Genomic DNA, 121896 nt, shown 5'->3' with positions numbered 1-121896 from the left:
TCTCCTGAAAAAACAGGATTTTGCAGTTTCGCAGGTTTACCAATTGCATCGACGATGTGTGGATCACTGAAACTAGTTGTTATAATTTGCATTTTCAATCTATTATTTTATCAATATCAAAAAACGGGTACTGTAATTCTATTTTATGAATAAAAATAAGTAGCCCTAAATTCATACATTTTAAGAAGACCATAATTTTCTCTTTCATTATCAATTTGATATGCTTATGTACTCCAGAGCGAAGCTCGGTCCCCCGATAATGGATTTAACACACTTTAAATGAAATTAAGTTTAAAGTGGCACTGACCAAACGCACTCAAAATATTTTTATTTTTACTTTCCTTACCCTATTACCATATAGGTATAAGTATTGCTTGGCTAAAATGACGAAAATTATGTCAAAAACAGGGTTTTTGCGAATTTCTCAAAAACGGCTCCAAAGATTTTGATCATTATACGTAAAATAGTCATTGATATAAGGTCTATCAACTGCCACAAGTCCTATATCTGTAAAAATTTCAGGAGCTTCGCCCCATCTATGCAAAGTTTGATTTTCGATTTCCAATTAACAGGTTCCAGATACAATTTTAACGAAAAAATTCAAGTGGAAAAGATTGAGCATGGAAATCTCTACAATTAATGTCCAGTAACATTTTCACCTAATATTGAAAATAAGCTCAAAATTCGAGAAAATGTAATTATTCAAATTGAAACTTAATGAGAGAGGCAACTAACTGTTGATTCTAATGTACCAACCTAGAATGTATTCTAGGTAGGTAGCTTATTGGTTGATCATTCACTGGAAGAGATAGAATTGATATTGTCAGTTGATTGATTTTGAATTATAATGGAAATATTCATAACGGCAAGGAAAGTTGTGTGAGTGCGCTACACAGTTTTTACTTTCCTTGCCCTATTACCATAGGTAAGGAAAGTATTGCTTTCCAAAAAAATTAAGGTACCAGTACAGTGATTTCAAGTTTCTTATACCTTTCAAGGTCCTCTGAGTCCAAAAACATGATTTTTGGGTGTTAGTCTATGTGTATGTATGTCTGTGAACACGATAACTCTATTCCTAATTAACCGATTGACTTGAAATTTTAAACTGAAGGTCCTTATACCATGAGGATCCGACAACAAGAAATTCAAATTACTAAAAAGACCATGTTTTTCACGGTTTTCTTGAAAACGGCTCTAACGATTTTCTTCAAATTCATACCCTGGATAAGCTATTTATAAACCCTATCAACTGACATAAGTCTCATTTCTGGGAAAATTGCAGGAGCTCCGTAATATTCTTGAGAAAAATTGATTTTGTTAAATTTCTATCACGATTTCCACATAAATGACTTGACCGATTTTTTTCAAATACTCACTCTGTATAGTTATTTATCAGATCTATCAACTGGCATGAGTCTCCTTCCTGGGAAACTAACAGGGGGTCAATCCAATCCATGAGAAATGGACTTTGTTACCTACCTCCTTCTCGTGCATGTATATAGGTAGGTAGGTAGAGCAGTTTATTCAGAACACAACATAAATAGTCGAGATATTTTGTAGAACAGTGTTCTATATAGGATTAAAAAAAAACAGCAAATTTTACAATATTTATACAAAGAAATTGTATTTTTAAAACAATATAATATACAATAGTGTTATCGTAGTTTTAAATAATATATGTAGCCGCCAATTATTGTCATTATGTTATTTCCCTAAATTATTCTCGTTAAAGAATGAGGCTTTTGCAGTTCAATGGGCAAGGAAAGTTGTGTGAGTGTACCACACCAGATTTTTTTGAAATAGAATACTGCACAAAATATTTTCATTACAGGCAGAATACAGCTGATTAACCACAGCCAGTAGATATTCCAATCATAATATTATGATACCGTACTCATAATTTTTTTTGATCCGCAAGTACACTATTAGCATGTTAATTTCTCAATCAGAGGGAAATCAGACAACTAATTTCTAAAAAAAAATATGTAAGTGGATTTTAATAATTTGTAGTATCAGATTTTTAAAGACCAGGGAATTTTTTTGTAGCGCTTTACTAAGTTTATATTATTTTATGCTTCTAGTGTCTAAGCTGCGTTTACACCAAAGTTATCCTTATAGATTCTATGGAAGTTATCCTTCTAAATTATCTTTAGATTGAACGAAACTTGACAAACATGTTCATCATGTGCATGATAAGTTATGTCCAATCTAATAGAATCTATAATGATTAAGTTATTAACATTTTGTTAATAACTTTGGTGTAAACGCAGTTCAAAGTTGCCTTTACCACTACGGTATTTATCAAGAGAGTTTTAAACAATTTGTTGCAAATTCATTAAAAGTACAGAAACTTGTGGAAATCCTTGTTTTCAACATAAGTTCTGTTTTCTACTCAGTGTGGTAAACAATGAGAAAGTTACCAACAAAATTTTCCCCCTATACAAGTCCACACCGACTATATAGGCTCTCGGCAAAAAATTGACAATATTTGTTGCTTTACCTTCATTTGGGAACAGTAAGTTGTGTTTTACAAACAAATTGACAACTTTTTGAAAGAAAACTATTTCTAAACATTTTGCTGACAACTTTAGTGTAAACGCAGCTTAATAGCCTAATTTATGCATTGAATTCTCAGAGAAAAATTTTCAATTTTTGCTAATTATAAAGTTACAAAAATCGTAACGCAGTTAATGAACAATTTGATCTTTTTGGAATTTGTATCTTATCTTAATAATTATTCAACTAAAGCTATTTCAAATCATTAATAGGAAGTTGAAATGAAAACTATGTTGTCAGTTTAAAATGTATTTGATTATAATATACGGTACTATTATTAAAATGTGAAAATAGTTCCGCATGTTGTCAAATATTACATGTGGAACTGACACATCTTTTCTCTTTTTTATTTCACCTTATAGGCTAATATGGAAAAATTCCACAACATTTTGGTTCTAGTTTAAATTTTGTAAGATATTGACATCTCAATAATTCTTAAGATATGAGTACCTATTGAAAATGCATTAGAACAAACGAGCCTGTGAAAATCAGAGTGGTGTAAGTCATATCAACCTTCTTCTGAGAAATTGAAGGTTTTAGTAGAAGCTATTCACTCAATTCCCAAGTGAGAAGGTGATGAATTTAATGTTTTCAGGGCCACAGGCATGTATTGTTCTCACTAATGACTATATTGATTTGACCAAAAAAATTATCAATTTAACATTTTTGTAGGTGTGTTAATCACATGCACCACTCTGAACACTATGATGAATATGACTCACTCTCTCTCTCTCTCTCTCTCTCTCTCTCTCTGGATAGTTCCTTGAACCATATGAATTACACCACTCTTCTAGTAATAGATTTATAGTTCTAGAACCCATAACTGGACTTGACTCGAAAATAAAAAAAAAATGACTTCCACCACTCTGACTTTCACAGGCTCATTAATGCAAAGAGAACTTCAGTATCAGTTGATCATCATAAAAATATTAACAAAATTACACTTTACATAATAACATTACAAGCTCAAATGCAATAATCTGCAGAAGGATGTCTTCTGCCTACACCTTTTCATATCAACAGGGAGTCTATTGAAAAATTTCGTGCTAGGAAAGTGAAGATTTTTTTTGTAGGTTGGGCTTACGAACTTGCATATTTTGTTGATTCCTACCAACCCTGCGCATATAAATCAACTGAATTTCGCCACTTCTATCAAAAAATATCTTTAGGGTTTTATAAATATATAAGTTCCTGATTGACAGTATTTTGAGCTCTTTGAAAATTGGTGCAAACTATCATATCAAGTTTTGTAAGACATTATTCTTATAAATGATTTTTTTAGATTAATTAATGGATTAAAAGCAGCCTTATTTGCTCCCCTCCCCCCAATTTCCTAGCCATACTCAAAACTGGAATTTATATGAGCAAAATAGATCTCTCTCATCAATTCTGAATTGCATACTGTTCTGAAAAGATAAAATATTCGAATATATTTTAATAGTTTCTTTTTATCATATATTGGTTGGAGACTAGTTGGGAGACATATCCTAAGCTATGTCTCAAACTGATTCTACTATCCACCCAAACTCAAAACTTGATGCACTTGACCTGCTCCAGGGGTGGCCAATTGCAATCAGCAGGCAAGGAACATTTAATTTTATAGTATTTGAGTGGGGAGGGAAATTGCACATCTTTCCGTAGTTTGAATATGATATATTTGTTTTAAGGTTCATCTCTCATCACCATCATCATCACCGTTCTGCTACTGACGTCCAGTCATGGACGTGATTGCAGTGATCTCCTTGATAAAAGATTAAAAAATAAATTTGATGTCCAATGTTTTTTCAAGCCAAGTGCATCAATTAATGCAGTTGTAGAGTCAGCTAGGATTTTGATGAAAATGACTGTCTAATTGTACTGGGTGGCTCAAATAATATAAATGAACCTAACTTGAATCATCTTCCTCAAGTAACAGAAAAAATCAAGGAAATTGTGCCACTCAGCAAAACAACAAACTTAATAATAAGTACTATTCCTAATAGGTTTGATAGGCCAGAATTAAATGAAGCAATCAACTCGACAAACAAATCAATCCATAATACAATCAACAGCCTAAAAAATAAGAATTCTAAACAACTGGGGATTTGTTTTCTAAATGAAAGGCTGAAAAGACATAACTTCACTAATCATGGGTTGCATCTAAATCGATCTGGCAAAGTAATCTTTTGTAATAGATTGGCAGAGCTGATTGAAAGCCGTTTGCAATCCTCTGGTTCAAAAACAGTCAAAAAAACAAATAACGATTTTTTAGTAATTGGCTCAAAACAGGGAAAGGGAAATAGCTACAAATGCTAGAGATAGAGTAGCACAAGATGGTAAGGTCTTTAGTATTTATCATCAAAATATTCAGTATCTTCGCAACAAAATTGACAGATTAGAAGTATTTCTTAAACAGGAGGATCCTGATATTGTTATTTTCACAGAGCATGGCTTAAAAATAAAGGAAATAAATCAAGTTAGGATTCCAGGCTATTCACTGAGATCAGAATTTTGTAGAATAGCTCATAGAAGTGGTGGTGTATGTATATTCACTAGCAATGCTAAACATACCCAAACTTATGAACTGGATTTTGTTAAGAGATTTTCTGTTGAGATGGATTTAGAGGTGACGGGACTAAGGTAAAAATTGATGATCGATTTGAGGTAGCAGTGTTAGGTATCTATAGGTCACCAAATGGAGACTGGCAAAAATTTTGTGAGCTGCTCCATACACTTTTGGAAATTACAACCGCTCGTTTCACAAATGTTATAGTAGTAGGAGATTTCAATACCGATTTTGCCAGGCAGGATAAAATGACAGAGGACATTAGAGATATTATTAATATCAATAATTTAGAAATTAAGGTCCACGAATATACAAGAGTAACTCGAACTTCACAGACAATTATTGATAATATCCTCACAAATATAGAAGGGTGTAATGTCAGGTTAGGTAGCTCAGATCTGTCAGATCATAACTATCAAATTTTAGATGTTAAGCTGCAGGGCCAGAATCCCAGCAGAAAAAAAACTTTTGTGAAAGAAATTCAGCAATATGAGCTAGGAAATATAAATTGTTTGAAGCAGGAACTGCTTCAAGAAAATTGGAGTAGTGTTTATAACAGTTGTAACCTAAATTACAAATATAAGCAATTCATTGATACTCTAAGATTTCACATTAGTGTATGCTGTCCAATAAAAAAAGTCAAAGTAAATTAAACAAAGTAGATGAATGGATAACTGAAGATATTCTTACTCAAAGAAATATTGTTAGGGAAGCTTATGAGGAATTTAAATTAGTGAGGGATGTTCCGAGTGAAGTCAAATACAAATGTCTAAAGAAAAACTATGCAAAAGAAGTGAGGAAAGCTAAGTGTAAGAAAACAGCTGAAATATTAACAACTAGTACCAATTTTAACTCTGCTGTTTGGGAGGTAATTAATAGAAATAGGAGAGCAGCTCAAAAAGATACAGTTACTAATGTCCCTAGGATAATCGATGAACATGGAATTTATATGGATGATAGTATAGACATTTGTAACTTTTTCAATAAGTATTATCAACAGGTTGCATATAATCTCCAAAAGTCACTGAACACTAATACTTATAATACAACTACATTAAATGCTGAGCCAATTGAAAAGGTATTTAAATTTCATCCATTATCAAGAGATGAGTTGTCAAGAATAATAAAAAATTTGAATAACAAAAAAACAGTAGGATTGGATGGGGTCTCAAGCAAAATTTTAAAAGAATGTGAAAATGAATTACTGGACCCTTTATTGCATCTCCTTAATACTTCACTAGAGCAGGGTATTTTCCCTGATGATCTGAAACAAGGAAAAATTTTGCCAATTCTCAAGAGCGGTGATTCTGAAAGAGTTGAAAATTATAGACCCATTAGTATTCTAAATGTAATAAGTAAAATTTTTGAAAGAGTAGTTTTAAATAGGCTATTGATGCACCTGGAAGAAATTAATTTCATATGTGATGAACAGCATGGGTTCCAGAAAGGGAAATCTACTAAGACTGCAATAGTATCCCTTGTTGAAAGACTAATAGATATAATAGATTCAGGTGAGAAGGCAGCCGCAATATTTCTTGATTTATCCAAAGCTTTTGATTGTGTGAACCATAGAATATTATTGGAAATACTTAAAACTGTAGGTGTGAATGGTATAGAACTAAAATGGTTTGAATCATATCTCATAGGTAGAAACCAGTGTGTTGAGCTTACCAAGGTGGATGGGAATGAAATAGTAAAAATTAAATCTCAAAAACTGGAGGTCCAGGCTGGAGTACCTCAAGGCTCAATTCTGGGTCCCTTACTGTTTCTGTTGTATGTGAACCAATTACCAAAAGAGTTAAAAGATCACAGAGCTCTGTTGTTTGCTGATGACACGTCGCTTATCTTTAACAATTATTTATTAGATAGTCTAGAAATAAATGCTTTTACTGGAGTACAGTCAATTGTCCAATTCTTGAAGCAAAGGCAATTAACAATAAATAGTAAGAAATGTCAATTCCTACAATTCAAAAGTAAATATAATTCAGTAGAGGATAGAGAAATAAATGTGTTTGTAGAGGAAAATGAATTAGACCAAGAAGAGAAAGTAGCATTCTTGGGAATTTTATTGGATAGGAAATTAACATGGCATCCTTACATTGAGAGGATTTGTAATAAGATATCATCTGGAGTATTTGTCCTGCGGCAGCTTGCTAGGCTGAATGATAAAAAACTACTGTTAACTGCTTACCATGGACTTATACTATCTCATATTAGGTATGCTATTTTAGTATGGGGTAATTCATCTCAACAAAATATGGACAGGGTGTTTAAGATTCAAAAGAAGGCACTCAGATGTATAGAGAAAGTGAATAGGTTAGACTCTTGTAGGCCTTTATTTAAAAAGCTTGGTCTATTAACTGTGCCATCTTTGTATGTATATGAAGTTGTAATGCATGTGAAAACGAGTGGTGTGATCCAGAATTCAGATGTTCATGAGTATAATACGCGAAACAGAGCAGATTATCATATAATGGGTCACAATAGTAGGTTATTTGAACAAAAACCAGATTATATTGGTAGGAAATTTTATAACAAGCTACCTCAAATCTTGAAAAGTAATGATGATTTGAAGATTTTCAAAAAACAAATTAAAAAATATTTAGTTGATAGAGCTTTTTATAGTGTACAAGAATTCCTTTCAAACCTAAACTAGGTTGAACTACTTAGTGTTAGAATTATTATGTAATAACATGACTTGTCTTATACTCCATGACTGGAGTCTTTAGGACGTAATCTTAAAAAAAAAAAAAAAACATATTGCGAGTAAACCACCGTCCAAGTGCATTTATGTTGCATTATTGCCAATAAAACGTCATTTGTCAAATTCACTCTATTAAATTGAGTTATACTGCCAATAAACATTTGAACTTTGCCCAACCAAAAGAATATTGAATATAGTACGATAGGTGGTTTAAAAATAATTTATTCATAGTTCTAGGATATTGATCTTAAGTAGTAGGCTTACTGTAATATTCTAGAGTGAGGATTTCCATATTTTTTCTATTTTAGTTGCTGTGGAGACGTTTACTTATCCTGGCGTCTATTAAAACTTGCCAGTTTTATTCAAGTTTCATTCTACTGATCTTTGATGTTGATTTCTCTACTACAAGATGGACTGAGTTACTTTGATTAATTTTGAACTGCAATGCTGATTGAAGAAGATATTTTTTGATATTATGGAGTTCATAACAGGAGCTTTGGCAGCTATTGGAGCTGGAATCATCACTAACCCTCTGGATGTTGTAAAAGTCAGATTTCAATTACAAGGCGAATTGAAAGAAAAAGGTACTCACAGAGTTTATTACAAACATTTCTTGCATGCATTCTACGTGATTGGAAGGACAGAGGGCATTACTGCTTTGCAGAAGGGACTAGGCCCAGCACTAGTGTTTCAAGTATTACTGAATGGTACAAGGCTGGGTGTTTACGAGGTGGCTGAAAAAAGGAAACTGAATCTCAAACCGGATGGAAGTATGTCATTATTGAATCTATTAGGCATCGGATCAGTCGCAGGGGTTCTGGGCGCATGTGCAGGAAGTCCTTTGTATTTGGTAAGAACCATCAATCTTCATATTATTATAACTCACCAAATATAGAATTTGATGAATACACATTGATGTTGTGGAATTTTTCCATAATTGAGAAATACGCTTATAGTAGTCAAATCCACTTTTATTAATCTAATCACAGGACTGCAGTTTCGCGTTGAAATTAACACAATTGCAGCTAAACTGATGTTAGAAGATGCATTCGTTTAGCTGAAGATGTGTTGGTTCCATCACAATACTGCAGTCTTGAAATAATATAAATAGAAGTGGATTTCTCAACGGATACAACAGTTCAATTTACCATAGTATATTCATCAATTTGAAAATCTTTGTAATCACTACCTTGAGATCGGCGTAATTCATCCAATTAAAATATCTATTATTAGTCTATGATACAATTTGAATCACACCCTATCATCTTCAGGTAGCCTACTGTACAAGAAAACGATTCAATCTTTGAGCTTGGATCAGATTGGATGCACATGTGCAATTGCGCGCGTGGTCATGTATTACCAAGCGCTCAGGGGCCTGTTTCACAAAGGTACAAGTAGGTTACAAGTCTTGTTGCCAACCATGGTTTTGGAGAACAGCTGATTACAAGCGTTTCACAAAAGCAGAATTGTAAACTTGTAGTTACAATGAATTTCTACAAGTTTACAAGTGATTTGCTTGCTACGAACAAGTGTTTCACAAAGATTTTCATTGTAGCCAACAATTTTTGTCGAAATTACTTGTTCGTAACTATGAAATTTCTACCGAAGTGGAAAGCTATGTAAAGGATTTACAAGTGATCATTAAAATGATTTTAAATATTCAATAAATATTTCTAATGCCCTATATTCCTCTATAATTCATTATTTTTGGAAATATATGCATCAGGAAATTGAATTTAATAAATTTCCAAAATAGTTATTAATGTGTTACCTCATAGGTTATGTGTACTATAGTATATATACACAGCATATATAGTATACATTATATATAGTACATATACTATATATATATATATATATATATATAGAGTACATATACTGTGTAGGTTACAAATTCAGCAATAAATGAAGTAGACTGTACAAAAAACATTATATTGCTTTCAAATATTTTCAAAGTAATATTATTGAAAAGTACAAGTAACCTTTATAAAGGATGAAAAAAGGAAATTATCATGAAAATAGGTTATGTTTACTATTGAAAAACTGTACTTGTAGACTTGTAAAATTGTAAACCATAGATTTTTGTGAAACGTGAGTACTTGTAAACTTGTAACAAGTAATTGTTCATAACCATGGTTGGTAACAATACTTGTACCTTTGTGAAATAGGCTCAGATGTTAACAAAATCTGGAAAGTGCCATAGAAACACGTTGTGACGTGCGTACGTGCCTGTAGCTGCTCATACTGAAAGCCACCAGCAAGTGCACGCGTTCAGTATGAGTCGGCGTTGGCCTATGACTTTTTCAAGATTTTGTATCTCGTCTGGGCGTTTGGTCGGTCATGCATAATCTTACGTGCACTTGCGCATACGTGCATCCAATTTGATCATACCCTTAGTGCCGCTTGCACAAAAAGCCGGTTAAATTTTAATCGTGATTAATTCCACGAGAACCAATCAGAGAAGCCATCTTATAAAAAAGACCTTCTTGTGAAATTAATCACGGTTAAGATTTAACCGGCTTTTGTGCAACTGGCACTTAACCAAGTATTAGTTGTTTTCAATTGGTGTACTAGTTCATTTTTCTATTTATTGTTTATCATCAGTTACAATATTCTCATTATTAATTATCATCATCATCATGCTAAGATGACTACCGATATTAAATTGCTTTGAACAGAGAATATTTTCAGACCAACTGCAAAATATTATTAATATTAGTTTGAAATTTTCATATCTACATAAATTTATTCAATTAGAGATTTCTATTTAGAATGTAGTTATGCTCGTTTAAAAATCTCCAATTCCTCAGAGAGATCAATAATTTATGGCTGTTCTGAAATGAAAAATCGCGTTCTTGCTTCTATCTAGGCTACTCTGGATTGTACTCGTACTTTACATGAAAGAGAGCAATATCACATCAACCTTTTGAAAATACACCACTAATTTTCTACAACTGAAATCGAGTGATTAGACCTCGTTCATATAAAACTAGACACTGACTCATTCACTATGCTATTTCTTGGATCCACTCAGACGAGCTACTGTATAGAAATAAAAATCTAAGTACTCTTTTTTATAACTGCTTCTCAGTACAAGTAGTACTTGATAATGGTATCATGGCCGAAAGTAAACAATTTAAAAAAAGGACACTTAGTTTTTTATTTCTATTTAAGAGTAGCCCTAACGAAAAAAAAGAGCTACTGTATTTTTGTTATTTTTATTTTGTCGTATCCGGATGAAGCTCTTAGTTTTTTAAAGAGCAGTTTCATTAGACTAGTTTAATTTTTGTTGTTGGTTATCCATCTTGTTTCCACTATTATTATTAAATTTTATAAAATTTCAAAGTGAAAAAGCACTCACATTCTTTGATGTGGCGACGTCCGTTTCGTGCTGGTATCGCACATTTTCAAGCCAAACAGGAACTCTGAGTTCCGGTTTGGCTTGAAAATGTGCGATACCAGCACGAAACGGACGTCGCCACCATCAAAGAATGTGAGTGCTTTTTCACTTAAAGTTTTATAAAATTTAATAATAAGTTTAATTTTCATTAAATTTAAATCGAAATATGGAGTGTGTGTTTATTGTAATGTAATATTGTACCTATTTTGTTCTGATATGTGATGATTTTTGTGAGAAATAGAATAGTTATAATTTGTTTCAGGTGAAAATACATTTACAATCTCATGCAGCAGCTAGCATTGCAGTGGGTTACCAGCACCCGCATCAGGGAACTCTGGAAGCACTAGCCACCATACGTCGGCAGTACGGGGTTGCGGGTCTGTGGCGGGGTGTGAGTGGAGCCTGCGTTCGCCTGGTCGTTGCATCATGCTCACAACTGTCTGGTTTCTATTTGACAAGAGAACTGCTAGAAGATTACAAGGTCAGTCAGTATGTCTAATAGTTTGAACTGCCAAAAGACCCTAGAGCTCACCGTTCAACCAATGCTCACAGTTCAGAGTGAATAGTTTTTTTTAAGAATAGGTCCTAAGGACTCCAGTTATGCTTGAAGTTTTCTTGAATTAAAACCCTTCCAATTCTGCTACCACATTAAAACCACCTGGTAGATACTGTATTCATCTTCTGCTCGTAACTGGTTTTAGATGAGGAAGATATTTTTATCGATCCATATTAGTTTTTAGAATTAGAGAGCAGTTGACTAGAAAACTTTAAGAAATTATGGATTTTTATTTTCAGGTACTGAGTGCCGAGAAAAGCTTGATGAATACGATTGTAGCCAGTGCAGCCGGTGGTACTTTGACAGCATTCACAATGAATCCATTCGATGTGATAGCTACACGATTGTACAATCAAGGTGAGCTTTTCAATCCATCACGTCATAATCGTTCATTTGCCCGATTTATTAAATGTAATAGGGATTTATAGAAGATGCACAAAATACAAATAATAAGGGATTTTCGGCATAGGTAATATTTTATTACCTACCTTCGGTAATCAAAAGGTGCATACAGTATCCTAATGCTAATTAGATTGATCGCTAAACGATTCATGATTTAATCAATTTATCTAAAAACAAGCTGAAGCTGTTGTTCATAACTTTATTAAATATTTTGCAGGGGTGGACAAGAATGGGAAAGGCCTCCTTTACAAGAACTACTTTGACTGCGTTAGGAAAGTTTTCAAGATTGAAGGAATTACTGGGCTCTACAAAGGTGTAATACCTCAGTTGGCTAGATGTGGGCCTCATACTGTTCTGTGCCTTGTTTTCTGGGATATTCTCAAGAATAATCTAAGTTCGATTTACCCTGATTAATAAAAAATTTCCCTTATTCAAATACAGTCTAAAAATAACAATACTTTTTTCTGTGTAGGCATATAATTACTTTGAATTAATGTAAAGGCTTTTAATACAGAGTGAGCATAAATTATTGAACACATTTCATAGTAGGTGAATAAATAAATTCGATTGAGTGTACATACATGAATATTGATTTATTGAAAAGTTAATTTCAAATAGTTTTATCTATAACACTTGACAAGTTCGACAAATTTCTACATGAGCACTTTTTGTTGCACATAAAATAAATTGCTGTTTCAATTATTAATGTAAGTTAATCGATATTACATAACTTTCTTGCATACAACTAATTTTTTACGGCCATACTCTAAACGAAAACTTCTTTGAACAGTAATAACCGATTATTTGCTTTTGTGAAACCACAGAACGCACATAGCTTTCTCCTGACGCTCTGTCACCCAACCCCATTGAACCGATTGTGTCACCCCTACCATTGAGTCGACTGTTTCTATAAAGGTCATCACAAATTATAGAAGCTAAACCAATATTTGCCACAAAAATAAGCGCGCTACTACTATTGGTTGTTTTTTTATTCATCTATGAAATGTGTTTGATAAGTTATGCTCATCCTGTAAATATTTATGGAATAGGGAAGTAGAATTCTCTTATAAGTTTAAAGCTCTAGACTCGGTGCTCAGTCTAAATTTTGCTCATTGGATTGAAAAAGGCAGTGAATAAGATTTCTATAAATGAGGAGGAAGTGGATATAGTCCATTTTAAAGGAATTCGTTCCTGTTCGGGCGTTCAGAGTTTTTGGCCTGAAAAAGGTACTAGGCTAATTGAAATGAACCTAACACACTGACCTTGGACAAATTAAACTTTACAACTAGAAATGTAAAATTATCCCGCTCTCGTCATCCTGCATCGGTCTTCAAAGCTTATAATATAATGGTGATGGTTGGTACGACTTGTCCAGGTTTCTTGAGAAATACTAGAGAAAAGTTGGGGAATATATTTGAGTATTCCCTGTGAGCATAAAGAAACTGTACAACACTGTGTGGCCTAGATGAGTCTGGTTATCTTTCGGCTGATCGTTTGGGAGACCATATTGGTTCAGGAATTGAATCTTCATCCTATGCCACGCGGTGTAAACATAGTGGAGTGACAAAGGTAAGCTTCAGTTTTGAATGTAATGCACGTATTTAAATGAGTCAAAACATACAGCTCCACCTCCATTATGTGTGCCACCATTCAACTACATGCATTACACTCAGCACTCTCAAAGTTGAAGTTGACTTCGCCATTTCATTGTGTTTTCAACCATAGCATTGGAGCAAGATTTCTTCATTCATCGATTCGAATTGGAAAATTTTCCGCTCAATCAAGTATTTTTGTAAGTTGAATGGATGCTATAACTTGTGGTAAGCTGATAGTTCCATATCCAATTATCCATATTCGCGAACGGGTTCATATGTTTTCCTACAGATACCCTGAAAAGTGACCATTTGTGCACTGATTGCAGGCTGCAAAGAATCACTTTTCCGCACTAGTGCGCAAAGTGAGTACTTTGCGTACTCCAGATTTGCAGCATGACAACACAAAATAGTTAGTAGGTTATATGGAGCACCAGTGCAGCAAAATCAAAATTAAGTTGGTAACAGTGAGTGGGCTACTATAGTGAGCAGAGGTGCAACGAAGCACAACGCGCTAATTATTAAGTAGATATTATAACCAAGGACAACGACAGCACAGTGCCACCACAGCACACACCACACAGCTGCCCCCCGCCATTCAAACACTACTACATTATTCAGGCAATTTTACCCATAATTACCCACTTTTCATATTCAATGGTAACTGTAGGAAAAATTTAATGTGAAATACGTGCGCAAAGTTCGTTTGCTGCACTCAAGAAACCATTCCGCCCTCGCCTACGGCTCGGGCGTAAACGTTTCTTTCGATGCAGCAAACTGTCACTTTGCGCACTAGTTGCACAAATAACTATTTCCACTAGTTGTGGGGGAGCCAAATTGATTGAGCGCATTGATCTCTCAGCGAACCAAAAATGACGGTTGGTTGACTAATTCAGCGTTCGGCGAACAGCTCTCAACATAATGCATCGATTCGGGGAGCAATTCGCGAGAACATTGAAGAAGCGGTTTGCGGCGCACTTCGAACTTTGGTCCATTACAAATGTTTCACCTTGCTTGACATAAATATTTCAGTCATCAATGGGCTTTACGAATGTTATTTAAATTACAACCTTTTATTAAATTGTTATTTATAAATGTTAATTGTTCTTTTCAGGTCCATATTTCAGCCATGTAAGATTTAACTCATTTTTATATCTAATAAATACAAAAAAGCGGAGAAAAAATGTTGTTAGTGATTTAATATCAATAGAAAAACAGATAATATCTATAGTATAATAATGAAGTTTCCAAACCCAGGTTTCACTAAAACCTTCAAAATTGCCAAACTTAGAGCTATCATCAAAATAAATGAATTGCTACAAATGTTGCAAAACATTACAAGAAATCGCATTTCTTGATGCATGTTAGAGCACCTTCTAATTGTTGAGGCCCTCTTACCTGAGTGAAGAAGATTGCCAAGGCTTTTTCATCAATAGATTCTACATGAACAATGTTTCCTTTCCGTGCAACTACTGCATTGGTAAAGTTGAAAGTTCCAGACGTTTTTTCTTCAATGATATTTAGATACTCACTGTCAGTGAGGTCGGTTTTCTTCTTGACAAAAAAATACTGACTAATTCCACACGCCTCCAAGCTTGCAACACTGGGAGAGGATGAGCAGCATCTAATGTATTCTTCAACACACTTCTGGATATCGAAGTTATCAATGACATATTCACAACATTCTTTTCTAAGAGCATCCTTTGTCATTGAAAAGCTATCATGATTAACTATTGCTTCCAATTTCTTATTCTCAAACTCTTCAACTATTTTGATGTCAACCTCTTTACGCAAGAATAAACAGAAACCTCTTACTCTTTTTAGGTATTCTGTTACTGTACACGCCACAACGGGGTCTTTTGAAGTAGAACTTGTGCAATTGTCAGTTCCATTACTGGTCTCAACAGGTAGTTTCGATAAGAAAGCGTTCATCAAGGTTATGAGCTTCATCTTATAATAAATCTCCAATTTCCCAAAACAATCTTCAATGCCATTCAACATGAAAAAAAGATTTCTAAAATCTTCAAGATCCAAATCATTTCTTTTGAAAACGTTTTCTTTTTCCCCTCCATACTTTTGCATTTCGTTATGCGCTAGATGCCATGCTTTTTGAATCTCCGACAAAATTTCTTCGCAAGTTTCACTCCAGATTGCATAAAATTCATTCACATCACCCTTCAGAAGCTTTTTAATACCTTTCTTGAGATTGTTCATATGGGATTCAAGTTTGATCAAACTTATGTTGATAATGAACTTGCCACTAATTCCAATAAGATTTTTAACAAAACTCACAGGCTTGCTCAAAAGAGTGTTTGTAAAGCCTAGTTGATTATCTACCAATCTCAAATAACCGCATGTTTTACCAGTAATGATTTTCAGAAAAGAAGTCAACTCTCTGATTTCTTCAAGTGTTGCCACAAAAGCATGATGCGGTGAAATAATGTTGAAGTACAAACAACATTTGTCGATGAAACTTTTCAAACTAATCTCCCCGTGAGTGGAGTCAGCGTAATATAAATCAAGAGCAACAATTAGATTTTCTCTATATAATGACATTCCACAGTTGATGATTATCGCTGATCTAGCAGTCCTGCTAAGTAGAGAAGACCCTCTTTTGAGTACGGATTGACTCTGTTTCAATGCCACTCCTGCAGTTACAGTACCGAACCCATAAATAACTGCATTCACCCACAATTCTCTCGCTTCTGCGTCACTGAAACTGATGCTTTGATTGTGTTCCTGCCTATCCACTAGATCATTTACATTGCGAGATGCAGAATAGCCATTGGAAACAACCGATGCTACAAGTGCTCTTTTGAGAATAGCTCTGCCCAGAGCAGCCACACCAAAGCCTGGTATGAATAGAGAGGCAACAGTAGCAATATTAGCCACTGTTCCCACCACTTTAGCAGTGCTATCCAAAGCATGTAGAACCTCTGCCTTGAGTTCGCCAGCTGGAGTAACTCGTGTAAAGAACGTACACCCAGCTGAATACTCACCATGCACAGGGTAACACATAAAACCTTTGGGGAGTTTGTTATCTTTTAAATATTCTCTCCAGCTATTGTAAGTGCGACAGTAACTATCAATAAAGACTTCCTTGCCTCCAACGTCAACACGACAAACAACATCACAAGTATAATTCAGATTGTCATCATCCTTTTTCACATGAACATAAGTAAATGATATGTAGTAGGATTCACGTAATCCTAAGACCTTTTTCACCAAGTATTGTACACCTCCATTCTTGAATCCTACTTCACTATAAGCAGCATCAATCTTTTGCTCCAGAGACCATCTTGATACTTCGTCCTGTCTTCTTGATTGGAACTTGCTGCGCTTATCCTTTTGGAAAGTGAGAGCCTCTTGTTCCCAGATTTTGAAAGCATGTGTATTCCTTTTCCTTTCTTCATCCATTTCCTGTGAAAATGAACAAAAATATTACAAGAGTTGAAAAATAAAAACAGGACGTGAAAGTGGAAGTGAAAATTTCTAGTGATAGAACGTTAACCGAAACTTGAGTGTGTATTTTTATAGGAAGCAACATTGGGTAATATGGCGAGGCAGAACATCCAAAAACCATAAGAATAAATAAATAGATAAACTAGAAGAGTTATGCCTAGGACAAATGTGAGTAGAACTCACTGTAGAGGAGAGCCAATGCAAATAGAGTACTTGAGAGAACCTTGTTGCATGAATCAATGTAGTCTACATTATTGAAACTTGAAACTCTATTAGCAACAAGCAGTTTTTTACACTGGTGAATACTCAATATTTTTGTCCAAGTGAGAAGAATCACTGTACAGCATCCACTAGAAAGCGTTTAATAGATTATATATATATATATATATATATATATATAATATATATATATATATATATATATATATATATACTATAAACAATTATTACCTTTTAAAACATCTGAAAAAATAATGTGAGGATAATGATTTTCATGTTATAAGCAACCATCAATTTTTTTCTCATTCTAATATCAAAAGCCCAGTCATACCACACAAAACAAAGAAGAAACACATTCAAGTGCATAAAATGTGATGCATTAAGTTACTATGAAAAATATTCTACTTTTTTCTTTATCTTAATTTTTTTATTGCTGAGGGTGATGCCCACATGAGCCATAGACTTGGGCGTGGGTAATAAGGGGGATGATGATGAGAGATGAAAAGACCAACAGTTTTAAGTGGGTTCCGAACCACCGGGAAGCCATTTTTCAACTCATGAATCATATACAGAGAAGTTGGCTCAAGTGGTCACCCTTCCAACGGGAGTAGCAGATGCATGATTCTTAACTTATCAGCGCGAACACTGAGTCAAATTGCTTCCCCGCAACACTTATTCCAGCTATTTTAAAAATTTATATAAGATTTTCCATCAATTTTCAATATAAATATAGTATTTATACAGCTGTAAATGTATAGCCTACAGTAGATAATATGTAGAGTAGATAATATTTGAATACCATTATATTTGCAATATTAATATTTGCAAGGTATACTAAAATACCCTTTTATTTGTCCAAATGAAGTTACCTCAAGCAAACATTGAGGAGGCAGCTTAACAAGAGATGATAATTATATTTCTGATAAGTAATTATCAATCCATTAATTTCCAAATATTAATAAATACATAAATATATATCAGTAGTAAGAAAATGTATGTGAAAGGTAATAGATAGGTAATATGTAGGTAAGTAGGAGGTACAAGGAATGAAGAGTATCTATTCCCCCAGAATATAATATACGAGTATGCCAAACAAGAGTATAGTAGGAATAAATTAGATGAACATACAGTTCAAGGAACAATTTAGGGAATATTCCATCAAAACCGTTCTCCATTTTTCCAAATTCCTGAGCTATTTACATGGTGACATTGCCTCTTACTGTCATACACTATTTTATAAGAAACTAATAGAATGAATCTAGAAAGAGCATAACAAAATCATGTTGTATAAAGAGAACAAATAGGATGCATTCATTCAGTCCCTTGGTCAAGAATATTGATCTTCTAATGATACTTTCTTTACTTTATGTAAGGATGAGTGATATCAAACAAAATCTCATGTTCATAATAAATTGTAACACCTTGAAACAAAATGAATTATCAAACGAAAGTTCAAATTAAATGCGGCTAATCACCCCGAAAATATTGACAACAGGGCGAAACGCTAGAAGGGAATTTGATGAGCTAGTGACCAAAAATTCGTCATCGAGATAGTTGACAGAATTTGATTTGAAATTTCGTTTAGTAATTATTATAATGATAGTGATTAGCATTTGAACAAATGCAACCAATTATTCATTTTCATCTGCAGATTATCATTCGTTGAGTTCAAACAAAAACTTAGCTGTATTTATTATACATTGAGTCATAAATTACAGTAGCGGAATGAAAAAACAGGCTTAGCCCAAAACTTTTACTCTCAAATCTATTCAAGTAGAATGTCTAAGGTATTTGTACAGCTTTGTACAAATGAGGCTAAAAGAATTGTTCTTGATATCCACTTTGAATGTTACAGTCTCATTTTTTATGCTATGCAGTTGCACGTTACGATTTTTGTAAGTAGACGGGTGATTTTTATATACTGCAAACTGCAGAGCGGTTTGCGGGTCAAAAACGACTTATCTACCGGCTAAAACTAAATTGCAGTTTGTAGATACGGGTCTTATTGAAGCATCGAGAACTAAGCATTGGGTATTATTGGAGCATAATGTTAACACGAAATTACTTCATATTTTTTCTTTATAATTGTATTATTTATTAGAAGTGATATTAGTAGGCTACTTTTTATTTTCATTTATCTTGTCTTCTTGTTGTTTTTTCATGTTTCGGTATTTTACAGTATTTACTTTGAACTGTTCTTTTTACGAACTCACAGCTAGCGCACAAGTCTGACTTTGCTGGCTGTGCCAAAACATTGAGATTTATTGTAATTTACTTGAATGTATCTTGTATTTTGGCGAAATAAATTAATATTCTATCCTAACTGCGGTGCGGGCTGTCGGTGCAACCAACATCCACCTCCATGTGGGTCGCAAACTGCAGTTATTGCAATGACAATTTTTGCACTGCAGGCTATTTTTTCTGCAGTGCATGACTAACCTCAGCTACAGTACATAGATGGACCAATAGTGTAGGTCTATTTGTAGCCGATTGAAATTAAAATGAAATGAATCCGATTATGGTTAAAATTAATATGTTTGAAGTGTGTCTATGAAAAATACCGAAAAAAGCGTCATTACATAATTCCCATAATATATACACAACAACTATTGAAATACTCACGATTGGTCGGCAGTAAGACTTTGGTCTTTTTCAGCTTGCACAAGAGATGGTCTTATAAGTGTCTCCAATCCATTCAGCTGTTGACTCCACCTGAAATAATTTGATTGTATGGTAAGAGATGTTGTGGTATTTTTCCATAATTGAAAGAATAAGACGTTGATGTTGTCAATACCACTAATACAGTATATCAATTCTTTTCACCTGAAATACATATAGTTTCAGTGAGTTCAAACTGTTCTAAGAATTAGAATTTAGATAAAATGATGTAAATTCGAAAAAATAGTATATTTTCTTCAAGTTTAATGAATTTAGATGACTCTACATTGATCTTATTCGAAAATAATTTGATTCTTCTTCTCCTTTGCCATTGTTCTCCTAAAAAGGTGTCTGTATTACTTAGGGTTCTCATTGATCGAGAAGCACTAGTGCCAACACCTCACAGTATAGCGGTGCAAGATACACTCCATACACCCACTGCCAACCTTCAATCACTAACGACCCTGATAAGGAGATTATTACCCGATCCTTAGACCGTGGTGAACACACCGCAGATAAATAAGGATAGCAGTCTACCTGTGGCATCATCTCATCTCTAGCCACACTCTCCTAGACCTCTCACATCATAACTCAAGTTCTGCATCTTCCATCTCACCATATTTTGACCTTCCTCTGTTCTGCACAACAACAACGTTCAATTGCAGTACAGTTCAGATGTTAAAAATTTGGGACTTACTATGACCAAGACTTTGGACTGGACAAATCATGTGACCTTGACTTGCAATAGAGTCATTGCAGGCATTATGACTTTGAAGAAGATTGCTGACTGTATCCCTTTCTCCACAAGGATTATGTTAGTCAAGACTTTGATTTTCCCAATTTTTAACTACTGTGACATTGTGACTCTTGATATGACAGTTCAACTTTTACAGAGGATGCAGCGTGCCCACAATTACTGTGTACGCTTCATCTTCAACCTCAGACGTGGCGACCATATATGACTGAATACTTTGGCAGACTTAATCTCATGAGGCTGCATGATTGTAGGGCACTCCATGCTGTTATTTTTCTGCATAAGACATTGAAAACTGGAACACCTAAGTATATTGCAGAGGATTTTCAATATTTGAGTGATATCGGTCGGGGTGGTACACGGCATGGTTCCCATCTGCTGGCTGTCCCAACTCACAGGACAGTCATGTTCAACAAGTCCTTTCTTGTGACAGCTTGTAGATTGTGAAATTCATTGCCGGCTGAATTGAAGCGCATTGAGGGTCATCGTCGGTTCGGCGCGGCTGTCTTCCGGTGGATCAGGGGTGGTGGGGGCGGCTGGGCTTAGCGGGGGGTGCATCATGTGTGTGTGTGAGCTTTCTTTTCATGCTTTCATACTTTTCATAGTTTTGATACATTCATTTATTCAGTCTCAAAATTAATTTCTTTAGAGTAATTTTAAGAGAATCAAGTTCAACTTTAAAAGTGAACTCTAAAGACAGATATAAAAACACTCTTTTTCTCTCTCAAAATTAATTTCATGCTAGAAGTATTTATTAATTTCCTTATTTTTTCTTCTTGCTTATAAGGTCTGTAGCCATATTGCTCTTTTTGCTCCTTCGATCCTATCATTCCGTCGTAAATGTTGTATTTATTTCCCAACATATCTTTGTTATTTTAAGAATGCTCTACTTTTAAGTTTATTCAACTATTCTACTTATAATTATTATTATTATTATTATCATCATTTTTTTTCTTTTTTCATTTAAAATATCGTTTTGTTTTATTTTATTTTACTGAGTATTGCTTGTTAAATTATAATTTAGTATTGTATTGGAGGGTTAAGTGTAAGAGAGGGTCGACTGCACCCTAACTTCGCCCTCCCAGGTATAAAATAAAGGCAGTCATTCTATTCTATTCTCTGCACACCACCTCAACCATCTTTGTATCCTGTGGCCGAACCTGACTGATTCATTTCTGTCATTTTGTATTGTAGCCTCGCACGTCTATATCAATATTCTCATATTAGTCTCTTCCATCTCACTTTCTCTCGTCTTTGAAATGAGCCATATCATATTTCAGAAAAGTAGTGCATCCATTGAAATGGGTCAAAACATAGCGAAGTGGCGAAGGTAGGGTGGAAGGTAGAACGTAGAAGGGAGCGGGATATTGAGATACATGCATAGCTTTCACTTCCAACTACCTTCTCTGTTACCGTCTACCTTCACCGCGTCACTAAGTTTTGACCCTTACAACAGAGCTACTTAATTGACCGAGCGAAGTGAGGTCTAAGATTCAAGTCGACGGTTTGGCATTTCTCTTAATGTTTAAATGTTTATATGTTGCGCATTTACGGCAAAACGCGGTAATAGATTTTCATGAAATTTGACAGGTATGTTCCTTTCTAAATTGCGCGTCGACGTATATACAAGGTTTTTGGAAATTTTGCATTTCAAGGATAATATAAAAGGAAAAAGGAGCCTCCTTCATACGCCAATATTAGAGTAAAAATCTGGTGTAACGCACTCACAAACTTTCCTTGCCGTTATGAGAATTATCACCCGACGCTAGTGTTCACGCAAATCTCAAGTCTACTTATGAAGATCTGAGCCAGCTGGTGACAGGACAATAACGCTGGAAACATACGAGGTCTGCTATCTCTTCATAGTGAATCATTTAATAGAATCAACAGTTGCCCAACAGTTTGCAATTGGGTAATCACATTTTCTCGAATTTCGAGCTCATTTTCAATTTTAGGTGAAAATGTTACTGAACATTAAATGTAGAGATTTCCATGCTCAATCTTTTCCACTCGAACTTTTTTGTTTGAATTGTATCTGAAGCCTGATAATTGGGAATCTAAAATCAAACTTTGCATAGATGGGGCGGAGCTCCTAAAATTTTTACAGATATGGGACTTGTGGCAGTTGATAGAACTTATCAATGACTATTTTAGGTATAAATTTAATCAAAATCGTTGGAGCCGTTTTCGAGAAAATCGCGAAAAACCCTGTTTTTGACAACATTTTCTCCATTTTAGCCGCCATTTTGAATTGCATTTGATCGAAATTGTTCGTGTAGGATCCTTATATTGTAAGGACCTTAAGTTCCGAATTTCAAGTCATTCTGTTAATTGGGAGATGAGATATCGTGTCACAGACAGACACACATACACTCATACACACATACAGACCAATACCCAAAAACCACTTTTTTGGACTCAGGGGACCTTGAAACGTATAGACATTTAGAAATTGGGGTACCTTAATTTTTTTCGGAAAGCAATACTTTCCTTACCTATGGTAATAGGGCAAGGAAAATAAAAATCAGACTATAGAATTATTCATCATAAATCAGCTGACAAGTGATTACACAGATGTGTGGATAAGCCAGTTTATTGCTTTATTTCCATAAGGTCTATACTGCGTGAGGTCTACTGTTCACAGAACTACTAGTAGCTTTACACCCTTACAGCACAGCTAGAGTAATCGCTTAAGGAATTGGAAATTTACAATGTACATGAAATCTTCAAGGGCCAATTTAGGATTCTCGCTCATGAAGCTACCCAAATAAGGAATCCAGAACGGTGCAAAAATAATTTTTTCGCCACACTTGGATGTAATGAGCTGGTTTACGTGCGTCATATGGAGGCCGAAAGTGATTGTTTTCCGACCAGGCCGGTAAAACTTTACGGCCCTAGGGCTGTAAAATGACCTTGAATAACAGCTGATCGTGTCCGATCTCACAAAAATCATAGAGATAATCTCATAACGACTGTAATAATCTATATAATTATGTATCGTGAATCGCGGTATCATGTCTATAATATATTTTATGAATTACTGTTTCATAATTTAATATTTATTATTGTGTTTTTGATATCAAACAATAGAATACGATGATATCTCCATAGCCTCAACAATATAATGTTGGCTGCATTGTCCATTGTCAGAAAGGTAAGTATCGCAAGTCTTTAAAAGTGAAGAATCGAATTTGAAATCAAAGTACAATAATTGTATCAATATTTAAAAGTGAGGTAGAGTAATAATTGTTTCTTTTTTATTATCGAATTCCACTTCTTAATGCAATACAATCAACAATAATAATAGGAAAATACAGCAGAGATCTAAAGTTTAAGGTAAGCCTACTGGTGAAACTCAGCCTTGACTGAAAAATTCCTAGTAATTTTTCCGTAATTCATTATTAAAACTTTTAGATAATTTTTCTTCAATATCAAACCATATAGAGAAAACATTAGGCCCACTCAAGATTGAATCTTCGAATGTTTTCTCTATGATTTAACTATTTTCAGAGCAATATTTTGTTGTGAAAATGCCGGCAAACCGGCTTCAAGTTTGCCGCTATAGGCTACACTATATTATAGTAGCCTACATACGTTACCTGACTTACAGGCCTCTTCGATCAAAATATGCAATGGCCGAGAGTGTAAAGGCGTAATACATGAAAACTCAAAGATCAGTGAATTACAAACATGATCTAGGTTCGAACCTCGGTCAGTGACATTTTTTTTGTCGATGAATTTCGACTTTTATTAGCTATTTTTTATATTAGTTACCGTAATTTAAATTTCAATCAATTTTTTAGATATATTTTGAGACAAAAAAAAATAATTATTTATTTTATTACTCTTAAATTCTCAACACAGAAATTGCATTAAACTGGAAAATCAAAATCTTGATGCTTTTCAACTGAATAAATTTAGGCTTCTTGACTCTCACAAAGTTCAGGTTTTCAACTGATTATACTTATTGGTTGTGAGAAACAAGTTTATTTTTTATCCAATTTTACAAATATTCTATGGCTTTTCTGTTATTTGATCATGAATAAATTTTCTACACAAATATGTTAGATTGAATTCTCCCATGTTCTCCCTTGAAAAAATCTGAGCTTCAAGGGAGGGGCCATGGCTTTCATGTTCTTAAAATATTATAATGTTTGTTCTCTTAAGCCGTGTCCATACTAAACAAATGTTCGACATACATGTTCGGCAAACATGTTTGTTGAGGAGCTCAGGGACAAACATTTTAGTTTGGACAATCATTGTTTGTCAAACAAAAAATTACTGTTTTTCCAAACATTTTCAGAGTTGATAGCTGTAAAACATAAAACCTGTTCTTCTCACTTACAAATATTTGGTTTGATGAAGCGTCCACACTGGCCACGGGCAAACATTGTTTGTCAAACATAATAAAATTTGCCCAAATTTTTTCAACAGACATGTTTGTCGAACATTTGTTCAGTGTGGCCACGGTTTAGACATATACACTTGAATAAGATATTCTTTGAAGTCTACTGAAAAAAGGTGTAACTCATCTGCTCTGTCTGATGATTGAATTTTTTGATTTGACTGAAATTTCTCCTAGTTTGTGGGGTTCTCTGTATGGAACACGAACACGAGCGAGGTGCACTGAAGACCCACTTCTGAAGTTTCTATAGTGAGGTCTATGTTATAATGGCAGTGGATAAAGATAAGAGAACAGCGTTGTCGATTCTCTGCCTTAATTTATTATATTTCTGCATTGTCAAAAACAGATTTGGCATCATTGCGGATCTAGAAAAGGATAGTAATACCTGCTTTGTCGAATGATAGACAAGGATAGCAACATCAAAGTTAATCAAATACTGTCATTATAACGTGGACCTCACTATATACCCTTGAATCATTGCTCGAAAATTCTATTGGTTGTGATTTTTATCCTGAGTTATTAACGTAGTGAAATACGTTAGTTTTGACACGACTTATACCTTTTTCTCCATCCATTACCCACACTTGGGATCGATGGCGTCATTGTCACAATAGTACAATAGTTATTATATTAGTATATTTGTGACAATAGTTACATAGTGCAGGCGCTGGCTTACATCGAGCATACATGAGAGAGTCAGAGACTTTGACTTCGGATTATTGTTAGGAGTCTTTAGTGTATATGAAATTCGATGTCGTCACATCCCAGGGAAGTCGACAGATTAGGGGGAGGGGGGTAAGTTATAAAAACGCGCGCTCATGAAATCGTCTGTCCTGCAGTTACGATTCATAGTACAGCTTTGATTTTTTTTAAATTTCTCTACATATAACTGGCTTTCAATATGGTCCTCTACATTTTCACGATAAACTGCATAGTTTTTTTGCTAGTTTTTGAACAGCTAGTAAGAATACAAAGATCAGATCTTTTTGTTCTGAAATGAACTCACACTAGAATTTTTATTGTATGAATGCAACATGGAGAATGACAGCACTCTTGCTTCTTTTTATAGGTGAAAATACACGTTAACACTTTGCTAGCCCCCTGTGGGTTGGGGAGCTTTGAGTCGATCATCGTACTCAAGAATGTGTTGAAAACCAGAATTCACCCGCAGTATCCATGCTTGTGGGTCATGTGGAACTCACGTAGGTCACGAGTTTGTGGGTGGAGAGACCAAAACTCACCACTGCTCAGAGAAGGGCGGCCATTCAGGCAAAACTTCTTGGGAGAGGTGAGGCTTTTGACCCTGCAGAGTTTTGGAGGGGCAAAAACAAAAACCAAGGAGACCAGAGATGGGTGAAATTCCAGGCACAAATGTGGGTCAAGAGGCTGAATCGAGGGTGGCCGGGCGCCCTAGAGGAAGTTTGGCGTCCCCTCTCTCAGCGGAAGGACCTACAAAAAGACAAGGAGTCAAACTCACGTAGGTCACGAGTTTTGGGTGGAGTGACCAAACCTCACCACTGCTCAAAGAAGGACGGCCATTTATGCAAAACTTCTTGGGAGAGGTGAGGCTTCTGACCCTGCGAAGTTTCGGAGGGGCAAAAAGAAAAAGACCAAGAGACCAGAGATGGATGAAACTCCAGGCACAAATGTGGGTCAAGGTGCTGAGTCAAGGGTGGCCGGGCGCCCTAGAGGCAACTTGGCCACCCCTTCCTCAGCGGTAGGACCTTCAAAAAAGGCCAGGAGTGGAACTCACGTAGGTCACGAGGACTAATCAGTCTGAAGAGACTGCCAAGCATATCACACTGGATTGCAACAAGCAACCGGGTGATGAATGGGATGTTAGTATAGGGAAAAACTCCTTCTTTCTACATTCAAAGGAAACCACACACTTCTTCACTTGCTTCCAGACCATTGATAACTTTTCGCAGATTCTGGTGTCCATCAGAGTCTTGAAGAAAAATATTATGTCCTTGTAAAAAAGTTATAAGCTTCTGGACGTCATTCTTATCTCTCATGATTCTCGTTGTATTTCCTTCGTTGAGAGAATACTCTTTACAATCTCCAGTGGAATCCATTATGATGGTAACAAACTTGAACAGGATATCTGTGATGGAAGATTTATTTGAATACAGAAGCAGCCATTTTTGGAAAGCATTGGAAGAACTAGATATTCCAATAACTCCTGTTATTGTTCGTGTGATTTAATGAAAAAAGTATGGAAACATTTCTTGTACAGTTTCTAAGTGCAAAAAACAGGATCCTTCCCTATCAGCACAAATACAATTTAAATTATGTTAACAATACTACACCTTTTCCAACTGTATTTGACTAAGTATCAATAATTGTAATTGATAATAGTCATTTGTATTTGAGAAAACATCAAATGTAAATGAGAATAGTCAATTGGATTTGAGAAGTCATCACTTGTAATTGAGAATAGTGAATTTTATTTGAGAAAGTATCATTTCAATTTGAGAACATACGATTTGAAATCGAGAAGTTGTCAGTTTCAATTGGAAAATGATTTTGAAAAACCAGTACTTCCAGTACTTATATTTTTCATAACTGCACTCATATAAAATAATATGCTAATATATTTAATATTCCAATAAAACGTTTAATTTTTGAATAAAACATTATTTTCAAGCCCCAAAATCCATTGAAGAATTGCCAAATTGTTTGATCAAGAGATTCAATTGATTGATGATAAAGTTCAATTGCGCCATAAACATAGAGAATTTGATCTTCATCAAGTGCAATGTTTCACAAAATGTTTGGAGACAAAAGTCGCGTTGCCAATACGTACATAGAAATAATTCTTATTAATCATTCGTGAACAGTACAGGGGAAATACTTTCATCATTGAAAATATTAATTTTCCCCCATGCAAAGCCTATGATAGTAATTGAAATACTGTGTATGTAGTAGGCTACAGTATCCTTTCCTGCTCAAATCAAACCTGTACTGTAGGCTACAGAAGAGTCACGACATGTCAATTGGAAAATTTTCTCATTTTCAATTGATATCTTCTCATTTACATTTGACGATTTCTCAAATACAATTCACTATTCTCAATTACATGTGATGACTTCGCAAATACAATTTACTATTCTCATCTACATCTGACATTCTCTTAATAATTACAAGTGACTATTCTTAAATACAATTGATACTTTCTCAAATAAAATTGGAAAAGGTGTAGTAAGCCAAAAATTTCTAATCAGAGTTATAAGTAGGAAACCATCATTTGCTGATTCTATTTAGAGATAGAAAGATCTTTCCATTTTTTCCATTTAGGTATTTATACTCATACTTTCATAAAGTGCTTGAACCATTCTACAAAGAAAGCGGCCAAAATCACAATGAATCCAACTATGAAGTACGTACCAATGGTTGGTTACTAATGGTACACGAGGGTACTTTATTCCACCTCGTCCAAGAAAGGAGAAATTCAGGAGATTTTTCCTATATGTCGCTCCTCGAATTATTAACCTTTTGCCAAATGAAATAAAGGATGCATTACGCTTTGAATAGATTCAGACACTTGACCAAGAGTTAGCTATTGGAGAGGAATGAAGTGGAAACCGTATTTCAAGAAATTTCACTTTAGTAAATTTAGTATGTATGTATGGCATTTCAACTTTCTTAAAATTTCAGATTTCATTATTCAAGCTACAAGTGTTTTATTCAGCATAATTTATTAATTAGCTTTGACTATTTTCAGTTTTATTTTTTAGAAATCAATCTCGTTATTGTTCATATTTCAACTAAATAGTCTCTAGCACTAGATCTGGTAATATTTACTATTCATATTGAAGGCTATTCATATTTACTATTCATAAGTATAGTTTATATTTACTTTTCTATTCATGCAGAGCTCTGCTGTTTTATTTTTGTTCAATAAAAATATTTGTTTAACATTGTATCCATACTGTTCACGAGTGTTGGACTCCAAAAATAGTTCCTGACTTCTGTCAAATATAGTATGTATGACAATCTCATAAAAACACTTCATTCACATGGGCTATTTTTTAAATAATTAAAAACAATATAAAAATCTTGAAGTACACTTTATTTTTTAACCTGACGATGGTGTGATCACCGAAACTAGTTGTTGAACTATTTCAAAGTTTTTAAAAAATAAAGGGTACTTCAAGAAAATTCAAACAATTTTACAAGAGGAGGATCGAGCTGGCTAAGAGGTTGACTACCGAGCGACGAATTGAGGATGCACCCAATCAATGCAAGGCTGCCTGGGACGTGATCAATACAAACAGATCCATGCCACGTAAAAGTATTGACTTTGCAAGCCCAGATGACTTCAATGGGTTCTTTGTGGGTTCGGTTCAGGACATAGTGGGAGACCTGCCTGATGCTGCCATTGATCCCATTGCTTTGTTGGAGGGAAGAGTCCAGCCGAGCCAGAAGCATCTCTCCTTTTTCCGCCCCACCACACCAGCAGCCTTGAGGAAAATTATACGTTCCTTCAAGCCCTCTAAAAGCCCAGATGTGTTTGGCATGTCTGTGAGCATGCTTCGTGATGTTGTAGATGCTGTTGCAGTTCCTCTCTGTGCATCTGTCAACGAGTGCTTGAGGTCTGGAAAATTTCCTGATTTCTTGAAAACTTCAAGGACTGTCCCGGTCTTCAAGAAGGGTGATCGTGAGAGCCTTCGTAGCTTCAGGCCCATCTCCATTACCCCTGTCTTTGGCAAGGTGATCGAGGCGGTGATCAAGCCACAGCTGGAGGCTTTCTTTGAGGAAAATGGCCTGTTCTCTGACATGCAATTTGGCTTTGGAGTTGGGAGATCAACAGTGGGTGCAGTTGACCATGTAGCTGAGCGGATTGACGCGGCCTTTGAGGATGGTGAGTATCTTGCTCTTTGTGATCTGAGCCAAGCCTTTGACTGCGTGGACCATGGCATTCTTCTTAGAAAGCTGAGCTTTTATGGTCTTAGAGACTCTGCCCTTTCCATCTTGGGCTCTTACCTTTCTGGAAGGACTCAGCTTGTCTCCCTCAGTGGTGCGGACTCCCGGACACTTCCGGTAACTTTTGGTGTTCCTCAGGGATCAGTGCTGGGGCCTACACTGTTCCTTGTCATGATAAATGACCTCGACGACCACGGTTCCTCTCTGATGTTCGCGGATGATGCATCTCTACTGTCATCGGGTGCTGAGCTTGAGCGGGTCTTGGAGGCATCTGCGGAGCATCTTCGATCTGCTACTTCGTGGTTCCTGGCTAATCGATTCCAGCTGAATGAGGACAAGACCCAAAGGATCATCTGCAGCTTGTCACGTGAGCCGCGTGACCCTCAGAATCCAGTGAAGCTGCTGGGTTTTGTCTTGGACAGCAGACTCAGCTGGAACAGTCATATACAGCAAGTAACCAGTCGACTCTCCCGCATTTGCTTTTTGCTGCTCAAGATGAGGGGCTTGGTGACTGAGAAGTACCTGATAATGATGTATCACGCGCTCTTCCATTGCCACATTACCTATGGCTTGCTTCTGTGGGGTCATTCAGCGGGGGCTGCTGATGTGCTGAGACTGCAAAAGAGGGCTATAAGAATTATAACAGGCAGCGATCATCTTGCCCACTGCAAGCCCATCTTTGCTCGCCTTGGTGTGCTGACGGTCTTCAGCCATTACATCCTCCTGTGCTTGATGTATGTCAAGAGGATACAGCATACTTTGGCTGCCCGAAGTGACGTTCACAACCACAACACCAGGCGCTGCGAGCTGCTGGATGTCCCTAGGAGACGTCTCCACCGTTCACAGGCCAGCTATAGAGTTTCTGCACTGAAATTCTTCAACAAGCTGCCTCCTGGTGTGAAGCAGTTGGATGAGGCCGCCTTCAAGAGAGCCGTCAGGAAGCTGCTTTGTGATAAATCATATTATAGTGTAAATGAATTTATGAGTGATGATCTGAACTTTTTTTAAAAAGTGATCACTGTTTTACCTGCCATCTGAATGGTTTTTGTGTTATTGTGTATGTTGAAATCGAACTCTATGACGCCATCGATCCCACTAATGTGGGTAATGGATGAAGCAGAAGGTATTAAAGATTTTTATATTGTTTTTAATTATGACAATCTCATATATTTTGAACAATTTATGAGTCCTCCTTGTAGTTGTTTGATTGAATGTAAATTATTTGTTTATTTATGACTATCACACTTTCCATCCAAAAACATACTCAATTGAATTCTCCTCAATGCCTCATAATAATTATATCAGCCTGTAAGCTCTCATACCTCTATTTTATTGAGCTCCCCCCTCAATAAATGTTGAACAGCATTCTCTCAACATATTTCAGATTCAAGAAAGATATATTCTATTCCACTTCTATCCAAGTACTGTCCCGAGACAATCAACCATATATTAGCCAGATAAAAATAACCTATTCGTAAATATAAGTTAAGGTACCGTACAAAACTTGGTTGATAAGAGTGAACTTTCTTTGTAAAAAAAATGTTCAGTCATCAAGTGAGTAATTTATATTTCTACACTAACTGTGTAAATTTTTATTAAGAGAACTTTCTATTGCTGTGTACTCTGTGTCCTATGTGGCGCAAAGGCATATTATTTGTTCAACTTATTTCATTACTTGACTTTCGCAATTCCAAAGTGATTACTTAATTAACATATTATCCACTTTTTATTAAATATTCATTTTCTATTGACTGAGAAACATTACCGTAATAGGATTCTAACCAAGATGGTCAATCATTACAGCATAATAATAATTATGAGAATGAAATGAAGTTTGTAATTTTGAGTTTGACCATAATTTGTATAATATGATGAATATCATACAAGAGGAGGATCGAGCTGGCTAAGAGGTTGGCAACTGAGCGACAGATCGAGGATGCACCTAACCAATGCAAAGCTGCCTGGATGTGATAAATACAAACAGATCCATGCCACGGAAAAAGTTTGACTTTGCAAGCCCGGATGATTTCAATGGCTTCTTTGTGGGTTCGGTTCAGGACATAGTGGATTCCCTGCCTGATGTTGCCATTGATCCAATTGATCTGTTGGAAGGAAGAATCCAGCCGGGACAGGAGCATCTCTCCTTCTTTCGCCCCACCACACCAGCTGCCTTGAGGAGGATCATACGCTCTTTCAAACCCTCAAAAAGTCCAGATGTGTTTGGCATGTCTGTGAGCATGCTTCGAGAGGTTGTTGATGCCATTGCAGTTCCTCTCTCTGCATCTGTCAATGAGTGCTTGAGGTCTGGAAATTTTCCTGATTTCTTGAAAACATCAAGAACTGTCCCAGTCTTCAAGAAGGGTGATCGTGAGAACCTTCGTAGCTTCAGGCCAATCTCCATAACTCCTGTCTTTGGCAAGGTGATTGAGGCAGTGATAAAGCCTCAGCTGGAGGCCTTTTTCGAGGAGAATGGCCTGTTCTCCAACATGCAGTTTGGTTTCCGAGTTGGGAGATCAACAGTGGGTGCAGTCGACCATTTGGCTGAGCGGATTGATGCTGCCTTCGAGGATGGTGAGTCTCTTGCTCTTGCTCTTTGTGATCTGAGCCGAGCCTTTGACTGTGTGGACCATGGCATTCTTCTTAGAAAGCTAAGCTTTTATGGTCTTAGAGACTCTGCCCTTTCCATCTTGGGCTCTTACCTTTCTGGAAGGACTCAGCTTGTCTCCTTCAGTGGTGCTGACTCCCGGACACTTCCGGTAACTTTTGGTGTTCCTCAGGGATCGGTGTTGGGGCCTACACTGTTTCTTGTCATGATAAATGACCTCGACGACCACGGTTCCTCTCTGATGTTCGCGGATGATGCATCTCTACTGTCATCGGGTGCTGAGCTTGAGCGGGTTTTGGAGGCATCTGCGGAGCATCTTCAGTCTGCCACTTCATGGTTCCTGGCTAATCGATTCCAGCTGAATGAGGACAAGACCCAAAGGATCATCTGCAGCTTGTCACGTGAGCCGCGTGACCCTCAGAATCCAGTGAAGCTGCTGGGTTTTGTCTTGGACAGCAAACTCAGCTGGAACAGTCATATACAGCAAGTAACCAGTCGACTCTCCCGCATTTGCTTTCTGCTGCTCAAGATGAGGGGCCTGGTGACTGAGAAGTACCTGATAATGATGTATCATGCGCTCTTCCATTGCCACATTACCTATGGCTTGCTTCTGTGGGGTAATTCAGCGGGGGCTGCTGATGTGCTGAGACTGCAAAAGAGGGATATAAGAATTATAACAGGCAGCGATCATCTTGCCCACTGCAAGCCCATCTTTGCTCGCCTTGGTGTACTGACTGTCTTCAGCCATTACATCCTCCTGTGCTTGGTGTATGTCAAGAAGATACAGCATACTCTAGCTGCCCGTAGTGACATCCACCGCCACAACACCAGGCGCAGTGAGCTGTTGGATATCCCCAGGAGACGCCTCCACCAATCACAGGCCAGTTACAGGATTTCAGCCCTGAAATTCTACAACAAGCTGCCTAATAGTGTGAAGCAATTGGATGAGGCCGCCTTCAGGAGAACCGTCCGGAAGCTACTGTGTGCAAAGGCGTACTACAGTGTGAACGAATTTATGAGTGATAATTTGAATTTTTATTGAGAGCATGAGCACTGGATCACTGCCATCTGAACTGTTACAGTTTTTTTTCATGTGTTTGTACGTGTTTTGATTTTTTGACGCCATCGATCCCACAATTGTGGGTAATGGATGAAGCTGAAGGTATTAAGGTAAAGATATATTCTATTCCACTTCTATCCAAGTACTGTCCCAAGACAATCAACCATATATTAGCCAGATAAAAATAACCTATTCGTAGGTTAAGGTATAAGTTAAGGTACCGTAGGCCTACAAAACTTGGTTGATAAGAGTGAACTTTCTTTGTAAAAAAATTTTTCAGTCATCACGTGAGAGTAATTTATACTTCTACACTTACTGTAAATTTTTATTAAGAGAACTTTCTATTGCTGTGTACACTGTGTCCTATGTGGCGCAAAGGCATATTATTTGTTCAACTTATTTCATTACTTGCCTTTCGCAATTCCAAAGTGATTACTTAATTAACATATTATCCACTTTTTATTGAATATTCATTTTCTATTGACTGAGAAACATTACCGTAATAGGATTCTAACCAAGATGGTCAATCATTACAGCATAATAATAATTATGAGAATGAAATGAAGTTTGTAATTTTGACCATAATTTGTATAATATGATGAATATTATAGACTAGCCAGCAGGCTCACTTTGCTCGCCTTACCCGTCTAGCCAGGGTACTTCGCCCCCTAGACCCCCGGCTGGATCTGCCAGAGATAAGATCAGCAGGTTTGCTGCTTCACTCAATTTACTTCAATATTATAAAAGATCAATAAATTACATTGAGGATTGAGAACGATAATTATATCACTTTTGGAAAGGAACAATATTAGTCCAGTCAAATGGTCGTTTTTCAGGAAACAGCCCCTAAAGAGTTTTTCTCGACGGTTCTATAATATACATTACATAATAAAAATAATACTCATTATGTATTTTGGGGCGCTGAAATCGAATCTGACATTATTTTTTTGCTGACACGCCAGAGGGCGGATTCACCCCCAAAAACCAGAGGGCGGATTCACCCCCAAAAACCTAAAATTTCGGACTGTTTTTGGGGGAGTAACGCACGATGATACGTCAAGGATCAAAACTTAAAACACTTAACTTTAGACAGAATAATCAGTTCTCGTACTAGCCTACAGCTCAATCTTCTCAGCTCAAGGCGGATTAAAATCATGTATCATAACTGAAATTTGATCAAAAATAAGAAAGATCCTCCTTGAGTGTATTTTAGCCCATATTTCCATACAAGAAAAATGGACACTTAAGTCTAAAAAGCCCCTAACAATAATCCAAAGTTAAATTTCTCTGCCTCTCTCATGTAGGCCTATGCTCACTGTAAGCCAGCGCCTATTCTACAAGAAAAGTCAAACAACAAAAACACTAATTTATCAAGATGGATTTTCTAAAAGTAACATACCACTTCTCCAAACAATCAGCCAACTTTTCCAACTTCTAAATAATAACAATAACTGTTCTGTTTCAACTTCAAGAAAAAAGTGAATGGTAATATTGTAAATAATGTGAGGGTGAAGTAAGTGTGAATCCCACAAACTTCTGAATTCTGAAACTCCCACCACCAGTCCACCACACTCCACAGTCAACAGTCAACACTTCCACTTCAAATTAATATTGTTTAGAAGTAGTTAAATTTCTTTGCTTGGAGGCTTGGCAACACTGTTTGGCTATATTCTCCTTGGGCAAGACTGTGAAATACAGAAAGACACTCACATGCAATGTTGCCAGATCACAACATAACTTCGAATGCTTCCACGTAGAGAATTAAAATAGAAATAAATGAACTTCCATTAACTTCTTTTGGGAGATTCTAGTCACCAGAGATCGTGTAAGTTGATTCTTCAGCCCCAGCCCAAGGTTCAGCCAATTCTTTAACGCAACTGTTTACTGGGTGCTTGTTAATGCCTTAGCTAAACAATCACTTTTTGTAAAGTTAATTCTACGTCTTGGTAGATGACCAAGTTTTAATTTTATCGAAATCATAAATTTTTCCTTCACCGAAATTGGCGAAACCGGATTGGTTGATTTATAGTTACTTTAATAATAGTATAATTATTATTATGTATCATCAATTCTTTATTATTTCGAAATGAAAAATGTAAGTTGATACATGAAAACTTGAATTATCTTGAGTTGTCAAGAGAGCATGATCATGGTGACTTCATAAAAGAATAAAACACATAGGAAGATCACCCAATCTCAGGGGTCAAAATCAAAACCTTTAGTAAGGTCCACGTTATAATGGCTGTGAAATAAGATAGGAGAAAAACGTTGTCAAGTCTCTCCATTTTGCCACTGACTATACAGCTGTTACTCAATTTATCCCATTAAATTTAATCCAATAATAATTATCATTTGCTTGATAAAGTAATCAATTTAATGTCAAATTGATCAAGAAAATTTTTTTATAATCTGATTCAAAAATTTGCTTTCATGACAGATCAGATTTTTATTTTTATACAAACCTGAAATCGTGAAATTACGGCTAATTTAAAAAGCTGTGATACAACAATCTGAATTTTAAAACAACAGAAATTGAGTTATTTGGAATGTATTCTATTCCAATTTCCTTTAAAAATAGAAGAAAAATATAAATCCTATTTTAAAATAAGTAGTGGACTGATTGACCAATGGATTAATTCTGAAATAACTTTTCAATATTATTTATACCGGTATGAGTAGGTTTAACCTATACGGGTAGGCTAACTTGAGCATGGATGAAGTCTAGGATGGTTAGTTATCAACTTTTAAAATGTCATTTCAGGTATTTTAATTTGCGTTCTCATAAGTTAATGTTTAAAAATTATTTCATTGTTTCAAAAATACATTTTAAATCAATTATACGACTTGTGTACTCAAGTATTTTGATAGAATGAAGAAAAAAATGGCGGCTGAGAATATGGTTTGTTCAGTTTTGTACAGTGACTGTCAAAAGTAAATATAAAATATTCTGGCAAATAGACAACATTGCAAAGCGAGAAAGAGATAGTGTTATCTGTTTTGTTGTATGATAGAAAAGGACAGCAACAGTATTGTCAATCGTACACTGCCATTATAATGTGGACCTATAGTAGAGTGTTTCGTTCCAAAATAGCTTCAAGCTTGAAAGTGTTGAATGTAATCCACTGTGTTGTGTGTTCTCAATCCTGTGGGAACAAACCTTGGGCTATCATCATACCTTACTTTTTGGGGACCCTCGAACTGCGATTACCTACCTCACCAAGGGCTCTGTGAAAATCATCTTTATAGTGCCTTACCACGCTTAGGAACAAGCCACATGAAGCGTTTTTGAATTGGCGGCGGACGAGTCGGCAGGGCAGGAAGGTGCTCGCCAAACTAATCAGCTGATAATCAGTCAATCTGAGTGCTTTCTGCCCTGCCGACTTGTCAATCACCATTTCAAAAATGTGGCTTGGCCCTTACTGCAGCTCTACCCACCCATATAGTGATATTCACTTTATACTGTCACCATTGAATTAATGTTACGGTTTAATATTGTTTATTCAAAGTATTTACAGTTCAAGTGAATCTCACCAGAAGATTATTTCAGTGTGGTGTTAGTTTTTCGGAAACATTATAAAACCACCAACTTTAAAGATTGTGTGAATGGGTGAACACCTTTATAGGCAGAATTACAGAGAAGAGGAATCCCTTCTTCTTTGTGGCAGAATATAGCATCCCCGAAAATCATACGGTGACGTATCACCAAACACAATCATGTTTTCAGATGCAACATGACGTAAGATAAGCTTTCTGCTTTTCATTATTTATTGATCAATTTTGAATAATACCAGTATATTTCCATTCAAAAGCAAAGACTTGACCCCCTTATCACCCCTCCACCTTTGAAATCTTTCATTATCCTTCAGGTTATGTTTATACTTATACAGTTTGGCTATACGACAGCTGGATGTAATTTTTTTCCTTGATGTTAGCTCTGCTGTGTTTCTGATAAACTAACCTAAAAATGAAACGTGCTTGTGTTCGGAATTGGAAGTAAACTTATCGTTGTAATTTTTTTAACAAATATTTTCAATTTTATCGTGCGATTTAATCATGATTTGAAGTTACTCCTGATTGTCTAATTCAAGTATCAACAGTTTTTAACTATGATAATTTAGAAGAAACATTGGTTTGTATGCAACAGTTATTTCTCTATTGATCAATGGATGATGTTGGATGTTGATATGAGCACCACTTACCTCCCTTATCCATCAAATATGTTGTTTTGACTGCACTCACCACTTAAGTTACATAAGAAATGAAATCTCAGCTGTTATAGACTACGCATTAGATAATTTTAGACCTGTTGAACGCTTACCGGTAGAGTAAAGCGGCATCTAGGCCTATAACCTTTATCTATGTAAAAATGTTATTTATCATCAATCCATTTACCCCTTCAGGTATTAGGCTATAGCTCATTTTCGAGTTAGGATTTGATGTTCCGAAAAATCCTCAAGTGTCAAATACAAATCGGTTATCATGAAGATGCCTTCTATTTGTCCGAGGTCAAAGAACAAAAAATCACAATCAATGCTTAAAATGCAGGAGTTTTACATGTAAAAATGTGCTTTAATGCTCTATAATATAAGAGAGGAATTTCAGATTCCAATTAATCAAGTCTAATATATCATGAAAACACAAATTGAAATTAATTGTCAACCACTTTTATTGTAAAAAAACACACCGGCCGTTAGTCGAAAATAGAAATTCATATGGAATCCAAATCTTGAAATACCGTACAAGGAATATTTCGATCAGAGTACACAAGCCAGGCTTTATATCTAGGTCCTTAATCGATGTATAATAACTTGGTACAATAGATGAAACTATTTGGGCAGGCTCATGGAATGCTCTGCAGTAATCACGGCGATGTTCAGACTGGACGATATTGTTTTGACAAACCATTTTATAATCCAGCGTGTCGTCAAGCAAAAAATCCTAGGTATAAATCATTCAGAACTAGCTGGCCCGGCGAACTTCGTACCGCCAAATAATTAATGCCTTTCATGACAAACTTTAGCTGGATGCACATCTGAGGAGGCGCGATGCGGCATTTTGCATCCAGGTGCTTTTGCATCTGGTGTGGCGCACTCACACAACTTACCTTGCCGTTATGAAAATTGATCACCTGACGGCTGACGCTAGTGTTCATGCGCATCTCAAGTCTACTATTCAAAGATCTGAGCCAGCTGGTGACAGGACAATAACTCTGGAGACACTCCAGGTCTGCTATCTCTTCATAGTGAATGATTTAATAGAATCAACAGTTTGCAATTGGATAATCACATTTTCTCGAATTTCGAGCTTATTTTCAATTTTAGGTGAAAATGCTACCTTACATTTATTGTAGAGATTTTCATGCTCAATCTCTCAATCTTTTCCACTTAAATTTTTTTGTTTACATTTTATCTGAAGCCTGATAATTGAGAATCTAAAATCAAACTTTGCATAGATGGGACGGAGCTCCTGAAATTTTTACAGATATGAGACTTGTGGCAGTTGATAGAGCTTATCAATGACTATTTTAGCTATTAATTTGATCAAAATCGTAGGAGCCGTTTTCGAGAAAATCGCGAAAACCCTGTTTTTGACAACATTTTCGCCATTTTAGCCGCCATCTTGAATTGCATTTGATCGAAATTGCTCGTGTCGGATCCTTATATTGTAAGGACCTTAAGTTCCAAATTTCAAGTCATTCCGTTAATTGGGAGATGAGATATCGTGTACACAGAAAGACACACATACACACACACATACGCGAGCGCGCGCGCGTGTACGCACACGTACACACACACACACACAGACACACATACAGACCAATATCCAAAAACCACTTTTTTGGACTCACGGGACCTTGAAACATATATAGACATTTAGAAATTGGGGTACCTTAATTTTCTTCGGAAAGCAATACTTTCCTTACCTATGGTAATAGGGCAAGGAAAGTAAAAACATTAACTTGGAAATTGAATACTATCAGAGATATTTGGGATTAAAAAGAGGGTACAAGTGAATTGTGAGAGAGTCAAAACGAAATTTCCACAATGAACTGGAAATTAAACTGAGTAGTTTAAAGAATTCCAAAGAGTTTTGGGGAATGATTCGCAGGATAAATGGGCTGAAGCACAAAAATAACAGCATCGACCTGAAATGTTGGCAGGATTACTTGCAGAAATGCCACCCGCCGAGAATTGTTTGCACAACGTGGGATGTTCTCGACTTGTTGCATCCATTCTTTAATGCCCCTTTTTCTCTAAGCGAGTTGCATTATGCAATCAGTAAATGCAAATCAGGAAAAGCTGCTGGGCCTGATATGATAACAAATGAGTTCCTGAAAAATCTTCCCTTCAACGGAAAATTATTGATTTTGAACATGTTCAACAAAATTTTAAGCAATGAATCAGTCCCCGTCCCCGAAGGATGGAGTAAAGTCAATATTTCCATGATTTTTAAAAAGGGAGATAGCAGCCTACCTGAAAACTTCAGAGGAATTTCTTTGGTCAATTGTATCTGCAAGCTTTCCACTCGAATGGTAAGCAATAGGCTTTCCAACTGGTTAGAGTATGGAAATCCATTGAATGAACTTCAAAATTGTCTTCGCATGTCTAGAGGCTGTATGGATAGTATTTTACTTTAAATGCATTGGTTAGTTTTCAGATTGTGAAACAGGGGAAGAAAGTGTATGCAACATTTGTGGATTTCCAGCGAGCTTTCGACTCCATAGACCACTCATTGATGTGGGAAAACTATACAGATATGGTATAAGCAGAAAATGAATTGCAGTTCTTCAGGACTTCTATTGCAAGGTACTGTGAGAATAAGTGCTGCTAGTGGCTGTACAGAGGAGGTTCCAATTTATTGAGTTTCCAGGTTATGTTGTAAGACTGGAAACAGGACGTCATCATCTTGTCTTCAATATTTTCAAATCAGCATTCAACAGCTGGCTTAAAATTCTGAATATGTGCGACAACAGAGCTCCAAAGATGTGCTTCAGAAGACTACTTGCAACTGATGCAAATGAGAAGTACAATTGGACTTCACAGATGAAGGAATTCTTCGAGGGCATAGGCTACGGTCACAACAAAACGCGCAAGTGGCAAAGGTTTATACAGCAGAAATATTGAAGTCTTTTCGTCAGAAATTGTATAATTTGGATACGGCTGCGGCAATCTATTCCCCTCTTCGTGAGGCCTACCATGAGTTCACAACCTACGACATCGCTCCATATCTTAAATTCAACTTACCACATTAATGACATTATAAAGTTAGATTGCTTAGCCAGATAAGGATTTCCATGCTTACTGAAACTGTCGTTCTCCACTTGAAAGGAGTCAAGTATACAATCAACTCTCAAGTGCCTTGTCTACTGTGTGGTAACTTCGAAGCAGACGAAACGCTGAAGCATATTTTTCTACATTGTGATTTATATAGCGGTTTCAGACAAAAATATCTGCGGAAATACTCTCTGAATTGCCTAAACGGCATTTTAAAGACAAGTGAGGGTCCGGAAATGAACGATGTCTTTAGTTTCATATGTCAAATGCCGAGACTAAGATCTTTTGTGCTATCAGAATAATATCATCATGGACTGTTGACATGCCAGCAATGATACCTTGGACATTTTTATTATGAGTGGAAATAATAATATGGAGCTCTTTATTAGTTTTGTTGTGTGAAAAACAGTTTCTGTTCATTTTTGTGGAACATTTTCAAAAACTTTGTAATCATACACTGTTTAAAGCAATAAATAAATTCAATAGTAGCCTGTAGTTCGAATTATTTTTACTTTAAATTTACTCTACGTTAATCTTTGATCATTTAGGCACCATATTTTACATTTTTCTCTAAATCTCATTTTATTTCCAGGTTGTAATTTAATGAAATGGCGAAATTGAAGAAACCGCATTTTTCCAGTAATAGACCTGGAAATAAATCCAGGAAACAGCTACGTAAAGAGAAGCGACTTGGCAAAAAAGAGCGAAAAAACGAACATTATAAGAAAAAATTTCTAATATCAAATTTACCTCAAAAAAATGAAACTACTGATAGTAAAATGCAGACTAATACAAAAACAATAAAGAAAAATTTGAGAAAACAAAAGACGCAACAACCTGAAAAGGATTGTGATGAAAGATCTCCTGTTAAACTTGATACACAAGCTTTGCAGAAGCTCAACCATGACAACGAGATGAATTTGAAAAGAAAGCTTGAGAAAGATATGAAGAAGCAGAGAAAAATTCAGTTATTGGAGGAGAATAAGTATGAAGATAAAGAAATAAAGAAACTAGAAAAGCAACTCAAGATGAACAAAAGGAAATCAAAAACATTGCCAAAATGTTTCATCGAAGAAGGTTTGGATTGTATCCTTTCAAAATGCACAAGAAACTTTACTTTTAATTTATCTTTTTAATATACATAATATTGGATGATCGCCACTATAATCAATGTTAAAGTTATGTTCTTAGTAACTTCTGAGAGAATTTTCAAATAAATTAATTGTTTAATAGGTTTGTAAGATTCAATATTTTTATAGAGTACACAGTTAATTATAATGTTTTTATTGTAGATGTAGATCCCGCCCAAAGTTATTAGAGGTCAATTTATTTGTCTAATTTAAATCATTAACATTTATGTAATTCTAATGACTAACATTTGAGTAATATTGAATTTCACCTCTTCATCCGATCAATCACGTTTTCATCACCATACCACTCAAATTCAGTATTTATTACTTTACCAAAAATTTCAACTCTCTGCTTATATCACTACTTTGGATTATTATCCATGACCTCTGAAAGTATTCTAGGTATAATTCCCGATTTTATAATGTACAAAATGAATGTCCCAATTTCAAACAATTACAGGCCTATTTATTTTTAAAGCTGTGCACACAAACCAATAATTTCATATCAAATTACTGACAGAAGCATCAAGTTTATAATGGTGTATTAAACGTTTTCTATGTGCCCTTCTTTTTGGGGCTCAGACGTCATTTAAAATGAAGTAGGGTCCATACACCATGGTTTGTGGAAATGTACAAGAATCGTTCACTTAATGAGAATCTTGTTCATAGCGATGAGGCGACGTGTTATGTAAGCGGTAAAGTCAATTGACATAATGTTTGAATATGGAGATTCGAAAAGGCTCATCGAACAGTGGAGCATGAACGAGATTCGCCTAAGTCAACTTTTCTTGTGCATTTTCACAAACCATGGTGTAAGAAACCTACCTACTTTTCAGTAGATGTCAACCGAGCCTCTAACGGAGGATATATAGAACACTTATGATACACACATCATCATGAACAAATTCATGGTTCTGTGAGTAATTTGATAAAAATTAGTTTGTGTTCACCGTTTTTTAAAAGGAATATAATTTACCCTAGAAACAAAAATGTTAGTGGAATTTCTCCATCTTAAGATGATATAAAAGAAATGTTGCTCCACTTAATTGCAATTGACTTATGTGGAACTGACAACATCCCTTCGTTTCACCTTGAGAAATATCTTCTTCTTTTTCTTCTTCTCCCTTGCCTTTTTCCCCATTGTTTCGGGTTGTCTCTCCTGGATGTAAGTCGCCAGTGATTGCGATCTTGGGTCGTCTCAGCTGTTAGTTGCAATTGTCTCATATCCCTAAGCACTAGTGCCATCCATGTTAGGCGAAGTCTGCCTCTGCCCCTTGGCTGTGACTAGGGATGTCAATATCGGGATCCCGGTCTATTTTTGATACCTAACAATCTCGGGATTCCTCAGGGTCGATCCCGGGATTTTCGGGATTAGAAAACCTGAAATTATGAATCGTATTTTTCCAAAACAATTCAATAGAATTCATTTACGGTGATGAATATAAGTTCTGCATGATTCATTTATTGTTCTAAGTGTTTGAAACAGATTTATTGTACAGGCCCAGCCTACAGTTGCATATACATATATTGGTATATTGTACTCTGTTCTGGCTAAATAGAATTCGCATTATCGGTTCTCATCATTCGCAGAATGGTTGTTGATCGGTTCTTATGACTGTGTCTACATTTGTTTCTGTTTACACAGCACCACAATTACCAGTCTAGACCAGTGAGGATAGAATGTAATTTTATACTTGAAAATTCTATTCTATTCTATATTTAGAATTCTATTCTCTATTACATTCTATATTCACTAGTCTAGACGACGCAATATTTGCAATAGTGCTGATGTCATTTCCTTGAAATGCACTCAGAACTTTCTTAAGACTTCAGAAATCAGAAATAAACAAGCACCATCTATTCACTCTCTGTCTAATTATTCCGCATATCTTCTCTTTCTGTAGAGTATCTAGTCTAAGTTTAATATAGTTGGCTCTACAAAATTTAATTTAGTAGTGGTTCAGCTTTTGAAAAAAGTTACTCGTAATCTTGAAAACATTTATTGGAATAGAATGTTCAATTTTAATAGTATTGCCAAGTATTTTTACATTTCAATAATATCCTCTCCCTCTAAAATGAGCACTTTTTCATCTCCACACACTGTTACTGAACATGTAATTGAGGAGGAACAATTGGTTAAAAATGCATGAAACTTATTTTTGCCAATCCCGGGATTGATATTGGATGATCCCGAAATACCGGGATTGGAAATCAGTCCCGGGATTGACATCCCTAGCTGTGACTCCATCTCCAGCACTTTCCTATTCATTTTTTCACCTTGAGAAATATAATTGTTTGAAATTGGGACATTAATTTTGAATCATTCTGTATTCATTTAGGTTGAGTGTTCTAACTGCTGCTTCATTTCATTCAGAACATATTTGTTTCAACTCATCGTCATAATATTCAACATTATTATCTGCCCTTACCAGAGTCTGGGAACTAGTCTACAGTTGCAGTCAAGTGAATTAAGGAATTATGGTCAAATACTTGAAAATACTGAAATGATTATATCGAATAACTATATTATATCAAATTATAAAAATTACAGTATTTATTATATTAGTGAAATTGAAGAACTAGACCCATGTTTTCAGTTTGCTCATTTTGTTATCAATGTACAGATCATTATAATAGCTATCAATAATCAATAAACTTTTCTCGAACTTCAACAAATATTCTTCTCAAGTCAAGTATTTTGATCAAGATCTAATGATTGCTTATAATATATGTTTTATCATGCAGGTATCGATCATTTATTCATTTATTTCATGAACATGTACAAGTACGTGAAAGGCTTTCGCCCAAAAGATGATTCACTCATCTATTATCTTAGATGATATGTAGGATTTATTTCTTATTCATCCATAAATTATCTACATGCTCTTGAAGTTCAAGATCCATTAAGGAGTTTATTCTATTTTTTCTCTTGTTTCTCAGACTCTCATTGTCGTTGGCTGTAGTCAGTAATGATGTATCGATGTAATTCCTTAATAGCACAACTCAGATATTCTAAATGTGTGTGACTCGGACGGCGTGAAGAATATCTTGGACAACCAAGAATCGGATTCAGAGTTTGTGGACGATCTTGCCATGGTCAAAGGAGAGAAACCTGCTAAGCGAGCAAAAACGAGTTCTACAACAAAAACTCCCAGTGAAGACACTGATTCTGATGAAGAAATGAGTGATGACTTCGATGATGATGATGATGATGGGCCCCATTCTGATGACGATGGTGGTGTTGATAATTCCGATGAAGGTGATGTTTGCGATGATGATGATGATGTTGACGATGACGACCAAGAGGAAGAAGAAGATGTTGATATTGATGAACCTCAACGATTGAAGAATACAAAATCACCGAAAAATGTTGCAGTCAAATCTCAGGCAGAAGATGAGGACTTATCTTGTGTGGTTGATAAAAGTGAGATGGAGATGAATGAAGACTTTGATGTCGAAGGAGACCTGGACGCAGCTGAGGGGGATTGCGATGCCAGAGCAGAACAAAAACATAAAAGTGATGGAAAAGGAAAGTATTGGCAAGATATTTATGGACGACAGCGTGACGAGAAAGGAAATATAGTGCAGGTGAGTGACAGTTTTATTAAATTACTAGCAGGTAACTCATGCTCCGCAAGGGTCTAATTGAAATATTGACGAACTGAAAACTTGACCTACTGAAAAATCTAAAATAGGCCTATAACCATCCTCGGTCAATTTAAAATCTATATGCAAAATTTCAAGTTAATCAGTTGAGTAGTTGAGACGTGATGATGCGTCATTCATGTATTTCCTATCCCGTGCATGTATAAGCCAATAATTATTTATTTTATTATATTATAGACTAGCAGGTAACCCGTGCTCCGCAAGGATCTATTTTTAAAATTGACAAACTGAAAACTTGACGTAATAAAATTTTGAAGAATTGCAAATAGGCCTATAACCATCCTCGGCTAATTAAGAATCTATATGCAAAATTTCAAGTTAATCAGACGTGATGATGCGTCAAACATAATTTTCCTATCCCGTACGTGTATAATCCAGTTCTTTATTATAGTATAGATTATCATGAAAACTATTAAAATTATTTTTTCATCCTCATAATCTTCGAATATTGATTAAATGATCTATAAGTTAGTCTAGTTACACACATTGATCCTCGGGCGCATTATTTTTGCCTTCCTTATAAATTCTATTAGATTATCTTGGCAAAAACGTGAAGTGTATCTGCACACTTCGTATGTTTTCCAAGCTCCGTTCAATCTGTTAAAATTCATGAGGACGGGAAAAACTATGTATGTGTGCATATAGTAATCAATCAATTGATAAAAATGTCCAATTTCATTTAAAAATTGAAAATAAAACTTAGTTTAATGTAAAAACTTTAATATGCAACGTAGCAGTTCACCTAGTATTGATTACAAAATTTGCAAGTCGGATATGATGTAGGCTGACTGAGGTAATCTTTGACATAAGTCTAGACTTTAGAAAAAAAGATTCAAACAAAGATTTCATCAAAGCGTTTATGGATAGGCCTAGTACAACTTACAATCAAGGAAATCACAAACATAGTACGAATACAAGATAAATAAAATAAATTCATTGGCTGTCTCTAATATTGCAATATACAGAGTGTCCCACCAAGGTTGTAACATCCGTTGACCGTAGATTCTACGCGACATTTCTGACAAAAAATGTTTAGTAATCTTTTTTCCTGTCGACCTTAGTTTTCGAGATATATCGATTTTTCGAGATTTTCAGAATATGCCTACTTCCTGTCATTAAATACCCAATAGCTCAAAAACTACTGGTCAAATTTTTATTTCAAGGGTATTGTTTAAAAAGAGAAAAACATTTCAAACAAGATTAATGTAATTTTATTTGTTGTTAGATATTTTGTAGTTTTTTATTAGGGCTTAGACTTGAAAAACTGTTATTCTTCAAATTCAAAGTCAAATTTCAAACAGTTCTTTCTCGATTTTTCTCCGGGTATTTGTAGTAGTCTCAATATTTCAAAAACTTCTCCATTTCATAAGCTTTCGAATGAGTATAAATTCGAATAGGTAAGTTACATGATGAAGTGTTGAAAACTGCTAATATCTGGGATGAACACCTTCAAAATGAGGAAATTCACAAACAGCAGCATCAAGTGGTGATCCTAAAAGGGAGAAATCACCTGATTATTGCATTATTTTCTGTAGCATATAGCCTAAATCCTATATAAAATATTAATCATACACTTTTACAAAATCCATCAAAATTTATCCATAGAAAAATAGTTCAGAGTAGATGAATGACACAATTAAAAAAACTGATGATAATCAAGTTACATATCATGCTCACTGCTTACAGGAATTCAAAATAGCCTCCATTTCTATATATGCAACTTCTGCTGCCTTTTATCAAGCTTCGAGTTGCCCGTCTCACTTCGTTGGGCCGTGTCTTCATTACTTTGAATGTCAATCGAATTCTGAGAATCAGTTCTTCCCTGGTCTCTACAGGTTCTCTGTAAACTTTACTTTTCACAACCCCCCAAAAGTAGAAGTCTATGGGAGTAAAATCAGGTGAGCGTGGTGGCCAACTTACGGGTCCACCTCGGCCAATCCACCGGCCCTGCATAATTGTTATCAAGCCACCAACGGACGTTTCTATCATAATGAGGGAGGCAGCCATCCAACTGGAGCCACATATTCTGCCTCAAATTGAGAGGCACTTCTTTCATCAATTCGTGAAGCTCATTGACCAGAAAGCCCATAAAAACTTCACCATTTATTCTTGCAGGGAAAATGAAAGGTTCAACAATATTTTTATCAATCATGCCAGCCCAAACATTAATGAAAACTGATGCTGATATCGATATGGTCTATGATTATGAGGATTTTCCAAGGACCATGTATGTGTATTGTGAAAATTTACAGCACCAGTTCTTGTGAACGTACTTTTATCTGTGATCTGTCCATAAAATGTTTGAAACACAATCTTGTGCTAAGATCCAACGGCAAAACTGCATCCTTGAAACAGTATCAGGTTCATTCAACTCTTGAACTGGGGTATCATGAAATGGTCGAAAGTTATACTTCTTCAATATTCTTTGAACTATCACTCTTGAAACATCCAACATTCCAGCTGTCCACCGGATACTGGATCGAGGATTCTGCTCGAAATACTTTAGAATAAGATTTTCAAAAGCTTCAGAAATTGAGACGGGCCTCTCGTACCTTGAAACTAATCCTAGACCCTTACCATTTTGACATCTGTCAATCATAAAAACATATGAGATGGGTGTTTTCGGTCAGGAAATCGTCTCCTGTATACTCTCTCTGCCTATCTTGAATTGCATCCACACTCTCCATGCAAGGTAAATTTCATGAACGCGAAAACTTCTTACTAGCCAAAGTTGATTCATAATTATCATGCCAATCAACTGGAAAGCACACTGAAAATAGGCTGAAACACACACTTCTTGTTATTTTATTCAGGATTTATGGTACAGGAAATATGCAAGTTATTGAAAAAGTCATATCATTGTAGAATGTTAAAATGTTGATAAAAACTTGTGAATATTGTCAGAGAGAAATCAGGTGATTTCACCCTTAGGATCACCACTTGATGCATGCTGTTTGTGAATTTCCTTATTTTGAAGGTGTTCATTCCACATATTAGCAGTTTTCAACACTATCATGTAACTTACCTTTTCGAATTTATACTCATTCGAAAGCTTATGAAATGGAGAAGTTATTGAAATATTGAAACCACTATAATTACCCGGAGAAAAATCGAGAAAAAACTGTTTGAAATTTGACTTTGAATTTGAAGAATAGCAGTTTTTCAAGTCTAAGCCCTAATAAAAAACTACAAAATATCCAACAACAAATAAAATTACATTAATCTTGTTTGAAATGTTTTTCTCTTTTAAACAATACCCTTGAAATTAAAATTCGACCAGTAGTTTTCGAGCTATTGGGTATTTAATGACCGGAAGTAGGCATATTCTGAAAATCTCGAAAAATCGATATATCTCGAAAACTAAGGTCGATAGGAAAAAAGATTACTGAACATTTTTTGTCAGAAATGTCGAGTAGAATCTATGGTCAACGGCTGTTTCAACCTTGGTGGGACACTCTGTAAGAGTGAATAAAATTGTTATAAATTATTGTACTTCTAACTTCTAAGTACATGTTTTGTATCGCAACCAAGAACAAGAAGACTTGTATGTAATATACAGAGTGTTAATAAGCCTACATGTATAAATACAGGGTGTTTATGAACTCCTTACCAATACTCCAGGGCATTGTTCCTGGGTAAAAAACATATCTAAATATCATTTAAATTGTCCGAAAGTCTTCAGTTACTCACACAGCGGCCATTTTATCTGCTTTGATAAGCTACATTCTACAAGTTTACTACTTATAGATTAAATAAAACATCGTATAAGTTTTCTGCTTATATTGCATGTGCATTTTTGGAGAAAGAGTAATCAACTAAAATCCTGCATTCATTCCAGTCCGAAGGAAAATATATTCCTCCTCATTTGAAAGCGAAAATGTTGGGGGAAAGTTCAGAAAGGAAAGAACGACTATCGAGGCTGTCAAGGCAATTGAAAGGTCATATCAATCGACTTGCAGAGAATAACATGCACAGAATTGTTACCGAGGTAAGCACTCTTGTCATTAATCAATTCTTGATTAGACTCTTCTTTTGCAAACAATCATTTGCATTTATTAAATCAAAGTATAATATCATATTGATCATAGTTTAAAAATTTTCTAAATTTTGTAAAATTATTCAAAAATTTTCCAATTAATGGTGATTTGAGTGTGATATTTTTGTTTTTTATTCTGTTTTCAACCGTCAAAATTTAAAAATCTTAGTTTTCGTTGTTTTTGAGTGAAAATGGACTAAATTTTAGTAAAGTGAAATTATAACCCTATTTTGGACTTTGAAAATGTTATCTAAATTTGGGAGAGAAATAGTACAAGGAGTATCCTTAGTTTTTCTCTCCCAATCAGTGTTTCTTTGTAAAAAATATAAAAACATAATAAATTGTTTGTTTACTATTATATTAAATCCTAGTATAAAAAAATCAATGATTATTCAAGATGCCTGACTGTTTTATTTCAAGAATCTTTTTTTTAAATATGATATGTATACTTTATATTGATTCTTGAAGGAGTTGCTGTATTCAAATTGGGTGTCAAAAAATGAACGAATTACAGTATCTTTGGTCTGAATAAAGTAAATTGAGACTAGGCCCTCCACCCGACAAAACTTCAACATTGTCAAATAGTGTAAAATGGCAACTTTCTCGAATTTCTAATTAAACCACACGGGATTATTCGTAAAATATCATCCCCGATATTCAGGTGCTGCTAGTTGAGTTTTAGTGTTGAAAGAAACTTTTTTTAATAAAATTGAAAAAACTCGCAATATGTTTTTCTTAATTTTACTTCTCTAAAAATTATGGGATGTCGTTAAAAGTAAGATTTTTTATATCGAGATATTGGATAGAATGTTTCCTCTCGATTGGTTTGTAGATGATTTTAATCCAATCATTTTTTAAGTTTATAATTCTGTTCGTCAATGTCGAGACATTTCGAGCAGAAAACAAGACATTTTAGACATACTAGAAAATTCTCTTTTTCAAAACTGGAAGCGAGAAAATTGCTTTGAAATTATTTTGCCAATCGTCAAAAGTAGTCGAAAGAAGGTATCTCGGCATTTTTGATTTTCATACAATTCTGTAGTTTGATTATTATATATTTGAGAAAATTTCAATTTTACACAATTAGGCAACGTTGATATTTTTCCGTGTGAAGGGCCAAGTCTCAACTTAATTTGTTCTTACTATAAATTGAATTTAAAACGGAAATTCTTTTTCATACATTAGATTAGGGAAATTAATAAAAACAATATAAACATCTTGTAGTACCCTTTATTATTAAAAACTTAAAAATATTTCAACGACTAGTTTCGACCCTAACTTAGGTCAAGTTGAAAATGTAGAAAAAAATATTAACATGTTGATACTATATTATAATATGAACAATCATATGCTTATTTTTATATGATTTATTTTTTTTTATTAATTTATATTGTTTTTATTATTTTTTACAAAAGTAGCCCATATAAGTGAAGTGTTTTTATTAGATTAGGGATATCATGTTGTACTATTGAGCACCCATTCCCATATCAAACAGTTGCTGCCTCCGGCCTCGTTTTCAAAAATTTTACTGCATATAATCTTGAATAAATTACAAAAACCAAAAACTGGTACTTTTAAACAACCCCGACTTCCTTAGCACAGGGGTTAGGGGTGGGGAATTTTGATAATTATGCTCATCTCCTAACTATCTCAAACAGAGCTGCGGGGTCAACAATTATTGTGTTCCAAACATTTCCCTCTATACCTTGTTTTGAACATTTGTTGCCGGGACCATTGTGAATGGGTAATGATGATGATGATTATAATGATAACCATACAAAGGAACCTGAGATCACGTTGCTTATATTCTTATCGGGGCGATAAGGTGTTTCTGCAATTAAGGCTAAATTTCTAATATATCTTTTTTAACATTGCCTCATAAAAAATATAATATTCATGAAAAAATTATGCTTGAAGGATTAATTTGAAGTAAATCTACATTATGCTGAAGAAAACTGATTAATCACTGATCGAAAGAATAGTTCTGTCTATGCTGTAGATTTCATGTTCTTGAACATTTAGATTTCTTTGATCCTAGTCCTATATTATAGATGTTATAGATTTAATTTCAAAATAATGTGCTATTGTAATTGGATTGTTTAATGTAGACTAAAAATAATTTTTAAATTTTGATTTGATAAGAATTGGCAGGTTTATGATGTAAAAAATATCATGTTTCACCAAACTATCTCAATTATTAAATGATAATATTTTTATTAATCATGAAATGATTGCTTAAGTGAATGAAATTTTTTATTTGAGATAAAATAAAATGCTTGCAGATGGACCAGCTGTACATGCAAAACAGCAGGAATGACATGAATGAGACGCTGACCAAATTGATCTTCGAATCGTTAATTCAGCCTTTCCTCATTCCTGAGAGATTAGTTTCCGAGCATACAATGCTCATTGCAGCGTTGCATGCCAATGTTGGAACAGAAGTTGGTGAGTCTAATAACTTATTATATTCAAATTGAAAAATTCAAGTAGCCTAATGAATAATACATACAAAATTAGTTTTGAAAATTTCGCCTATTATACTCCTAAAATCGGCAGTTTTTCAGTGCTTTCCTGCGTAATCCCTCCGCTTTTACAAGAAAAATGAACAGAAAACGTTCAAATTTGGTACAGAGGCTCAGCTAAAGTTTAGACATTTTGTGTTGGGGACTTCAAAATTTCACCAAATATACTACACTATCTTTTTTTTCTTAGGACTACTTTTGAATATAAATAAAAATATAATTCTGAGTACCCTTTTTAAATTATTTCGTCACAACATGTTTCGGCTACTAATGTCATTTTCAAATGATTGGATAATATTTGTTTTATTTATTATCCAATCATTTGAAAATGACATTATTAGCCATTTAATATTTTAAAAAGGGTACTCAGATTTATATTTTTATTTATACTACAATATATTTATCCAATTTAATTGAAATATATTTTTGGAACCCTAAGGCCGGTTACAGAGCTCGACCGACCGTCAGTGCGTATGTACCATCCTGACCATACGCATCCATAAATCAGTTTTACACATTCAGAGCTCGACCGACCGTCAGTGCTTATGTACCATCCTGACCATACGCATCCATAAATCAGTTTTACACATTCAGAGCTCGACCGACCGTCAGTGCGTACGTCATTCGCGCTTGTCTTTTCCATTGATATTCCATGTATCCGTACGGAGCAGGACTGACGGCACGCATGCGCACGGTCAGGACCATGCGTTTTACACTGCGTACGAAGGCCATCGGTCGAGCTCGTGCGCATCCGTTCCATCGGTCGACTGACGCGCTATTGAAGCAAATAGAATCTTTCAGAGCTGTACTGATCAGTAGCCCGATCGCAATATAACCAATGTGCTGACACCTCTGCCCGACAATCAGCTGATATTGAATTTAATAGCATAATGAATGAATTCAATTAATAGTGTCATATTTGGATTCAGAGTTTTTTCTATATATTTCTTCAATCATTTCTAAATTTTTTATTGGAAAATTCATATATTATTATTATCTACATTTATTTGATCCGTAGCTTAAAGTGACTGCAAGTATTCCCAATGGTGATACAAGCTCGAAATAACTCATCAAAATTTCTGATGGACATTCAGAAGTACAGTAGTTGAAAAATTTATCTCCATCCTCAAGCAATGATGTAAATATGGTACTGAATTCCCCTTGAAATGCTCTTTGGGCGACCATCGGGTGAACTTGATATCTACGTCTTTTAATCTTTCGTCTACGAAGATAATAAGCTGCAATTAAACAATCTGTAAATGCGTCCATTTTGTGAGAAAAACTGATGTATGGATGCGTATGGAAAGGATGGTGCATACGCACTGACGGTCGGTCGAGCTCTGAATGTGTAAAACTGATTTATGGATGCGTATGGTCAGGATGGTACATACGCACTGACGGTCGGTCGAGCTCTGTAACCGGCCTTAGTTACATAGTTTAGATCAATCGGTGATTGAATCGAGTCTGAAAGCCCCTATTGATCATTTGACGGCATCAAGTTGACGTGAAAAATGCAGGCTAGTAGAGCGAGTCTGCTGGTCTCATTTCTGGCTGATTCAGCTGGGGCTGAATCTCTTTATTGAACGGATAAGGCGAGCGAAGCAAGTCTGCCGGCTAGTCATTAATAAACTACTCCATGGTTAAATTTCTTCGAAAATCTCTCTACTAGCTATCAAGCTACACGAATATTAAATTCAATTATTATCTATAATTAATTATGCTACATTATGGCTCTATTAGAATCTTATAAAACATTATTTATGAATTCTATAAAAAATGATAGTTATTTGTATATCTAGTGATAAGTACTGTTTTTTCTCCCTGAGAGAAAAGTTTGAAGCCCGAGGCGAAGCCGAGGGCAACTTTTTTCCTGAGAGAGAAAAAAAATTTTTCACTCTTGATATACACAACATTTTTCCTCTACCTACATTTTTATAAAAACTGCAAATGAAAAAAATAATTTTTAAAAACGTACGTGACCAAACAATGTGTTGCAACATAATCTAAAAAGTAAACAGCTAGGCTGGCTTGTAATCCCAGTTCTCCGCCCATGTCTCCGCCGACAGCGCCATGCGCTATCTGTCTGAGGCAAAAGTTGTAACAACAATGGCCGCCACAACTACAACTATGATGAAGTTCCCGTTTCAAATTTGATTAGTTAATGAGGAATATTCGTTGGCTGGTATTTTGAATAACATGGAATACAAAAAATTGATACATTTTTTAGTAGCCTATAGTGATATGAAGTTTGTAATAATTTTAGCATACAAACATAAATTTCATATATTGATCAAATGTCTGGTTGAGGTATTGAATTTAGTTGGTTTAATGACTACTCTATATGCTTCCTCATCTGAGCTTAGACCTTCTAACCTATTTCAAATGTACGTTTTTAAAATAGAGATGCTTCCCATTTTATTTAAATAGAGCTATTTTTACGCTCTAGGGAGTTTTCCTGTTTTTTCCTCCCGAGAGCGAAAAAGTGACACTCGTATTATGTTCCAGGGAGTAAAGTAAGCACTTTAGACAGGAGGTGGAGGAAAAGTTAATTTTACTATGGTAATCTAAGTTCTTAATTTATTTCACTCAATTTCAAATTCATAACTTGGAGTCTTCTTAGTTAAATCTTTAGGTGTTTGTGCATATTCAATGTTGATATGTCAAGGTTTAACTGAAACGACTTTTTTATATACTCAAATAGGCCTATAATGACGTGTGCTCTCTGTCTGTTGCAATAAACCTTTCATGTTTTAGTTATCATGTAAAATAAGTGTTCAAAATAAGGAGATTATTCAGCATTTTCTAATGAAATCGGTAATTATTTTACAGGAGCATTCTTTCTTCAAGATCTGATTGAGAAGTTTGATGAGACATTAAAGAAAGGCTTGAATGAAGATAAGAAAGATTTGGATAATATACTGCTTGTAATTTCTTATCTTTACATTTACAAGGTAAACTGCAATATTTCACCGTATAGAAGTAATTGTCATATTATTAGTTAATATATTCAATGATTTATACAATCAGTATACACACATATAGTAGCATACTTGTATTTATGTTGCTGCTGATTTAAACGGGCATTAGGCTATATCATGTTATTCCCATTTCCACTTGATTAAGGGTCATGTGCTATCACTACGTGTAACGCTGAACCACGCTTACTTGTAGATATGGTTGCATTTATCATAATGTGTTTCATACGGGGTTTAAACGAACAGCTGACATTTCACCATCTGCATATGGGCCTTAGTCAACTCATTCAATACATAATAGAAAAATACTAATATTTTAGTTTAAATTTCATAATGATTGACTTGAATGGTGATGGAAGGTAATGTAAAAGACAGCCTATCTAAACTACTTGAGAAAATACGTGAAGGTAAGGGATTTGGTATAGTACTCATTATTGTATGTAGTTTAATGAAATTCAATATTAATAGAATCATCTTACTAGCAAGGACTCTGTATGGTTGACGTTCATTTCATGTATAATCAGCTGTTTGGTCAATGTTTTTGTTCTTTGTGTTGATCATCTAAAATAATTATCAAAACATTTCGAATAAAACCAACATTGTCCTTTAAAGTAAAAACCCTAACCTAAACATTTACTTTTGAAGCATACTTAAACAGTAGCTTTTAGGCTATGTTCATCTAACCTTATAGGGTAGATAAACTGAAATCTGGAGGAACTGAGGCCCTCCCCTCTGTATCAGAAGCTTAGTGCTCAGCGAGTAAAAATAGGTGAAGAATTAATTAGAAGAGTCTGGCAGAAAGTAGGTACCGTATGATCATAGTACAATACTGTGTTAGTGTTAATTATTAAAAAACTATACCTGTAGGTGATTCATATTATAAATTTGAAAAATGTTTGCAATTCCCAAATACGGTATAATTATCTTTTAGAATTAAATGTTGATATGTCAAATTTACCGTATGCGGACCAAATTACCGTGATTACCGATTCTATAAGGTAATGGCTATTCCAACGCTCTTATATGGCTCTGAAACCTGGATACCCAAGAAGAAAGAATGGATCCGGTTACAGGCTGCCGAAATGAGGTATAAAGAGTAGTGAAAGGAGCGAGCTCAACATAATCTTCATGTAGCAGAAGATTGAAGAGAATCAGCAAAACTGGAAGAATCATGTTGAAAGGATGAAGAGTGACAGGCAGTCATGTTGTATAACCCGGATGGAAGGAGAAGTGTGGGCAGACCTTGGAGAGATTGATGTCGGAACAGGCAAATAGTCTCCCTTATTCCTTGTAGGAAGACGACGACGACGACCAATTACGGTATGAAGCCTCCTCATGCTTCTAATTACAGATTTATCATGAATGATTTCAAGAAGTGCAGTTATTAGCAGTTATTTTTTATTTCTGCTGACGCTACACAAATAGTAGGTAGTTAATGAGAAAGGGACGAATGAAATTAAGTAAGCTCCGAACCACCGTAAGGTCTTGACTGATATTCGTAATTAGCAGAGCGAGCAGTGGCGGCGCTTCCATAAGGGCCAAGTGGGCCGGGCCCCCCCACCCAAATGAAACAGTAAAATACATTTTAAAATGCTTTAGGTTATGTGGCTAATTATTATTGAATAAAGTACAATATAAATCAATTTTGAACTGTGAACTGGTAAAAATTCTCGTTGAAATACCATGCAAATGCAACCGTGGCCATTGTAAAATACGTACGAGTTCAACGATGGCCACAAATCATTACGTAGCACATTTAAGGGCCCCAGAATTCGGGCCCTTCCAGCTCTCATAAGAACGTATTGGCAAGACAACGCAAGCCGGCGGCGCTAGACTGGCTGGAAGCAATGCATTGATATACGGAGCAAGTGGGCCAGTTTGCGGAGCTGGCCCATTGCACGTTGATTCACACTATTCTCGCTCAGACTGCTGAGCGCTAGTATAACTTTGTTTACATGCCAGCCATCATGTGAAAAGTGAATTGCATCCGAATTGGCAACAGGTTTTTTATTATTCTATGAAGTTAATAAGTTAATACTTTCAACTATTATGCTAATATTTGCATAAATTAATAAGCAATAATCCAACTGTAATGATTGCGGTTGTGAATATAGAGGCGTGATTTTATTGTGAAGTGCTATATTAGTGTGTGGTGATCTTGATTTAAATGAGGTTGGGTCTACTTTGACAATTCTTTTGGTGAGTTGCATATTATGTTGTTTTAATTTAGTTTATAGAATAATAAAGTTTAGTTTAGTTTTTTAGAAGAATGGGTTGTGAGGGTGGTCTCGCTAACTAACAATGGCAACGAGGTAACTAATCGAATTCACTCAATCGAAAAACATCAAACTCATCTTCTTGCCTCCAAATAGAATAATAAAGTTTAGTTTAGTTTACTTTAAACTAAAGTTTAGTTTATAGACTAACTGCGTAACAACTTGTAAAGTTGAATATGCTTTATAAAGCATCCCCCTTCCCATCCACACCTCCAACCATTCCCACCACTGGCCCACCCAACTGTTCAGGACAAGCGCCGTCACTGAGAGCGAGGCCAACGTTAACCAACCGAAATAACAAGCGACCGTTCATTAAAACTGATTAATGTTTGATTGCAGGTATGTCACTCAGTATTGATTTACGACATTCTCAACCGTATTATTTGCAGCAGAAATTCACTGGGGGAGAAAGAAGTCGAACTCCTTCTTGTTGTTCTACGTTCAGCAGGATTTTGCTTGAGAAAGGATGATCCTTTAGCACTGAAGGACCTCATTATGAAAATCGAGACTCAAGCTTCAAGTGTAGCTAATAAGTAAGTTCAGTCATGCTGAATAATATCATTAGTTAATTCATTCATTTCTCTTTATTTTTAAAGCCGCATTGGATTACATAAACTCAACAAATTGAAATAGTATATTTCGCACCTAGGGCCGAAAATGAGACTTTTCCGGCTCGAAATCGGTTTTCAAGTCCGAGGCCGTAGGCCGTGGACTAGAAAAGATTGAGAGCCTGAAACACATTTTTGCCCGTGGTGCGAACGCTATTTTTTCGCCACACAGAAAAATCGAATTTGAATAGTTTATAATATATCTTATCTGTATTTCATTCATCCAAATAAAATGATAGTATCTTATTGCAGAATACTTTATTCAATTCTAGAAGCATAAACTGATTCCTTTTCATAAACTATTTTGTAAACACGTTCACATCAAATCAGCATCAGCTGACTTCAATGTTATTTTACAGCCCCAGGGCTGTAAAAATTTTACCGGCCTGGTCAGAAAATAATCACTTTCGACCTCCATATGACGCACGAAAACCAGCTCATTACATCCAGGTGGGGCGAAAAATGTTTAATAATATTATTGCCTTGGAGCTCCCCTATTATTCGTATTTTTCCCCTTGATTTCTCCAGTAATCAATTTCTCAATTTCTCCGACCTTTTGCGACGCTCCCCATTCGAAATCACCATCGCCCGTCGTCGGGTAGCAACAGCTTCCCGCTGTTGAAGCCTTTGGTTTTCAGCTTCTGATAGTTTCCGGACTTAGCCTTCAGGTCTTCTATTGAAATTTGGAGCTCATTGATATCTTTAATCCACCGGGGCTGACAATTTCTGTTTATAGAGAAATTTACTATTTGTTTGGAAATCCCGGAAGAATCAGTTCTCAAGAGATTTACAAAGAATTTTGAATCAAAGATTCTCTTTTTCCTCATCTGATTAACTAATGGTTGTGAGTTTTTATACACTTTTAACTTTGAAATAGGATCCCAGAATCCATTGCAGAAACATCTCTTATTCAAACATTTTCTGATTATTTTACTTTACAATTTTGAGATTTTATGCTTGAATTGATTTTGAGAGACGAAAATTGTTTCACTGCCATAAGTGATTTCTGGGAAGATTATTGGGTTGTAATGGCGGAGCTTGGAATTTATTGAGAGGCATTTCTTTTCATAAACATTTTGTGTTTGCTTTGCGGAATTTGATAGTTTCTTTAATCTATCTATCCATGATATTTTGTCATTTTTATCTTTTGTGATCTGTTCGCCCTGATACCTGAAGCTGTCGACTTGCTCAATATCGTTTTCCATTGAATGATGTTGATCAGAAATATTCTACTATATTCTTGATTGCAGGTTGAATAATGCTCCTTGCAGCTCTAGCTTATGTGGGCATTATCCGCAATAATAAATTCACTCAATCACTAATTAATTTACAGATTCAAATTAAGTTTTTAACCAACCAGAGCAGCTAAATTCTCAACTTTTAATGTCTAGAAAGTAGTACAGAATGATCACATACACATTCAATAATCAATCAAATAATTTTTGTTTCAGTTCTCGTGTCAAATTCATGCTGAGTGTTCTAAGAGCTATCAAGAACAACAACACTACAAAAGTGCCGCAGTATGATGCAAACCGATATGATCATTTGAGGAAAATTCTAAAAACTGTTGTTCAAAAAGGCAAATATATCTCTGAGCTGAAAATATCTTTGGAGGACCTTTTGAATGGTAATAGTGTCTATTATTTGTCTATTACTAACAATGATCACGTAACTTGTCAAAATAGTCATATCATTTCCAAAACTGAAGAATAAAAATGTAAAACGAAATTTATGATGGAAATAAATAAATTATTCATTCGATTGAAATTAACTCACGATTCGAAATGATGGAATTGAACTTGCAGCCCTAAACTGCTTTGTTTATAAAATTTCATCAATATTTTTCCTCCTTAAATTTCCATAATTTACATTTTTTATTTCATTCTTTCTCTGTTGGGAAGTGATGCTTTTCGTCTGATTATCTTGTATCTTATACAAATTCTACAAGACGGTCTTAGGTTTTATTTGTGTTAAAGGACATGTTAATACAGTAATTGAATTTTGCCTTGTGCTTCTAATAAAAATTCTCCAAAGGACATAATTATGTGAAGTTGACTTCTATGCTATATTTTCAACTTCATTCATTGACACTGTTCTTAGATATCGGATAATTGTCTGATTTTCTTAATATTGCTAGTTGTTCTTTTCTCAAATAATTTCACTTTTCACGATTTTTGTTGAAATTCTACAGCCGAGAGCCGAGGAAGATGGTGGATTGTGGGCTCAGCTTGGGCGCGAGATTCAAAAGACGACAAAGAAGACAGAGAGGCTGCAACATCCAGTGCAGCCACTGCAGCCACCAGCATCACCTTTACTTCCAAACTCCTTGATCTCGCCAAAAAACAACGTATGAACACTGATGCCAGGCGAAACATATTCTGCATCCTCATGTCTGCTGAAGTAAGTAGTATATTGGCTTGAAAATATATAAAAATATATTCACTGAAGTAATGTTTGAAAATTGAGGATGATTTCTATGATTATTACACTATTAATTAATTATTATTAAACGAAAATCCAAATTTTATGGATTGAACATAAACGTCAACGTATTCTCATTTCTATAGACTATGATAGAGAGAGATTGAAAGCTGGAAATAGGGCATACTTCAGCCTACAGAAAATCCTTAGATCAAGGCTGTTAAGCTGGAGCAGTAAAATTGAAATTTATAGGACAGTTCTGCGACCAGTGGTGATGTATGCTTGTGAAACATGGGTGTTGACAAGTTGTGATAAGATGCTGTTGAATCGATGGGAGAGAAAAATCCTAAGAAGAATTTATGGGCCAGTGTTAGAGGCTGATAAGTGGCGACTAAGAGAAAATGATGAGCTCTATAATCTGTATGGGCAACCGAGCATTGTTACTGAAATTAGAAGAGCACGTATTCGTTGGTTGGGCCATGTGGAACGTATGCCGGAAACCCGTACAGCGCGTATGTCTCTGTATCAGCAACCAGGGGGACAAAGAAAGCGTGGCCGACCACGCAAGAGATGGTTGGACGACGTGGAGGCAGACCTTCAATCCTTGGGCGTGAGAAGGTGGAGGCAGCGAGCACAGGACAGAGATGCATGGAAAAGGCTTGTGGAGGAGGCCAAGGCTCTTCAAGGGCCGTAGAGTCAATGAGTAGTAGTAGTATAGACTATGATTATTGTTTTCATCTTGAGGATTCTCGTTTTAGGCTGGAAAATTAGGATATAAGGAGATTCTTACATGTTTATACAACTAATTGATTCACTTTTTAAAAATATTGGTTTCGATTACTACTGATAAAATATCAAGTGATGAAAAATATGGAAAATTATCTTGAAGGATTCTTAATATTATATCTCATCTTGTATCTCAACTAAAGTTTAGGAAAATAAAAACATGACTTTGAGAAAGAAGTATTCAATTTTCTTCATTGCCTGAGAGCGTTTCAATATTCAACAAAATCTAGAATTAGTTGTTCCTCGCAGCTTCTTAAAAGTCTTCTCTTTTGTTATTTTGAAAGACTAATTACATACACGATTCTAACGAATATTCCAGTTAATCCAATATATTATCAGCAATCAGTGAATCTTGTAAACAGAGCTAGCTTTACTTGATTCTCAGTCCAAGTCTAAAGGAAAGCTAGTACTTCTCTAGCAGTTTAGTACACCGTGTTTGGAAAAAAACAGTTCATTATAGTTACTATAAAAAATTAATTTGTCCTTAATTATTTAGGCTTATTAAAGACTTATACTAGAAATGAAATACATTCAATCAACGTCAACGTAAACAAAAAAGCATTCATTGAATTATTAATTGAGACAATTGTTAATGCTGGGCCTCTACAGTTTCTGATTGAGGGCTGTGAGCTGATATCTCCCTCTGCTACCATTTTCTGGGGGTTTTTGTGGGCTCTTTTGGTCCTCCCATGTGGACTCCTTACTGAAGCGCTCAAGTTCAGCAGCCTATGCCATGTCAGGCTCATAAAGGTTTTGGTTCCCCTGACAATAATCACTGCATATTGAGGCTATTATGAGCCTCTTCTTGCATTTAGGATTCTACTTTGGTATGGCTCAGCGCACTCTAGCTGTTTTTCGGGTCCAAAAGAGGATCTTGAGGCTCATGCTTGATAAGCCAGTCGGTTCTCCTGCAGATCATTATTTACCCAACATAGAATATTGACTGTCCCCAGGCTGTATGTGTTCCATTTGTCAGTCTTCGCATATAGAGTGAAAGATGATGATGACTGGTGCGGACATTCATCATCATTTTCCCGGCCACCTACCGGGAAAACCGGGAGAACCTTGTATTCCTCATGATCTTACTAACCGGGAAAAATACCGTGAATTCCTCATGAATTTTTCATAAATTTCAATTAAATTTAGGAAAGAACTGTACAGTAACAATAAACTCAAATAAAAAAATACTCGATGGATAGCAATAATGATTGGCAATGTTTTTGAACTACCTAACCTAAAAAAATATCTAAAAGCATCGATATTCTTGTCATGTCAAAAATTATCAATAAATTTGGAAATTTAAATATGCTATTCGCAATTCGTCATGGAAGATCAAACTGAATATTTCCATAATAAATTCTTTACGAATGTATCTTGTTCCTCAAATACCGCGGATACTCTACCTGGAAAATTTGAAATTTTACTCTGAAAAACCGGGAATTACTCATGATTTTTTATTTTAAAATGGGTGGCCATCCTCTTATGGCACTCGGTCCAGATTAGAGAAGAACAGCACCGTACGAACTTTTATGAATTGAACCCAAATCATATGGGTAAAAAAGTATTCAACGCCCTGCCATTGAATTTGCAGTCGATCCAGCGATTTAAAGTAGGCTTGAAAGAATGACTTGAACAGGAATACCTTCATAAATTATTATCAGAGTCTCTTTGATATTGATGGGTAAAAATTTTTTTATCAAATATGTAAGTTCCATTATGTGTACATAAATGTTCTAAATGGAAGTTTTTATTATTTTAGAGGCTAGGGACTTATTTTTGTATGTTTTTAAGCTTAGTGACTGATCAATTAATATCGTGTTTATGTTCTCACCTTTAATTAATTCTGTATTTGGTCATTTTATTGTATAGTAGTCCATTTTCTATTTTGTAATTGTTTTTGTTTCTGAATTCATTGTATGACAATTGTCTATATAGTTTTTACTGTTCATGACAAGTAAATAAATGAGAATATGAATATGCATTCCTTTTTGATTACTTTTAACAAAATAACTTTCAATTACAGGACTATCTAGATGCTTTTGAGAAGCTATTGAAGCTGGGACTCAAAGGACATCAAGAGCAAGAAATGTTTAATGTTATAATGCATTGCTGTATTCAGGAGAAAACCTACAATCCTTACTATGCATATCTGGTAGCGCGGCTCTGCACCTGCAATAGGAAGTTCGTGGTAAGTGCATGCATTTCCTTCAAAATACCCAACATCAATTCAAACAAGCTCTAGCTCAATTTACATCTACCTGTATACTCGGATGTGAATTTCATAATTACCAATTATTATGTTCTTGGCGTATCAAATACAATATAATTGTATTGTATTAACATTTTAGTAAAACTACTAGACTCCAATGTTTTCAAAAGTAGATTTTTAATTACTACAGTCTCTCCAAAGGTCCAATGATACCAGAGACTTGCTAAGAAGATATTTCTTTTTTTACAAAGACTTTTCCTAATCAAGATGCCCCTTAGCAAATATTTCTTTTTTTACAAAGACTTTTCCTAATCAAGATGCCCCTTAGCAAATGATTATTTCTCCAAAGATAATGTTTTCTGACTTTCTTGATATTCGCTGTAGGCGTCAACTGATATCCCCTCTATCATTGCCAACGAATGGGGAAATTGGCCACCATTTAACACGTAAAGTATAGGTCGAAATAGATAAAAGTCCGTTTATAATATTAGTTAAACATTTCTTGTGGCTATTTTCTTGTGACACCCGATTGTTACAATCTAGATGTGAAATTCGAAATCCCTCTGGGCGTATTTTTGTGCTCTACAAATCTTTGAATTTTTGATCCTTGAGGTGTCCTTAAGCGCGCCTCTCCACTAGGAAATACTGAAATGAAGTGCATCTAACGGGTGATTCTCATAGAACTTAATTTCATGAACTTATATCATTGTGCAAAATATCACTGTGAGGACAATATAGATGGTGATGATGGTTGAAGCTAAAAATTGGGTGTTTTTCACAATACAAGGAGCATTGTTGTCAGGTGTACCTGGAAATGTATATGAGATAGAACGCTCTACCTAGTCACAGATTGTAGAGCACAAAATTACGCCCAGAGGATTTCGAATTTGACATCTAGATTGTAACAATCGGGATATATTGTTGATCAAATACTAAATATAATCAAAATTGATTTTTTTCTTGAAATTTCACTCATTTTTGAAAAATTATAACTCAGTACTCATTGGAGATAGAGAGTTCCGAATGATTCCATATCATTCAGAATTTTATAATCTTGATAAAAGGCGAGAGAAAATTTCTCTGCCCGATCACTGGATTTGGCGGGAATAGCTGAAAACGGGAAAATGAACCGAAAATACGAGGATTTTGGGCCACTCTGTATATAGTACAAGGAAATTTTGCATGAAGAATTTGGTTCTGGACTTCTCTCATGTATCCAAATAATGTATTAAAAACCAGAACTACAATATAAATTGCAAGCACATTCCCTTTTTCAGGACTATAGTGATGATGTATGCCAGCTGAAATAACAAAGAATTATGAAATACTACCTTTGAATTAATCAAAACTCAAACTTAAAATGCTGTTTTAATGTTTTTTTTTTAAATTAAGTTTCTCCTTTTCAATGATTGATTAGTTTTCAAAATTAACCCGATTTTTTTGTATTAGTCTAGTTTTTTAGAAGAATTTCAATAATCCTTTTTGCAGTAAATATGCATTATTTCTCAATTTTGAAAAAATGCACCCTCTCTTTGCGGTTTTAAGAATAATTTTTTATTTTCCTTATTCTGCTAAAAATAATGACATTAAGAAAAGAAACATGGGTAAAACCCATGGTTAGTACCTTAATAAATGTAAATTAGTATGGCTTTTATTCTTGTCCTTGGTCATGGGCCTGGAAGAATATAAAATATGAGTTGTAGTCTCCAGTATGATAACATTTTTAGACGTGATTTTGAACATAATAAAGAGTAAAGACTAAAGGGCATTCCTGCGCTTTAATATAATTATATAATCTATTAGTCTGAAGTAATATATGATAATAAATAATGTAATTTTTAGTACAAATATTATTTATAGTTCTTTGATTTTAATTTTTCTGAATGAATAATTGATACTATGAAAGCTATTATTTTAAGACTTGAAATTATGGAAGTGAAACAGTACACGAGTTTTAACTCTGTCTTTCGGAACAAAAAAAACCAACCAAACTCCAGCTACCAAGCTACTAAACACCTACAATAATTGAATATTCTTTTACCTTTTTAGATGATGTTCCAGTATCACCTATGGGATCGTTTTAAAGAATTGAAAGATTTGAAACGATTTCAAATAACAAATATGGCCAAATTGTTAGCGCATCTATTACTACAGAACTTGTTACCTCTTTCAGCACTCAAGGTGAGTATATTGAACTTTTTCCAGTAGATAAATTGACGAGCTTCAAATAAGCAAGGTGTCTGAATGTATTTTTTTCTGATGATTGCCACATAATCTTGTGCTAATACATGGGTGATGGGATAAGATTATCAAATAACAATGTCCATTACATAGCCAAGTTTAGTCAATCTTTTCAAGTTATTAGGATTATAGATAGCTATGGATTTTGTTATAAGTTATAGTAGGCTAGTCCAGTCAAATGGTCGTTTTTCAGGAAACAGCACCGAAAGAATAATTTTTCTCGACGGTACTATAATTATGTATTATGGGGCGCTGAATTCGAATCTGAAATTTGTTAACACGCCAAAGGGCGGCTTCACCCCCAAAACCCTAAAAAAACAAAAATTTCGTTTTTTATTTTTCCATTTAATCTCGAAAACTTTTGTTTTTGGAGAAAATTCATTCTGTACAAACTTGAAGATAATAAAATTTTCAATAAATTGAGTGGTCGCGCAGGACTCTATGATTGTTTCCGGAGCTACGAATTTTCAAAAAAGGGTATTTTTTAAGGGGTAAAAATTATGCAATACTACCACTTCTACCCTATACAACTTGAATATTTTCCTAGTAATGATTCATAAAAAACACACAACGTGAAAGAACAATTAATTCTGAACAGGATTCCTTAGAATTTTCGAATTTAGTAGAGGGTGGAGGGGGAATCGAGTGTCATAACTTTGATAAAAAAAATAGAAAATTCCTCCTTGAGTGTATTTTAGCCCATATTTACATGCACAAAAAAGACCAAATTCTATATTCAAAACTGTGTATCTTGGTAACCCGAAATGATAAAAAATGATACTTGGTCTTGATTTGAAGAACAGAATCTCTTTTTTCATGTGAGGTAAATGATTTTTGTAAAAATATAATCGTGAAGTAAGATACGTTTGTTTCAAAAAATCAAGAAATTCGCGATATTTCCCTCATTTTCACAGTCTCAACAGTTTTTCGATAATAAACAGTGATGCAAGATGGATTTAAGGCAACGCTTATAGAGCATGTAATTCTCTTTCATTTGAGACTAATCGCAAGTTTCTATAATGTATCATACTCGTTTTAGAGACTCTTGAATAACAGTAAAATCGCAGAAAAAATGAAAAAAAAAATAAAAAGCTTCGTTTTTTCCAATTGGCTGTAACTTTGAAACGGTATTGAAATCAGAAGTATAATTCATGGGAGTGAAAAGAGGAGAAAATTCTCTACAACCTTGACTACTTTTTGGATTTTTTATCTAAAGTGTTTCACAAGATACGCTACTTTGAATATGCGAGACTGTGAAAATATCGAAAATTTCTCGCATTCTCGTATACCCAATAAAGGTATGCACCTATATACAAGGTGGCTTAGCTTGATAGGCTTTGATAATAATTTATCAAAATTATATTTGTTCCTATACAAATTCATTTATAGTCACATAATATTCACAGATATACAGTTATTAATTGTACAAAAGATCATAAGGCTCACTATAAGGTTGTTTATATTCACATCTTGTATTTGATTTGCAGGTTATTGAGTTTGCTTCACTTGAAAGGCCCAGCGTTCGTCTTCTACGACAAATATTCTTGACCGTACTTCTCAGTGATAATGAGGAGGAAATTGCCACTGTGTTCTCTAGAGTCTCCCAACCACCGAAACTTCACATCTTCAGGGAAAGCATCCGTCTGTTCTTGCATCAATTTCTTTTGAAACATCAACCTGATTCAGTGTTACTCAAAAATAGAATTCAGATGGCCGAAAGCTTACTGATGGGCGTCAACATTAACGAGAACTTAAACTCTACAATGTTCTAAAGAATGTAAAAATTTATTTTTCAGTGTATATTTCGTAATATTTACGTTTTATGTTTAGTTATGATACGTGATTTAATTCCAGAAACGTTTGTGGAGGTTTTTTTGAAGTTTACTTATCACTAATACTTCATCTATACAAATGATTTGATTGTATGATGTTGAGGTATTTCTCCAAAATTGAAAGAAGACGTTGATGTTGTCAATATATATAGCCTACCATATAGTAACATATGGTACTATATATATACCATATAGTGGTATTGACAACATCAACATCTTATTCTTCCAACTTCTATACAAATCCAAAGTATTATGGAACAGTGAAGATGTTCATTTTTAAAAATATTACTGTACTTACTTTACTCATTAACATTTCCATGAAAACTACGCTGTTACGTCGTGCCTCTTATCCAACGTTTCTAGGAAGTCTTCTTATTCTATCCCAACAATTCAGTGGAAATAATATTGAAACTCGATGAAGGAATTACATAATTTTGCGATTAATACTCGAATCTTGTGCATGTGTAGTAATCATATTTGCTACTGCACAAGCAACTTATATTTATTTATTTATTAGGTTAGCACAAACAATACAATGATCGGAAAAGAAAAAACAGGCTATTGCCCAAAACTTCTTCAATTTCCAATTGTCCAAATATTATACATAGGCTATGTACATTTCAATTTTCTACACCAAATCACAATCTGAGAATATAGATTGGAATAAAACGAACAATTTTAAATTTGGATAGATTGATAGTAAAACTTTCCTAAAAACATGAAACAAATTGTTTGTTATTGTTTTCCCGGGTTTGATTTACGCAATACATTGTATGTTGATGAGATATGAACTCTTGCTCCTTTTAAAACTGTAAATAGATTTTATATGTGTGAAAGACTAACCTTATCTTGTACTGTGTCATCACCTATAAATTTGGAAGAAATTTATTTATTTATTAGAACCTTATTATTTTATCTACCAATGTTATTACATCAGTGTCATTTGTATGGTAAATAAATAAATTTACGTCAGAAGGATTTCAAAGTTGCTTATTTATAATAGATACACTATTTTCTTTTCAAATTAGGTTTCCAATTTTTACAAAAATCGCTTTCAATTATCATTTGAGTGGCATTTTTTGATGAAACATGAGTAAGAGCATAACTAGTGCTTTATTTCAATTTTTCCTCAAATTGAAAAGGTTCCTTTCTTGATGGCTTGTTCACTCTTTATTTCTTTGGTCAAATGACTAGTGGCTAATGATTCCTTCATTTCTTTGGTCAAATGACTAGTGAATAATGATTCCTTCATTTCTTTGGTCAAATGAGTAGCGACCAATGATTCCTGTTCGTTTCTCTAGTAAAATTTATATTTATAGCTTTTGCTAAAAATTTATTTATCGTGGTATTGAAAATGTATTAGATAATAATTTGTCTTTCGTCACTATAATCTTTGAAATTTTGATTTTGCATTGAAGTACAAGTTATGGTTTTTGGCTCCTGTTATTAAACTATCCTGTTATCGATGCAGTTATCCTCATATTCAAACTGGCTGGATTTTTTGCCAAGATAATTTTTTCATGCGGACTCCACCATTTCCGACTTAGCTTAAAGTTGATCACATAATATGCTTAAAAAAATTTCTATTTGGATCAAGATAAACTCCAGTGCTTGACTTCTTGATAACATTCTATTTGATTACTTGATTTTTCTCGAATTTGTACATAAGGTTATATTTTAGAAGGTCTGGAAGTAGGGTAAGAGATTGAGAGTAGAAATAAGATACTGAGAGTATCTTACATGAAATCATTGGAGGAGAGAATGTAATTCCATCAACTTGATTTTGTAAAGTATACTTCGTCAAATCATAATATGGCTTCTTAAAAACCACATTATATGAAATAATTTATCCCAATTTTTTACTATTATTTAGTGCGAAGACATGATTTAGTAGGATCATCTTGATACAATATCTTTCAGAATATTATTATTTTGGTCCACTGGATTGATTTACTTGATTTCAAGTAAATTAAAAATAATTATCGTTGGCTAGTAGGCAATTTTTAATTCTTTCAATGAATGTCCTCAGATTGTTTTAATTTTTTATTCTTCTTTGTTATTTTGTATTATGCTGGTTGTGTTCAAATAAATAAATTGATTGATTGAAAAATGCAATGAATTGATTAGTGTAGCCTTAATAAAAATATTGTAACATTCTACTGACTTATTGATAGAAAAATCAATTGACTAAATTTCGAAAGTTAGGTATTTCAAAAACCGGGCGTTCTACTGTACATAATTTTTATTTAAATAAATTACGCAGTAGGCTATACTTGAAATTCGGCTTTATTATTATATTTGTATGAGCACAAGTTTATCAGTTATGTTTTTCCTCTTGGTAATGCTCTTAGTTCATTCTTCTGGTACTTCTAAAGTATCCTACTTTCTTCTGTTTCCAAATGTTTGACAGGGTTCACATGAAACAGACTTATTAGTTCCCAAGCAACTTTTGGAATTGTTGATTGAAAATTCCTGTAGCTCTCTTGCTTTGAGCTCTCTAGAAAAGTGTAATTTTTGAGTCTTTAGATGAGCTATAGTGAAAATATGTAGGGCCTACCTCTCGCCACTGCTCAGGTTCATCTAAGTCTTTAGAAGGAAACTCATAGTTCTTATTATTCTTTTGATTTATTGTACAATAATTATTTGATGTAGTATCGTAACGTTATGCCAAGCCAGACAGTGTGATGTTAATTAATTTCATCCTTATTCATGGCATATAAATGGTTCAGTCTCGAGGTATTGGTTCTTATATAATTAAGGAATGAAAATTTTGTGAAGTGAACAACTACAAGACTTACTCTATTTCGGACTATAACATTATCTAAATTTGGGAGAAGAATAGCTCAAGGTTACCTTATTTTTTCTCTATCATTTTGATGATGTACTCATCAATCAAGAATCAATAAAGAATAAAGGATGAAACTGCAGTAGCTTAACTGTGTAGCTGTAGATGGATATAAAAGTGCTTTATTCATATCAAATAAATTCACAATCAATTGAAAGAAATTCACTGTAGGCCTACGGCTTGATCTGACTCCGTTAGCTGGTGTTACTGTATTGTCTGATTAGTTCGCAATCACAAAGCACTGTGAAAGTACTTGAATCTCGCCTTAAGTAACACTATTTTAGAACTGGTGGTTCTTATAATCTTCCATTTCAACATAACGGTATCGGTATATGGAAGAAGGCGGTTGTTTTTTCCACAGAAGAAGGAACACTCTTTTTCGTTTCTACTTTGTGGTGTTACCCCCATGTGAATCAAGGTGTTTTCAACGACTTTTTATACTCAAGCAAATTTTCTCAAAAAATGAGAGGTATGGGTATAAAGAAGCTCTAAAGCTCGTTTCTTATAGTCCATTTGAAACAACGTCCGACTTGGAGGGATATGCGGAGCAGAGAAAAGTAGGGATACACGGCGGCGATGTTACCGTGCTAAAGCGGACAGCGTTCTACAGTCTCTAGAGAGTGTTCAACAGCTAATGATATGTATACGTAGTTCCCTCTGAAAGCACTACATAGATTGGGTCTGATCGGCAACTTGGCAACTGCGCTTCTTTCTATGACTATTCATCTCTGTAAAACAAAAAAAGCCGTGCGAATAATCACGGAATCACCTTATTTAGAACACTGTAGGCCTTTATTCATAAATAATAAAATTCTGACAGTAATAGATCAGTACATATATTCTGTTTTGTTATACACTAAGGAGAATCTGCATCGTTATCAATTAAGAAATACTGTTCACTCTGTTAATACCAGAAACAATAGACAGATCTATATTCAATACCAAAGATTGTCTAAATCTTTAAACAGTTTTGAAGCAGTTGGGCAAAAGGTGTATAATAAGTTACCGCTACACCTCCAACAAACACCCCTAAAACTGTTCAAATTAAAGGTGCACGATTGGCTGGCAAAAAATCCTTTTTATAAATTAATTGAATTTTACGAGAGCAGAATCAGCATACCTTAATTCTTATTGTTAGCAAGTATGAACTAGCTGCTTAATTTTGTAATATTGTATTTGTTATTTGTAATATTTGGAAATGTAATCTAAATAGCAATGTAATAGTAACAATGTGTCTCTTAATGTGTGACTGTCTATTTCATGTTCTATTTGTGTGACTTTGTCTTGTGCTTTTTTGGCTGGCTGACAATGAAATTGAATTTATTTATTGGCTGATTTTCCTCCATTTCTCTGCTCCGTATATCCCTCCAAGTCGAAGATTGATTTAAATGGACTTTAATCATAAAATTATTAAGCTACATGGCTACTGTGCAATAATTACATTATGCCTAGGATACCCAAGCTGGATTTCCTCATATCTCAGTGCCAGTGAAAGTGACCGGTGAGTGAGAATATCATTCTCACTGGCACATTCTCAAATGGCACACTATTCATACCCGCTCGGCCTTACTGAGTGGGAATGGCCCCATTAGTACTCAAGGAAATTATATTTCCACTGTGCCGGTCACTTTCACTGATACTGATATGTGGGAATCCAGCTCAAGGGCCAAGCCAAATGAGGAGTTTTTATGTACCTAATAAATAAATTATACCGTAGTATAATGTGTATAAGTACTACACGGTACTTCATGTTCCGTGTCTCTTCTGCTACTTCTATCGTGTATCTCGGCACTACGTGTGAGGGCCGAACCACATGAATCGATAGGACAGGATTGATAGCTTTCCGATTGGTTTGGCGTTCAGGAATCAGCTGATAATCAGCCAATCGGAGAGCTTTCTGTCTTATTGACTCGTCTGTAAAACGCCTCATGTGGCTTGGCCCACGACACGTGGTGTCGTGATACATGATTGAAGTACCAGAAGTAATGTGGTACTTTTACACATTATACTACGGTATAAACAAGCAATGATTGAAAGTCATTACCCCAAGTACACTTCAAAAGAACTTCATATTTGACGTAGCAGCCTATAGGAAGCGTGTTAGGGAGCTGGTACAAGATCACCTACAAAGTGAAACGGTCACAGTTGGGCAGTGTAAGTAATCGAGCACGCGTCCGCCTTGTTTGTAAGGGAGACCAAAGTACACCACCCGGCCAGCCAAGAATAAGGAATAGGCTAGTGTGTGTGTGTGTGAGTGCGCGCTTTGTAGGGCTTCGTGCGGTGGCACGGGTTGGAGGCCCCCTCAAACCCCCCCCCCTCCCAACTGACTGGTGGTTGATCAGCGTTTGTAAGGTATCCCTTAAAGTTAATTAATAGATATATTCCAGTGACGAGTGACGTCACCAATCCTGCCTCTCTACAACAACAAGACTTTCCTCTTCTTCATGCCTCCCCATCACCGCGAATGTTGCTTGCTCGAGCACCTACCACCACCGTCCTACTACCCACACTTACCTAATAGGCGTGCTCCGTGCTTATTCCATTTCACCTGAACCTCTAGAATGTCGATACCCCTGCCCCCTCACACTAATAGACTTATCACATTTTCAGTGGACCTTCCACTCAACTCATAATTTCCAAGTACTGCCGACTAAGCTTGTTTGTTGTTAAGGTATTGCGTGCTTTGCAACTCTCAGCTAAAGAAGGGTTTTTACCATGTCATTTCTTGTATGATTCATAAGTTTATTGAAATTTTCATCTTCCTTCAAAAAATAACTATGAGTGTACAAGATTTCGATACAATATGTTTTCATAAAATAACATCATAGTACCCTTTTTTAAGTTTTTAATATTATTAAATAAATTAAAAACACAAAACTGTTATTGACCGAACGTAGTGAGGTGAACGAGTGTTTTTAAGTCGGATTTTCTCTTGTCTGTATGAATTTATGTATGTATGTAACGCATTTGCGGCCAAACGCAATGCTATGAGATTTGGCAGGAATATTCCCTTTTTCAACTGCCCGTCGATGTATACACAAGGTTTTTTTTTAAATAAAAATATGTAGCCCTGAATACATATATTTAAAGAATAATTTTTCCAGTCATAGTTTCATTTTTCGTAACCTTCTAAGACCATTTATACAATGGAAGCTTGTACTGAATTGAATCTGCTGTTGGTTTAATATTAAAATAAGGCACATTATAACAAACGATACTTGATATAGATTTAGTCCAGTTGAAACTGAGAATAACCGTTTAATCTGGCACTGTGCAAACTGCAAACGGCACTTATCTTCAAAAATGTACCCTATTAAAACCATGTAGACCCATGGTAAAGAAATGATGGATATGAAATTACAAAAAATAAGATTATCTCTTTAAAATAGAGGACAGAAGATTGTTAAGATGATGGTTTCTTGATCCATTCCGAACTGCGATGTATTAACGGTATGCTAATACTCGTGTAGTTTAATGTTTCAATGTTTAATTATAATTAACTGCATGTCGTTGTATAGAACGTTAAAATCGTGCAATTGATATTGATCTTACATTTTAACACATAATTATTCTATACAATTTATTTTTAAAATAATTCATTTTATAAATCATGACATGATTTATTATAACATGTAAGTTATATGAAAATAATTTGTAGGTAACAAACAGAAGTCAATAATTGAATAAGTAATATATTTTTATGCTTTAAATTACATCATGTACGGAATAACATTTAATAATGACTTAAGCCTATTAATTCGATTAGAAACAATGTGGCAAAATTTTTGATAGAATAATCCAGCTTTATACGTGGTGGCAATCAATCTTCGTGTATGTATCGTGAACAATCAACGTAAATTTGTTCTGATATAAGTTCAATCTGATAGATTTATCTTCAGTGTATTGAAAAAAAATCTTTAGTGTACCGTATTTAAAAAATCTTCAGTGCATTGTAGATAAAGAAAGCTCCACGTACCGTTGAACATTAAAATGAAAATCAATATCCATTGAATAATAAATCAAGAATGATCATGAATATGGAAATTTATTAAAGCTATTATACAGCAATTATAATTTTCAATCTCTGGTTGTAGTTTATCAATCTGAATGATCAATGGGTTGATAGAGAATCAATCCACAAGTACAGTATCTTATACTATCCTGTCATCTATTCACCATATTTCACCAATATATAATATGCAGTTCATCGTAGTGAAGCCGCTACAAATGAAAATTATATAATGGATACCACATTGATGTCTACTTTGAGTAGGTCTGATGAAGGTTCAAAGTGATCTCCCTCAGTAAAAATTAGTTTGGTGACAAAGCACGGGAAAATTGAAACAGGCTTTGTAAGCCTGTTAGCGGATTAGAGAGGGATTTGTGGACGTTTGCTCTGATTTGAGTGCAGGCTGATAGATGAATCTTCCAACTAATTACAATGCTTATCGCCTGTTGGCTAATGCTAGGCACGCGGCGCGATTATCATCACTTTGCGATGAGTAGGCTGCCGAAAAGTGTGTGTGTGTTTGAGTAGAGGTGGGGACATACGCACGCGCAAGTCTGCGACCCGCGGCCGGTGATCGGTCCACGCAACGACAACCGACAGACAACCCTCCGCTCATAGAAACCGGAGCTTATCTTTTGATCTGCTGCGACATCTTCGCTCGCCTTGATCTCCGGTAATTCGAGATTGTCGGCTGGCCGCGGCCACAACAAAATCATTGCATGCCGCCGGCCATCACCCATCACCCATCTGCAACTTGTCACTTAATCAAAATGAAATCTGGTTCATCTGTGGGTTATTGATACAGTGTATGCTATGATATCTTGAGCTAAGGTTGGAGGAAGGCTTGCTTACTCCTGCTCCTCTTACGATGTGTATTTTGTTAATAAATTGGTTGTTTGGAATGCAACGAGGCCTTGATTAGACATTAGATTACTAGTTTATGATAATCGATAATATTTAAATGATGATAAAAAAATGGTGAAAAATATTTATTGATAAAAAATGTAGAATAATAGCTTAGAATAGCTTGAAAGCTAATAATAATTTAAAGAGTGGAGCGTCGCTTATTAATAACAAAAAGGATAAGAATATTCGTAATAATACAGTTGGTATATAGGAACTGTATTAATAATCAGTATCCAAGAATGAGTCGTGATTTTTTGCACGGCCTGGTTGCTGCAACAAAAAATACAAACTGAAGTATTCAACATTGTCTAGTTTAGCCTACATGTAATTCCAAGAATGAAGAATGGACACTAATATGCTCAAACTTCAACATTACAACTAGATTCAACGCAATATGATTTTATTATCTCAAAATTTATTGGATATTAATATTATATTGCGTTGAATCTACTTGTAAGGTTGAAGTTTGAACATAACATTAGTGTCCATACTTCATTCTTGGAGAAGGATCCAATAATGAACGTCTTAATAGTCAGCACTGATGGATGCCGAATCCTAAAAAGGTTTAAAATGTTGTGTACATATCGCTTGCATGCGATTTTTTTAGTTTAATTTGAACAGCCCTTGCAACGCTGTTGAGATGCAACTTAAAATTAGCTCATTATCAGCTGTTGAGATACATCATAATATAAAGGTGCGAACAGACTTGAGCGCCACGAACACGCGCATTTCACTTTTCACCAACTGATGCAAAGATTATTAAATCTGTATCTTACAGTTTCTGTACAAATACAGATATAATCAGCTGATGAAAAGCGAAATACACGTGCTCATGGCGCAAAGGTCTGTAAGCAGCTTTAGAGAAGCTCTACTACATGTACATTGCAAATCCCGAAGGCGTGAAGCATCCACATACGGAATCAACTCCTGATGGAATTTGATGTAACATTTTTAGAATTTTTCTTCTACGTTGGAAATATTTTTTTCATAAATAAGAGGGAATGGAAAAATAAACAATTTTTGGCCTTAAGATTCAATATAAGCCAGTTATAACTCTGCTATGAGCTATCAGCTATTCAATTATTATACTTTAGTGTGCCCTACAACTGACTTTGAGGTTGCGTTTTCCCAGCAGTACCTATTCGCTGTGAATTTTTGGTCATTTGCAACTTTAATATAAATAGATTTCAGCGATTGAAAGATTATTTTTAACATGAGGTGAGAGGCATAGCTGTGATGTTTACAGGAGGTCGAGGAATGACCGTTAAGAACTGTGAGGAGGAGGTGGTGGAGGAGGAGAAGGAGTAAGAGGCAGCTGGCAGAGGAGACATCAACTCGTGTTAGTGTATGTGTGAGTGACGACCGTTGGCCTCACCTCTTTGCTTGACGGCGAGCGGTGGGCCGGGGGTGGTGGGTGGCTCCGATTACTGCGGCTGGCTGGCTGCTCTCCGGCTCCCAACATGCCAATGAAGATGGACGGAAAAAGAGTGAAAGATAAACATTGAAATAGACGAGTGAGGAGAAGAAAACTGAAGAACAAAAAAAAGCTTGAAGAGGAAGAGAAGGAGGAAACTAGATGTGGAAGCTTGGTGTAAAATAAGGAGAATAGGTGAAAATGGAGAAAGTGAAATTGAAGAAGAAGAAAAAGAAGGAGAAGAAGAAGAAGAAGAAGAAGAAAGCAGGAGAAAGAAAAACAGAAGGATGAAGTATGAAGAAGATAAAGATGAAGGTGGAGCTTGAAGAAGAATAATGTGGAGATGAATAGCATGAAGAGAAAAAAGAATAATAGGTAGGAGAAGAAGAAAAATACTTCCTCATTCCCTATTAATTCACTTCCTAAATTTTATTATTTCTATTTCCAATAATCTTTACAGAGTAAGGGAGCAGTTTGACTCGGTGGTCGCGATGATAAGCTATCGCTTTTATAAGTTAAGTATAATGCGTCTGGTAGTTCCGTTGGAAGGGTGACCACTTGAGCCAACTCCTCTGAAAATGATTCACTCATCTCTTATTATCATCAGCCTCATTACCCACGCACAAGCCTAAAACTCATGTGGGCAGCACCATCAGCAAAAGAAAAAGTGTCCGAAAAGTCACGCACTATAGGGATTTTACACTTTAATCAAATATTTTACTGTTGATATATAAGGTATTTCTCAAAACTTGTCCAATGCAGTCTACTGTTTCCTTCAAGTCTAAACAAAGAAAAAATGCAAAGCTTTCACAATGTAGATTAGAGGCAAGTAACATTTGAGGAGGCGCAACTCACACCTGGTCTAGTGACCAGAATCGTTCTTCAACGCTGGACATCCTCCTCCTCCCCTTTCTGTTTTCTCCCTTTTCCTCGTATTTCAATTGAACATTAATTTTGTGCCCAATAAATTGAACAAATTTTTATAAAATCTACCGTTGATGAAATAATTTTATAAAATAAAAAATGTATGATGCTTTGCTTTTGAGAAAACCATTTATTAGTTGAATGAATAATATCAGTAAAGAACATTCACGAAATGTACACCTGTTGAATCTTTCATCCTATTACTTTCATCATAAGTTACTTTCCTTTCATAAATAATATCAATATCAATATTATTGACTTTTGATAAACCGAACACAATTCTTTAAAATGATTGGGGAAGTACTAACGGGCACAGCCCTAAACTGTTTCTTTCCCGAATTCTGATTTATCTACATATATAAAAGCGAAATGGCACTCACTCACTCACTCGCAGAACTTAAAATCTACCAGACCAAAAACGTTCGAATTTGGTAGGTAGGTTCAGTTGGCCCTTTAGAGGGGCACTAAGAAATCTTTTGGCAATATTTTAACTCTAAGGGTGGTTTTTAAGGGTTTAAAGTTCGTCTTTTAGCATGTATATTCTTCTTATTCACTTAATTATAATTGAAAAAAGGCCATACCATATGTTAATATAGAACTATAATCTAGAGAGAGTACCTCTTCAAAATAGTTTTTAACTGGTAACTAAATTAATAATGTTGTCAGGTTGGCATTAAGTTGAGTTGACTTTGTTAGGTTGGCACCAAGTTGAAGATTGAAATGCATTTAAAAATTGATTGGGCACTGCTACTTCAATCAGAGCTATTCCTGGGAATATTATATTACTAGCCGTCAGGCTCGCTTCGCTCGCCATATCCGTTTAGCCAGACGTTTAGTCTGGACCCCCGACTGGATCTTCCTAACATATGATAAAAATGCTCAAATGAAAAATGCAGGCGAGCGAAGCGAGAAGCATGATCTGCTGATCTCATTCTTGGACGATCCAGTCGGGGGTCCAGGGGGCGGAGTCCCCTGGCTAGAAGGATATGGCGAGCGAGGCGAGCCTGACGGCTAGTACACTATAAATAATAGTCCAGAAAGTAGGTTATTTTCCACACACTTGAATTCAGGTTCAATTTCCTGTTTAAACATTTGAAAACAGAAAATTTATAATTTAGATTATATACAAACAAAATTTAATTGCAAAATAACACTCACTAATCACTTGAAATTGTCAAATAATGATCAACTTTGAAAATTATGATTGACCGAGCGAAGTGAGGTCTAAGATTCAAGTCGACGGTTTGGCATTTCTCTTAATGTTTAAATGTTTGAATGTTTATATGTTGCGCATTTACGGCGAAACGCGGTAATAGATTTTCATGAAATTTGACTGGTATGTTCCTTTTTTAATTGCGCGTCGACGTATATACAAGGTTTTTGGAAACTTTGCATTTCAAGAATAATTAATATAAAAGGAAAAAGGAGCCTCCTTCATACGCCAATATCAGAGTAAAAATCAGACTATAGAATTATTCATTATAAATCAGCTGACAAGTGATTACACAGATGTGTAAAGAAGCCATTCTATTGCTGTATTTCAATAAGGTCTGTAGTTTCTATCAGGTACTTGTGGATGAGAATACTGCGTGAGGTCTACTTTCACAGAACTACTAGTAGCATAAACCTACTATGTTCCCAATTTCGTGAAAATCGTTAGAGCCGTTTTCGAGATCCGTAAAACATAAATAACCAGATATAAAAATAACCAGGTATAAAAATAACCAGATGTATAAATACAGAAATTGATCGCTTAATATAATAGGATTATACATAAGTTGAATCGGTTAAACCGGGTGCGGCAGCAAAACTTCCTATTTTAAAATGAACTCCATTCAGTCAGCTGATGTAGTAGAGCAAATTTGGTCTCGTTAGAGTCTGTGATCACAACCCCGCGCGCATTTCGAAATAACTCTTTAATCTAGCCCCTTTGGCTACTGTCCCGGACTGGAAATCAATTGTTACGTAGGTCACTACGTGTAGACATACTGCAAGTGCGACAAGACGTAGAACTGCGAAGTCTCTTGGCCCATTAGGTCACCTGATAACATTGAGGCAGTGAGAGTTTCAATGTTGCGATCATCACAGCGTTCTGCGCGCAAACATGCGTCGGCTTTTGGACTTTCAATCGTTCTGTGAAACGAATTCATCATGATAATCTTAATTTTCATCCACACAAGATGGTGATTGTGCAGGAGCTCTCTGAACGTGACTTCAATTGAGGGAACAATTTCTAGGACGCCTCATCTCAATTAGGAGCGATTTGGAGTAGCCAGCCCGATCTCCCGATTTGATAACGCTTTTGATTTTTTTTCTATGGGGGTTTTGTGAAATTCCTTGTTTATGTGAACCTTCCAAGGACCCTACAAGATTTAAAGACCAATATCAGGGAGAAATTGCCAACATAACGCCTGTAATGCTTGCAGGAGTCATGAAACGCCAGAAATCGGTTTACTTAGTGTATGAAGTATGGGGGACGTCACCTACCTGACTTGATATTCAAAACTAATTGGAACAAAAATTTATATATATGTGTCTACATTACAAAAATAAATACAAACTTTTTGATCCATACAAAGAGTTTTATTCACTTTTAAAAAAAGAAAGTTTCGCTGCCGCACTCTGTATATTACATCAATATTCTCAAAATAATATGAACAAAATATCTTTCTTAAAATTGCATTCTCTATTTAGTTCCATCTGTAACTGGTTGGCCGCTATGGCTTCGTATAAAATTAGCGCTGCTATTCAGAGATTGTCATTTTGGTGTAAGGGTAAGCATTCCTGACTAGCAATTGGGAGGTACCGGGTTCGATTCCCGGGCTGGCAACTAATTTTTGGATAGTAGTTCTCATCGAATTTCCATCTAGCTGTTAACCCTGTTGTCAATGTCTGCAGTAGCAGAAGTCTTCGGGGTGATTTACAGCATTTATTCAGGATTTTCGTTAAATAATAATTATAATAATTATGAACAAAATATGATTTAACATCCAACTTGTACGAGGAAAAGGAGAACGACGATGAGGATGAGGAGGGGGAAGAAGTGTAGGAGAAAATAGAGAGAAGTTATTGAGAGATAGGAAGAGAAGAAAAGCCCAGAGCTATAGAAGTAATATAAGGATGATGGGAAGGAGAAGGAAGAGGAGAATAGAATGAAGGAGGCAAATGAAATGAAATTATGATGGAGTCGGTGGAGGAGAATGCGGAAAATCGGGAGCTGAGCTAGTAGAAGAATGAGTGGAGAAGCAGAGGTAGGAAAGAAAAGGAGCTGGGAAAAGAATATAAAGAGGAAGGAGAAGGAGAAGGAGAAGGAGAAGGAGAAGAAGAAGAAGAAGAAGAGAAGAAGAAGAAGAAGAAGAAAAGAAGAAGAAGAAGAATAAGAAGAAGAATGATGGAGAAGAAATGAGAGTGAAGGATGACCAAAAGCAGCTGAGTGCCGAGACAGGCAGGCAGGCACTGTTTTTACAAGTTGCGGATACCCTCCAAGTAGCCAGCCTCATGTATCAACAACTATCATAACAGTTCAGTTGCTTGGTACCGTTCTAACTGGAAGGGTTATAGCATAGCACAGCCTTGACATGACTGTTTTCTGTGTAGGCTACTATACTGGAGAAATTGATACTCATACACCGGTATTTGTTTAAGCTAGACTAGAGATTGGGGAGAAATATCATAACATTGGGCAGCGATCACCTGAAATATGTTTAGAACCATTGAACTTTCAATATCGGAGTAATTCTCTGAACAAGTAGCCTAATTAGTATTATATATATTGTATGATTGAGGTTTCCAATTGCCATTTTTTATGTGCTCAAAGATAAAACATTCTTATTCTAATTAAAAATCACTATATCATTGCAAAGTAATAGCTTATTCTATTTTGAGAAGATGAATGATAACAATCAGCTCTTACAATACTATTGATTACCAGATAATCAGAGAATCCATTTTAGAGATTTTACAAAAACATCTTCCTAGTATTAGCCATTATTGGCTATCCCGATACATCCCGGCCAGTCCCGACACATATTCATAAATAGTGGGGGCCACATTTTCTTAGATCAGCAAACAATCAACCAATTCTATTGATACTTTGTAAATAATTGTACCTTATATGCTTCTTGTAATGACTGCTATATAAGAAACTGGAAGCTGAGAGAAAGAGAGGGAGGACAAGGGTTCAATGGATGCAGGATGTGGAGAGGGGCCTGAGAGCGATAGGAGTGAGAGGTTGGAGGCGAAAGGCAGTAGACAGGGATGCTTGGAGGCAGATTGTGGAGGAGGCCAAAGCCCACATCGGGATGTAGCGCCAGGATAATGAAAATTAAAAAAAAAAGGTTTTTGTAATCTTGGCTATATTTTGAATAAACTCCTCTGGTCGTGTTGTACTCTCGACCAGAGAAATTATTATTATTATTAGTCAAAAATAATTATCAACTTGACTAAGGAAGATGACAACACTAGTGTTAGTTCAAATTCATTTTGTTTGTCCTTGTAAATAAAAATTACATATTCAAAGGCATTACTTTAGCATCAATCAGTTTTGAGGAAGAATAGAAGACCAACAATAATAAAACAAAAGCTCTAACTTTCGATACCTGTTTATCAATACTGTTCTTATGAATCAATCTTATTAACAAATCATTTATCCATTAGGAACCTTCAAATTGAATCCCTTTCCTTAACAAGAAAAAGAGGTAGACCAAAAACTACCTGGATGACGAATGTCCAGAAGGACATGAAAATTTGGATCTTTCTACAAACGATGCCTATAATCGGAAGGAATGGCGCCTCAGGATTGGTAAAGCCGACCCCGCATAACGGGAAGTGGCGAGGATAAAGAAGAAGAAGAAGAAGAAGAAGAAGAAGAAGAAGACATTGAATCCCTTCACTCCATTAACATTAATTTTGTTGATGAATATTTTGTGACTTTATCAATTTAATCGGTCCTATTAAATCCAGCAATCTCGCAGAATTTATGCTTCACTATTAGTGAAGAAGATTGAATGAGGAATAAGCCCTTCAAAATTTAGCTGCTACTGTGAATCAATATTATTAAATCCTATTTGAAAACTTATCAATCTCTCAATCTATAAAGCAAAATCCTATTATATTAAGCGAACAATTTCTGTATTTATATATCTGGTTATTTATGTTTAACGGATCTCGAAGACGGCTCTAACGATTTTCACGAAATTTGAAACATAGTAGGTTTATGATATAAAGATTCGATTGCACTAGGTCTCATCCTTGAGAAAACTCGATGAACGACATTAAAAGGATAATTCATCCTTGGCTGAAACAGCTGTGCATAGTAAAAAAGTGAGTATGTGAAAAATCAAAATATCGGATCCCCGAAATTCATAAGATGACGTATAGCCAGCTGTGAAATATGAACACGATCATTTTAGAGAATTGTGTTCTGTTTATCAATAAATAAAAATAACGAGCGAAGCTCGGTGCCCCGATATTAACTATGAAACGTGCATCTAATTTCGAACTTTCCTTCCAAACAAGAACAAAAATTAAATGTTACAGGATCTACTTTTTAGCCGAATTGTTGAAATATTATTTGAACTTGATCATAGTAGCAAGTAGATACTATGTTCTATAATATCAGTAGATATTATGTTTTATTCGTATCAAATAATTATTAATAATTAATACTTAATAATAAATACTTTATTAATGAAATACTAATAACAAATAATAACTAATCATTTGATTCGAAGTGGAATAACATCGACAATAATTTATTATGAATGTGAAGCAAAAAGCTGCAACAAAATAGAATGGAAACGATTATATGAGTAACTAACACAACTAACGCTTATTGTTCTACTCATTCATCCACTGTCATCGGATGTAGGTTTTAATTTCATCATAACTTTATTCCTGGTTACCCCTTCCGGCTGTTCTGTCACCCCAAACGGGGGAATCAATTGACGGACGTCCGGGAGTTTCGATCGCAAGAGTCCAATGAGGCCTATAAGCCGAGGAAGCTCGGTTTCCTTCCCGTGAGCTTGGGTTACCGACTCACACATGGCAGGGCAAGGCAGAGGACACCCAAAGCAGGATTAGGTCAACCCACTTACGTAACCATCCCCCTTTCGCACCTGGATCCGTTTCTTGCGTGCTCAGAACATCCCTTGCTGAAGTCAGGTATTGCTGAATGCGAGTTGGTGACAGCAGGATTTGGCCTTCCATGACAAGTAATGTCGTTGGGGACAACTGGGGGCTTAAATTCAATGAGTTTTATTCAACTTATTGACTTTTGAAATTCGATTCATTATCATATTCATTATCGGAGCTATCACACATGAACTACTTCAATATTTATCAATTACAAGTAATAAGGAAGAGTGGAAGCTAAGTACAGAGAGAATATCCATAATAATATGCCAGCATGAAAATAATCATTTCTCAAAGTCAATAATAACATTATTTATAAGTTTAATTGCACGCTCTGTAAAACGCATTTCTTCCAACAATTTTATAGCATTAGAGCAATTTTTGTAGCAAGTCCAGTGTCATTCACGTTTGGCTTCGTGATCGAGCTGATAAGCAATCTACAGTAGATGAGTTGAGCCTGCTACATGCGCCTGCTGCTTCAATAATAGTGTAAGGGTGGCCAATTCTAGAGCCGAACTCCCCTAATTATCATTTATGAGTTTGAAAATCACTTTTCTTTGTTTGAAACCCTCCTAAAGCTGTAGGTCCACTCATCTCTCATTAGCATCAGTACCATTTTACATCAGGAGCTAGTGTGGGCATCATCCCCACAAAAAAAATGATGTTTAGAATTTTAACATGGAGAAGAAGTATAATTTGTGGATTTAAGTGAAATTTTTAATACTTTTTGTGATTGTAAAGGAAGATTTTTGTTTGGATTTGTATTTTGAAATTAATTAATCTGATAAATTCAAAATTATTCTGGTACACACATTTTTTGGACTCAAAATAGTGTGTGAATTAAGTTATCATTTACATAACCTCTACACTGTGTATTCCAAATTAAGGTTTAAAGCAGTTTTGGGCGAATGCCTGCTGTTTTTACCTGCATTGTATCTATTGTCTATAATAAATGAAATATTTTTTCATCTTGGAGTTGTTTACCACTATCAAATGAACAATTATTACTATTAATAATAATTTATATTTGAGCTTTACAGGAAGTATTTTACTGTATCACATATTTTGCAAAAAATGAAATCTATCAGGGATTTACCATTAAATAATCATTATTCTGAAATAGCTCAATCTACTTCAATCTATTCGAATTCATGCGATTAATCATAATATATATTTATTAATCCAATAAACCGTTTTAGTAGCATCATGTATCCTATACTATCAAACGAGCAATTTCTGTTTAGATGTTTATATGTTTGTATTTTACCGGATCATAAAAACGGCTCTAACGATTCCTACAAAATTCAGAACATAGTAGGTTTAAAATATAAAAATTCGATTGCACTAGGTCTCATCCCTGGTATAACTCACTGAAGGGCATTAAAAGGATAATTATTATTCATCCTTGGAAAAACAGCTGCTAATAATTATTTCGTCGTCTGTTGATGATGGAAGTGAGTGGGCGAGTTCATGTGTGTGGGACTGTGTCAAAATTATGACTCAGCTGTTGAACTTTTGTAATTGTTCAATCAGGTATTTAGTGCCGGTGAGTGCAAATGAGTTACTTTTTGTCCTGATTAATTCCAGTAGATCCATATTTTTGAAATGGTCTCCTCTGATTTGGTTCACGTGAAATTATTCAGGATTAAAATTTAATCGGCTTTTGTGCAAGCGGGCCTTTGTGAGGGAAATTTTTGCATTCCTCTGGGAATTAATCACAATTCACTGTGATTAGATAGAACGAACATTTCTGTATGAGCTATGCATATTATTATAATTTCTTCTTTCGTAATAATTTTTTTATGCTTTTGTACTCCAGAGCGGAGCTCGGTCCCCGATATTAGTCAATGAATTGACTAAGTTCATCCAAGTACAGATGAATCCACGAATAGATATGGTAAGTCTGCTACTGATATGATGTAGCTTATTATAAGTAAAATTGATTCACAGATCGCATTCATTGATACCCCGCCTACATTGTGACAGCCACAGCCACCTTCATCTTCTACTGCTTCCCTGCTGACATGCACTTTGCAATCATCCTCAATGGAAAGCTTTGCTGGCTGATTATTTAGCGACATAATCAGTAGGGTGTAAGAGCGGTGGTCGATCAGCGGATGATTAGGTTGATTGGCTGTGGCGAGAGAATGAGGAGGGACCGAGCTAGAAAGCCTAATAATACGTAATGTTTGCTCAAAAGATTACAGATCATTGGTGGGCCTATCTAGAGCATAGTCCACGTGTGCAAGCGGGCCTCTCATCTCACCTGTGTTTGCACTGTCTCTTTCTCGCTTCACCGGACACGAGTCTTCCATGCGATTACACTCACACACTTTTTTCTTTCTTTCTCACTCCTCTCTCCAGATACCATCAACCCTTGGCGCATCGCATCATGTGTAGTCCTGTCCAATCGTTTGCCCGGGTTAACCAATAGCCAAAGACCTCCAAAGCATCCACACTGAGGTTTCGAATTTCATGACAATCGGTGTTTTGTTCACAGATTTGTGTTTGTTATGTAGAATAAATTTGTAATGTTTGCTCTAGATCATAATATGGAACAAACCTGCTAAACGTCACAAATTTTCGTTATGTATATGAATTTGCACATTTAGATTAGAACCAAAATCAAATTTATTGCAATACTAGCCTATGTAAATTGAAATTAGATTAGTACAGATTGTTCCCATTTCTATTCACTGTTTCTTTTATTCACATTTCTTCCAAATTGCAATTATTCTTCTCTTCTTATCATTCAAATGATAAGTTTTCGTATAAATGCATGCAGTATTTTAATTTGTTCTCTTCTTCATTGATTGGTGAAATTTGGAACAACTTCTCTTTCATCAAATCTTAAAACGGTTTGGCATTTTGTACGAAAATAATTGATTGTATAAATACCTATGAAAACACACTAATGATCCCGATGTTCTAAAAAGATCTGATTTCGATCCCAAAATTTTCTCACTTGGAATTTTCTCACACAAATTTTCTCTCAAATGTATTCGCACATCGAATACATTGGGATTGGAGTTGAATCGACATATCAGAAATAAATCTTACTTGATCATTTATTTTGCTAAGGATGATGCTCACATGAGCTCCAGAAATCTTCGTGGGAAATAGAACTTATTATTATGAGGAATAAGTAGAGCTACAGCTTAAAGTGAGTTCCAAATCACCGGGAAGCAATTTTCAAATTCATAGATGGTATTTAGAATAGTTCGGTTCTTAAGAAGCAGGCGCATGGATCTTATTATCTTATCGATAGTTTATCAGTGCGACCAAGAAGTCAATCCCGTCCCCAATAATTGTAGCAAATTAATATCTTAATAAACATAATGGAAAGAATTATAATTGTAATACAGTAGAATAGTAATCAATAATTGTTATTTATTTATCCATTTGTTTACAACTACTTAATCAAAATTACTGTATATTGGAAGAGGAAAATCAGGCGAACCCTTTAATATTCCTCTCCCAATTTAGATTTCACTTCTTACTTAATTATCAAGTACTAAGAGCTTTAGCAGACTGAAACTACTTGATATACGGTAGTAGATATTTGGGGAGAAGCAGATCATGTTTGAGTTATTCAAATCGGAGAAATACGTTTTCATACAATACAAATTCATATGCAGTGTGACAGTTCATTACAGTTTGGTATTGCGGTGCGTGTATGCTCTTAAAAATGGCGCAAAACGAAGTACAGCCAACTTGAAGTAGTTGAGAAGCTGTAATGCCTGATGAGTGGTGGAAACACAATACGTGGTCTGGCACTAGCTATGGCACTGGCACTGGCACGCCAGTTGACGGAGATGGTGTTGACGGGTGCATCAGCCACGGAGGAGTGAGGACTTCCGTCGGCCTCTCCCAGGTCCCAGTCGCTGTAATCCGAAGCGAAGGCTTGCTCCACTCACCTGGCACTAAGTCACTGCTCTCGCTCCACTCTGCTCTGCCCGGCTCTTCTTCCGCTCGGAAACTTGCACAAAAATGTACTTCATCCCATCATTGAAAAGTATTTATCCTTACCGGAAACTTGCACGTAAATGTACTCCATCCCATCATTGAAAAGTATTTATCCTCACAGGAAACTTTTACTAACAAAATGTACTTGCACTTGTGGAATGTACTTGACTCCATCATTGAAAAGTATAGTCCTCATTTCATTTATTTTATTCTATTCTATTTATCCATTCAATCATTCAATATTATACAACTTACAGAAAAGTACCACAGGGATACCTCATGAGAGAATAGTTACTGTATGTATGGACGCTGGTGGATGATCAAATAAGCGGAGGACTATTAAGCTTAATATTAAAGATGTAAAATGTTACTAAACATGTTTAGAAATTTATAAATGCAAATAAAATTCATTGAACGAGCCTTAAGCCCCAGAGTTCCCATTTTGACTCCAGGCAAAAATCGTTGTCCGTCTCTGTTTGTGGAATAACTTTCGAACGCTTTGATCAATCAGCTTCAAATGTTAAACATGTATTCACAATTCATATTCAACTTCGTTGGACAACGAAATTTTCAGGACTTCATCCTGTTTCAGACAAAAAAGAATAGGCTCTCAAAATAACTATGTATTGTGTATGCTGTAGATTGACTCAATGATCACGAGAGGGAATAATCATACAAAAGTCATATGGAAAATTGTAAATTGATTACAACCAGAGAATTCAACAGCTGATAGAATATCAGCGGAATTTGAAAAATTTATTACTAGTGACCCCCTGGGTTTAAGAACTTGCTCATGGACTGATGTATTGTAATCTTTGAAACCCGCAACTTTTAAATATACAGAGTTGGTGGAAATTATGGAAACAGCTAGATATTTCTTTTACAAGAATAATATTTGACAGTAGGTTTCATTGGGGATCCTATTTTAAATGAAAAATTACTCTGTCGCTTCAACATCTTTGACCCTCATATGAATCCAAATTCATTTTTTCAAATGAGAAGGTGGTCAAGTGATACACATGATTTCGATTCAGAGTTCCAAGAGAAAATAAATGGCGAAAAAGCTTTCTCAGTACAGTACGGGTTTCATTATAGTCAAGTTTACTGGAGTTCAAGTTTCCATAACCTCAAAAGTATATAATTATACAGTGATAGAAATTGAAATAATAAGCTGAGGTATGCTAATTAATGTATAGATGATACAAGCAGAACGTTGATAGCTCCGTAACTTGTATGCTATTGGCATCTGCTAATTGAAATCCTTTCCGACGTTCCTCCTCACCACATCTATGAATCCTCATAGAACTTTTATGTGAACTGTGAAATTCTCAAAAATTGTCTCAACTAATCTTTGTGTGTCTCATTCAATTTCACACCTATAAACACGTTATAAAGAGCTTCATGAAAATTTCTCAACAGACTCCAAAATTGTGTGAAGAAAAAAGTGTAATTTATGCAAAAAGTGAAATTCCCATCGGGAACCACCAATAGGAAATATAGTGGGCCTAATTGAGATTCACCAGCTACTTCACTCAGGCAAGTGCGGGTGATACATTGGGGGGGAGGGGCGAGGGAAACCTACATTGTAGCTACTGATTATTTACAAAGCGCGCTCCCGACTCACCCCAACTAGTGGCTACGGTATGTCTAGTAGTCCATGAGGAAAAACAATCTCTCACATCCCTGTGAGTGAGTGTGTGGTTTGTGGTGTGTGTTTGTGTGTGTGTGTGTGACCGTGCATAAGCATAGTGGGGGTTGTCAGCTGTCGGACACTTTAGCATCCAATGAGGCCGATCGGTTTTCAACTCTTCTTCAGTCTTCTAGTGCACTTCATAACAACCATATCGGATTATAGTCAATAATGAAGGTGGGTGGACTTTTCGAATGAGTTAATATTATAAAAGTGCTAAACTTGAATATTCCAAGAATGTTTTAGTAGTTTTCACTAAAGGTTTTCAATCAATCAAATTTATTGAGAAGTAGTTACCTATGAGATTTGCTACTCTATTACTTTTGCGACATTTTTACAAAAAAATATTGTTCTAGTGAGCGAGAGCTTTCTTTTTTCGAGTTAAATTGAGTAACTTCAAAATTTTCAGACTTTTATAATTCAGCTTTTCTATGAGATGGTTATTTTCTGAGGATTATGATAATGTGAGGATCTGAGCCCAGACTGAAATTTGACTGACTGAATTTTTCATAAACTTCTTTAATTCAGCCTTTCTGTAATAACATGGTTATTTTCTGTGGAGTATGACAATGTGAGGATCTGAGCCCAGACTGAAATTTGACTGACTGACATTTTCATAAATGAGCTTAATGAGCATGTCATTAAAACTTCTTTAATTCAGTCTATAACGTGGCTATTTTCTGTGGATTATGAGATATGAGGATCTTAGCACAGACTGAAATTTGACTGACTGACATTTTCATAAACTTCTCAAATTCAGCCTTTCTGTAATAACACGGTTATTTTCTGTGGATTATGACAATGTGAGGATCTGAGCCCAGACTGAAATTTGACTGACTGACATTTTCATAAACTTCTTTAATTCAGACTTTCTATGAGATGAGGATTTATTTTCTGTGGATTATGACAATGAGACGATCTGAGCCCAACGACGAGGATGAACTCTTTCCTGAGTTTATGCATAGCAACTCGTTTTTCACGAAAAATGTTCTTAGCAGACACAGTGGCAAATGAAATTTGAGCGTAGTATTCCACAAATGATTTCCATGCTCATAGTGAAGTGTTTCAAAATAAAAAAGAATGTTAAAATGAACTGTTTTATCATTAACATTAGGCTATCATTGAAAAGATTAATATTATCATTCTCAAAATGATAAAATTCATTTATTTATTTATATTTATTATTTATTACAATTTAGTTGCGTAAAGCCACACATTTTTGAGCAAGGCTCAAGTGGCATGCAACATGTCAAGTTCAGGATCGGGATCCTGAGAATGCATTGCAGCACTCCTCTATTGTATAGGGACTTGCCTCTACCAATGTCCTGGTTATCTTAGATAAAAACACTTTATAACCACTACACAACCTAATATCCTCTGGAATACAATTATAAAACTCCAATCCTGAGGAATACGGTCCTTTTTCATGCAGAGAGAGTCTATGAATTGGGAGCTGAAACAAACATGCATTTCTACCTCGAGTTCTGTGTGCATGATTAATTCTGTCATTAAATATTATAATTCTTCAAAAATTTAAACTTATCAAGCAGAAAGTGATAATTATTCTTTTTACCATAAAATATTAAACTTATCAAGCAGAAAGTGATAATTTTTTTACCATCCCTCTTGAATGAAATTCATAAATGAATTGAATTTCAACTTGATTGAGTTTGATTTTCTTTGTTCCGTCGTGTGGGAATTTTCACGGTTGTTTAGTGGGGTCCAAATCTGGAGCCGCGTTTACATTTATTATATTCATTGGAGCCGCGTTTACATTTATTATATTCATTGGAGCCGCGTTTACATTTATCACATTCATTGGAGCCGCACAGCTATTTATTTCAGAGCTACATGTATCTAATCTATGTAGATACCAAAATACGAGCTCCCCAAATTTTTCTGTAAACATCAAAGGAACTCTTGCTACATGTAGCTGCCCTACCTGGAAGCTCTAAGTGACCTTCCTAGTAGTATCTAGTGGATATATGTAATCAACCGAGCTACATGTAGCTCATTTTCTTATGTAGTCCAGCTATATATCTTATAGCTCTTCAGCTACACAGTGTAAAAGCGACTTGATGACTCCCGCTCAAATGCATCGATGATTCAAAAAGTAATCTTATATTTACAGTATTCGTGAAATATAAACTTATTTAACATCTATTCAATAAGCTAATTCAGTGCAAAAACGTTGCAAAGAAATACAGCAAAAACACAACATTGATTTTAAGACTGGTTCTATCAAACGACCATTCTAGTGCACAGCAGATTAAACTAATACTAATTGAAATCAGTATTTCGATTTGATTTGACCTCTCCGCAAAACTATTGCGTTTTTATGTTAATTTGGATTGATTTATTACTATCACTATTATTATTATATTTGTTTCTCAAGACACGCCTCTCTATGACTGAATGTTCACACATTCCATATAAATTTTGTCAGAATCATTTTGTCGTAAACTTGTGGTAACCTTTGTTTTCAACAAAATTGTTGCTCCACTCAGTGTCGGTAGGGATAAAACAAAATTGTCAAAAACCAAAAACAAAATGTAAAAAACTTGTTGCTGCGCTCAAAACGAGCAGCAACTTGTAGAAGGTATCACTTCCCTTCAATTTGAGTCACGTTTTTTGATTTTATGGTTGATCAATGAGATCAAATACTCAAAGTAACACTCATAACACTCGCAGTCACTACTGATCACTCCCAGAAAGTTTTTAATACTGCATGCAGTTCCACCTCAGCTCACCACTCAACAGATCAATGTCATCTTCTTAAAGATCAGCTGTCATGTCACTGCTACTGTGTACATCTTTGGGTTATTTTTGTACAATGGCTGGTTATAATGACACAAACAGCCGCAGCTATAATTCATTGGGCTGACATTCTCAACACTACTGCCTAACTCAACTGCCCAACAGCTACAATTCTTTGGAACAAAGTTTTTCACTTTGTTTCTCCAAATTTGAGAACAGCAACTTATTTTCTACAGAGAAATTGACAACTTTTTGTGCACAACTTTAGTTGCGGACTACAACTTCAGTTGTAGAATGTTGTGGATAACATTTTGTTTACAGTTTTGGTGTAAACGCAGCTTTTAGTAGCTCAGAATAAAAACTATCAATCCGTGCAATGGATTGATGCTCCATGTCTGCTTTCTTCTTATTCAAGTACAATCAATGAACCAAGTCCTTTCATCCAAGTTCCAATAATAGTCAGGTTAATTCTGTTCATCAACAGAGGAAGTGACTGTGTCACCTATTGGAGGGAAAAGGCTACAGTACAGTAGGTGGCATAGTCTTTCAAATGTCCGGTCCGGCACAGTAACTTGAGCTAAGCCTTGACATTGTAGAAGGGATGGAGGAGTCAATGGACTAGAAAATTTCTTCCTCGGCCTCCAATTTGATCTCACCAATATTTCCGATAGTAACCCTATGAAGTTCTCAAATCACTTCAATATTTGCATGAAAAGGTTGTAGAATATGGAAATGGACGAAAAGTATCACTTGCAATAAAATTGATCTCCGTTATTTTTCTTTGGAACTGATGAGAAAGGCGAAATTTATTTTCCAACCCAAAACATTTCTTATTAGATTTTTATTTTTCATTTTCAGAAGATTTCTATTATTGCTGTTTGGCTCTCCTAGACATTACCTTTATTGATATATTATTATGATGGTGATTTCCTAGACATAACTCTACGCCCCCTGGACCACTACCTCCGCAACCAAAGTCGTAGTGCATTCGTGTGACATCAGCACAGGTAGGGCGTCTACACCAATAAAAATTCGTTGATTTCAGCTGATCTATATCAGCTAGAGTTTTTATTGATCTAGGAGCCCTACCTGTGCTAACGTCACACGAACGCACTACGGCTTTGTTTACGGAGGCAGTGCCTGAACCCGCAAGAATTTGAAATTGATTTCAAAGTTGAATTTAACATGGAAATCGAAACCTAATAGCATTTCGCCTTCTGTATCATACTCAACATTGATTTATTATTTTTCAAATATGATTAGCCGCTTATTTTATGGAATTCATTAATGAAAATTACATTGAATGCAAAATTCAATTTAATTCCTCATTCTATTGTGAAATATAGTATCAATAAAATGTATATCATACAATCAAATTGTATTACAATTTATTGTGTTTACAAGTTGATGTAAACTGAATTTAGGCCAGTATAATAAGGAAGTGATTATCCCTGGAGTTATAGCTGTATCCAATCTCACAGATGCAGTTCAACCACTACCTCCGTAAACAAAGCCGTAGTGCATTCGTGTGATGTCAGCACAGTTAGGCCTCCTACACCAATAAAAATTCGTTGATTTCAGCTGATCTATATATCAGCTAGAGTTTTTATTGATCTAGGAGCCCTACCTGTGCTGACGTCACACGAACGCACTACGGCTCTGTTTACGGAGGTAGTGGTTGAGCCCAGCTGCTCTGGCAATCACGTGATTACAAATCACTTCACGCGGCTTCAGAATCCATCTGTTAACAGACCCGTTCCTCACACAAGCCTTGGACGACTTTTTCGTGCATCATCCACTGAAAATTAAGATTATCAAAAAATTATTTGAAAAATGTATTTTACAATAGATGGAGCTACTGACAGTCGATACACTGTAGTCATGCAATATTATTATATTATCTAGCTAGCCGAGCTTACCACTTCTAGTGCCGGTTGCACAAAAGCCGATTAAATTTTAACCATAATTAATTCAACGAGAACCAATCACAGAAGCCGTCTTATCATAAAGGCATTCTCTGATTGGTTTTCTTGAAATTAATTACGGTTAAAATATAACCAACTTTTGTGCAACCGGGCCCTAGTGTGAACAGCTTTGGACAACCAAGAACCATGAATCAGCCTGCACACAGGGACAATGACACTAACTATCGCGGGAACGCGGAATTAGAAATGTTCGGAACTCAATGTATATGGCATTTCCAATTCCAGAACAGCTGGTAGACGCTCAGTGGAAGCTATCATTGTGCCCGAGTGCTTAAGATCCAAAGGTATGCTTTTTCTGGCTAGAAGAGCCAGTTCCTTCGGAAAACAGAGCTGTAGAAATGCGTACATTGTCAATCTTAATGATGGAGCTAATGCAAATAGTTCACTCTCGATTGTACTCTCATAGTTGAATTGAAGTTGAATGTTAAATATATTTATTTAATCATTCAGAATTACACAACTTACAGAAAAGTACCACAGGCTTACACCTAAAACGGTTCCAATTCTAATTTACACAACAGTCCAAATTTAGCTAGGTTATGTTTCACTTCAACTAGGCTACACACTCAATTTACAATTCAAAACACACAAAAATCATTTTATAATTGAAAATGTAGATTTCGATCCCATCTTGAATTGAAGGTTCGTTAATCTTTTTTCCTTCCACTACTATATTCACCTTAATTTTCTATCCCGTTACGGAGAGTCAATCCTGATACTAGGGCCGCAAAGCACGTAATTTGCATGTATCATCATGAATGAATATGTGTCTCGTTTCAGGTGCATGCTTTCGTACGGTAGTGATATAAGAGCGCCGAAGTGAGTGATGATGGAAGAGCTAGGAGGTGCGTCACCGTCACCGAGGGATGTCACGCAGATGCGAGTCTGCACAGAGTTGCAGGTCACAGGCACAGAGGCGTCGCCCAGCTGAGGACGCGGTCCGGTCGAGCAGCACCAGGAGGAACAGGAGGAGGTTGTGCAGGAACAGGAGGAAGTTGTGCAGGAGCACGACCTCCACCAGCCTTCCTACCAACGTCTGCGCTCCTTCAGCATGGGATCTTTCAACGGGTGAGTTGCCGCATTTACCTCACTAATTTTTATCTAGCTCTTAATATTATTTGAGTTGCAGTATCATTCGAAATATCCACTTATACTTCAAGGAATTATAATCTTCATCTGACTTTATAAAACCGGCTACTGTCAAGCAAATCGGAAGACATTCTGAGTGGAGTATTACCAATACCTATATCTTGACTTTTTAACATCAAAATGAACTTTATTCCGAAGTGAAAAGTGTAAATTTAAAGTATTGTGCTCACTATAACCTTAGTGTATGGTTTGCCATTGGGGAACTTTGGACTATTATATACGGCGAGGTGGAACTAAGTATTACTAAGTAATATTACTTCGTAATATTACTAAGTACTATTACTCAAGTAATAGTAGGTATTGGTATTACTCAAGTCAATGATAACCGAGCCTATGTTTACTTAAGCCAATGTTCGCTCAAAGAATGTTTACTCAAGCCAATGTTCGCTCAAAGAATGTTTACTCAAGCCAATGTTCGCTCAAAGAATGTTTACTCAAGCCAATACTCCGCTCAGAAAGTCCTCCGATTAGCCAATTTTAACGAAAATCTGTTTCTCAGCCAATCGTAGAGCATTCTAAGTGTCGTGTGGGCTTGTTTTTACGCTCGTCAGTGGCCAGGTTAAAAGTGATGGTTTGTGACATCTTGGGGCTTTTGAACCGTACTGAATAAATTATTGATATCTTATCCTCACTTCCTAGGGTGATCAGTTTCAAGATTGCAGTAGACATTATTGTTACAGGTTGCAGGTTACCGGAAATATGTAAATGCCATGACGCTTATTTGAACAGGTTACAGGTACAAAAACTTAGCGTTTACACATTTAGGGGCCACTTTTGAAGAAGGAAAATCCAAATCAATTTGAGAATTGTTAATCGGTGTCTATGTTGTCATAGTGACCTTATGAAGTAGCAGGCTGGGTTTGGAAGATTAATCAACTCTCTGCTTGCTTGGATATATCAGAAGCTTAGTCTCTTCGTGCCTCTCCACATTCTTGGAGAGGGGCATGTGGCGGCTACTCAGCATGCATGTGTAGCATGCAGGTACATGTGTAGTCATGCTACCTGGCATGGCTTGGCTACACATGCTCGTGTAGACCATTTTATCAGTTCTTTAATAAACTTCCAATGTATCGAAATTCTTACGGACAATTCTTGAGTATATTCTAACTTTTGATTCTTTTTGACTAAACATAACAACTTATCAATCATAAACCCAAGAAAATTGTTTTAGTTACTAGATTTTTGAAAAATACGAGATATTTTTCTTTAAAAATTTCACTATAAAATATAATTATTTTATAATAATCATTTGAGTAATTCATCAATAAAAGTATAGTAAAACCTAGCTGACATGTACTATATCATGAAAATGTCATTTGCTAATATCATAAAAGAAGAGGGATGAAAAGCGAGGTAGTTGAGATAAATAGTAATAGAATTGAAATGAAATTAGTGTGAGTGTGTCGGATCAGATTTTCTTGAATTGGAGTAATTGAACTTCATTTATATAAAGCAAACAATAAGTGGTGAAATCATCGTTATGTTTAGCTAAACAATTATTACGAACAACTAGCTGTTTATAGAATGTCATAACACAATTCAATGAGTTCCATTGCATTACTTGAAACTATACAAACATCTACAAGTGATTTTTCATGTAGAAATAACAACCCGCTAGTTGCTAGTTGATCAAGTTTTGAAGTCACGAGCACTCGAAGCTGCTGTTGAAGGGATAACCGACGAAAAATGAATTATATCCAAGTGTTTTATTAAAAAAAATATGAAACCGATTACAAAAATTAACTGTATTGCTATTTATCTACGAGTGCTTCACATCGACGAGCAATACAGTAATTATTTTTCCTACAGTTACGTTGAAAAGTGGCCATTGCTGCACTGATTACAGAACGCAAAGAATCACTTTTCCGCTCTAGTGCGGGAAAAATTTTTCCTGCACTCCAGATTTGCAACATGGCAACGCAAAATAGTTAGTAGGTTAAATGGAGCACCAGTGCAGTAAAATCAGAATTAAGTTGGTAACTGTGGTATAGTGTGGTGGTGCACGTTATAAGAATCTTAATGGGGTGGACTGTGGTGGATGACAGCAGTTGACAGCACACAGCCATTCAAACACACATACTACATTCTATTTTATTCATTAATAATAAAATTACACAGATATACATTTGATGCATTTCAGGCAATTTTACCCATAATTACCCACTTTTCATATTCAATGGTAACTGTAGGAAAAACTTAATGTGAAATACGTGCGCAAAGTTCCTCTGCTGCACTCAAGAAACCATTCCGCCCTCGCCTACGGCTCGGGCGTAAACGTTTCTTACGGTGCAGCAAAGTGGCACTTTGCGCACTAGTTGCACAAATAACTAATTACGCAATACGGTATCAACCTATAAGATGCAGAAATAATAAAATTATGTACAAAAATATTGAGTCAACTATTTCACTATTGACTTACATATATTTCACTATTTTCATTTGACTATTTCATTACGTATTTCACAGTTGATAAGTCAGTAATACGACAACTTTATAACGTAATTCGAAATGTCACATATAACTTCATTAATAGTTAATGTAAAATTAATAAAAACAATAATTATTTTTTTCGCGTGTATTGATTGAGCTCCTATTTAAATCTCTATTTTTACATTAAAATAATTTACCATTATTATTGTTATTTCTACATGAAAAAATCATTTGTAGATGTTTGTTGAGTTTCAAGTAATTCTATGGAATTCATTGAACTGTGACATGACATTCTAATTTACAATCATTACATTTTGGCTAAACAGATTTTTTACAAAAATGTCAATGCAGGAATTTTTGAAATCTATGAATATAACTTATATTCCCTATTCTAGTTTTTATCTTCCTCAATTGTTTTATTATTCAATTGATAAACAGGAAAAATGATTCCGGATAGCGTTTGGAGAAGGCGCTGATTCTAGTGTTGTGTTTGGGAGGAAATTGCTTTCGTTCAGGGTTCAGGGGCAGAGTAGGCAACCGTCAAAACAGAGCACCGTCAGAACAACGTGGAGATCACAGCCCTCACCGTATAGGCTTTTCTGCGTTGTTTTGTCGGGCTCCACCAGTTTGTAGCGCTGCTAAAGCAGTAAAATATTTATGAAATATTTATTCACTCATAACAGAAGCGTAATGAAGACTATTATTGGTCGAGTAGCTATAGACTATGACAACATTGCACGAGACTTTTCTTATTGCTCATCGTAATTATAATACATCGCTCTTCAGCTCTATTGCCACTGGAATCTAGTAACCACTTACATTTTTGACACCTTGAAAATTTAATAGCCTACTGTAAATTCCAATTACTATGATTAATCGAATAAAACGACTTATTTCCATCAAATGAAAAAAGAGCAAGTGTGCAATAATGAACTGTACTTGATTTGCTTTGATAATTTCATTGACAAAAATGAAATTTCATTTCATTGGAAAAATGATCTATCTTGTACTGTCCAGTGAATATAACTTCTCTATTATTTTGTGACCTCTAACAAGAAGGAGTGAATTGACTCGTTCATGAAAATCTATATCTTTCCGAAGCGCTTTTTTTTGGAATTTCTGTAATTTGAGATACCTACTTGAAAAGTAGCCATTTCAATATGAAAAAATGAAAATTCGAGAAAAACTGTATATTTTTTAACATTTGATATATTTTGGAAGTGATAACAGAAGTCGGGGTATTTCCTGGATTGGAAAAATCGTGGTTCACAACTTAAATTTTTTTCAAGAATCCGTTTACGAGGTACCTGTTCTGCTACCCCCACCACATCATCATCATCATCTTCTTACAAGGATTAGGCTCTATTGACCTGTACCGGCATCCATTTCTTTCTTGGTCTTCCTATGCCTCGCTTTCCTTCGGGTTTGTATTCCCATGCTAAAATTGGGAGCCTATTGGATGGCATTCTGAATAAATGAGTAGACCAATTTTCCCGATATTTCTTCAGAATATCCAATAGCGGTTCTACATTCAATTCAGCTCTTATGTTGTCATTCCTTATTTTATACAGTCTACTACAACCTTTGACCCCTCATAAAAATCTCATTTCAGCAGCTTGTATACAAGATTATGACCCCCACCGCTACTTGAAGAAATAACTTCAAAAGATAGGCATTCTAGATAGCTTATTGACACAAATAAAATCTAAATAAATTAGAATTAGCACAGAGTTTAATGATATATAACTTTGGATGATTGGTTGAAAACTATAAATCAGTCGGTTAGAGAGATTGGACACTCTACCTTGATTTCATAAGATTTTTCAGGTTAAATGATGATTAAAGTAGATATGTTTCAAATAGTATTCGCAATGTGTTTGAATAGCAATAGACAGTCGCACATTACTGAAGGAGAGTTTTCGTTTGTGCGTATTCGCGTTCAGCCGCGTATGTGATTAGTCAAAATATCAACTATCCAAAAAATAAATCGTACTCATTCATATCATATTCACTCAGTTGATAGCGTATTCAGTATTAAATCTACTGTAATATTAAATGGAATGGCGATTATGGCGTACTATCAACTTTTCAAATGATAAAATATGATACAAATTGGTACGATTTAATGTTTTGGAGTCGCATAAGCAGCCGAACGCGGATACGCACAAACGAAAACCCACTCTTCGAAAACTCATTATATGAACTACTACGGTAGTTTTGCAGTCTTTTGCCAGAGAATCCTATTATAAGTGTTTCCCAAAAAGTTGAAATTGGCTGTTAGGATAATCTGTGCGTCAATGATTATCACTATCCTTTGCAACAAGATGTAAAGAATACATCTATCAAACACTACATGATTGCTAATGAATAGGTAAGGCGTCCGATTTAGGCATCTGAATCGCAACATTGAAATAAATTTGAAAGATAAGTTGTATTATTCCTCTAGCGACATTTTTAAGAAACGTAAAAGTTGTTTTGCAATCGAATGGAAACTCGCGCCATCAAACTTTCCATGGCGGTTGAAACGGCTTTGGAAAGGGGAACAAGAAAGCTAGCTGGTGGCATGATGAGATTTGTGGTCAGCGTTGTGCTTTGGCGGTGGACTCTGCAATCGGAGAGCGAAGTATCGGTTGTCTGCTAACTGCAGTCTGCAATGGTGCCGGCGCACGCGTGCTGGCTGAAGGGGAGCGACGGACGCCCGTTGGAGGCGGCAGGCCAACCCTCCACCAATCACAGATCAGCTCGTATCCATGGACACATCGTGGCCCCGCCCCTCGACAACTTATCGATTACAATAATTCTACTTCCGACTATTTGCAGCCGAGTCGCTCTCCAACTGACTAGAGATATAAATAAAAGTAATAAATGTAAGCCAGCACCTTCATTCGCCAGCTTGGAGGTTGTAACAGGCTTCAAAATACGAATAAAAATAACCAGCCATCTTTAATTTCCAGCCGAAATGAGTTACCGTCGTTACAAACGGAACGCTCGAAGAGTGCTAGAAAATGTTGAAAAGATTAATTTATTTATTTTATCAACACTGACAAGGACGTTGTTTTTCAAATATAGTTGATCATGAATAACGTGTTTCATCGTTGTTGAATGACACCCATTTATTATACTTCAGCGGAAAATATCATGTATCAAACAATAAATAGAGCTTTGAGGTGTCAGACATTCTTTGTTCAAATTTTGAAATTATCCCTTGTTCCAGAGAATTGGAATTGAGTCTATAGCTTTCAAAGAAAAGCCTCTCATAGTTAATTATAACAATTGGAAAGATTTTAGGAAACCATTTACAATCAGGGCTTACACTATTCGCTTGAAAATGAAAACTTTTTGGAAAAAATGTGATTAATGTATGAGAGCCTCTTCAAACAAATACTCTTCTATTAGTTTTCTATGAAAACTTAAGTAATTTATTTTCAAAAACACGTATGATATTTCATTACTGAAATAATTTTCAATAATAAGGGGGGATCTTCAAGTAATCGCCAATAACAAAAACAAGCCTAACATCAGCTCTAATATTGGTAATTATTGTGATACGCTTCAATGATCCTACTAGCTACTTTATAGCCTATTGAATTCACCTAATAGACTGAACAAGTTCAATGAATTACGTAAATTACAAGTCAGTATGAAAGTGAGCATTGGATTCACACACGAAAAATGGATGGTAGAATTGAAGCTGCAGAAATGATATTTCTTTGTAGTGTATTTGTATAGCACTCTCTAGGTGCTTCACTAGAATTTATGAAATTATGAATACTGATTTGAGAAAGGTTTTATCTGTTTCTCCCTTTACATGAAAAAATCCACAACATAGACGCAACTAGTGCAGTTATTCCAATAGAATGCCATTTGGAAGAATGCCTCTGACAGCTCAATACTGAAGATTTACTAGAGAAAGATTAATAAATCAAAGCCGAACAGGAGAGAAAATTTATAATCCGGAAAGAGATAAATTTATAAGCCTAATCCTTGACGTGAAAATTATGATGATAAGTCGCGATTTTTATGATGATGATGATTCTCGATTTTAAGGATTCGTTTGGACTTATTTATGCGATGCTTATGAGCTGATAATTCTATCAGTGTGTTTCAGTACGTCTTAATCTGTAATTGGATACTACAAGAAAAAGCCAATTTTCAATAGTACTAGTGGGCTAGTGGAGAAAGTTTCTGGGGATCGAATTGCAGTGCTGTACTGCAATATCCCTACCTACGGAAAATAAGATCGTTCAAATATGATAGCAAAATAAAATTATTGAATAATTATCACAATAAATATCAAACCAGATCCTTGTTTAATTGCTGTTGAAATGAATAATTCTAGCGATATTATAGCTGAAATCTCTAGAAAGTTTTATCTCAGCTCGCCGCCTATTCTCTCCTAATCGACGAACTCTTGGATTTCCCGATGTTTTGGTGACAGCTTGAGGCTGGATCAGCAGACAATTTAATCAGTAAACGTTTCATAATCACTTCTCGATGATACTGAATCCACCTCCTGTATGTCCATCATCCTTCATAATGATCTTCTCACTAAAAAAACATCAATCACTTGCGCACAAGCTTGCTTGATTACTATGAATAAAAATAAGATTAAGAATCTTCATTATCATAGACAATGATAGCAATGCCAATGTTGTATCAAACTCAGGTAGAGATAAATAGGCTACTGCTAGCAAAAAAGATACTAGCAATTGAAAAATTGAATTATTTCACAAGATTAAACATAAGAGAATTGAATTGAATTGCACAGTGTAAGTTTAAGCTAAAGCTTAAACAAAATCTGGATTTTTTTTAGTTTAAACTGAAATTCCGTTTGCACAGTATTTAAACTCTGTATTGAGTTTAAACTCTGGAAAAGTTTAAACCTTCAAAGCAGGAGGTTTATACCAAATAATTTGGATTAACTTGACATCTGTAAAGATTTGATGGGAAAACAGCTGATAGTAAATTATTTTTCGACGGTTGTTTTTAATGCTTCTGTAGACGATAATAATATTAAGCTATAGTAAATCATTATTTGAATGTAAAAATAATTATAATGGAGGAATTGATAGAAGTTTTCAATGCGATTGATAAAGATGACTGCGAAGAAATTTTAAAACTGAGAAAAATTGGGCAAAAACGAATTATTTAAATTTCTGGGATAATAGAGAATTTTCTTAACGGTTTTGCTTGAGTAAAGCAACTGCCAATCCAGTATTTGATTAAATAAACCACTTGATAGAAAATAAGACAATCTTTAACATTGGTCTTTGATTAGGAAACATATTTTTAATAACACATAACTGAGATATTTTGCTTTCTAGAGATTTCTAATAAACGAGGAAGGCCATAGTAGATTTAAGCGTAACAAAATCGCTTTTTTAAAAACATTCTAAGATATATTTTTTGGTGCCTACTAAATATAAGTTTGTATCTAATAGTAATATAACATTTCATCATTTTTTGAAGAATTTCTTGATCGCTTTTCACTTTTATTACTGTACAGCTTACAGCTCTGTGGATTTTGAACAAGGAAATAGTAGCTACATAACCTCAATTTACTGATGGTTTGTAAACAAATAACAAATAACCTGTAAAAATCAGCCTAAACGATGACATTCTATTACCAACTTAACGCTAAACTAGTTTAAATTAAACTGGATTAGTAAATGCACTGAGAAAACCGATTCAAGTTTAAACTTTCAGATCAACTTAAACTCGATTAACTTAATTGAGTTTAGCAATCTATAATGTGCAAACGGCCCTTAACCAACAAAAATTAGCGATAAAATGATTGCCATGCCATTACTGCTATAATTTCAAGCCAATTGAATAATTGCAATATTGATTTGAGCCAACATTGGCTAGGATTTTGTTGGTGAGATTTGAGCATTGATTGTTGCAGGTTAAACGGTGAGTGCGGCGGCGGCGGCGATGGAGGCAGCGGTGGCGGAGGCGGCGACACGTGGGTGAGCGGGGGCGGTGGAGGGGCCACTATGATGGACGGGTGGGGCTCGATGCCGCCTCCGGGTCTGGAGCAAAGCTGTCAGTCGCTGTGGCCGCCCCCGGACGATATGGCCTCCTTCTCGCTTCTCGACCTCGACCCTTTGGCCACTCTATTCCCGCCAACCACCTATAAGTATGTGTCTGAGAATATTCTATCATGTAATAATATTTCAAGTATGTCCCTAACTCACTATTTCATCATTTTCTATTGTATATCGATAAATATTCCAGCACATAAAAGTACAGTATAACAATTGCATAAAGGAATTCAATTTAAAATTAAATTCAAAGCCTTCCTAGATTATGAATCACTCCAATTGGGAAAGCATTAATTACATTCCCCTTTTCTACATCACAAGCATATATTGTTTGACCTTATTTGCATTGTGTACTTACATTTATTCTTTTAGCTTTGTGTTCTCTAATTGTGTTTCTCTCACTTCAGTGTTATGTTTGCTTCTGTTTCTTGTGTGTGAATGAATTAGAATTGTATTAGGCTAATAGTGACTTCTATTCAACCTCTGGCTTGCAGATGAGTGAAAGAGAGAGAGAGTGTTCTTAGTTTTTTGTAAATTAATTGGAATTGTATTAGGCTAACAGTGTCTTCTAGTAAACCTTCAGCTTGCAGATTAAGTGAGAGAGAGTGCTCTCAAATGAATCAAATTATTCGTCGATAGTATTTTTGTGAATTGTGGAATGCAAGTGTGAAATCCAAAGAGAGTGAATTGTGAATATTACCAGCCAATTAATCAATGAATTTCCATACTTCGGGCTATAATCTCTTATCTTTCCGTAATCAATAGATGACAGACATTTAATATTATTTAATCTTCGCCATTTTGTATTCTGAGTATAGTATTGTACTTCTATTTGACCATAATGAAATTGATTATATCTCGAATTGAATTTTGAACTGTAGTTTCGTACGTATTCCAATATGTTTTCCACTGAGACTGAGAAAAATATTATAGTTCCAATGAATTCAATCTTCATTTTTGATAGTAACAAACCTCGATCCATGTAGCATTGAAGCTGGAAGTTAGTAGTTTCTATTTGCCTACTTCGGAAATGGATGGATATTTTTCTATCATCATAGAAAACATGACTAAAATTGAAACTAGAATAGTGAGGAGAAGGATTATTGAAACAGGAACTAATATAATACTACTTACTAACTTTACTCTTGAAAGCATTCAACAACCTAACATGAAAATAATTTATTGTTGCTTTTGAAATATATGACATTTTAGAATAATATGTCATGATTATGATAAAGAGATAATTATGATTATCTTGATTAACAAATCTATAAAGAAATAGGATATGAATCTAAAAAGAATAATATGTTATGATTACGAAAAAGAGATATGATTATCTTGATTACCGAATCTATAAAGAAATAGATAAGGTTGTGCTTCTTATATCAAGTTTCTTATACTTGAAAACATATTAACTGAATATTATGTCAATTGAGTATAAGTTATACCATGAAAATGGAATACCGTACCAAACTACCCAATGCTTTCACCAATCAACATGAAACTTTGAACCCATATTCTAGGAGTTTTCCTAATAATTTGCCACGGTTGCAAAACAGTTGCGTAGACTTACCTCGAATGTGTGTGCGCTCGAATCACACTTCAATGTGTGCGATTTGATGCATATCTTTGTGCATTATTATGTATAGGTAAGCATTCAAGCTTGTATGAGACTTTCCATTGATTCTTGGTCATCAATTCTAAGAAACTACAGCTTTCCAGAAATCAAATGTGCTGTAGATAATCGTTTGCTGCCTTCACAATATACCTTACTTCCCCAGTTAACGATTTTCTCTTGCTATATAGACTATCAAAGCTATGTATTCAACATTAAAAACTGTAGTCAAGCAAAATCGACAGAGGATCTCTCAGAGTTTTCAGTTCGCATACGATTAGTTTTAGGGTTTCTACGTGACTTAACTTCCATTTGTTATTAACAAAAAATTGTCTGCTACTGCTTTAAACATTTTAAATTGTGTTTGATACGACGAGCCATTCCTCGACGAATGTCAACCCAAGGGGGAATGCACAAGATTATTTAATTTTTCATGTTTTAAAAGAGCTGTACTATGAAGGGTACAAAAGTAATAGGATTTGATTTGATTTTGAGTTATACAGAGTGGGTGAAAAGTCCGATAACGGCTTAATATCTCATACACAAAGGTAATTTGATGGTGGATCCTACTCAAATTGAAAATACTACGTTACTATGACTTTAAAAATATGGTCCGCCATCTTGGTTCCGTCATATTGAATGAAACTTTATTTTTTTAAATATGAAGGTGGTCATGCGATATATGATTTCGATACGAAATTTCAAGAAAAAATGAATGGTGGAAACCGCACATCGATAGCTCAAACCTATCAGAAGCTATTCACATTCTTAATCAATACTATCCGAAGCAGAAAGGAGAGAAAAAAGTCCGAGATCGGCTTAGTATCTCATAAAAGATTGTGATTCTAAGGTGGGTGTGATTGGGGATCCCTCTCAAATTGAAAATACTACTTTACTGTGACTTCAAAAATCTGGCCCGCCATTTTGGATCCGCAATATTGAATGCAACTTTATTTTTTTAAATGGGAAGGTTGTCATGCGATGATTTCGATACGAAATTTCAAGAAAAAATGAATGGTGAAAACCGCACATCGATATCTCAAACCGTTCAGAAGATATTCACTTTATTAATCAATACCACTTATGTATTTCATTTCTGATATGCATGATATTGATTAATAATGTGAATATCTTCTGAACGGTTTGAGATAACGATGTGCGGTTTCCACCATTCATTTTTTCTTGAAATTTCGTATCGAAATCATGTATCGCATGGATCCGCAATATTCGCATGACCAATATTCGGATATCGCATGACCACCTTCCTATTTAGAAAAAATTAAGTTGCATTCAATATGGCGGATCCAAGATGGTGGACCATGAGCCACAAATGGCGACCACAAGTGCTCTCCTAAAATTTAAAAATTGTAGATTTCTGTTATGTGTTGTAACACGTGCTCTGAACATATTGTATTTAAGAATATGAACGCTCGAAGAGCTAGAATAATAAAAAGAACCATTTCTCGAAACTATTGGGAATGCATTTGAATAGCTTACCTAGACAGACGCTGGGGCATTATTCTTTTGAAAATAGTTCGAAACAAAATCATTCTTTCATAGAAATTTGCTAACAGCATTCCTAACGTCAGTCACAGACACATTTACAATAGAAACCACATGGCCCACTGTGTATTGTGTTAACCCTTGTATATATCTATAGCATAAGTTGATGGCAGGTAAATGAAGATTGTGAATAGTGATATAGATATATAGTTAGGAGAGAAGTAAATATAGATAATTATGTAGTTTACAATGTAACCACGTGGTTAGCATATGCTACAATTTTACCACGTGGTCAGCATATGAATATTATTGAAGCAATTATTTGATGATCAGTTATTTGAATGGTGATCACATAAAACGATAAACATGATATATGAGTAAATGTATTTATAAATTAGGTCATGAAGTAGATTAGGCTATATGTATAAAGTATTCAACGAATATAATGTTGTACAATAAATTATAATTTAATAATTATTATAAGCTAATTAAGTTAGTTGAATCCGAATTCATAGGCTAAGGACAAATTTGTAAATAGAATAAATTAGTATATTTGATTGAAACATGTTTATTTATTTATTTATTTATTTATTTATTCAAGGTGATACACATACTATAATTAGGAAAGAAAAAACAGGCAAATTGCCCAAAACTTCTTCAGTTCCTGGATTTTCACATATTAAAAATAGTCCAAACAATTACGTTAAGTTCAAATTTTGATTTCTGCCAAAGTTTCCGCACCATCCGAGGAAGATAACACAGATATAAAATTGATTTTGAATTTCACAATGTTGATATAAAGCCGAAAAACAATAATCATAATAGGGTGTCATAATATGTTGACAATGAGTATAAGAAACCTGCTTAATTAATTAAGTAGTAATTGATTGGTATCTTATTAATTTGATTTATTCAACTCGATTGTAATGATGTACTGTATGACATTGTATTTTGTTCATTTTATGTATTTATTATTGAAGTATTTGCCATATCAGATTTATAAGATTGATTACTGTATTAATCAAATCAATGCATTCAATTGTCAGTATCCAAACTTCAGAGTTTAAATATTGATAAAATATATGATATCATTTGTTTTAATAATGAAGGGGAGCCATAGTTTAAAATGATATAACATAATAAACATTATAGTGAATTCAAATTGATATTTGAATTCAATTTGTAAGCAGAATATTAGCTGATGAGTTTGAGGGTAGGCGGAGCTAGAGGGCGAAGGGTGATGAGGGGTGGAAAATCGTGGTTCTAGTATATAAACAGGCAGACCCTGTCTTGCAAGTTAGTGGATGTGAGTTGCTGGGAGTTGCTGTTAGTTGCTGTGAGTCTCTTGGATTTTGGACAGTGTTCAGTGTAGGAGTGAGTTTTTGGTCTCAGACTTCAATTATCCTATAGGGAATTGACTGAGCCAGGTAAAGATTGTATTTAGAATTTTCAATTTTCCTCATTTCAAATCCACACCATCCCACCCTAAAAAGCCCAAATAAGTATATCAAATTTTATAGCATTATAGTAAAGAGCAAACTTAATTATTACTTCTCTTTAAATTCATATCTAAAGACACAATCTTAATTAATTTCTTGAAGCTTACAGTTGAAATTCACTTCTAAGCACAAATAATAGTTTTTTAAAGCAAGGCTCCCCTAATCATATTCATTCTTTAAAATTTATCAATTCTCTTATTTTTGACTATAATCATATTTTTAACTAGAGTTGTTCAATATTTTGATTTAATTACTTATTTTTTAAGTGACCTGATAAAAGTAATAAGAACTGTTTGTTAAATTTTGTTGTATAAAATTAAACTTGAACTGTAGTACTTTCGAAAACTCCATAATCTTGTATATTTTGAATCATTACTATACTTAAATCAATTTTATAAATTTTCTTAAATTTAAAGTTTATTAATAAATTCATAATTAACCTTTGTTTTGCCTTTCACTTTATACATTACCTTACACTGATCTATCTCTCTTTATCCTTTTATCTTCTATACTATTATTAAGTCAGTGAGTGAAATATAAGTATCCACACAGTGAGTGAAATTATAGTAAAGTAATTATTTTATCAATTCATAGTAATTGATTGGCGCCGGGCAAAATACCGTATAGAGTGAGGGAGTTCGAAACCCACTCTAAACAAAGACCGACAGTGGAAAGAGTTCAACCATATCTTTAAAGTCATAGTAAAGTAGTATTTTCAATTTGAGTAGGATCTCCAATCACACCCACCGTCATGAGATATTAAGCCGTTCTCGGACTTTTCACTAATCCTGTATATTCCAGTAACAAGATTGTTACTAATTATTAAGGTGAAACCCTAAATTATTGAGGTGCATAAATTAATGGATGAATATGTTGTTTTGGCAGTGATTGCTGCGATTGCAGATCAGAGATGGGAGTGGGGGGAATGGTGGACTGCAAGCAGCAGCAGCATCAGCAGCACCAGCAGGGAGACATGGCGGCTGATGTGCTGCTCAGCCTCAAGCATGCAGTGGTGCACCCCTCGGCGGGAGGGCTGCAGTCCCCCGGGGGCAGTCACCACCACCACTACGCCGCCCCTCCACCGCCCCCGCCATCACAGGCCTCCCTCTCATACACCGTGCACCCGCATCAGGTCAGTACATATTAGTAGCTCAAAGCAAGCGATTATTCATTCATTTGAAACAAATCAGTTTGCATGTGTCTCTACTTCAATATCATTGAACGAACAAAGCGAAGTACTATCAAGTATATACTTGTTTAATACATTAACCTGAATTATAAATGTAAAATCAAAAAGCAACTCAAGCAGTTCTATCAACAGCCGTATCATTTACTTTCTTGTTTGAGGCTACTTGTATTTACATAAAAATATTGAAAATGGAAGTAACCTTTTTAAAATGGAGTAATTTATTTTCACTTGAAAAAATCAATTTCCCATAAGTTAGAGTGAGTGTAGCCCCGATATTCATCTGTAAGCACCTGTATGCAGTGTATGCAGTCGATGGTTCAGGCCATAGAGTCCGGCTATTGCCAATCTTTGGAGACAACCTTGTGGCGATTTTCAATATTGATCTATATTATTGACTTGATTTACTTTATTACATGTATGACGTGTTGTCTGATTGTTGCACAGATGGCGGTGTCGATGTCTCCGGGAGGTGGAGGCGGGTGTTATGGCGCACAAGGCGGTGCACAGTTCGGGTGCGACCAGATGTCGCCCATGGCACAGGCGCCCCCCGCACCCCCCTACCAGTTCCCCAGCATGTCCGTCAATGTCAGCATGAACATGACCATGCACGGCTACCCACCGTGTCCTGTCTCCTCGGTACACGACCAAATACCTCAAGTACGTAACTAACTCTTTCATTTAATCTGTATGTTTTATATTACGTTAATATTCATTGTCAATTCAATTTATAACTACATTACGGAACAAACAGGGAAAAGATGAGACACAGAATAGAAACCTTGGCGTAGTCTTCTGTTGATTTGCCTTGGTGAAGCATGCTTTGCTTATTTTTGTTCATATCTTGGTAAGTTTCAAACTGCTAGGCATTTCAATATCATCAAAACTGGCATCATCATGATCGTTATCGTGATTGGTAAATGTATCAGAGGACGTAATTCATCGAAACACGCATTCTTAGACTGATGTTTAGTTTAGTTAGACTGATAAATTATCCAGTGACCTCATGTGGAAGGGGTATAAGGATTTGTCATTTTTTTACTAAAATTCAGTTTTCTAACTAAACGAATTAAGAACAATTCGTTAGAGTTGAAGTCGATTGTCTGGTTCCGGCAAAGTGATCGTGGAATTCGGAAATTGAATAGAAGCAATGCTTCACTAGCTCCCGCTTCCTTTCTGAATCTTTTCGACTCCAGCCCGCAACCCGAGATGTGTAAACCTTCAACACAGTAAACTTTACTTGAACTCTATTCAGACTAAAACTCTGAAAGTTTCGAAGTTTTTCCCCTGATAAACTTCCAATTAAAAAAAAAAAACTTCAATCACAGCAATCACGGACAGCTATGAATATGCTGTTTATCATGGGCAACTCATTGGACTTTCAGTACGGTATAGTGTTTTGTCACGATAGAGTGCGTAGGAATGGATTTCATCCCCTGATACATCTACCGAATACAGAAAACGGTTCACTCAACGTTTTTTTCTTTGATGCAAATGAAAATTGAAGCGCCATAGATTAACAACATGCTAGTGATAATGGAATTGAGATTACAGTTTGAAACTTGGTCATATAAGCACAAATAAGCAAAGAATGCATCATCAACGTATCCTATTATGCAACAACTGATGTTGCATTCCGAATAATACAGTATTATAGTTGTGGGAGTAGCTGAAGGTTTTTTTTTTTTTTGTTTTGTCGGACAAAGCCAACTTCAACTTTAGTCGCAATAAGGACAGCTATTTCCACATCCAGAATATACGAATTTATGGTGGAGTTGCTTTTCTCAAGGTGTGTGTGGTAATCGTTTCCATGTTATACAGTACGTAGATTTAGGGCCGGTTTCCGAGCTCGGGATTTAGCTAAATTCCAGACTTTAAACAGCTGGATTCAGAAATTTAGCTTTCCAAAACGGGGCGTAGTCGCAGTCTTTATAACAGTAGTCGCAGAGTTTATTTTCTCATTTCTATAATTGGAAACGTTTTTCCTTGACGAAGTTATACATTTCTAAATAATTCAAAATAGCTGAAACTTTACACTATTCTCTCTTTATTTTATTTTGTGTTTAATTTTCTAGTTTTTTGAAATTGAATTCAAACGTGACTGTGACAATGACTACGACTACGCTCCGTTTCAGAAAGACAATTTTCTGACTCCAGCTGTTTAAAGTCTAGAACTAAAGTCTAAATCCCGAGAACTAGAACTCGAGTCTAAATCCCGAGCTCGGAAACCGGCCCATAGTAAAAACAGAACAGTAACGGCCAAGCAGAAAAACATTATAGAATGTATTCTATACCCTCTGGGCCCAAGCCACATGAAGCGTTTTTGCATTGGCGGCGAAGGGCAGGAAGCTCTACGATTGGCTCATCAGCTGATTCACGAACGCCAACCCAATCAGCTCATAGTCAGCCAATCAGAGAGCTTCTTGCCCTGCCGACTCGTTCGCCGCGAAACCGCCTGAAAAACGCTTCATGTGGCTTGGCACTAAAACACACGGTGAGGTTAAAATTTTCCTCCTTTCTAGATGAGTACTATTTGTTACAATTTATGATACTTTTTAAACACAGTAGTCAGTACTTATTCAATCATTCTTCTATATTTATTATTCAATTCAGCCCGAAATCCAAAAACCGAATTCATAGTAACACACTTTGATATCTGGATGAGGAGTATTGAATAATATTCATAGTAAATATTCTTTATTCTTTATTGATTCATACAATAAGTACATCATAAAAATGAAAGGGAGAGAAAAAATAAGGTAACCTTGTGCTACTCCTCTCCCAAATTTAGATAAGGTTACACATAGTCCCAAATAGGTTAAGTCTTGTAGTTGTTCACTTCACAAAATTTTCAGTCCTTTTCATTCCCACTAAGTAGATTTAATTTAGATGACAGTAAATGTTGACGATTAAAATAATACCGAATATGAATTGGAGAAATAAAACAGATGTTGCGGAGCTGAACTACTATGATTCCATACAAATGGATCTTCATATAGGGGAAAACTCCAATTTTTCAGTTTTAATATAATTATATTTAATATTTGTTAAATCTTTGACATCAACATTATGTTTACAATATGAAAAATATCATGAAGATAGCTTCCAAAATTAGTAGTTTTTGATTCTGGATAGTATATCAAAAGCACAAAATTATAATATACAGTATCATCATGAAATCACAATTCGCAGATTTACAGAGGTCTACAAAGGTCTTCAAAAAGTGAATTGTAATAATTCTTCTTTTTAAAATAATTTTGTTTAATTTGGTTTGTTGTATGTGAAGGTGCAATGGACACCAGCCGGGGCAGTGGCAGGAGGCAGCAACCTGTCACCGGTCTACCACCAGAGTCCGCAGTACGCGGGGGCCACCTACTCCTTCACGGCCGACTTCCGAGCCCCGCCGCAGCCCGCCCCCGGCCCCCCCGCCACTGCACCTCCGCCTCCACCGGATCCCTTTGCCGCCTGCTTCAAGGCGCCGCCTATGCATCCGCACTCCAAGCCGCCTCCCAGCCACCACCTCAGCAAGCGCACTACTAAACTGCTCGCACCCGATTCACCCCCGCCGTCCGATCAGGTATCTATTTAGATTAGATATATTTTATTTATTCAATAATCTCTCAGTTATTGAATTGCTATTTTTCACATCACAAATCATAATAACAAAACATACATGTGTATGAAAAATTTACTTAGCAGGTTTTACTTGTTTCACAATAATAATGATTAATTGGACAAGCATAATCATCATCAGTATTCTACCGTACGGCAGGTCCATACATGATCCCTCCTTCTCCATTCCCGTCTGTCCTGTGCTATTCTCTTTAGCATGAAGTATTTTCCCTCCTCCCTGACATCATCCACCATATTCACTCACCTCCACCCCAGCACCCTCCCTCCCTCGTCGGTTCAGCGCGGCTGTCTTTCGGTGGATCAGAGGTGGTGGACTCGGCTGGAATGCTCCCTAACTCGTAACTGTGGGTGTGGGTGTGTGGATGTGTGTGTTCCTTTCTTTCTTCCTTCTTTCTCTCTTCCTTTTTTATTTTTTCTTTCTTCCCTTACTTCTACCGGAGTAATCTATGGATTTGGACTGTATTGATTTTTCTCTTTATTTTTGCATAATAACCTTTTACGAACTTAAATTCGAAAAAAATTCCAGTTTTAATTTTTCATTTGGAAGAGTTTTTCCTTTTTCATTTTTATTATATTCATTTTTTCTCTCGATGTAAATTTTTTGTTGAAGTTATTGTTTTCTTCAACTTTAATTTATGGTTTTATGATGTTTGTTCTAGTAGTAACTTAGAATTGTATGGAGGGTTAAGTGTAAGAGAGGGCCGACTGCGCCCTAACTTCGCCCTCCTAGGTTTTCAATAAAGGCATCGATTCGATTCAATTCCCTCCACAGTCCCTTCCATTGCCACTACAAGGAGGCCATCATGCCTCAGCAAGTGTCCCAGCCAGTATCGCTTTCGCCTCCTCATCACTGCCATAATAATCCTCTCCTCTCCTACTCTACGCAGTACCTCCTCATTCCGCACCCTATCCATCCAGCCGATCCTCTCCATCCTCCTCCACACCCACATTTCGTAGCATGTCAACATAAATCATTTTCAATTTACTTACAAAATTCAATCTTTCTATAAATATTAGCTTAATCTTGTTCTGATTGATGGATGATATGCCTGTTTTTATTTTATATTATTGGTTGTATATAATATTTTTGGTAATAAATATATTGAATTGTTGATGAGGTGGAGTTGGGTAGGCCGAACCAGTGTCGCATCTGCGGCAAGACGTACGCGCGACCGAGCACACTCAAGACCCACCTACGCACGCACTCGGGCGAGAAGCCATACCGCTGTGACGACTGCAACAAGTCCTTCAGTCAGGCCGCCAACCTCACCGCTCACGTCAGGTACGCCTAGCCACAGACAAATTATTATATATATCTATACACCTATCTATACTCTACTCATTAATTTTCATCTATATACTGACTGGCCTCTGAGACATAGTATAAAATGAGCGCAGATATCCAGAAATTGCTGCTTTGGTGTGAGGGTAAGCATGCGCTTGACTAGCAATTAGGAGGAACCGGGTTCAATTCCTGGGCTGGCAAATAATTTTTGGATGGTACCACTAATCGAATTTCCTTTCAACTGTTCACTCTGTAGTCAATATTTGCAGTAGCAGAAATCTTCGGAGAGGTTTACAGCATTTAAGGCTGTGCAAAGGCTAAAAAAAAACTTTCTACTCGTGATATTTTTCTAAGTTTTTCGATTTGTATATCATCAAGCTATCAAAATGAAAAAGTTTTCTCAGGAAAACATTTTTTCCGATCATTACTTTTCGAGATATGAGCGACTGTAATTTGAATTTTTGTGACAGAACATTTCAAATTCGGTACGATATAAATCCATGAGATTTAGAGGATGGATTCTTCATGGTATTGATTGATTGATTGATTAGCTGCCTTTATTAAAAGAGGGCGAAGTTAGGGCGCAGCCGGCCCTCTCTTACACTTAACCCTCCAATACAATTCTAAGTAAAACTAAAACACTATACAACAAAGATTATAAGATAAAATAAAACAATTTACAAAATAATAAAATTTTCAAATAGCGAACGAAAGAAAGAAAAAAAAACAAAATTTCTTTCTAATTTGAATCAGTGAAAATAATACAATAAGAAAAAGAGAAAACTGAAAAGTGAAAACGGAAGAAACGTCAGTTCAAAATCCATAGATCATTTCGATAGAAGAAAAAAGAAGGAAGAGAGGAATAAATTAAAGAAGGAAGAAAGGACACACACACACACACACTAACACACACGTTAAGATTTAGTGAACATTCCAGCCGAGTCCACCACCTCTGATCCACTGCAAGACAGCCGCACCGAACCGACGATGTCCCTCAACAAGCCTTAGCTCAGCAGGCAGAGAATTCCACAAACTACAGGCTGTCACAAGGAACGACTTGTTGTACATAACAGTCCTATGTGTTGGGACAGCCAGCAGATGGGATCCATGCCGCGTTCCTCCACGACCAAAGTCACCCAAGTAACGGTACTCTACTGCCAGATACTTAGGGGTTTTAGTTTTCAATATCTTATAGAGGAAGCACAAAGCATGATGTGATCTACTCTCACGCAGCTTCATAAGTTCAAGTCTGTTAAAGTATTCAGTTACATGGTCGTCACGTCTCAGGTTAAAGATAAAGCGAACACAGTAATTATGTGCACGCTGCATCCTCTGCAGAAGTTGAACTGTCATGTCAAGAGTCACAATGTCACAGTAGTTGAAGATCAGGAAGATCAGAGTCTTGACCAACATAACCTTCGTTGAAAAGGGAATGAAGTCAGAGATCCTCTTCAATGTCATAATCCCCCCAATGACCCTGTTACAAGTCTGAGTCACGTGGCTGGTCCAGTCAAGAGTCCTTGTCATTGTAAGTCCTAGATTTTTCACGTCAAAACTGTATTGCAATTTTATGTTATTCAATTTTATAAATGGTCCGTTAGTTATGTCAAGTGTGTTTAAAAGTCTTGAATAACCTATGACTATTGATTTTGATTTAGTTTCGTTAATTTTCAGTCCATTATTCTCAGTCCATCGTACCAAACGAGTCAAGTCAGCATTGACTTCATCAACTGTGACGTCGAAGTCATTTTTCTTGCAGTGCCGGTATAATTGCAAGTCGTCGGCATACAGGTGATGTCTGGTCGTGAGTAGAGTGCTTGTCACGTCATTCATGTAGATGCTGAACAGCAGAGGACCCAATACCGAACCCTGAGGAACTCCTCTGTTCACTTCACGCCACCGTGAAGAGGCATCCCCGACTCTCACACACTGACACCGACCCTGAAGATAGGACCTCACCCATGCCACAGTGGAGTTGGAAAAACCTAAGTTTCTGAGTTTATAGAGTAAAGTGGGATGGAAAATGCTATCGAATGCCTTACTAAAATCTATTAGGACTAGAACTGTTAGTTCTCTACCATCCATAGCCCTACGAATGTCGTCAGTGACTCTCAGGAGTGCAGAGGTGGTGCTATGACCACTACGGAACCCCGATTGAAAGTCACCAATCAATCCAGAACCATGGATAAATGAGCTTAATTGGGAGTGAACGATAATTTCCAGAACCTTGGACAAAACGGACAATAAGCTTATAGGCCTGTAATCGGATGGAGAGAGAGGGTTAGGGATCTTGTTCAAGGGAATCACTATGGATAGCTTCCAGTCAAATGGGTGAGAAATGGGAGGATAATGGAATGGGAGGAAATGGGAGGTATTGTTGATCTAGTAAAACAAAATTTTCTGAAAATATCAATTTTTAGAAAAGTTATCCAATCTACCAAAACTAACTCAGCTAAAGCTATTTTTAGTAAATTGAATAAATTTCTTAAAAGTTCATATTTTCAGAAATTTTTGTTTTAATAGATCAACAATACCATGAAGAATCTATCCTCTAAATCTCATGGATTTATCTCTTACCGAATTTGAAATGTTCTGTCCCAAAAATTTAAACTTCAGGCGCTCATATATCAAAAAGTAATGATCAGAAAAAAATGTTTTTTTTTTGGGAAAACTTTTTCATTTTGATAGCTTGATGATATTATACAAATCAAAAAACTTTGAAAAATATCACGAGTAAAAAATTTATTTTTAGCCTTTGCACAGCCTTAACTTTGGATTTTCGTTTCATTAATAATAATAAGTGCTAAAACGCATAGATACAACCCGAAATATTACAAACAAGATAGATTATGTCTTATAAAGTGTAATAATCAACTATTTCGATCTCATGGCTTCACAGTTTTCAATCTGGGTTTATCCAGATTGTTATTAATATTTATTTGTTCCGAAAAAGGCATTCACTTGTTTAGTCTAACCCCAGCCAAAGAGTTGCACCTGGGCAGGGAGAGTATGAGGGTCTATCTGTCGTACTGAACTCCCAGGAGAGTGTACCAGCTATTTCCGTGGTGACTGTGCACCTGTAGAGGTGAATGATCGAATAAGAATTGAAATTAGGGTGTGATCATATTGAATGGGTATAAGTACAAGTGCACGTCATATCAGGCATGGGCCTTAAAAAAATATGAATTTAGTAGGTGGTGGGAAAATTTATGCATCATGGGACTCAAGTTCTTCTAGATGTACAAATAACTTTAAATAAAAACAATATAAAAACTTTTGGTCCCCTTTTATTGAAAACTTTAAAATATTTTAACTTCAACCAAAAATAATGAATAAGAAATAAATTAATCATACTATGAAAATAAACATATAGTGAGGTATCATTTTGAAAACCTTGAATATTGTTATATTATTGAAAATGTATGAAAAATAATATGTAATGTTCCTGAATTTATGAATAAACTCCTCTGGATGTGTCGTCCAACATCCAGAGAAATTATTATTATTATATGCTCATATTATCTAGTATCAATTAGTTTATTTTTCACATTTTAACTTGAAAATGACCTATGGTCGAAACTAGTCGTTAAAAAATTTAAAGTTTTCAATAAAATGGTACTAACAGTTTTTATATTGTTTTATTTGAATCAAGTAGCCCATATAAGCGAAGTGATTTTACAAATTGTAAATTTTTGTTTGCAGAACCCACTCGGGCGAGAAGCCGTTCCGGTGTCCGATCTGCGCGCGCCGCTTCTCGCAGTCGTCGTCGGTGACGACGCACATGCGCACGCACTCGGGCGAACGACCCTACCGCTGTCGGCTGTGCAAGAAGGCCTTCTCCGACTCGTCGACGCTCACCAAGCACCTTCGCATCCACTCCGGCGAGAAGCCCTACCAGTGCAAGCTCTGCCTTCTGCGCTTCTCGCAGTCGGGCAACCTCAACCGCCACATGCGGGTGCACGGCGCCGCCGCCGGCGTCGGTCTCGGCCTCCTGGGGCCCGCGTGACCCTGGCACGCCGTCTGCTGTCAGCGCAACTGTTGGTGCGGACAATGAGTGCGTTCTCTAGGCAGCAATCAATGAGCGCGAACTATAAAAGTGTTGACATGGTAACATACTGCATTTGGAACTATCTCTGGGGTGTGTAGGTAGACACAATGTGATAATACTATGTCATAGTATTATACATGTAGTCTACACAACACACAACTATGAGTGAAAACATGGTACCGTAGGCCACCTCATGTGAAGCAATTATCCATTTTAATTATTGGAACCAGGCAGAATACACGTTAAAAGTCTTCAACACAGTTGCTATTCGAACTCTGAAACTGGTGCAATCATTTGAATAGAATGCCTTCAGGAAGAACTTCTTTTGAAGCACAATAATATTATGCACCAAGTGAGAAAAGAAATGTAGGAAGGCCGAGGAAAAGATTTATTTATTTATTGGATAGAGCAAACAATACAATAGTCGGAAAAGAAAAAACAGGCTATTGCCCAAAACTTTTTCAATGAGTACCGGAGCAGGTTAATAATCAATAGACCTAACCCTTGAAGTGGAGAAGAAGAAGAATTATTGGAGCCAACCCACAAACTACCAGGTACCAGGCAGCATTTGTAATATATGTTTCTGTAGGACATAAATTGTGTTATACGTGTAGAGTACACAACACAAAACAACGCGTGAAAGCATGGTATCCTACCTCACAGGCAGCAATCAACAATTTTAGTGATTGGAACCAACATACGAACTATCCCCATGCAGGTAAACATTCTGTAGGCAGCTATCTACCATTTCAATATGGGTGCGAACTACATAATTTCAAGTGTTGACATGGTACCATGAAGCATTTGGAGCTATCTCTATGTAGGTAGACGCATTGTGTTATACGTGTAGTCTCCACAATACACAATGAGTGGAAGCATGGTTCTACCATAGGCCTACCTCATCGGCATAATTAACAAGTTGAATGCTTGAAAACAAGACAGGAACTATAATACCATGTGCTACTAACAGTAATTATTCGTTGGAGTTTTAGCAATGTGATTTATTATATCACAGTTTGTTATACGGTCTAAAAATAGGCTACATACTACTATATCAATGAGAACAGTAGTTGGGTAGAGATAACATATCTCAAAGTGGTCGATAATTCATTTTCTGTGTAGTAATAAAGGTGATAGATAACTATATTACATAAAACTATGATACTTGAATTTGTCAATCCAGTTCACTGGAGTTTGATTTAAGTGTAACAACCGCAAGAAGTCGATGAATAAGTCGTTTAGTTTAATATGGTTATAGGCCTATCATTTTTAGCCTTTTCATTTTTAGCCTTGTACATGGGTAATGGAAAGGATGGTGATGATAAATGAAGAGGAACACGTTTTAGGTGGTTTCCGAATTACTGGGGAGTGGATATGAAGCTCATAATTCTCAATTATGAGAGATTATTGAACCTCCTGTTGCAGGTAGTCTTTCAACCACCGGGAAGTGATTCTGGAAGAACATTACCGGGTGTGTTAAAATAGATTGTTGGATACTTGAGTTGTTTGTTTCAATTTTTAGTTGAGAACAGAAACTGTTCACTACTCTTCGTTATTTCCCTACCTCATTAACTTGCTTAGAAAACAGTTGTTTTTGTGCTGAACAATAATTTAAGTAAAATTATCGACAGCTCGTGTGAATTGTTGAAAATCGTAACATGTTCGCCTAATCCTGGGGACTAATCAATTGTGATCATGGATTTCATTGCTGGTCCTTGTGCTAATTTAGATTAGGAGTAGAAATAATGAGCTATAGTGAGGTCCACGTTATAATGACAGCATTTGATCAACTTTGGTTTTGCTATCCTTGTCCATCATTCGACATAGCCGGTGGTACTATCCTTTTCTAGGTCTACAACGATGCCATTATGTTTTTGACAGTGTAGAAATATAATTAATTAATGCAGAGAATCGGCATCGCTATTCTTCTATCTTTATCCATTGCCATTATAACGTGGACCTCACTATAGAAGCCTGTTTCATTGAAACTTGGAGATCACCTCTGTTGCGCAGGTTATTTTCAATTTATAATAGAGGCCCTAAGATTTTAAATTGTACCCTACTAATTTTGAGCATGTTGAACCATTCAACAAACGATTAAGATCAAGATGAATTGAAATATTTGATCTCTCCTTAATCAACGAGCTGAATAGTCATAGTTTTCTCAATATTGTGTTGTTACGATATGCCTATTCATTGAAGTAAGCCTTAAATAGAACCCTAGTTTTCAATGTACTGAAAGAATTCATTGTGTGCCTGTTGTAAGAAGATTGTTTAAAAATAAGAATTGATACTATACTGTATACTAGGACTATCTAAAGTCTCATTTGTAAATATGTACTTTTCCATTGAGTAGCCTAATATTATAATTATTAAGACCTAAAATATATATGAAATAATGGTTAAGCTATTAAATTAGAAAAACATATTTGGAGTTTCTGAAAAAATCTGTAATGCCATAATGGAAATCATTAGGTTTTATCTGACCTTTAATTGAAAAGGTAATCGATTCACCAAAGGTTTACTGAAGAATAATGAAAAATTGTCAGTGATGATGACAACACATTTTTAAAGAGTAGGTTTATGAGTTAATTATTAAAGAATGAGCTGGTCATTCCAATTCTCAATTTCCAGCTTAAATTGCAGCTGAAAAGATACGGGTCCAAAATTTGATTAATAGATGTTTTAACAGTAGAAATCTAGATTACACAGTGGTAACCCAATTATTAAGTTATTTTAATGAATCAACATTTTCATCATTGTCTAAAGGGGAATTTGTCGTATTTCACTATTCAATTATTTTAATTTTTGATAACTTTTGATGCTGGTAACTAAACAATCCTCAAGCGAACTTACTTCATTCAGAAACGGTCTAGTCAATAAAAGTATAGATAACTTATTGTAGTAGTTTTGTATTGTTTCTGTGATAGATTGATTTTAATAAAAAACGAGAAAAAAGTTGTTGTTTTATTTCAAATCAGCTCATTTTTCCTTACATAAATAAAGTCAAAGTTGTGATTGATTCGAAGTTGCTCAATAATTCAATCTGTTCTCTA

General features: G+C 35.5%; 5 protein-coding genes across 6 annotated transcripts; 4 read left to right on the top strand and 1 right to left on the bottom strand.

Moving 5' to 3' along the window:
* The first annotated feature begins 1861 nt into the window (after positions 1–1861).
* On the top strand, positions 1862–12599 carry LOC111063912 (solute carrier family 25 member 35). The gene is made up of 5 exons (XM_039443821.1): positions 1862–1985; positions 8114–8655; positions 11468–11686; positions 12001–12118; positions 12381–12599. Exons 2-5 carry the CDS (start codon positions 8281–8283, stop codon positions 12575–12577), a joined length of 909 nt encoding a protein of 302 aa, XP_039299755.1. The 5' UTR covers positions 1862–1985; positions 8114–8280; the 3' UTR covers positions 12578–12599.
* Positions 12600–14936: 2337 nt separating this feature from the next.
* Positions 14937–35738, bottom strand: LOC111051581. The gene is made up of 3 exons (XM_039443810.1): positions 35244–35738; positions 20059–20148; positions 14937–17175 (listed from the first exon to the last, which is right to left on the bottom strand). The coding sequence occupies exon 3, from the start codon at positions 17170–17172 to the stop codon at positions 15091–15093; it is 2082 nt and encodes a 693-aa protein (XP_039299744.1). The 5' UTR covers positions 17173–17175; positions 20059–20148; positions 35244–35738; the 3' UTR covers positions 14937–15090.
* Positions 35739–37773: 2035 nt separating this feature from the next.
* LOC111051583 (nucleolar MIF4G domain-containing protein 1) lies at positions 37774–68348 on the top strand. Of its 2 annotated transcripts, XM_039443801.1 has the most exons (13): positions 37774–37973; positions 40495–40650; positions 41711–42204; positions 45256–45836; positions 49753–49902; positions 52233–52395; positions 55302–55423; positions 58063–58256; positions 59783–59958; positions 60523–60731; positions 63562–63726; positions 65797–65928; positions 67476–68348. In XM_039443801.1, exons 3-13 carry the CDS (start codon positions 41727–41729, stop codon positions 67758–67760), a joined length of 2655 nt encoding a protein of 884 aa, XP_039299735.1. In that variant the 5' UTR covers positions 37774–37973; positions 40495–40650; positions 41711–41726; the 3' UTR covers positions 67761–68348. The 2 variants fall into 2 exon arrangements, with proteins under 2 accessions (XP_039299735.1, XP_039299729.1); XM_039443795.1 differs by lacking the exon at positions 40495–40650 and having other exon boundaries at positions 37775–37973.
* An 8064-nt stretch (positions 68349–76412) lies between these two features.
* On the top strand, positions 76413–81259 carry LOC120354168 (nucleolar protein 58-like; the record flags this gene model as incomplete). The annotated part of the gene is made up of 4 exons (XM_039440651.1): positions 76413–76427; positions 77091–77126; positions 77190–77268; positions 81168–81259. Coding segments are annotated over exons 1-4 (222 nt in total), but the record flags the coding sequence as incomplete, so codon positions are not given.
* Positions 81260–89668: 8409 nt separating this feature from the next.
* LOC111054721 (protein glass) lies at positions 89669–121798 on the top strand. The gene is made up of 8 exons (XM_039443787.1): positions 89669–89883; positions 95229–95516; positions 103933–104166; positions 109574–109820; positions 110322–110534; positions 113161–113451; positions 114626–114789; positions 118495–121798. The coding sequence occupies exons 2-8, from the start codon at positions 95500–95502 to the stop codon at positions 118796–118798; spliced, it is 1470 nt and encodes a 489-aa protein (XP_039299721.1). The 5' UTR covers positions 89669–89883; positions 95229–95499; the 3' UTR covers positions 118799–121798.
* Positions 121799–121896: the final 98 nt, after the last annotated feature.

This window comes from Nilaparvata lugens, chromosome 1 (assembly GCF_014356525.2).
Source record: "Nilaparvata lugens isolate BPH chromosome 1, ASM1435652v1, whole genome shotgun sequence".
NCBI classification, from domain to species: domain Eukaryota; kingdom Metazoa; phylum Arthropoda; class Insecta; order Hemiptera; family Delphacidae; genus Nilaparvata; species Nilaparvata lugens.
The sequence above is the reverse complement of the archived record's forward strand: the minus strand, read 5'-3'. Positions and strand labels throughout refer to the sequence as shown.

Bases quoted from the DNA above. Each gene is read 5' to 3' on its own strand.
- LOC111051583 (XM_039443801.1), top strand. From the start codon at position 41,727: ATGGCGAAATTGAAGAAACCGCATTTTTCCAGTAATAGACCTGGAAAT. The intron at 55,424-58,062 runs GTAAACTGCAAT...GTTTGATTGCAG, and splicing joins CTTATCTTTACATTTACAAG to GTATGTCACTCAGTATTGAT. The intron at 65,929-67,475 runs GTGAGTATATTG...TTTGATTTGCAG, and splicing joins TACCTCTTTCAGCACTCAAG to GTTATTGAGTTTGCTTCACT.
- LOC111051581 (XM_039443810.1), bottom strand. From the start codon at position 17,172: ATGGATGAAGAAAGGAAAAGGAATACACATGCTTTCAAAATCTGGGAA.
- LOC111063912 (XM_039443821.1), top strand. From the start codon at position 8,281: ATGGAGTTCATAACAGGAGCTTTGGCAGCTATTGGAGCTGGAATCATC. The intron at 11,687-12,000 runs GTCAGTCAGTAT...TTTTATTTTCAG, and splicing joins AACTGCTAGAAGATTACAAG to GTACTGAGTGCCGAGAAAAG. The intron at 12,119-12,380 runs GTGAGCTTTTCA...AATATTTTGCAG, and splicing joins TACACGATTGTACAATCAAG to GGGTGGACAAGAATGGGAAA.
- LOC111054721 (XM_039443787.1), top strand. The intron at 104,167-109,573 runs GTATGTGTCTGA...TTGTTTTGGCAG, and splicing joins TTCCCGCCAACCACCTATAA to TGATTGCTGCGATTGCAGAT. The intron at 113,452-114,625 runs GTATCTATTTAG...ATTGTTGATGAG, and splicing joins CACCCCCGCCGTCCGATCAG to GTGGAGTTGGGTAGGCCGAA.